The sequence below is a fragment of the Haliotis asinina genome, chromosome 8 (assembly GCF_037392515.1).
Source record: "Haliotis asinina isolate JCU_RB_2024 chromosome 8, JCU_Hal_asi_v2, whole genome shotgun sequence".
NCBI lineage: Eukaryota > Metazoa > Mollusca > Gastropoda > Lepetellida > Haliotidae > Haliotis > Haliotis asinina.
The window spans coordinates 39,993,263-40,137,441 of record NC_090287.1 but is presented as its reverse complement, the minus strand read 5'-3'; the positions used below and the strand labels follow the sequence as shown (position 1 = coordinate 40,137,441).

The window sequence follows — 144,179 nt, the reverse complement described above, 5'->3', positions numbered from 1 at the left end:
AACATATAAGAAGTTACTTTTTCTGGTATATACCGCAGTAGCAGGTTAAAGGTAATCCTGGTGAATTAATCGATGCATCCATCAATACATATTCAAAGTCTCCTCTTTGATTAAAAATGTGCGCGTGCATGTTTCCTTATTAAGTGCTCAAAAATATAGTTTTATTTTATGAAAACATACGTCAGGCATATATTGCAAATAGGTAAGGTACAAAACGAAATTTTGCACACGTTCTTAATGTTTTTCAAACACAGTCTTATTTCTTCTTTCTATTATTCCTCCTACAAAAGGGTAACACTGATGACTATGTCACCACGACAACCACATTCGGTTGGTGCAACTACGGAATAAAAATGGTATTGGCTGCCTGGATAAGGGGACAGAGAAACTCGCTATTTTAATGGCACTTCGAACGGCACACTCTACCAGGATCATATAGCTCCTGGATGATAATCCTTTCTGGAAATGCTGTGGTGTTTCATGTCCGTCTGTGATGTGCAAGTCCTGTAACGTGTTGAAAATAGACATTTTGGGGCTACATAATATTGCTATACTGCCACGGCCGATTGTGTCTCCAGACCTTTCCCCTGTAGAACATATCTTGGAAACCACTGATGCTCACAACAGGACCAGAACCCGTCAGTAAGACTTGTCCTGTTGAGTCAGACATTACATTTGGCACAAAATGTTGAGCGCTTTCAACCCTTTGGTGTCTTTAAAGCCTTCAAAGGGAATCTCTATATAGCCTTTCACAGGGGTTGTGGCTCTCTTTCTTGTCAACATGCATAGGTTTTGTAAAGGAAGCATTGTTCAGATTTTCAGATAGCATAACATTTACACCATTTTATATGAAGCTACTTTTCTCTGCTGGTATATAACATAGTTGTGGGTTAAATATTATCCAAGAATGAGATAGGAGGTAACCTGTGGCATCACTTGACAGCTCCTCACAGAGCCACCACAGTCAACGACCTGATTACTGCAGTAACAAAGACCTAGCATCACGTCTCAAGTGGCATACTCCAGTTCTTGTCGGTCATTGACACCTGACAGAAAATCATAAAACCCTCCTAATGGAGAGGAAAACAACTGAATTACCTTCATAAATAAAGATTCAGTCAATATTCTGTATGATTACGTACCAGTGGCAGTTGTCCGATCCCAGGGCTCCATCACCTCGTTGCGCCTTCAGGCAATTTCTGTGTTACATCAGATATGGCTACGTACATTCCGACTCCTTGAACAATTTATCAGTGAAAGCGTATCACAATTAGGAAACTGGGGTCAACAAACGGCCTTTGTTTGCATTGGCTGAAACCATTCAACTACATCGGTAAATATTTTTGGCGATGGTTGGAAAATTGGAACGATATACTTTCGACAAAACGATTTACTACCATGACGAAAGTATTGCTAAATGAAGATTTACTGCGCACTGTAGGTTACACATTCAGCACATTACGCGTACACGCTTCTCATTATTTAGACTTTATGTTTCAGATGTTGACATAAAATCAACAGCCCTGACATTAAGTATAATTTTAAATCGGTGGGTCTTAAAATAGAAGTTGAGTAGTTGTCCTTTCTGTATTAATCATTTATATACCTATAACAGAAATGACTTGGATTAGTTGTTTACATATTTTCAGTGAAGTATGGTCTCAACATCAGACAACTTACCACCAAGGCAATGGCTGCTTATTAAGCAAAAAGTGCCGAAATTGCCGTATCGCGGTACATATCGTATGGGGAGACAACTGTATGTGACACCCATGCGTCCTACTGTGATATAACCCGTGAAGGTCCCGGAGTAGAATAGGCCTTCAGCAACCCATGCTGGCCATAAAGGGCGACTATGCTTCTCGTACGAGGCGACTAACGGGATCGGGTGGTCAGGCTCGCTGACTTGGTTGACACCAAGTTTCTGGTTTCTCAATTGCGCAGATCGATGCTCATGTTGTTGATCACTGGATTGTCTGGTCCAGACTCGATTATTTCCAGACCGCCGCCATATAGCTGGAACATTGCTGTGTGCGGCGTAAAACTAAACTCACTCACTCCCTACTGTGATATAACAGCCGTAGTGCCATAGCGATGGACTGTACAGTTCAGACCATCAGACCAATTAGACGTGTCACCACCGTAGGGTCAGCAAAAACACAACGATGAGGTGACTGCGTGTTGTGGCTATCCGGGCCTGTCGCCAGTTTTGGAGCATGTCGTGAACCCGTCAACATCAACTGTATAATCCACCTTTGGGATATGAGCGTGTTTGTAATTCTGTCAAACCTTATTACCAAACGATGTATGCAACTCTGTGCTTTAGGTACATGTCCAGCTATGAGATGACCATGTTTTACGGGAACAGTGTAACGATCTGCATAAGTTAGATCACCATGTTCAGTATTCAAAACTTCATCCTCTTCAGGTGTCCAAAATGTTCTATAAACGTGCAAACCACTAATAACACTTTCAAGAGTGTAAAAGATATGTTCGTCTATAGGAAGAAATAACAAGGACTTTTTGTATTGTAGAAAGGGTGGCTACTCTCATTTGACAAACTTTGGGATTAAATAGAGGCCCATGGGTATGTAATTGGGAAAAATGTCCGAATACAACCCCATGGGCTTCTAAATGAGAGGGCTTCCTTACGGAAAACCCAGATAATTCTAATACAAAAATTCTAACTGGCAATGTGATATCCCTTGCTAGATTCTCTTGACCTAGTCAATGTGATTTTACGACCAGATTCACAAGGCCAACCTATGAACGTTGTTAGTCAATGGTTCATCAACCCATGTCCCCCAGGCGACCGGTGGCTAGCATATTCCATGTTTGTCTTACACATGCATGTTTAGTCCAAATTTGTGAGAATACCACAGTTGGACATCTGTCCGTTTGTTCAAATTTCTGAAAAGCAAGCACACAACAGAAAATAACAAGAAAATTCCAGAATTTCTTTCTATTTGAAAATATCGTAGGCTGTTACAATGTCAAACGCTGCTTCTGTCAGCTATGCATTCAGTGTGTCGATCACCTCGTAATGTGTGCATGTTCTGTTTATTCGCGACCTTCATTTGAGGTCGTGTACCTAGATTCAAGTGACATAACCCAACATATTCCATTGGCGCACGTCATGTTGAAGTTAAGGCAACAGTCTGTCTTGTAGGCATAAATATATTGTTGATAGGATTGTATGGTTAAGTGACAGTAATGTCTTATGATACGATTCACACAAATTATCAAATGTACGTACTTGCTGAACGCGTATGACCAAAATATTTTGAATATTCATTTCCTAGTGGAAACATTATTCATACCTGACCATTGGGGATGCTCTCACACAACCAGTGCTGATCATAACATGCAGCTGCAACTTATGTCATATTTGGGATTACAATTTCTTTTGTGGAAGTCGCGGTGGTTGAGCGAGGTAGGCGGCTAACTTTGTGTGCTGGCGAATAGGTACCTGACTCCGAGGGTGTGGGTTGGAATCCTGGATGGTGCTCAACTCAAAAAGTACTAGAATGTGTACTTTATTTAGAAACTGTAATCCCAAATTTGACATACATGTTTGTTACATTTGATCACTTTCCAAATGGCATTGTGTAATAAGAGGTGGCTGGTGATTAGGCTTGCGTGTCATCGTATGTGCTCGCCGTGGATCGTCGCTCACATCATCAATCACTGGATTGTGGCGTCCAGACACGACGATCAGTTGTACAGACTGTTTTGTGCCGAATACTAACATTGACCTTGACCTGCACCTGCACCTACCAACCAATCCTCTGTAACTTCAACACTACTGAAGTTGTACACCTTAAAGTAAACGTACCTCTGCTGTCTTCAAAGTTTATTGACAGCTTTGATCTTTACCAGCACTACTATGATACCTGTGATCTCCAAATGATTTCATTTTCCTCAGCATAATTCCTGTGGTGATATTAGTACCTGGTTGTACTAGCGACACTTTAACTCGGGAACCTAACTGCCATATCTAGAATGATTGCCTTACGATCACCATCGTTGACATAAACTAGCGCATACTCTCATCCTTGTCTCTTTACACTTCATTAGGTCTGCGGCCATAAAACTCTCATCTAGAATGACGACAACAGTTTGGGTTACATAAACCCGTTATTCTCACACATCTCGGGGGACTTGATTGACATGAGTGTTGCCATACATCAGCAACGTTGTAATGAGTCAAGTCTAGTTCAAGCATAATAGCAAGGGCTCCAAGTGAGACACAGACTTACGACAGTGATTACGTTATAAGTTCAACGACGCGTTTTCAAAAGTATTTCAGGTACTAGTATATCACAGATGGATGTTGTTTACAACTTAGATACAACCAACGAACACGGATCATGGCTAACTAACCTGCGGTCATAGGGTTCTGTTATACTCAAGGGCAACAACTCGTCCCTGAGCTGCCACTTTTTCCCTATTGGAAAGTGAGGGTTTGGGTATACAGTGTGAGAGAGATGAATGAATACAAAATTCCCAAAACGATTTGTGTTACATCTGAACATAAACTACACGATAATCAGCCGTAAGGCTTCATGGCTTCAGTAGAGTGACAAGGAAACACTGGGCCCATACAGTGAGTATTGGAGTGTAAGGTTAGTCAGATTCAATCAATTACATGGCAGTACTCCTGGACGAACTGGCAGGAAAGCCAAAATCATGTTTCATTTTTTTACCTTGCCTTGTCAAATCTAGTAATGGTGATATTCAAACACAAAAATACACCGGGAATGTTTTATCAACGGGTTTTTTTCAACGCGTGTTTGACTTGGCGAATCTCAAACAATATGCTTTTTCATGTTTTAGAGTTAGACGTTTGAAGAATTGATCTGCTACTTCAAAGCCAATCGTATAAAGGATGGCTGAACATATTTGGCTAGTGAATGGAACCTTATTTACGTACAGTATTGATCCAGGTGGACATGACTCGCCCTTTGATTGCGTCAAGGGGCGTCGGGGTCAATAATGAACATGTATTTGAGTGAATACGGTTTTGTGTTGGGAAGAAGGTTCTCAAAGAAACTGTAAACAAAAGGGAAAATGCCATGCTCGCATTGCCTCGAGTTGCCAGTGAAAGTGAATAAAAATCGATAATGAAAACGAAAGTAGAACGGGGCACGGAACATTGAGATGACATGAAGTTTGCTTTGGAGTTGTTTTCCTTGCTTCCAAAAAAATGCATCCTCTCGGATTAATGTAATAAGGAGACTGTTCACATTCATAAGGAGACAAACATAAGGAGCATGTTGACAAACATAAGGAGCCTATTGACCAACATTTAAACCAAAGCTCTATGGTCACGCATTAATATCTGAGTGGCTACATAAACATCACTCGTCAGTTGGAGAACTTGTTTTATGTCAAACCTCTCACCATGCAGGACACACAGAATTCGCGGGGTGATGGCGGACGTAAACCTGCTCGGATCATCCGGTAAAACAACACTTCCTTGAGCTCATCTTTCCATGATGGCCCGAATAAAAATAACAGAAGCTTCATGCTATAAAAGACCATGCACATTCATTCAAATCCAGAATAGCCGTATATTGTATAACAAGTACATTAAACCCTTCCTACAGACAAGAGTGGGTGAGTTTAATTTTACGCCGCTTTTAGCAATATTAACCCAGCACTGTGACGGCGGGGGACATCAGAATGGGATTCACACAATGTGGGGTTACGTACAAGAACAACTTTTTGAAAAATACAAACTTTAAGGAAATTGTATAATTTTATATGGTTAAGGAATGTGATTTAAGCATATAGTCCAGGGGAAGAATCTCAAAGAGGGGGTAGAAATAGGATTTTGTAGCCTCCCCATTACTGATTTGGGCTCATGAAAAGGCCTGTAATACTCTCAGATTGTGGTATCAGTTTTTTCACAGGCCATTTTAGGTGGTGGGGATCTGTGAGCATTTTCATGACATTTAGTTTGCTGCCCGACAACTTCTCAAAGTTAATCATGGATAGTTTTACTACTATCAGTCTGATCACTTTCATTTTGACTTTTGTGTATTGCTAAAGGATGTAGAATTTGTTTGACATATTTTTGCTTTTGAAAATAATTAAAATGGCCGCCATTTTGGCCCCCATCACTGAATGTGTCCATTTACATCCAATGTTGATACTTTTGATGTTTTTTGACACTTGTCTCTTCTAGAGTGGTGGCTTGGGCACAAAACAAGTAATTTTGTGTGGTCATGTCGTGGTAATATAATGTTTTACAGTTTATTCTTTGAGACAGGGGATTTTAGCGATTCTCCGACTTTTCATTGAAATGTGTGGTGGTGATTTATTTATTGAAAGTTTACATTATTCTTGTTCCTAGAATCAGCTGTTTTTGTTTCCTGTTTACTTCTAGAGTGACAGCGTGTTATATGAAATTATTTCAAATCACCCAGGATTCAAAATGGCTGCCACGATGGCCACCATTGCCGTTTTACTACTTATACATAGCAGCGGACTAAGTTTGTAAACAAGTAAGTATGTAAACAAACAATTCATTTGATGTCAATTTTTTATACAGTATCGAAAAAGAACTAAATTTCAATGGTATGGTTTATGAAAGCGTCATTTGCCTGAAATAGTTGATGAAATAACATCATCCAAAGTGTTAGAAAACTATGTTTCACGGCCGATAACTGCGTCTAAGCTCTGGCTGTACAGGGTCGGGGAAGCAGGGGTACAGCTGCCCCCTATAACACAGGTTACTTTTTATGCATAAACGTATTGATATAACATTCTTTTAATGTTGATAGTGCTCCCTTAAATGATGAATGATAAATTCGCTCCTGTTGTAACCAATCAAAGGAGTCTGTCAGATAACTCTTGATCACTTTTGACACATTCAGAAGCTTACGATTAACGGACATCTTCACTTTCTTTCATATCAAACGTTACGTTACATCATGTCAGAACTGGTGTCATCTACAAGCCAAAGCTGTTCGGACAACAATCACCTGTCATACGAAAAGACATGTCTCTGTGCACAATAAATCAGTTTATCTGCATTGACATAGATCTCTCTGCTGGCAGTTCAACCAATCCGCGGGGAGCAGAATCTCTTGACATCAGAACACCAGAAAAGGGATACACTGACCATCATTAATGCTCCAACCATGGCCAACATTAAAATTGTGACCCATTTGTTGTGTTGAGCTTCTCAGCTCTGTGCTTTAGAGATTTTTGGGGTATCAATGTAGCAGAGGAGATTTGTCCACTTGCAGTGTTCATAAGATACAGACGTGACACGTCTTTAATTTGGAAGCTGAATGGATTTTCCATCAATCCTAAATAGCACATTGACATTTCTGGTGTTCCTTTCACAATGGCTCATTCAGATAGAACATCAAGATAAAAACATCAAATGCGGTTTGTAAGAGGAACTTTAAACGTGAGTGTATGGTCCTCCATTGCATGCCAACAGAGGAGAGAATGCTGGCTCTTCATATAGTTAAATGGAATGGCAAAATTGCAAATGTGCAGAAAGGGAACTGCTTCAAAATTTGAAGACTTGGCTGATATGCATTGAGATAAATTCGGAATGGAACTGACTGCATTAAAGTTGATGCTGTTTTGGGACAGGTATGCCAGGCAAGAATCGGTCAAAGTAGGAGAGCGAATCAAAGATGATCGTCGACGGCACAAGAAGTCAGAATTGTTGGTAAAAACACACCACAACCAAGACATTGGGACAAATCAGCGGTCCTCTCAACAAGTCTAGTCTTGTCGCACATACGAACGAGCGATGGGGTTCTGTTGGTCCGGCCATGCTACTTGTTGGTAGGTCCGAGGCACACCAAGGTACATTTGTAGTTCTTAGGACGTTCTGACCTGTCTTAACAATTACTTGAAAATTGAGATTGAACGGGATAGAAAGTGCAATGATTATATACATTACGATACTCGTTTGATCATAAATATTTGTCTGTATATCTACCTCATCTGTGTCCAATTCCCAGACAGTTGGTATTACCTGGGCTGGGAAGAAATGCACCTTCACCCCATGTGAACAACGTTTTCAAGCAGTTCAAACCCGTCTTTAGTCACTTTATATCCGTTCTGAGTTAGACCTTCTGTAAGTACTCAGCCCATTCTTATTTCCGTTAACAATTTCAAGATGGAAACATCGACATCACCATGCCTCCACAGAAAAATGAGGGTGGACCAAGAAAGAAATCTTATTTAATGAAGGGGTGATGCATTCACGAATTTCATCAAACATGGGTGGGGTGATTCTCAAGAAATTGTAGGACTCATGGTCATCGAGGCGGAGATCCTCTGTCAGTTGATGAAATGTTCCAAAGCTGTTGGCCTCTCAGGTTCAAGCCAGTTTCTCACCCAAGAAATTCTTGTTCGTTTTTCCTTTCTTGCTCTACCAACCCATTGTACTCTTCTGCAATAAAAAAATGCAGGAAATAAGCATTCAGCATGCTGACAGCTGCAAATTTGTTCATGTTTCACAGGTAGAAATATTTATCCCAAATGGAGAACATGTTAAAAACACATGTCTGCAAATCCTACCGTGTCATATCGTAATGAGATCCGTGAAGGTCCCGGGGTGGAAGGAATTGGCCTTCAGCAACCCATGCTTGCCATAAAAGGCGACTATGTTTGTCGTACGAGGCGACTAACGGGATCGGGTGGTCAGGCTCGCTGACTTGGTTGACACATGTCATCGGTTCCCAGTTGCGCAGATCGAAGCTCATGTTGTTGATCACTGGATTGTCTGGTCCAGACTCGATTATTTCCAGGCCGCCGCCATATAGCTGGAATATTGCTGAGTTTGGCATGAAACTAAACTCAGTTACTCACTCACTCATACCGTAATGCTCACAGTGTTGACATAGTAAGACCTGTGTGAGACCTACATAAACGCACAACGAGTAGAACTTGATGAGAATTCATTGCGCTCTTTCAGAACCGAGTAGAAATGTACTACAAACTTCTTAAGAACAATTCATTTGGTTTGGGGAATATTTGCACGGAATACCAAAGTAACTAAGAACATAATGCGGTCGAGTTTCGTCTGGCTGCGAACAGAGTTGACCTGGTGGAAACTGTGTACAAATTGCATCTGATGTCCAACTATATTATGTCTGCACACATCCCCAATACGTTTGTAGTACGGCGATTCCGTTCGTCATATGGCAATCCGTGTTATCACTCTGTCCCATTTTAAAACATGCAGAACATTAGACAATGGGAATTGTCTTACTAAAGTCATCTGAAACTCACCAACGACATTCACACAATTAGGTGACAATCAGTATTTTGTCGGTCATTATATCTTGTGGACAGTTTGAATATAAAACCATCCCAAATCAAATCTTCATTACACCTGGCAGCATCTTATTAACATACTTTGGAAACAGGTCAAAATACTACACTGTAATATCAATCAGAGAATGTCAGAGAATGTTCCAGATTGTGTACGCATACAACGCGGCCATCAAATCCCAACGTCCAGAATAGCTGAGAGAGTGAGTGAGTAAGTGAATCGTTTTGACAACTAGTGAAGGTTGGATCCCCCAAAATATTAGTTTTAAAGACATTCTTAAGGATTCTCACGTTTAGTGAAGTCCTATATTATTATGTCCTCATTTTGTGCAGTTGCTCCAGTCTACCGAATATGCCCTTCCCCGAGACACAAGAAAGGTCATTAAAACATAGGAATTTCACAAGAATATCTTTAAATTCTAAGGGAATAAATCGGAATTTGATTCAATTGTATAAAACATGTATTAATTTATATGTTCTATTGTCTGCAACCAGATCTTAATACACGCATAGGCAATGTACGATTATTCAAAACCAGATTTAATCCATAAATGTACAATCTACGATCATTTAGATTCTAATCTGAATAAACAGATGTACAATCTACTATTATGTTAAACCAGATCTAAATCCACAAAAGCTTAAACTACAATGTACGATGACTGGAAGATGCATCCACACCATGACTTGTATCTTCGTGACAGCTGATTCAGCAAATGTACATGCAGCTGAAAATATAGCCAAGAAGTATTCTAAACACCGACTCGTAAATATAACATGTTATGATCTGGAAAAAATAGCTGACTAGGAGCAAGAATTAGCTCTGAAACGTAGTATAAAGAATAAAAAAGAAGTACTTTTATCAATAAAACGTGTCATGTGTTTAAAGAACAACTAAACTCAAGTTTTTGGTAATCTTTTTACCACTGCATATGAAAGACTTCTGGTTAGTCATAAACGAAACACCATTTTGTTTAGAAAAAACACTTAATAACAAGCGCTCAAACGTTGCTAAAAAGCCGTCTGCTTCTCTCTCGCCTGCTAACGAAAACGCAGACAGGTTACGTAACTCTGTCACCAGAGCCCTACAGTGACGTCATAGAAGGAACGATTTTGAGTTAAATGTATAGTAAATGTGTAGGAGGCTCGTCATTTCGCTGATTTCTCGACATGCCGAATTGTTGTGTTGCCGTCAATTGTTCCTTGGGGTCTGGTGATGATGTCACTATGCACAGATTATATTGACCGCTTCCAAGAGTGAAATTGTTATGTTATAAGCAATGTCATGTAAAATCCTAATGTCCATCAATAAAATACATATTCTACTACCAGTGAAAAGTAATTTTGATTTTGTAAGTCGGTGAAAACAAACTTAAATAGCATTTATCTTCAGACAGGGCGCCGCCATTTTTGAAAATGGTGAAGTCACGGGGTAAATGTCCGTTAGAATTATAAAGATTATAATTTGTTTTCACAAACTTAAATAGCATTCATCCTAAGTTTGCATGACATAACCTGTAACATAACCTAAGCGGGGTCGGTTTCGAAGTGAAAATACTGCGCGATAAATTTCTTCACTTGCTTAATTTACTTGGATTGTAACGTTCACTCACCAGTATGTAGACACTTGTCAATATACGTCTTTATACTTGGTCCCATAATCCTAATTGCTTTATAATCATTTGAAACTTAATAAAAAGAAGCGATCTGCGAATGTATGACAGGAATGTAATATGTAGACATTTCAGAGTTTTCCTATATGAATCATAATTCGCACGTACGCCCTAGTGTATGTCGTCTGCATCATTACACTTCACGACGAAAACAATGGTCGTGTTGAAAGCTACGGCAACAAAAATGCAAATATTAAAATTAAAGTTATAGGAGCAATGTCAGGCTATTACCTTGTTCGAGGAATGTATCCATCAATATCCACGAAAACGAGTGATATATAATTCATCTGCAGATTTCCCATGTGATGTGTCTTTTAACAGACTGAGTCTAATATACGAAAACGTGATGTATCGTTTCAGGTTTTTCACATTGCTGTATAGTTTCATTGGTTACCCAAGATAGCACACCTGGCAACTAGCTGCATAATGTGCGTCATTCTTTTAAAAAGGTAATTTAGTTAGCCAATAATGAGCAATCAATCAGTGTATTGGCGGTTAATCCTTTGAAAGAAGGGTGTTGTTTTTACATAGACAGACACGACAGAGTGTATTCAGTATAGATTAGTAAATGTACATACATAAACACTCCCTTTTGACAAATCCCCCATTCAAATCCGCATAAAACTAATTAATCAATCAGTGTGTTATCGGTTAATCCTTTGATCGATCCAGACACAAGAAATGACAAATGGAGGCCTTTGTCGGGTAATCTAAGTGGCGTGGCTACTAATTATACCTGTTATAAATTCATTAACTGAGCATCAAGTGAATGATGACAATTAACGTGTATGTTTATACCACGGATAACACGGATTACAACCTAGCGACACCAAGTGATTTTGACAGAATCGTCTATGAAAACAAGGGTTGTAACTCGAAACCTAGGCAAAGCAGGAGACAAAACTAAATGACAGTAGATTGTTAGAACATATAGCTTTCATTTTTCACAACAGCTTTCGCGATTTCAGGTTTGTACAAACCTGTAAACGAAATAGTTTAACCCCTGAAATGTAGATGAATACTGCACAGACCCTCATATCTATACCTACAATTACGTCACGGAGCTCTGATTGGTTGAAAATACGTTTGCGGCTGAGAATTGTGCATTGTTGACGAAAAGGTCGATTTAAGTTAATTAAAGGTCGAAATGAGTAGTTTTAATGGCGTGGCTTCATTTATAACGATGTCAGCAAGTGATATTTTATTTGTACCCTGCTAAAGTATATGTGATCTTTAAAGTTATATTGTTGGGGTTTTTAGAATATCGCAAAACTGGTAGTATATCATATGTACTTTGCTGTAGTGTCTATATGTAGTGGTGCATGTGGTGGTGGTGCCCCATGCATTGGTGGATGTTGTGGTGTACCCATGTAATGCCGGTGGTGGTGCGCCATGTATTAGTGAATGTGATGGATGTCTCTCATGTTGAGATGATTTCTCACTTTAAACAAAAAGTAAACCAGACATAGTGAAATTAATATTTCGAATCCACTTAATTTTATCTTCACAATTGAAAATTTAAGTCTTAGAATTTTATTCAACTTAGGATAAAAGTTGCTTAACAATCGATCAGAGATTCAAATCGTTACTACTGGTTTGTATTGCCAGGGGGTAAGCACAGCAGTTAGAACAGTGAAACAATAGCACGTGCGGTACGTGATGAGCGTTAACTTAGACCAACCCAACTTCTCGGCGTTTTATTTAATGTGCATACCCCCTTGTCATACAAACAAAGAAAGTGATTTGAAATTGTGATCGTTTGTTAAACAACTTTCATCCTAAGTTCAATAAAACACTGAGAATTAAATGTTGAATTGGCAAGGTAAAATTATATGAATTTGCAATCTTAATTTCACTTTTTCCGATTTACTTTTTTGTTTAAAGAGACATTCATCGGTACGTTTTCACTGCAAACAGACTGTAATCGCAGAGTCACGAATGCCATGAGCAGTGATAAGCACATCACCATTTGCAACATTCCACCCTCGGACGGCAGTTTGTTTTAATTCATTTGTATTGAATGATCTATGTCACGTATGTCACTTTTGGTTTAACTTGTAATTTTAAATTTACAATGCGTCATACCTGTATTGTATTAGCCGTTGATTATGTTTTAATTATATTGTTTAACATAAATAAATCTGTAAGTAATGAAAGAAATTTTTGTTTCGTTTAGTTTCAACAAAGAATATAACCAGGTCTTACTTGGCTCACGCTTAACCAGAAAACATGTCTCTGTGCTAACACTTGTGATTGAGGTGTTTTCAATAGCTTTAACCCTTTGTTTTGGGTTCGGCGACTGGGATTAGGTTGCGTAAGGTGGCCGGTTTGCTCTTTGTCGTTTCCAACTGCACATAAAGCAAACGACTGAAGTCCGCTTGGGGTCTGAGCACCGACTCACAATGATGTGAAATATTCGTCGTGGGGACAGAAAGTGTTGAAATCCTGCAGCGGTAGAACCACTTCAAGGATTCAATGGCGACAGAGGACCGGTCAGGTAAGTGTTTATAAATCTTTTTGGAAGAAAATAAGCGTCTTCATGAATATTTGTTTAATATACAGTGCACACTCATTCTCTCATAGTTATTAAGTTATTAAGTTATAGATGGGAAAGGTTGATACTGGCCTCTACGTGTAAACGGAGTGGTAGTGTAGCCTACTTGTTCAAGTGTTGGCACGCCATTTTCAGTACTAGTCCCCACTTAAATATTATGCCTCACGCCCACCTCTGAGGCCCGTCGTTGGAAGATTGCCAAAGTGGCAAAAAAAACCACACTTACTCACTGTTGTTTAACCAATCTACATTCGAGAGAAATGTGATTCCTAATGCTTATACACGATTCATTTCTTTCAGACGCAGGAACCCTGGCACATTCTGGATTTGGTGCTGTGTCCCACTAAACCCTTCCACCTGGACTTTAGTACACTGGCTTTCCGAGGGACCGATGGGATGAGCTTTTGTCTCATGGTGGCTCCATAGTGCATCTGCTCTCCGCGTAGCCCCCCGCCGACTGTACATGGAGTAGGTTCGGTGCTAGGGCCTGATTGTACAGTCAGGATGGTTGTTACAGCAACCCAGCTAGTTTAGGGTTGGCACACTCCGTGGCCCCAGTCTTTTCAGCATCCCAAGTAGGCCCAATGCTGACTGCACTTGACTGGTAGATTTAGGTGGTAGTGTAGATAGGGCCCCCTTCGTGCATGCCCTGTACGATGCCATCTATAGATGGCATAACTTAGTGTTAACCCACCATTCCGTCCTTCAGTAGGTAGTTCGAGACAAAGCGAGTCCCGGATGGTCACTTTGAGAGTCAGTGTACTGGGCGACTGCTCGGTCACCTGCTGGTAAAGTATATCTCTATTTCAGTTTAATATTTAGATTAAAGTTTGTTTTTCACGTCCCTACATATTTGTTTTGCATTTAAATCTATGGGGATAGTCGAATAACCGAATGATTAAAGCGTTTCGTTCATGACGCCCCAAACAACTCTAATTCGATTTCTCATATGGGAATGACGTGTGAAGTATATATTTGTTGTTTGTCACTGTGATATAGTTGGTACATTGCTGAAAGTGTTGTATAAAGAACACTCACGAGTCATGTTTTTACGTGTACGCATATAACTTGCATTTATACACACAGTAAGTGCCAGTGATGTAAAATATATTCACTTTACTATTAGGACGTCATGAGCAAGTTACAACTTGTGTTTCAGGTCACAGCGTTTTCCTCACGAGAAAGCATATACTTTTGATATTCATTATCTATGTAGTAAGTATCAGTGATATGAAACATGAACCTATTCGTTATCTTTATTATTAGGAACGTGGATACCATCGTCCTGGGGGCAGAATTGGACCCTGAAGTCCCCCAGAGGCAGGACGACTGCCATGAAGATATTCCATGGACAGAAATGGATCACGGACTCTTCTGGCGCAGGACAGCGGCCACAAAGCCGGACTATCAGGAAGGCAAGTTCTCCAATCTATCTTTTGAAGATAACATACAATATGTTCTTGTTGACAATGACGTCATGAGCAAGTTACAACTTGTGTTTCAGGTTACAGCGTTTTCCTCACGAAAAGCATATACTTTTGATATTCATTATCTATGTAGTAAGTATCAGTGATATCAGCGAACCTGACCACCCGATCCTTTTAGTCGCTTCTTACAACAAGCACAGTCACAGCCATTTAGGTATACAGATGTAGATGGGGAAAGGTGGATACAGGTTTCTGCATGTAAACGGAGTGGTAGTGTAGCCTAGTTGTTCAAGTGTAGGCAGGCCATTTTCAGTGCTAGTCCCCACTTAAATACTATGCCTCACGCCCACCTCCGAGGCCCGTCGTTGGAAGATTGCCAAAGTGGCAAAAACAAACACACTTACTCACTGTTGTTTAACCAATCTACATCCGAATGTGATTCCCAATGCTTATGCATGATTCATTTCTTTCAGACGCAGGAACCCTGGCACATTCTGGATTTGGTGTTGTGTCCCACTAAACCCTTCCACCTGGACTTTAGTACACTGGCTTTCCGAGGGACCGATGGGATGAGCTTTTGTCTCATGGTGGCTCCATAGTGCATCTGCTCTCCGCGTAGCCCCCCGCCGACTGTACATGGAGTAGGTTCGGTGCTAGGGCCTGATTGTACAGTCAGGATGGTTGTTACAGCAACCCAGCTAGTTTAGGGTTGGCACACTCTGTGGCCCCAGTCTTTTCAGCATCCCAAGTAGGCCCAATGCTGACTGCACTTGACTGGTAGATTTAGGTGGTAGTGTAGATAGGGCCCCCTTCGTGCATGCCCTGTACGATGCCATCTATAGATGGCATAACTTAGTGTTAACCCACCATTCCGTCCTTCAGTAGGTAGTTCGAGACAAAGCGAGTCCCGGATGGTCACTTTGAGAGTCAGTGTACTGGGCGACTGCTCGGTCACCTGCTGGTAAAGTATATCTCTATTTCAGTTTAATATTTAGATTAAAGTTTGTCTTTCACGTCCCTACATATTTGTTTTGCATTTAAATCTATGGGGATAGTCGAATAACCGAATGATTAAAGCGTTTCGTTCATGACGCCCCAAACAACTCTAATTCGATTTCCCATATGGGAATGACGTGTGAAGTATATATTTGTTGTTTGTCACTGTGATATAGTTGGTACATTGCTGAAAGCGTTGTATAAAGAACACTCACGAGTCATGTTTTTACGTGTACGCATATAACTTGCATTTATACACACAGTAAGTGCCAGTGATGTAAAATATATTCACTTTACTATTAGGACGTCATGAGCAAGTTACAACTTGTGTTTCAGGTCACAGCGTTTTCCTCACGAAAAAGCATATACTTTTGATATTCATTATCTATGTAGTAAGTATCAGTGATATGAAACATGAACCTATTCGTTATCTTTATTATTAGGAACGTGGATACCATCGTCCTGGGGGCAGAATTGGACCCTGAAGTCCCCCAGAGGCAGGACGACTGCCATGAAGATATTCCATGGACAGAAATGGATCACGGACTCATCTGGCACAGGACAGCGGCCACAAAGCCGGACTATCAGGAAGGCAAGTTCTCCAATCTATCTTTTGAAGATAACATACAATATGTTCTTGTTGACAATGACGTCATGAGCAAGTTACAACTTGTGTTTCAGGTCACAGCGTTTTCCTCACGAAAAAGCATATACTTTTGATATTCATTATCTATGTAGTAAGTATCAGTGATATGAAACATGAACCTATTCGTTATCTTTATTATTAGGAACGTGGATACCATCGTCCTGGGGGCAGAATTGGACCCTGAAGTCCCCCAGAGGCAGGACGACTGCCATGAAGATATTCCATGGACAGAAATGGATCACGGACTCTTCTGGCGCAGGACAGCGGCCACAAAGCCGGACTATCAGGAAGGCAAGTTCTCCAATCTATCTTTTGAAGATAACATACAATATGTTCTTGTTGACAATGACGTCATGAGCAAGTTACAACTTGTGTTTCAGGTCACAGCGTTTTCCTCACGAAAAAGCATATACTTTTGATATTCATTATCTATGTAGTAAGTATCAGTGATATGAAACATGAACCTATTCGTTATCTTTATTATTAGGAACGTGGATACCATCGTCCTGGGGGCAGAATTGGACCCTGAAGTCCCCCAGAGGCAGGACGACTGCCATGAAGATATTCCATGAACAGAAATGGATCACGGACTCTTCTGGCACAGGACAGCGGCCACAAAGCCGGACTATCAGGAAGGCAAGTTCTCCAATCTATCTTTTGAAGATAACATACAATATGTTCTTGTTGACAATGACGTCATGAGCAAGTTACAACTTGTGTTTCAGGTCACAGCGTTTTCCTCACGAAAAGCATATACTTTTGATATTCATTATCTATGTAGTAAGTATCAGTGATATGAAACATGAACCTATTCGTTATCTTTATTATTAGGAACGTGGATACCATCGTCCTGGGGGCAGAATTGGACCCTGAAGTCCCCCAGAGGCAGGACGACTGCCATGAAGATATTCCATGGACAGAAATGGATCACGGACTCTTCTGGCGCAGGACAGCGGCCACAAAGCCGGACTATCAGGAAGGCAAGTTCTCCAATCTATCTTTTGAAGATAACATACAATATGTTCTTGTTGACAATGACGTCATGAGCAAGTTACAACTTGTGTTTCAGGTCACAGCGTTTTCCTCACGAAAAAGCATATACTTTTGATATTCATTATCTATGTAGTAAGTATCAGTGATATGAAACATGAACCTATTCGTTATCTTTATTATTAGGAACGTGGATACCATCGTCCTGGGGGCAGAATTGGACCCTGAAGTCCCCCAGAGGCAGGACGACTGCCATGAAGATATTCCATGAACAGAAATGGATCACGGACTCTTCTGGCACAGGACAGCGGCCACAAAGCCGGACTATCAGGAAGGCAAGTTCTCCAATCTATCTTTTGAAGATAACATACAATATGTTCTTGTTGACAATGACGTCATGAGCAAGTTACAACTTGTGTTTCAGGTCACAGCGTTTTCCTCACGAAAAGCATATACTTTTGATATTCATTATCTATGTAGTAAGTATCAGTGATATCAGCGAACCTGACCACCCGATCCTTTTAGTCGCTTCTTACAACAAGCACAGTCACAGCCATTTAGGTATACAGATGTAGATGGGGAAAGGTGGATACAGGTTTCTGCATGTAAACGGAGTGGTAGTGTAGCCTAGTTGTTCAAGTGTAGGCAGGCCATTTTCAGTGCTAGTCCCCACTTAAATACTATGCCTCACGCCCACCTCCGAGGCCCGTCGTTGGAAGATTGCCAAAGTGGCAAAAACAAACACACTTACTCACTGTTGTTTAACCAATCTACATCCGAATGTGATTCCCAATGCTTATGCATGATTCATTTCTTCCAGACGCAGGAACCCTGGCACATTCTGGATTTGGTGTTGTGTCCCACTAAACCCTTCCACCTGGACTTTAGTACACTGGCTTTCCGAGGGACCGATGGGATGAGCTTTTGTCTCATGGTGGCTCCATAGTGCATCTGCTCTCCGCGTAGCCCCCCGCCGACTGTACATGGAGTAGGTTCGGTGCTAGGGCCTGATTGTACAGTCAGGATGGTTGTTACAGCAACCCAGCTAGTTTAGGGTTGGCACACTCTGTGGCCCCAGTCTTTTCAGCATCCCAAGTAGGCCCAATGCTGACTGCACTTGACTGGTAGATTTAGGTGGTAGTGTAGATAGGGCCCCCTTCGTGCATGCCCTGTACGATGCCATCTATAGATGGCATAACTTAGTGTTAACCCACCATTCCGTCCTTCAGTAGGTAGTTCGAGACAAAGCGAGTCCCGGATGGTCACTTTGAGAGTCAGTGTACTGGGCGACTGCTCGGTCACCTGCTGGTAAAGTATATCTCTATTTCAGTTTAATATTTAGATTAAAGTTTGTTTTTCACGTCCCTACATATTTGTTTTGCATTTGAATCTATGGGGATAGTCGAATAACCGAATGATTAAAGCGTTTCGTTCATGACGCCCCAAACAACTCTAATTCGATTTCCCATATGGGAATGACGTGTGAAGTATATATTTGTTGTTTGTCACTGTGATATAGTTGGTACATTGCTGAAAGCGTTGTATAAAGAACACTCACGAGTCATGTTTTTACGTGTACGCATATAACTTGCATTTATACACACAGTAAGTGCCAGTGATGTAAAATATATTCACTTTACTATTAGGACGTCATGAGCAAGTTACAACTTGTGTTTCAGGTCACAGCGTTTTCCTCACGAAAAAGCATATACTTTTGATATTCATTATCTATGTAGTAAGTATCAGTGATATGAAACATGAACCTATTCGTTATCTTTATTATTAGGAACGTGGATACCATCGTCCTGGGGGCAGAATTGGACCCTGAAGTCCCCCAGAGGCAGGACGACTGCCATGAAGATATTCCATGGACAGAAATGGATCACAGACTCTTCTGGCGCAGAACAGCGGCCACAAAGCCGGACTATCAGGAAGGCAAGTTCTCCAATCTATCTTTAGAAGATAACATACAATATGTTCTTGTTGACAATGACGTCATGAGCAAGTTACAACTTGTGTTTCAGGTCACAGCGTTTTCCTCACGAGAAAGCATATACTTTTGATATTCATTATCTATGTAGTAAGTATCAGTGATATGAAACATGAACCTATTCGTTATCTTTATTATTAGGAACGTGGATACCATCGTCCTGGGGGCAGAATTGGACCCTGAAGTCCCCCAGAGGCAGGACGACTGCCATGAAGATATTCCATGGACAGAAATGGATCACGGACTCTTCTGGCGCAGGACAGCGGCCACAAAGCCGGACTATCAGGCAGGCAAGTTCTCCAATCTATCTTTTGAAGATAACATACAATATGTTCTTGTTGACAATGACGTCATGAGCAAGTTACAACTTGTGTTTCAGGTCACAGCGTTTTCCTCACGAAAAAGCATATACTTTTGATATTCATTATCTATGAAGTAAGTATCAGTGATATGAAACATGAACCTATTCGTTATCTTTATTATTAGGAACGTGGATACCATCGTCCTGGGGGCAGAATTGGACCCTGAAGTCCCCCAGAGGCAGGACGACTGCCATGAAGATATTCCATGGACAGAAATGGATCACGGACTCTTCTGGCGCAGGACAGCGGCCACAAAGCCGGACTATCAGGAAGGCAAGTTCTCCAATCTATCTTTTGAAGATAACATACAATATGTTCTTGTTGACAATGACGTCATGAGCAAGTTACAACTTGTGTTTCAGGTCACAGCGTTTTCCTCACGAAAAGCATATACTTTTGATATTCATTATCTATGTAGTAAGTATCAGTGATATCAGCGAACCTGACCACCCGATCCTTTTAGTCGCTTCTTACAACAAGCACAGTCACAGCCATTTAGGTATACAGATGTAGATGGGGAAAGGTGGATACAGGTTTCTGCATGTAAACGGAGTGGTAGTGTAGCCTAGTTGTTCAAGTGTAGGCAGGCCATTTTCAGTGCTAGTCCCCACTTAAATACTATGCCTCACGCCCACCTCCGAGGCCCGTCGTTGGAAGATTGCCAAAGTGGCAAAAACAAACACACTTACTCACTGTTGTTTAACCAATCTACATCCGAATGTGATTCCCAATGCTTTTGCATGATTCATTTCTTCCAGACGCAGGAACCCTGGCACATTCTGGATTTGGTGTTGTGTCCCACTAAACCCTTCCACCTGGACTTTAGTACATTGGCTTTCCGAGGGACCGATGGGATGAGCTTTTGTCTCATGGTGGCTCCATAGTGCATCTGCTCTCCGCGTAGCCCCCCGCCGACTGTACATGGAGTAGGTTCGGTGCTAGGGCCTGATTGTACAGTCAGGATGGTTGTTACAGCAACCCAGCTAGTTTAGGGTTGGCACACTCTGTGGCCCCAGTCTTTTCAGCATCCCAAGTAGGCCCAATGCTGACTGCACTTGACTGGTAGATTTAGGTGGTAGTGTAGATAGGGCCCCCTTCGTGCATGCCCTGTACGATGCCATCTATAGATGGCATAACTTAGTGTTAACCCACCATTCCGTCCTTCAGTAGGTAGTTCGAGACAAAGCGAGTCCCGGATGGTCACTTTGAGAGTCAGTGTACTGGGCGACTGCTCGGTCACCTGCTGGTAAAGTATATCTCTATTTCAGTTTAATATTTAGATTAAAGTTTGTTTTTCACGTCCCTACATATTTGTTTTGCATTTGAATCTATGGGGATAGTCGAATAACCGAATGATTAAAGCGTTTCGTTCATGACGCCCCAAACAACTCTAATTCGATTTCCCATATGGGAATGACGTGTGAAGTATATATTTGTTGTTTGTCACTGTGATATAGTTGGTACATTGCTGAAAGCGTTGTATAAAGAACACTCACGAGTCATGTTTTTACGTGTACGCATATAACTTGCATTTATACACACAGTAAGTGCCAGTGATGTAAAATATATTCACTTTACTATTAGGACGTCATGAGCAAGTTACAACTTGTGTTTCAGGTCACAGCGTTTTCCTCACGAAAAAGCATATACTTTTGATATTCATTATCTATGTAGTAAGTATCAGTGATATGAAACATGAACCTATTCGTTATCTTTATTATTAGGAACGTGGATACCATCGTCCTGGGGGCAGAATTGGACCCTGAAGTCCCCCAGAGGCAGGACGACTGCCATGAAGATATTCCATGGACAGAAATGGATCACGGACTCTTCTGGCGCAGAACAGCGGCCACAAAGCCGGACTATCAGGAAGGCAAGTTCTCCAATCTATCTTTTGAAGATAACATACAATATGTTCTTGTTGACAATGACGTCATGAGCAAGTTACAACTTGTGTTTCAGGTCACAGCATTTTCCTCACGAGAAAGCATATACTTTTGATATTCATTATCTATGTAGTAAGTATCAGTGATATGAAACATGAACCTATTCGTTATCTTTATTATTAGGAACGTGGATACCATCGTCCTGGGGGCAGAATTGGACCCTGAAGTCCCCCAGAGGCAGGACGACTGCCATGAAGATATTCCATGGACAGAAATGGATCACGGACTCTTCCAGCGCAGGACAGCGGCCACAAAGCCGGACTATCAGGCAGGCAAGTTCTCCGATCTATCTTTTGAAGATAACATACAATATGTTCTTGTTGACAATGACGTCATGAGCAAGTTACAACTTGTGTTTCAGGTCACAGCGTTTTCCTCACGAAAAAGCATATACTTTTGATATTCATTATCTATGTAGTAAGTATCAGTGATATGAAACATGAACCTATTCGTTATCTTTATTATTAGGAACGTGGATACCATCGTCCTGGGGGCAGAATTGGACCCTGAAGTCCCCCAGAGGCAGGACGACTGCCATGAAGATATTCCATGGACAGAAATGGATCACGGACTCTTCTGGCGCAGGACAGCGGCCACAAAGCCGGACTATCAGGAAGGCAAGTTCTCCAATCTATCTTTTGAAGATAACATACAATATGTTCTTGTTGACAATGACGTCATGAGCAAGTTACAACTTGTGTTTCAGGTCACAGCGTTTTCCTCACGAAAAAGCATATACTTTTGATATTCATTATCTATGTAGTAAGTATCAGTGATATGAAACATGAACCTATTCGTTATCTTTATTATTAGGAACGTGGATACCATCGTCCTGGGGGCAGAATTGGACCCTGAAGTCCCCCAGAGGCAGGACGACTGCCATGAAGATATTCCATGGACAGAAATGGATCACAGACTCTTCTGGCGCAGGACAGCGGCCACAAAGCCGGACTATCAGGAAGGCAAGTTCTCCAATCTATCTTTTGAAGATAACATACAATATGTTCTTGTTGACAATGACGTCATGAGCAAGTTACAACTTGTGTTTCAGGTCACAGCGTTTTCCTCACGAAAAGCATATACTTTTGATATTCATTATCTATGTAGTAAGTATCAGTGATATCAGCGAACCTGACCACCCGATCCTTTTAGTCGCTTCTTACAACAAGCACAGTCACAGCCATTTAGGTATACAGATGTAGATGGGGAAAGGTGGATACAGGTTTCTGCATGTAAACGGAGTGGTAGTGTAGCCTAGTTGTTCAAGTGTAGGCAGGCCATTTTCAGTGCTAGTCCCCACTTAAATACTATGCCTCACGCCCACCTCCGAGGCCCGTCGTTGGAAGATTGCCAAAGTGGCAAAAACAAACACACTTACTCACTGTTGTTTAACCAATCTACATCCGAATGTGATTCCCAATGCTTATGCATGATTCATTTCTTCCAGACGCAGGAACCCTGGCACATTCTGGATTTGGTGTTGTGTCCCACTAAACCCTTCCACCTGGACTTTAGTACATTGGCTTCCCGAGGGACCGATGGGATGAGCTTTTGTCTCATGGTGGCTCCATAGTGCATCTGCTCTCCGCGTAGCCCCCCGCCGACTGTACATGGAGTAGGTTCGGTGCTAGGGCCTGATTGTACAGTCAGGATGGTTGTTACAGCAACCCAGCTAGTTTAGGGTTGGCACACTCTGTGGCCCCAGTCTTTTCAGCATCCCAAGTAGGCCCAATGCTGACTGCACTTGACTGGTAGATTTAGGTGGTAGTGTAGATAGGGCCCCCTTCGTGCATGCCCTGTACGATGCCATCTATAGATGGCATAACTTAGTGTTAACCCACCATTCCGTCCTTCAGTAGGTAGTTCGAGACAAAGCGAGTCCCGGATGGTCACTTTGAGAGTCAGTGTACTGGGCGACTGCTCGGTCACCTGCTGGTAAAGTATATCTCTATTTCAGTTTAATATTTAGATTAAAGTTTGTTTTTCACGTCCCTACATATTTGTTTTGCATTTAAATCTATGGGGATAGTCGAATAACCGAATGATTAAAGCGTTTCGTTCATGACGCCCCAAACAACTCTAATTCGATTTCCCATATGGGAATGACGTGTGAAGTATATATTTGTTGTTTGTCACTGTGATATAGTTGGTACATTGCTGAAAGCGTTGTATAAAGAACACTCACGAGTCATGTTTTTACGTGTACGCATATAACTTGCATTTATACACACAGTAAGTGCCAGTGATGTAAAATATATTCACTTTACTATTAGGACGTCATGAGCAAGTTACAACTTGTGTTTCAGGTCACAGCGTTTTCCTCACGAAAAAGCATATACTTTTGATATTCATTATCTATGTAGTAAGTATCAGTGATATGAAACATGAACCTATTCGTTATCTTTATTATTAGGAACGTGGATACCATCGTCCTGGGGGCAGAATTGGACCCTGAAGTCCCCCAGAGGCAGGACGACTGCCATGAAGATATTCCATGGACAGAAATGGATCACGGACTCTTCTGGCGCAGGACAGCGGCCACAAAGCCGGACTATCAGGAAGGCAAGTTCTCCGATCTATCTTTTGAAGATAACATACAATATGTTCTTGTTGACAATGACGTCATGAGCAAGTTACAACTTGTGTTTCAGGTCACAGCGTTTTCCTCACGAAAAAGCATATACTTTTGATATTCATTATCTATGTAGTAAGTATCAGTGATAAGAAACATGAACCTATTCGTTATCTTTATTATTAGGAACGTGGATACCATCGTCCTGGGGGCAGAATTGGACCCTGAAGTCCCCCAGAGGCAGGACGACTGCCATGAAGATATTCCATGGACAGAAATGGATCACGGACTCTTCTGGCGCAGAACAGCGGCCACAAAGCCGGACTATCAGGAAGGCAAGTTCTCCAATCTATCTTTTGAAGATAACATACAATATGTTCTTGTTGACAATGACGTCATGAGCAAGTTACAACTTGTGTTTCAGGTCACAGCGTTTTCCTCACGAAAAAGCATATACTTTTGATATTCATTATCTATGTAGTAAGTATCAGTGATATGAAACATGAACCTATTCGTTATCTTTATTATTAGGAACGTGGATACCATCGTCCTGGGGGCAGAATTGGACCCTGAAGTCCCCCAGAGGCAGGACGACTGCCATGAAGATATTCCATGGACAGAAATGGATCACAGACTCTTCTGGCGCAGGACAGCGGCCACAAAGCCGGACTATCAGGAAGGCAAGTTCTCCAATCTATCTTTTGAAGATAACATACAATATGTTCTTGTTGACAATGACGTCATGAGCAAGTTACAACTTGTGTTTCAGGTCACAGCATTTTCCTCACGAGAAAGCATATACTTTTGATATTCATTATCTATGTAGTAAGTATCAGTGATATGAAACATGAACCTATTCGTTATCTTTATTATTAGGAACGTGGATACCATCGTCCTGGGGGCAGAATTGGACCCTGAAGTCCCCCAGAGGCAGGACGACTGCCATGAAGATATTCCATGGACAGAAATGGATCACAGACTCTTCTGGCGCAGAACAGCGGCCACAAAGCCGGACTATCAGGAAGGCAAGTTCTCCAATCTATCTTTTGAAGATAACATACAATATGTTCTTGTTGACAATGACGTCATGAGGAAGTTACAACTTGTGTTTCAGGTCACAGCGTTTTCCTCACGAAAAGCATATACTTTTGATATTCATTATCTATGTAGTAAGTATCAGTGATATCAGCGAACCTGACCACCCGATCCTTTTAGTCGCTTCTTACAACAAGCACAGTCACAGCCATTTAGGTATACAGATGTAGATGGGGAAAGGTGGATACAGGTTTCTGCATGTAAACGGAGTGGTAGTGTAGCCTAGTTGTTCAAGTGTAGGCAGGCCATTTTCAGTGCTAGTCCCCACTTAAATACTATGCCTCACGCCCACCTCCGAGGCCCGTCGTTGGAAGATTGCCAAAGTGGCAAAAACAAACACACTTACTCACTGTTGTTTAACCAATCTACATCCGAATGTGATTCCCAATGCTTATGCATGATTCATTTCTTCCAGACGCAGGAACCCTGGCACATTCTGGATTTGGTGTTGTGTCCCACTAAACCCTTCCACCTGGACTTTAGTACATTGGCTTCCCGAGGGACCGATGGGATGAGCTTTTGTCTCATGGTGGCTCCATAGTGCATCTGCTCTCCGCGTAGCCCCCCGCCGACTGTACATGGAGTAGGTTCGGTGCTAGGGCCTGATTGTACAGTCAGGATGGTTGTTACAGCAACCCAGCTAGTTTAGGGTTGGCACACTCTGTGGCCCCAGTCTTTTCAGCATCCCAAGTAGGCCCAATGCTGACTGCACTTGACTGGTAGATTTAGGTGGTAGTGTAGATAGGGCCCCCTTCGTGCATGCCCTGTACGATGCCATCTATAGATGGCATAACTTAGTGTTAACCCACCATTCCGTCCTTCAGTAGGTAGTTCGAGACAAAGCGAGTCCCGGATGGTCACTTTGAGAGTCAGTGTACTGGGCGACTGCTCGGTCACCTGCTGGTAAAGTATATCTCTATTTCAGTTTAATATTTAGATTAAAGTTTGTTTTTCACGTCCCTACATATTTGTTTTGCATTTAAATCTATGGGGATAGTCGAATAACCGAATGATTAAAGCGTTTCGTTCATGACGCCCCAAACAACTCTAATTCGATTTCCCATATGGGAATGACGTGTGAAGTATATATTTGTTGTTTGTCACTGTGATATAGTTGGTACATTGCTGAAAGCGTTGTATAAAGAACACTCACGAGTCATGTTTTTACGTGTACGCATATAACTTGCATTTATACACACAGTAAGTGCCAGTGATGTAAAATATATTCACTTTACTATTAGGACGTCATGAGCAAGTTACAACTTGTGTTTCAGGTCACAGCGTTTTCCTCACGAAAAAGCATATACTTTTGATATTCATTATCTATGTAGTAAGTATCAGTGATATGAAACATGAACCTATTCGTTATCTTTATTATTAGGAACGTGGATACCATCGTCCTGGGGGCAGAATTGGACCCTGAAGTCCCCCAGAGGCAGGACGACTGCCATGAAGATATTCCATGGACAGAAATGGATCACGGACTCTTCTGGCGCAGGACAGCGGCCACAAAGCCGGACTATCAGGAAGGCAAGTTCTCCAATCTATCTTTTGAAGATAACATACAATATGTTCTTGTTGACAATGACGTCATGAGCAAGTTACAACTTGTGTTTCAGGTCACAGCGTTTTCCTCACGAGAAAGCATATACTTTTGATATTCATTATCTATGTAGTAAGTATCAGTGATATGAAACATGAACCTATTCGTTATCTTTATTATTAGGAACGTGGATACCATCGTCCTGGGGGCAGAATTGGACCCTGAAGTCCCCCAGAGGCAGGACGACTGCCATGAAGATATTCCATGGACAGAAATGGATCACGGACTCTTCTGGCGCAGAACAGCGGCCACAAAGCCGGACTATCAGGCAGGCAAGTTCTCCAATCTATCTTTTGAAGATAACATACAATATGTTCTTGTTGACAATGACGTCATGAGCAAGTTACAACTTGTGTTTCAGGTCACAGCGTTTTCCTCACGAAAAAGCATATACTTTTGATATTCATTATCTATGTAGTAAGTATCAGTGATATGAAACATGAACCTATTCGTTATCTTTATTATTAGGAACGTGGATACCATCGTCCTGGGGGCAGAATTGGACCCTGAAGTCCCCCAGAGGCAGGACGACTGCCATGAAGATATTCCATGGACAGAAATGGATCACGGACTCTTCTGGCGCAGAACAGCGGCCACAAAGCCGGACTATCAGGCAGGCAAGTTCTCCAATCTATCTTTTGAAGATAACATACAATATGTTCTTGTTGACAATGACGTCATGAGCAAGTTACAACTTGTGTTTCAGGTCACAGCGTTTTCCTCACGAAAAGCATATACTTTTGATATTCATTATCTATGTAGTAAGTATCAGTGATATCAGCGAACCTGACCACCCGATCCTTTTAGTCGCTTCTTACAACAAGCACAGTCACAGCCATTTAGGTATACAGATGTAGATGGGGAAAGGTGGATACAGGTTTCTGCATGTAAACGGAGTGGTAGTGTAGCCTAGTTGTTCAAGTGTAGGCAGGCCATTTTCAGTGCTAGTCCCCACTTAAATACTATGCCTCACGCCCACCTCCGAGGCCCGTCGTTGGAAGATTGCCAAAGTGGCAAAAACAAACACACTTACTCACTGTTGTTTAACCAATCTACATCCGAATGTGATTCCCAATGCTTATGCATGATTCATTTCTTCCAGACGCAGGAACCCTGGCACATTCTGGATTTGGTGTTGTGTCCCACTAAACCCTTCCACCTGGACTTTAGTACATTGGCTTCCCGAGGGACCGATGGGATGAGCTTTTGTCTCATGGTGGCTCCATAGTGCATCTGCTCTCCGCGTAGCCCCCCGCCGACTGTACATGGAGTAGGTTCGGTGCTAGGGCCTGATTGTACAGTCAGGATGGTTGTTACAGCAACCCAGCTAGTTTAGGGTTGGCACACTCTGTGGCCCCAGTCTTTTCAGCATCCCAAGTAGGCCCAATGCTGACTGCACTTGACTGGTAGATTTAGGTGGTAGTGTAGATAGGGCCCCCTTCGTGCATGCCCTGTACGATGCCATCTATAGATGGCATAACTTAGTGTTAACCCACCATTCCGTCCTTCAGTAGGTAGTTCGAGACAAAGCGAGTCCCGGATGGTCACTTTGAGAGTCAGTGTACTGGGCGACTGCTCGGTCACCTGCTGGTAAAGTATATCTCTATTTCAGTTTAATATTTAGATTAAAGTTTGTTTTTCACGTCCCTACATATTTGTTTTGCATTTAAATCTATGGGGATAGTCGAATAACCGAATGATTAAAGCGTTTCGTTCATGACGCCCCAAACAACTCTAATTCGATTTCCTATATGGGAATGACGTGTGAAGTATATATTTGTTGTTTGTCACTGTGATATAGTTGGTACATTGCTGAAAGCGTTGTATAAAGAACACTCACGAGTCATGTTTTTACGTGTACGCATATAACTTGCATTTATACACACAGTAAGTGCCAGTGATGTAAAATATATTCACTTTACTATTAGGACGTCATGAGCAAGTTACAACTTGTGTTTCAGGTCACAGCGTTTTCCTCACGAAAAAGCATATACTTTTGATATTCATTATCTATGTAGTAAGTATCAGTGATATGAAACATGAACCTATTCGTTATCTTTATTATTAGGAACGTGGATACCATCGTCCTGGGGGCAGAATTGGACCCTGAAGTCCCCCAGAGGCAGGACGACTGCCATGAAGATATTCCATGGACAGAAATGGATCACGGACTCTTCTGGCGCAGAACAGCGGCCACAAAGCCGGACTATCAGGCAGGCAAGTTCTCCAATCTATCTTTTGAAGATAACATACAATATGTTCTTGTTGACAATGACGTCATGAGCAAGTTACACCTTGTGTTTCAGGTCACAGCGTTTTCCTCACGAAAAAGCATATACTTTTGATATTCATTATCTATGTAGTAAGTATCAGTGATATGAAACATGAACCTATTCGTTATCTTTATTATTAGGAACGTGGATACCATCGTCCTGGGGGCAGAATTGGACCCTGAAGTCCCCCAGAGGCAGGACGACTGCCATGAAGATATTCCATGGACAGAAATGGATCACAGACTCTTCTGGCGCAGGACAGCGGCCACAAAGCCGGACTATCAGGAAGGCAAGTTCTCCAATCTATCTTTTGAAGATAACATACAATATGTTCTTGTTGACAATGACGTCATGAGCAAGTTACAACTTGTGTTTCAGGTCACAGCGTTTTCCTCACGAAAAGCATATACTTTTGATATTCATTATCTATGTAGTAAGTATCAGTGATATCAGCGAACCTGACCACCCGATCCTTTTAGTCGCTTCTTACAACAAGCACAGTCACAGCCATTTAGGTATACAGATGTAGATGGGGAAAGGTGGATACAGGTTTCTGCATGTAAACGGAGTGGTAGTGTAGCCTAGTTGTTCAAGTGTAGGCAGGCCATTTTCAGTGCTAGTCCCCACTTAAATACTATGCCTCACGCCCACCTCCGAGGCCCGTCGTTGGAAGATTGCCAAAGTGGCAAAAACAAACACACTTACTCACTGTTGTTTAACCAATCTACATCCGAATGTGATTCCCAATGCTTATGCATGATTCATTTCTTCCAGACGCAGGAACCCTGGCACATTCTGGATTTGGTGTTGTGTCCCACTAAACCCTTCCACCTGGACTTTAGTACATTGGCTTTCCGAGGGACCGATGGGATGAGCTTTTGTCTCATGGTGGCTCCATAGTGCATCTGCTCTCCGCGTAGCCCCCCGCCGACTGTACATGGAGTAGGTTCGGTGCTAGGGCCTGATTGTACAGTCAGGATGGTTGTTACAACAACCCAGCTAGTTTAGGGTTGGCACACTCTGTGGCCCCAGTCTTTTCAGCATCCCAAGTAGGCCCAATGCTGACTGCACTTGACTGGTAGATTTAGGTGGTAGTGTAGATAGGGCCCCCTTCGTGCATGCCCTGTACGATGCCATCTATAGATGGCATAACTTAGTGTTAACCCACCATTCCGTCCTTCAGTAGGTAGTTCGAGACAAAGCGAGTCCCGGATGGTCACTTTGAGAGTCAGTGTACTGGGCGACTGCTCGGTCACCTGCTGGTAAAGTATATCTCTATTTCAGTTTAATATTTAGATTAAAGTTTGTTTTTCACGTCCCTACATATTTGTTTTGCATTTAAATCTATGGGGATAGTCGAATAACCGAATGATTAAAGCGTTTCGTTCATGACGCCCCAAACAACTCTAATTCGATTTCCCATATGGGAATGACGTGTGAAGTATATATTTGTTGTTTGTCACTGTGATATAGTTGGTACATTGCTGAAAGCGTTGTATAAAGAACACACACGATTCATGTTTTTACGTGTACGCATATAACTTGCATTTATACACACAGTAAGTGCCAGTGATGTAAAATATATTCACTTTACTATTAGGACGTCATGAGCAAGTTACAACTTGTGTTTCAGGTCACAGCGTTTTCCTCACGAAAAAGCATATACTTTTGATATTCATTATCTATGTAGTAAGTATCAGTGATATGAAACATGAACCTATTCGTTATCTTTATTATTAGGAACGTGGATACCATCGTCCTGGGGGCAGAATTGGACCCTGAAGTCCCCCAGAGGCAGGACGACTGCCATGAAGATATTCCATGGACAGAAATGGATCACGGACTCTTCTGGCGCAGAACAGCGGCCACAAAGCCGGACTATCAGGAAGGCAAGTTCTCCAATCTATCTTTTGAAGATAACATACAATATGTTCTTGTTGACAATGACGTCATGAGCAAGTTACAACTTGTGTTTCAGGTCACAGCGTTTTCCTCACGAAAAAGCATATACTTTTGATATTCATTATCTATGTAGTAAGTATCAGTGATATGAAACATGAACCTATTCGTTATCTTTATTATTAGGAACGTGGATACCATCGTCCTGGGGGCAGAATTGGACCCTGAAGTCCCCCAGAGGCAGGACGACTGCCATGAAGATATTCCATGGACAGAAATGGATCACGGACTCTTCTGGCGCAGGACAGCGGCCACAAAGCCGGACTATCAGGCAGGCAAGTTCTCCAATCTATCTTTTGAAGATAACATACAATATGTTCTTGTTGACAATGACGTCATGAGCAAGTTACACCTTGTGTTTCAGGTCACAGCGTTTTCCTCACGAAAAAGCATATACTTTTGATATTCATTATCTATGTAGTAAGTATCAGTGATATGAAACATGAACCTATTCGTTATCTTTATTATTAGGAACGTGGATACCATCGTCCTGGGGTCAGAATTGGACCCTGAAGTCCCCCAGAGGCAGGACGACTGCCATGAAGATATTCCATGGACAGAAATGGATCACGGACTCTTCTGGCGCAGGACAGCGGCCACAAAGCCGGACTATCAGGAAGGCAAGTTCTCCAATCTATCTTTTGAAGATAACATACAATATGTTCTTGTTGACAATGACGTCATGAGCAAGTTACAACTTGTGTTTCAGGTCACAGCGTTTTCCTCACGAAAAGCATATACTTTTGATATTCATTATCTATGTAGTAAGTATCAGTGATATCAGCGAACCTGACCACCCGATCCTTTTAGTCGCTTCTTACAACAAGCACAGTCACAGCCATTTAGGTATACAGATGTAGATGGGGAAAGGTGGATACAGGTTTCTGCATGTAAACGGAGTGGTAGTGTAGCCTAGTTGTTCAAGTGTAGGCAGGCCATTTTCAGTGCTAGTCCCCACTTAAATACTATGCCTCACGCCCACCTCCGAGGCCCGTCGTTGGAAGATTGCCAAAGTGGCAAAAACAAACACACTTACTCACTGTTGTTTAACCAATCTACATCCGAATGTGATTCCCAATGCTTATGCATGATTCATTTCTTCCAGACGCAGGAACCCTGGCACATTCTGGATTTGGTGTTGTGTCCCACTAAACCCTTCCACCTGGACTTTAGTACATTGGCTTTCCGAGGGACCGATGGGATGAGCTTTTGTCTCATGGTGGCTCCATAGTGCATCTGCTCTCCGCGTAGCCCCCCGCCGACTGTACATGGAGTAGGTTCGGTGCTAGGGCCTGATTGTACAGTCAGGATGGTTGTTACAGCAACCCAGCTAGTTTAGGGTTGGCACACTCTGTGGCCCCAGTCTTTTCAGCATCCCAAGTAGGCCCAATGCTGACTGCACTTGACTGGTAGATTTAGGTGGTAGTGTAGATAGGGCCCCCTTCGTGCATGCCCTGTACGATGCCATCTATAGATGGCATAACTTAGTGTTAACCCACCATTCCGTCCTTCAGTAGGTAGTTCGAGACAAAGCGAGTCCCGGATGGTCACTTTGAGAGTCAGTGTACTGGGCGACTGCTCGGTCACCTGCTGGTAAAGTATATCTCTATTTCAGTTTAATATTTAGATTAAAGTTTGTTTTTCACGTCCCTACATATTTGTTTTGCATTTGAATCTATGGGGATAGTCGAATAACCGAATGATTAAAGCGTTTCGTTCATGACGCCCCAAACAACTCTAATTCGATTTCCCATATGGGAATGACGTGTGAAGTATATATTCGTTGTTTGTCACTGTGATAAAGTTGGTACATTGCTGAAAGCGTTGTATAAAGAACACTCACGAGTCATGTTTTTACGTGTACGCATATAACTTGCATTTATACACACAGTAAGTGCCAGTGATGTAAAATATATTCACTTTACTATTAGGACGTCATGAGCAAGTTACAACTTGTGTTTCAGGTCACAGCGTTTTCCTCACGAAAAAGCATATACTTTTGATATTCATTATCTATGTAGTAAGTATCAGTGATATGAAACATGAACCTATTCGTTATCTTTATTATTAGGAACGTGGATACCATCGTCCTGGGGGCAGAATTGGACCCTGAAGTCCCCCAGAGGCAGGACGACTGCCATGAAGATATTCCATGGACAGAAATGGATCACGGACTCTTCTGGCGCAGGACAGCGGCCACAAAGCCGGACTATCAGGCAGGCAAGTTCTCCAATCTATCTTTTGAAGATAACATACAATATGTTCTTGTTGACAATGACGTCATGAGCAAGTTACAACTTGTGTTTCAGGTCACAGCGTTTTCCTCACGAAAAAGCATATACTTTTGATATTCATTATCTATGTAGTAAGTATCAGTGATATGAAACATGAACCTATTCGTTATCTTTATTATTAGGAACGTGGATACCATCGTCCTGGGGGCAGAATTGGACCCTGAAGTCCCCCAGAGGCAGGACGACTGCCATGAAGATATTCCATGGACAGAAATGAATCACGGACTCTTCTGGCGCAGGACAGCGGCCACAAAGCCGGACTATCAGGAAGGCAAGTTCTCCAATCTATCTTTTGAAGATAACATACAATATGTTCTTGTTGACAATGACGTCATGAGCAAGTTACAACTTGTGTTTCAGGTCACAGCGTTTTCCTCACGAAAAAGCATATACTTTTGATATTCATTATCTATGTAGTAAGTATCAGTGATATGAAACATGAACCTATTCGTTATCTTTATTATTAGGAACGTGGATACCATCGTCCTGGGGGCAGAATTGGACCCTGAAGTCCCCCAGAGGCAGGACGACTGCCATGAAGATATTCCATGGACAGAAATGGATCACGGACTCTTCTGGCGCAGAACAGCGGCCACAAAGCCGGACTATCAGGCAGGCAAGTTCTCCAATCTATCTTTTGAAGATAACATACAATATGTTCTTGTTGACAATGACGTCATGAGCAAGTTACAACTTGTGTTTCAGGTCACAGCATTTTCCTCACGAGAAAGCATATACTTTTGATATTCATTATCTATGTAGTAAGTATCAGTGATATGAAACATGAACCTATTCGTTATCTTTATTATTAGGAACGTGGATACCATCGTCCTGGGGGCAGAATTGGACCCTGAAGTCCCCCAGAGGCAGGACGACTGCCATGAAGATATTCCATGGACAGAAATGGATCACAGACTCTTCTGGCGCAGAACAGCGGCCACAAAGCCGGACTATCAGGAAGGCAAGTTCTCCAATCTATCTTTTGAAGATAACATACAATATGTTCTTGTTGACAATGACGTCATGAGCAAGTTACAACTTGTGTTTCAGGTCACAGCGTTTTCCTCACGAAAAGCATATACTTTTGATATTCATTATCTATGTAGTAAGTATCAGTGATATCAGCGAACCTGACCACCCGATCCTTTTAGTCGCTTCTTACAACAAGCACAGTCACAGCCATTTAGGTATACAGATGTAGATGGGGAAAGGTGGATACAGGTTTCTGCATGTAAACGGAGTGGTAGTGTAGCCTAGTTGTTCAAGTGTAGGCAGGCCATTTTCAGTGCTAGTCCCCACTTAAATACTATGCCTCACGCCCACCTCCGAGGCCCGTCGTTGGAAGATTGCCAAAGTGGCAAAAACAAACACACTTACTCACTGTTGTTTAACCAATCTACATCCGAATGTGATTCCCAATGCTTATGCATGATTCATTTCTTTCAGACGCAGGAACCCTGGCACATTCTGGATTTGGTGTTGTGTCCCACTAAACCCTTCCACCTGGACTTTAGTACATTGGCTTTCCGAGGGACCGATGGGATGAGCTTTTGTCTCATGGTGGCTCCATAGTGCATCTGCTCTCCGCGTAGCCCCCCGCCGACTGTACATGGAGTAGGTTCGGTGCTAGGGCCTGATTGTACAGTCAGGATGGTTGTTACAGCAACCCAGCTAGTTTAGGGTTGGCACACTCTGTGGCCCCAGTCTTTTCAGCATCCCAAGTAGGCCCAATGCTGACTGCACTTGACTGGTAGATTTAGGTGGTAGTGTAGATAGGGCCCCCTTCGTGCATGCCCTGTACGATGCCATCTATAGATGGCATAACTTAGTGTTAACCCACCATTCCGTCCTTCAGTAGGTAGTTCGAGACAAAGCGAGTCCCGGATGGTCACTTTGAGAGTCAGTGTACTGGGCGACTGCTCGGTCACCTGCTGGTAAAGTATATCTCTATTTCAGTTTAATATTTAGATTAAAGTTTGTTTTTCACGTCCCTACATATTTGTTTTGCATTTAAATCTATGGGGATAGTCGAATAACCGAATGATTAAAGCGTTTCGTTCATGACGCCCCAAACAACTCTAATTCGATTTCCCATATGGGAATGACGTGTGAAGTATATATTTGTTGTTTGTCACTGTGATATAGTTGGTACATTGCTGAAAGCGTTGTATAAAGAACACTCAAGAGTCATGTTTTTACGTGTACGCATATAACTTGCATTTATACACACAGTAAGTGCCAGTGATGTAAAATATATTCACTTTACTATTAGGACGTCATGAGCAAGTTACAACTTGTGTTTCAGGTCACAGCGTTTTCCTCACGAAAAAGCATATACTTTTGATATTCATTATCTATGTAGTAAGTATCAGTGATATGAAACATGAACCTATTCGTTATCTTTATTATTAGGAACGTGGATACCATCGTCCTGGGGGCAGAATTGGACCCTGAAGTCCCCCAGAGGCAGGACGACTGCCATGAAGATATTCCATGGACAGAAATGGATCACGGACTCTTCTGGCGCAGGACAGCGGCCACAAAGCCGGACTATCAGGAAGGCAAGTTCTCCAATCTATCTTTTGAAGATAACATACAATATGTTCTTGTTGACAATGACGTCATGAGCAAGTTACAACTTGTGTTTCAGGTCACAGCGTTTTCCTCACGAGAAAGCATATACTTTTGATATTCATTATCTATGTAGTAAGTATCAGTGATATGAAACATGAACCTATTCGTTATCTTTATTATTAGGAACGTGGATACCATCGTCCTGGGGGCAGAATTGGACCCTGAAGTCCCCCAGAGGCAGGACGACTGCCATGAAGATATTCCATGGACAGAAATGGGTCACGGACTCTTCTGGCGCAGGACAGCGGCCACAAAGCCGGACTATCAGGAAGGCAAGTTCTCCAATCTATCTTTTGAAGATAACATACAATATGTTCTTGTTGACAATGACGTCATGAGCAAGTTACAACTTGTGTTTCAGGTCACAGCGTTTTCCTCACGAAAAAGCATATACTTTTGATATTCATTATCTATGTAGTAAGTATCAGTGATATGAAACATGAACCTATTCGTTATCTTTATTATTAGGAACGTGGATACCATCGTCCTGGGGGCAGAATTGGACCCTGAAGTCCCCCAGAGGCAGGACGACTGCCATGGAGATATTCCATGGACAGAAATGGATCACGGACTCTTCTGGCCCAGGACAGCGGCCACAAAGCCGGACTATCAGGAAGGCAAGTTCTCCAATCTATCTTTTGAAGATAACATACAATATGTTCTTGTTGACAATGACGTCATGAGCAAGTTACAACTTGTGTTTCAGGTCACAGCGTTTTCCTCACGAAAAGCATATACTTTTGATATTCATTATCTATGTAGTAAGTATCAGTGATATCAGCGAACCTGACCACCCGATCCTTTTAGTCGCTTCTTACAACAAGCACAGTCACAGCCATTTAGGTATACAGATGTAGATGGGGAAAGGTGGATACAGGTTTCTGCATGTAAACGGAGTGGTAGTGTAGCCTAGTTGTTCAAGTGTAGGCAGGCCATTTTCAGTGCTAGTCCCCACTTAAATACTATGCCTCACGCCCACCTCCGAGGCCCGTCGTTGGAAGATTGCCAAAGTGGCAAAAACAAACACACTTACTCACTGTTGTTTAACCAATCTACATCCGAATGTGATTCCCAATGCTTATGCATGATTCATTTCTTCCAGACGCAGGAACCCTGGCACATTCTGGATTTGGTGCTGTGTCCCACTAAACCCTTCCACCTGGACTTTAGTACATTGGCTTTCCGAGGGACCGATGGGATGAGCTTTTGTCTCATGGTGGCTCCATAGTGCATCTGCTCTCCGCGTAGCCCCCCGCCGACTGTACATGGAGTAGGTTCGGTGCTAGGGCCTGATTGTACAGTCAGGATGGTTGTTACAGCAACCCAGCTAGTTTAGGGTTGGCACACTCTGTGGCCCCAGTCTTTTCAGCATCCCAAGTAGGCCCAATGCTGACTGCACTTGACTGGTAGATTTAGGTGGTAGTGTAGATAGGGCCCCCTTCGTGCATGCCCTGTACGATGCCATCTATAGATGGCATAACTTAGTGTTAACCCACCATTCCGTCCTTCAGTAGGTAGTTCGAGACAAAGTGAGTCCCGGATGGTCACTTTGAGAGTCAGTGTACTGGGCGACTGCTCGGTCACCTGCTGGTAAAGTATATCTCTATTTCAGTTTAATATTTAGATTAAAGTTTGTTTTTCACGTCCCTACATATTTGTTTTGCATTTGAATCTATGGGGATAGTCGAATAACCGAATGATTAAAGCATTTCGTTCATGACGCCCCAAACAACTCTAATTCGATTTCCCATATGGGAATGACGTGTGAAGTATATATTTGTTGTTTGTCACTGTGATATAGTTGGTACATTGCTGAAAGCGGTGTATAAAGTACACTCACGCAGTTGTATTCTGTGTGGGAAGCATAAATTATGTAAAGTGTTCTTTGTCTATTTTAGTGGAACCGTCGCTTACGGGAGCAACTGTTTCTTTTAAACAATCTTTTGATTAAAACATAAAATGCAATGCATCCTTGTTTACCATGACGTCTACTGCAAAGTTACAACTTGAATTTCATGTTTTCACATGTAAGCATATAACTTGTATTTGTACACACAGTAAGTACCAATGGTGTAAAATATATTCACTTTACTATTAGGAGCAGGGATACCATCGTCCTGGGGGCGGAAATGGACCCTGAAGTCCCCCAGAGGCAGGACGACTGCCATGAAGATATTCCATGGACAGAAATGGATCACGGACTCTTCTGGCGCAGGACAGCGGCCACAAAGCCGGACTATCAGGAAGGCAAGTTCTCCAATCTATCTTTTGAAGATAACATACAATATGTTCTTGTTGACAATGACGTCATGAGCAAGTTACAACTTGTGTTTCAGGTCACAGCATTTTCCTCACGAGAAAGCATATACATTGTTTACAATGACGTCTACTGGAAAGTCATAACTTGAGTTTCATTTTTGCATTAATTGCATTAATACACTCAGTACCAATGATGTAAAATATGTTTACCTTTGTTATCAGGAGCGTGGATGAAATCGTCATCTGGGCGGAAATGGACCCTGAAGTCCCCCAGAGGCAGGACGACTGCCAAGAAGACATTCCATGGACAGAAGATTCTTCTGGAACTGGATGTGAATGTTTTACTGTTCGTACATTTTGTGACAATGAACTATGCGTGTCTACTACTGTAAACCCTCCAGTAGAATAGGTAGCGTTGCATACCTTGAGGGAACACGGTTCCAGAGTTGTTGTTTTTTTCTCAAAAATGCTTCTTATCTCTGGTTTTACCTGTCGGGCTTCAGTTACCTCTGGCCCAAATCTCAAATTTGAACAAGGTCAGTTTAGACACACATTCTGCGGCAACAATGCTGGTGTTCGAGGATTTGGTACTGATCCATGTTAGGATTAATGACATTAAAAAACGTAATCCGCACAGCTGGTCCAATTGTACTTGTTTGTTTCGTTGTTTTGTTTTTGAAAGTTGTGAACTCGAGAAGAACTGTTTTTACCTATGGAAATCGGATGTGCCCGACTTTATCGCGGGGTAGGGGTGCTTGCTTTTGCCATACACTGTCACACACTGCCAACACAGAAACACATCAAGAAACAAGTCCAACAAAAATGCAACACGGGCGTATTATGATATCTACAAGCCAGAACTTACAATACAAAAGCCTATCAACATTACCAGATTGCACAGACTTTCAGTTCAATGTATGTGCCAAACAATCCAGTGATGTCTGTAGATAGACAAGACATTAAATGAAAAGCTCCCACCAACATCCAACAGTCCAAAATATCACATTGAGCAAATAAACTACCAAGTGAATGTTTGGAAACAGCATCTGCAGCCAATCATATTCCTTCACCAGTTGGAAGGTTGGAACATCTGTGATGGCCATCTTATCCCTTTTCTGGTGTTCTGATGTCGAGAGATTCTGCTCCCCTTTGACTGGTTGAACTGCCAGCAGAGAGATCTATTTTAATGCAGATAGACTGATTTATTGTGCTCAGAGACATGTCTTTTTGTATGACAGGTGATTGCTGCCCGAACAGCTTTGACTTGTACATGACTCCAATTCTAACATGATGTAACATATGATATGAAAGAAAGTGAAGATGTGAGTTAATTGTAAGCTTCTGAATGTATCAAAAGTGATTAAGAGTTATCGACAGACCACTTTGAATAGCTACAGCAAGAGCTTAGACGCAGTTATCGATCGTGAAGCATAGTTTTCTAATACTTTGGATAATGTTATTTCATCAAATATTTTACAAAGGTGAAGCGTTTATTAACCATACCAGTGAAATATAGTTGCTTTCTATACTGTGTTAAACATGTGACACCAAATGAATTGTTTGTTTACATATCTGTACAAACATAGTTCTCTGCTATGTATAAGTAGTAGAACTACAATGGCGGCCATCTTGAATCCTGGATAATATGAAATAATTCCATATAACAAGATGTCACTCTAGAAGTAAACAGGAAACAAAAACAGCTGATTCTAGGAACAAGAATAATGTAAACTTTCAATAAATAAATCACCACCACACATTTCAATGAAAAGTCGGAGAATCGCTAAAATCCCCTGTCTCAAAGAATAAGCTGTAAGACATTATATTACCACTACATGAACATAAAAAATTACTTGCTTTGTGCCCAAGCCACCACTCTAGAAGAGACAAGTGTCAAAAAACATCAAAAGTATCAACATTGGATGTAAATGAACACATTCGGTGTTAATCTTTGTGTAAATTTAACTGCCGAGAAGGCAACACTCGACAATTCAAGATGGGGGCCAAAAAGCAAAAATATGTAAAATTCTGCATCCTTTCAGCAATACACAAAAGTCAAAATGAAACTGATCAGACTGATAGTAGTAAAACTATCCATGATTAACTTTCACAGATCCCCACCACCTAAAATGGCCTGAGAAAAAAAAACTGGTACCACAATCTGAGAGTTTTACAGGCCTTTTCATGAGCCCAAGACATCATATTAACTAAACATAGTGTCAAGCCAGATCAGTCCTGGTGAGGCTACGACATCAGATTTTTCAGCTGCCTCCTAATGGACTAATACATTCTGCGTTGCAAGATATATAGAAGAAATACAGCTTCGCTGAGTTTATAATGAAATACATGTTTGTAAATACAAGTAATCGCCACAGACTACCCCAACAGACGGAGTCTAGACTTCTTACTAAGTGTTGCCCACAATATTAGAATGTAGAAAACTTGTGGTCACGCTACATGCAAACATGGCAATATCATGCAAACATAATATCAGTAAACGTTACAATAGCCTTATGTATGTCACAAAATAGTGCTTCCTTACTTTAAAAAATGCTATCATTTGTTGTGTATTAAATAGGATCAGTAAAACTGATACTGAAGCATGTCAAGAAGAAGGCAATGGTTCATGTTTGTTTTATATGGAATATTGTTATATGGCACATATGTTTAAATAAATAAATGTTGAAACTGAAGTATGTTCTTAGTGCTACTTTTATTTTGGGGAATTGTCTGGGTGGGAATTACCCTAGGTGAGAATTGTCCGGGTGGGACTTGTCCTAAACCCGTGTCAGATTAAACAGCCATATGTTATATTTCAGAAGTGCTGGAATGCGGCCTAAGATTACTGATAAAAGCACAGAAATGCATTCCCGCAACAATTAGTTTACGATTAAACATGTGATAGACTATCATTTCAGCAATTTGTACGTGCAAACAAGCCTGGTTTACTTTTAAAGTCATGCCAAACGCTGTCAGAAATTGTCGACGCTGTTTTATGAGAGCGTTGTTTTCTAAACAACCATTAAACTCCTCATTATCAAGATGTATTGGAGGTAAATATTTACCAATGAATGACAAATGTAGTATTTTTGTTTTAGATGCATCTTTGAAGTAGCAACTGGAAGTGATTAATGGTTTGATAACCTGTTAAAAACACCATTTTGTTTTCTTCTATTGATAATGTTTGAAAGGAATGGGTCGATAAGGACCATGTTTGGATCTCTTGGTGATATTTAAAAGGAAGTTACCAAACATATATACCGATTATTTCCTAAATATACTCCTTGTTACAAACCCGCCCCTGTGCCGTACATGTGTTGTTATAAGATATAAACGGACGCCCTGTTAATTATAACCATGTCCCTATGATGTACTTGTGTTCTTATTAGTTACAAGTGGACGTACTGTTAGCTATAGTACAAACATACCCTAGGATGCTAGGGCCTGGGCAAAATATGAAAATATGTTCGTCCCATCAGACTTCCTTTTGTTTTGTTCTTTGGGTTTTGATTTTGTTGGTGGTGTGTTTGTTTTTATATGTTTTAATTTTTGCTTGTTGGTTTTGGGGAGGGTTTGGGGTTGTTTTTGTTTGTTGTTTTTTTGTTTTGTTTTTGTTTTGTTTTGTTTTGTTTTTTGTTTTGTTTTTTGTTGGTTGTTTTTTGGGGGGAGGTGGTCTATTTTTTATTTATATTTTTTTGGGGGTGGGGGTGGTTTATTTTCCTTGTTGTTTTTGTTTTCTTTTACATTGACGTAATTTAATTATGTTTCGTTTGTTTGTTTGTTTGTTTGTTTGTTTGGTTTTGTTTTGTTTTTGTTTCTTTGTTTGGGTTTTTTGTTTGCTTGCTTGTTTGTATTGGGGAGGGGGGATTGGGGGGATGAAGGGTGCATGGCTGTGTGAACTTTGGCTATAACAGGTGTTGGAAATAAGCCTTTACTGGTACAGAATCATTTCGATGCCCTCTGGATACGCGGAACCAGTCATGTTACCATTTGGCAACACCAACAGTCAGTCAAGGGGGCATAACTCCAACCTCTCGGAAAACACGGAAGTACACTCAGCTGAGAACACCTGACGGAGAGCATCAGCAGTTAGCTGTTGTGTGTTGGACGATTCTGGGAACCATGAGCAGAATCTACCACAACCAACCCCTTGCGAACCTGCCAGTCGATAATATCAGTGTGGATACAACATGGGATTCTGTGTCGGTGTGCACAAAGCAAGTACAGCATACATACATTTGCACGTAGTACTATTTTCGCTTGACACGAGATTAACAATAATTACAAGCCACAAACTCTTTACCCTGACTCTGTGTCAATGAATTTAGAAAAGAAAGATAATGTAATGCATGATTACTTAAATTTTACATTGTCAACGAAAACCGTGCTCATAGATTCAGGTCTTCGTGTACAACAATGTGCATATACATCTTAATGTAGCAATTGTTTGTAACAAAACAGTTCTTAAAGGCTATAACATAAATTTCCCAGTCACACATTTAACTTTCAAGAAACAGCTTAGTCTGCCAGTTTTGTCTGTAGATTTTATACAGCTGTGAGCATGGTAAGTCTAACATGGTATCACTGAATGAATTCATGATAACAAGGTACACAGACGGTGACTGTTGCGATAACATTGCAGACACGGCCCCGGTGTGATTCTGGAGGGTGTTATCAAGGGCAAGGCAAGATACTGTGTTACAGACAAGGACCACAAGAAAGTGAGTTGTCCTACTCTGCCAGTAAACCCAATTGTTTCTTGTTACACCCAACTTAAATAGGGGTAGACAGGATTATCCTCTATATCTGCAGGATATCTCTGCATCCTTTTCTTTCTAAGGGAAGTAACTCATATTACCTAGATATCAAACCCCAATCCTTTCTATAACGATGATAAGGAGCTTTCTTTTCAATGTCAATTAGTTTCTCAATGTTGAATTTCTCAAGTCGAGCAAAATCAGTGGCATCATATGATTCATATTGCTGTCTTAACACTGAGGCTGGTTTGTAAGTTACATTCCTATTGGTACATTAGAACTATCATGTGCAGGGACTCAATCATGAACAGACTCATGTCATGTGGCTGGAAAATTGATGAGTACAGCCTTAAACACCTGGAACAAATGTGTTTAGGTATAATGTGCAACAATTTCAGCAAAGTGCAATAGTGCCTTTTACTTGCTTTTGAGGTTAAGGTCCTGACAAACATTATGACTCTTGAGTCTGGTACAGGTACTCAAACTTCAGATTCAGTACCTCTAATTTTAATTAATTTGGAACTTTCTTCAAAGAGTGACATCAGGTCATTCATATGATAAATGTTATGTTGTACTTTCAGGTGAGGTACTACGTCTTTCAAGTTCAGACTCAGCGAGCTCACAGAAGGAAGTTTGATAGCTCAGGGAAAGAGATTGAACCAAATTTTAGTGAGACGACAAATGTATCTAAAGGGTACCTCAACTCCTCATACAGTGAGTGGTTAACACCTGATTATCAGAACGTCACATGACACAAATAAATGACCCTTCTTCTGAGCCCATGCAGGATTCTGAGCGAGAATGGGTCTCCAGTCCCTCTTACTTATCATCACATTACAACTGCACTATCCCAGTAGTGTAGATCAGTGCTCATGCAGTTAATCACTGGATTGTTTAGACCAGACCTGAATATTTACAGACTGTCACCATGTACCTGGACTATTGTTGAGTGCAGTGTTAACTAGTTAACTTGAGTTTGGAAATATTTGACTTGAGACAGAACGATTTGGTTTGAGGAATGATCCTCTATCATACAGATTCACGAAACAAATCAGTGTCCCAAATGTTACATTTTCTCAGAAAAAGTACAATTTCTATTACATCTGGCAGACACTCAAACCCACACTCTAAGAGTGAAGTACCTTGTTGGCATGTCATGTTGGTGGTGTGTGTTTGGATCAGATTTTGTTATGGATACTACTCGACCCCCTAAAGCACTAGAAATAGTACTCTGCTAACATTTGCCACATTTGGCCACTTTTTTAAATCATAGTGTTTTCAAGTCACTGTTGCCTGTTTTCACAGGAACAGAAGCCAAAGGCACCACTGACAAGCTGACAGATCAAGAGTTATCTGCCCTTGTGTCAAGTCCACAGCTGACCTCACTCAGTACAAAGCACAGAATCCCAGGCTGTGTGGGCTTGTGGGTGGAAGAAGCTCAGCTGGACAAGATGGAGCTGGACACTGAGGACTTGGTCAGGATCAAGACACGGGGAAACAGTCCATTTGTTTGTATGTGATTGTGGTCTTACTTCCAGGGTATTTCTTGATTCATGGATAGAATCCTTTTACTACATTTAATCTAGAAATTCCAGACTTGAAAAGAATATCATGAACCTCAGTGAACCGATAGAAGAAAGGTGTTCTCGTTGTTGTCATGTTTAAATTCCAAAATGAAAAGGCACCTTTGAAAACAAGTCCACATCTGTTATTGTCAGTATTACCTGCACATAACACAAATGCTGTTCTAAAAGGACCATTAACAGGTTTAGCTGGCCAGACTTGCTAACTTGGTTGATGCATGTCATATCTTCCACTTGCACTAGGCTGTTGTGTTTGTAGTATAAAATACTGGATTATCTGGGCCAGACTTATTTATTTACAGATTGTTGTCATGAAGCAGGAACACTGCAACAAAAAGTACATTTTTTGTAAAGTTTCAGTTTCTTTGGTTTGGTTTGCATAGTTTCTATGAATATATTTTATTATGTGAAAGAATTGATTTTCCTCAAAATACTGTTGATGACAATAAAACCTTTCTTCACTGGGAAAAATGAAACTGAAGAAGGTATGAAAACAAAGTGTGTAAACCATCACAATCAATTCTCCACTCTCTCATGGTTTAAAAATAGTAATTGCTAATCTGACATATGTCTGATGTCATTATATCTGATATTCATGTATGTTGCAGTGAGTATTGGGAAGGTGGAGAATGAGTCAGCCACCGTGTCCAACTATGCCGGCGGGGAGGCTGTGGGAGCGTCCTGGACAGATAAGATCATGAACATCAAGTCGGCAGCCTCTGATTCCACACCACAGGAGAGTGAGGTCGCAGATGACGAATGGGTCAGTACAACATCCCTGATGATCCCCAAACAAAATATAACTCACCATATTTGCTGTATTAAGCATCCCAACTGAACTGTTTAAATATGGTCTACCATCTTTGCTTTAATACTCTTGTGCAACACTTTCCCAGATATTTTTTTGTAAGAGATTGAAAATAATTACGTTTGAAAATAATTTTAGGTCTTAGCAGAGGTCTCTTACAAGGATTGTTTCCAAAATAGTCAAGGGTGATTCTCACAGCAGAACACTTAATTTTCATGAATACGGTAATTCAAAATTCCTAAAAATTATGCATTTCCAAGAGAATATCTTCTTGATGAAACAGAAGCCAATATTTGCCTCAAGGATGTTTTATGTTGATGTTGATAGGTTTACCTAGTGAGATGTTTGGTATTTCAGGATGATTAGCAGTCGTCAGGAGGATATTACCAGCAACAAGACACAGATCTAGTCTTCCATAGTTTCACCTGTACAAGCCAGTACACGATGTACAGCACTGTTGTAGTCTAGTTCATCTCGCAGTTTACTTTCTGGATTAAAGAAGACCCCTTGCACCTTGTGCTGGTCAAAAGAGCCAACAGACTGAATCAGATGGTGATCCATGGAACTTTGGCTGATTATCATAATTATGATACAATCGGCCTTGGTCACAGTGACAATCAATCAGACTCATATATATACAGGCCTTCGTCATACAAAGTTGCATGAAACCACATACATAACAAAGTCATCTGGTTTTCATTCCTCGTCATTGTGGAGGTACAGTACTTAGGAAATCTGATGTTAATTGGGGGCAGTGGGATAGCCTAGTCGTTTAAAGTGTTCACTCATCAGGTCAAAGACCTGGGTTCAATTCCCAACGAGTACAGTGTGTGAAGCCCATTTCTGGTGTCCACCAGTGATATTGCTTGAATATTGCTAAAAGTAGCGTAAAAACAGACTCACTCACCCACTCCCATGTTGATGTAGAACTTCCTTTACTTCATGTGATCGGATCAAACAGGAAGAATGCCAGAGCTGGCAACAGATCATAAGTATCTGCATCTTCCAGTGAATATGCAACACAGCATTTATATCTGCATTTATATCTGTAGTGCAATTTTTTCTTGTATTGTGTGTTTATAATAGCCACAGAGCATACGACTTGTTTTTTGTTAATGTTATGTTTATGGGACATATGTCAAAGTGAATATTACGAAGTCCACATAAAACTATGTAATAGTGATAATATTGAATAAAAGCACATGCCTTTTTAACCAAGATTTTATTTTACATTCCAGTTTCAACATCTGCATCTCTAATCACCTCAGAACTCGAGATGATGAAAATCAGTAATACCTGTGTGGATAGGGGCGAGTAGTGATACTTAAAGCCAACAGATTACGTTAGCTGGGCTTGATTCTATTGATATTTATAGAAAAGTAGTGATTTCACAGACTGACTAATATCTGAAGATATGATTCCTACTAACTTGTGTACATATAAATCAATAAATAAGATAAAATCTTGAAATGACAACAAAATTTGATTGTATCATAGTTGATTTATTTCTGCTTGATCATCGGGCTTGAATCATGCTGGCTACATCCCTATAAAGTCCATGCCTTTATCACTAGCATCACTAGCTCCATACATGCTCCCAACACAGCCTGTTGCTAGGACACAGAGAAGCATATCAGGATGAAACAAATATTATAAAATATCAAATACTTAACAGATCTCTCAATGCACAAGTCATCACTGACAAATCAGTCTTTCAATACCGTCCCAAACGATTGATACATTGGCAAATGATCAATACATAACACTATGACATTGAGATTGGGATTAGAAGTGCCTGAACGAGGAAGGCCCACTTGCACAAAGTGATCTTAGTGCTACAACTATCTTAAGCCTATGTTGAAAGGCAGTTACAACCAATATAGTGCTAAGATAGCTTTGTGCAAGTAAGCCCTTTACACTATGGATGACTGACTGTCTTCCTTAGTTTTCAGATCTGTACCTTGGTGGTGCAGATACATAACACACAGACATCCAACACTAATGTAACAATCCCTGATTGAGATTTCAATCTCTAAATCTCAGCAGGTAACTGAGTGACATTGTGCCACATCTGATTTGGCAAGGATGCTTCGCGTATTGGTAAATACCATCCTCCTCAAATCACTGAGGACATTTTCTCACTGTATTTACCTACACACCTTCAACCAGAACTTATTACCTACCCCTGGCCAAACATAAAATTGAATCCATAATTGTTTAACCTTATGGTGTGATGTTGCAACCTATCGACAGCATATTTTACAGTGAAACCTTGTTATCTTGAAGTTTGTGGGCAATCACATATACCTAGAGCCCCATAGCATGAGTCAAGCGGAATGCAGATCTGATGATAATGATTCTGCCTCTAATGTATCTTTTCTTTTTCAGATGTTTTTGAAAATCACACTCACTGTGTATGAAAAAGGGTGAAACAGGAAATTGTTTGTCAAATAAAGAAACAAGCGTAATAGACACAAGAAACCACAGTAGCCATCAATGTTTTAACATGTGCTGCACTCTTTTGGACAGAAGGAAATATCATGGTTGCCAAAAAGACAGCTGGTAGTCTTACATAGAGACTGAGCTGAAGCTCCAAGTTAACAAGGTTGCAAGGACTCCTAAATATACAATACATATCATATTCATCATACAAAATCAACAAAATGTCCACCATCACAGCCATGTTGACAAGAATCATTCCACTCCAGCATATACAGACATGTTTACAGTTACCATGGTTACATGCATACTTTGTGTGCTGTGCTAATGTACATGCTATAGCTACAATGATAACTCTGATCTCATACTGCCATCATGGATATGTCACAAGCATCTTTCAATCATTCACTCCAAAGACAAGAACAAGTTTTAACTCTGAGATTGTTTTTAGGCAACAGATTTAACACCCACTTAACAGACATTTACACTGATATGGGTTTATTTCACACAGGGTAAGTTGGTAATGCTAGTGTATGTGTATCTAAGACATTGCTGCTGTTGGATGACCATGACTAGATCAGTGTTAACAGTCTACGTACACTGAAAACACAATCTTGATAATAAAGAAATATTAACAAGTAAACCCAAAGTTACCCCTAATATTTAAATACATTTACTGGGAATATTCTCAAACATAATTCAATAAAGTCTCTGTGGAAGAAAAAGATTATCTAGTCATTTTACCACAGTTTATATTTAACTGATGAATAATGTTGTGTCCAAGCAATATGAAAATCACAGTTCAGAATTCGTGAATCTGACCAGAACTAATTCCAATATGTTGTTTCCTTCACCAGAAATAGTCCTAACCTCCAAATTCAAAGCCATTACTTGTTCACTTTGTTCTCAGTGGTTTGAATGTTATTCAAATATTATTTATGGAATCACTGACAACTGTTTCACAATACTTTGGTCAAACAGAACAGTTGATTACAACAAATGTCGCCCTTTAACTCAATAATATGTAACTTTTAGAACATACCGCAGTTCAGAATTTCAAATTTACACAGACTGTGTATATGACTAAAATGCCATTAATTAAAATCCAAAACAAAACTTTTAACAAAAAGGTGCATTAACATTCAAAAATCATTGATCTTCCATTCTAAACAAGTGGCACTCCCCTCTACCCGAACATGCTCCTCATTGACATACAGCAACTATACCAGGGACTAGTCGGTGAACAGCAGATCTTCATCATGGTCGTCTGCCAGCAGATCAGCTGCCTGTTGGTCCTCCAGCCCGATGTCCTTCTTCCTCTTGGCCTGAAGCTCTGCAGCAGCTACCTTCAACTTCTTCTTCTTCTCCTGGATCTTCTTCAGTCTGAAAGAAGAAATTTGTTATCAGAATTAACCAGTACCAAAATGTCTGGGAAAAAATTGTGCTGCTTTGTGCAATATTGTACATAAGTTAACAGCTAAACAGAGCTTCAAACATTATTTTAGTAAGTTCATAGGTGTCAGATTTATATGGCAGGAAAGTCTCAAGTAATTAAGATCTGACATATTCACTACTTGGGTGAAGGTCATAAGTATGTGTCTGTTGCTGACAAATGTTATGCAGGAGAATCTGATTTTGTGAGTAAAGAGACAACGGATCAGAAAATAATATTGTACACTACACTGGCAAAAGTACAACTGTGACAGTTTGTGAAGCTACATCCTATGCTAGTATGGCAGTTAAAATCTTGTTGAGGCAAACCATTAGCAACTGTACCTCACAGTTAGCTACTGGTGGTTTTTGAATGAGGGTCACCTGAGTTACAGGATGCCATGATATTCCTGATTGGTCAGTTCTAACCCCAATCTTCAGAGATAGAAAATACTAGGTACATGTATGACACGATATATATTGCCTTCATCTTAATCCACACATACCTGTAGAACTCTTCTCTCTCACGTTCATCTAATTCCGTTGTGATGTATGCTATAGTTTTCTCAATTCGTGGAATGATAACTGAAAATGAAAAATTGCCATTATTGAAACAAATACTACAGATGCCAATATGATACACTGAGTCAAAGACTGGTTGCTATCTTGTCACATTACACTCCCTTGTATGATCAGTAAGTTCTTGTCAACAATATTTCATTAAGAACCCACCATTCCCACATTTTACCCTACTGGGAATCGACAGCCTGACTGACAACTATGATGAGAAAATTGATGAACCACTGCCTATTTGTACAGAAAAACAAACATTTTTTATAAGTTCTCCTTTCATTATGTATAATTTACTGAAGTGTACAAATCACTTCCCCAGTCAGTGGGAAATATGTTCCCATGGAAACTCAAGAAATATCTTCATGTCCTACAAAGGGAGATAATTTCATTACAAACCTTGTCATCTATGTGTTTGCTACTTTAAGTTTGTTGTTAAATGCAGCAGTCAGCAATATTCCAGCTATATGTCAGTAGACCATACAATCCAGTGATCATTAGCATGAGCATCGATCTATGCAACTGGGATGCTACTTAAAACCTCATCCAAGGTATGGTATGGCGGCCTGTCAAAAACAGTTCGGATCAGACTTTAGAGTGATTGACATCTAACTTTCAGGCTATAGGACAGTGTGTGTATGGAATCTTTTGCAACCAGTAATCCCTACAACTGTCTTCTTTCAACAACCCACCATGTTCAATAGCATTGACTCTCCTATTGGTAATTTTGATGACTTCATCTAGAGTGACAAAACATGTCTGTAGGGAAGCCAGCTCCACCAACAGCTGAATAGCACGAGCATAATTCTTCTTCAACTTGTCAATCTGTTGGCCACCACGAGACAGACCTGTCAACTCGTATGCTGCAAGTAAAGCACAGCATTATTACCTTCATAATATCAGTATTCCTTGTTTTGAGTGTTAATTGAAAACATTCTCTTTAACTATTATAAATGCTATATCCTATCAACATCATTAAGAGGATCAGAAGACCATTACAAACTTTTGACGGAATTAGTTTCTCTCAACAATGAATATCTTCAAATACTGCACTTACAACATGTTCAAATGGTGGCCGCTCTTACCTAAAAAGTTCATGTTATCACATGGTCATCGATCATATTCTTTACTTTTTCTTATTTCTGTAAATTCTATGTCGAAACTAGAACTGTACGCAAAGTCAAAAGTAACACCTTGTACAGTTTTGATACAAAAGTGCAAAAATTATTAAATGAATGTGTAAATATGTATAGGAGCCATGAGCATTGTATGGACTGGCAATATTTTAGATCTAACTTCACACATAATAGTAGATAGAATTTCACAAAATCCCAAAGTGACAGTTTCTCATGTCTCAAGTTTTAAATCTCACCTCAAGACATTCCTTATTCTTTGCTACTGACTTTCTTGTGTAAGCACTAAAAGCAAGGCCAAAATGCTGTGGAATCGGGCACTTAACAAATGGCCCATTATAATTATTATTAGATCTTATATGTCAGTCAGTACTTACAATCAGCCCCATCCTGGTAGTGCTCAAAGCTAGGCAGACTCACACCTGGATGGCAACAGAAACAACAGAGATAACAATAATTAAAATTAATTCTTTGATGATGACAGTTATGGCCTGTACAACTGAAACGTCTGCTATTGACTTTCAAGAGAGTATGGATTTACGCCACCTTCTGCTTCTCAATATTTCAGCCATATCACCTAAAAAGACTTGCTATGAAATATTCGTCTAATAAAAACCAGCAAATGTCAGCAGAAACAGAAATGAAACTTTGTGGTTACCATTCCCTCAACTCAACAGCATCATAAGAACATTCAAAAACACTCGACTGGCTGTATTCATTTTCTCCTCGTAACAACATACCACTACGATTAGATTACAGCTGAAATTTTATGTCAACCACCAGTCCAATATTATGAACCACGCTTAACCATGCATCACTTACCAGCCACATTCTCCTTCTTGTTTTTGACTTTGATCTGAGCTTTGTTGACATTCTGGAGGACAATATGGTTGAAGTCTCCTGTCGTGAACTTGGCCTCAGCCAGAGAGAAGGCAGCCTCTTTCATCACATCTCCCATCAGCATCTTGGTCTACAAGTCATCATCAGAACAAATAGTCATCATGTCAGCAACATCGTTTTGTGGTTTTGTTGTTTGCTGCAACACTCAGCTATATGATGGCTGGCTGGAAATAACTGAGTTTGGGCCAAGTAATCCAGCAATTAATTTTCGACATATTTTACTTTTCAATCAATACTGACAAAGTTTACTGCTTAAGATACAATTCCAAGAAGCTACCTCTCATATGATTAGCTAGTATAACTCATGTTTTCACAGACTTGTGACATGAATTTAAAAGGTCGATAGAGACATGATTGCTTTGACTTTCTACAAAATGTAGTCAAAGTTTTCAGTGCATTAAGTATCTTTCTTCAGTAAGACACATTTGATTATAAAAAAGTCAACATTGTCATTTATGTATGCTTATCAAAATAATATTTATCATCTTTATATATTTTCCTCTATCTTTTGCGTTTATCAGTTCTATGTGTATAACAATGATAATGTATGATTTAATGAAGTATGCCATGCATATACTAACTTTAAGGGCAATAGGTAGCCTTAGAAACTGTCAATGTTTAAATGCAGAAAAAAACTGAATATAGCACAGTTTTGTCAAGATTTTACAGTGATTAGATCTCATGGGTAGTTCTCTAACCTCAATAATCTTCTTGAGAATGGCTCTGAACCTAAGTGTGAGGGCATCAGCTTTTTTCTTCAGCAGACTGTGGCCTTTCTGAGCTCCCTTCAGACGAGCCTTCATGTTGGTCAGAGCCCTGCACAACACAGTACTAGAATCAGCAACCAGATGGCAATTGTTACATGTTATTTAGTATAGAAAAACATAGTGGAAAGTGGTGTACCAACCACTCATGACAGTCTGTGACTGAGGTCACAAGTGAAGAGCCCAAATTCTGCTAAAATCCTGATCATACCTATTAAAACTGAAGGTAACTTCATGCCCCCCAAAAAATATCACATTAGTTTGGCACTGACAAGACAAACCAACATGGTATTCTAATACATAAAACATGTTGCTATATTTATTTAATATATTAAAGTATATTAAAATTTAATATTTAAAACTTATTTGGGTGGGGGAGGAATCATTGATTTTGTACTTGACATGTAGGGTCAGTTACTTACTGTGTACATCAACCGAAGTGTGGGGTAGGGGTGGGGCACTGATATCATGCATGCTTTCCATAACAATCAGCAGCAGCCCCCACTTGGCATATTATGAACGGTTCTTAATTTTCTTTGAATGATGTGTGATCTTTCTCTTCCCACATAGGTTACTCCTGTCATATCTTCCTACGTATCCTCTGTTCTGATGACGCCCTTTCATGGTACAAGTGTTCTGCATTCTTGACTGGTTGCAATCCAATTTAGATGTCCACTCAGCAATGTTGTTTCACAAGTGACTACTTACAAAGCATGGGTAATTTCTGTATGTTTCAGGGAAACTAGAACCTCTTCACCGCACGATCCACAAACATTTAGATGAGACAGAATTCTGTCATGTAATGGCGGATCAAAGATGTCTCCACTCGTGTTGTTAACAATGCTAATAATAATGCTAATTTTTGTGTCTACAATCCAACACGATGCTGCTCTCTGGTATTACACTGTTACTCTGAGAGAATACTACTTTCAAAGTTGCTACTAAACATGACCATACAGATCCATCCATCTGCTTCTCAGGTACCCATTTTAGTGAGTGAGTGAGTTTAGTTCTACGCCACACACAGCAATATTACAATTACAGCTATATGACTCTGGTCTATAATTAATCGAGTCTAGACCAGACAATCCAGTCATCAACAGCATGAGCATCAATCTATGCAACTGGGAACCAATGATATGTGTCAACTAAGCCCACGAGCCTGACCACCCAATCCCATTAGTCGCTTCTTATGACGAGCATATAGTCGCCTTTTATGGCAAGCATGGGTTTCTGCTTTAGAGTTAAATATGAAATACTAAATCTACCCTTTGCACTCTGATCAACTAACTCCATGGCAGAAGCCATATTAGATCGAAGTCGATGCAACATGTGATCAAAGTGGATAGAAAGAAGGGTGATAACTCATGTTGCGATGTTTGGCCCATGGGGTATTTCACAAGAACCAGGAAAAATGGCTGCATTAGAACAGAGGTTACGCAGTAAGATATGAAGGGAGTAACCTTTGTGGGAAGAGAATGATGTGACTTGATGAGACTGGTTTCCAAAGTCACACTGTAAGGGTGAGGTAACATTAAAGCTATGCAATTTTTAATGAGTGTGACAAAGGTATGTATTGAAATGGACTAAAGGTGACCTAGGTAATGACAGAACTGACAGCCCTGGGCCACAGCTGCTCCTAGTAACTCTCGCATGTCGACATACGGATCTATCTTAGATGTCCACGAGTGTCATAATAAACACGACCTTACTGACATTCGTCACTTTCTGTCTATCTAGTTCACTGGCCTGATACCGTTTAAATAGAATTCGACAACTTTCCCACAAATGCACTATAACATGTGAAACTTTACATTTCACAATTTCTCAAAAATACGGCCTAGAGCAGTAGAGGACGAGTCAATGTGTCATTTGTAATGAAAGGGCATCTTAGGTTGACAATTTTACCGGCGAATGGGCAACCAGACACGTTATATAACAGCGAATCGGTCAACGTTTGACATATCATGGCACATTACTATCTACACTTTATAAATATGATCTGATATTTTGGTAATACTTACATCCGAGAAGGGAAAACGTTCAATCTGTCTTTGGATGCCATCTTGTTGATGTATGATAGTGGTCATATGGTATGTCACGTGATTATGCGACGGATGTCCGGGTTATTTCCCTTTGGGCTTCACTTTTGAAGCGTTCATAAAATATAACTAATCTGTCTCACAGTCCCTGAAACGTGGTATTTTCCCTTCCGTCAAGCCGTTTCTGCCCTAAATAAAACTGTCGTATGCTTCGTGGTTGTCTCGCCAACTTCTAGTGAGTGAGTGGGTTTAGTTTTACGCCGCACTCAGCAATATTCCAGCTTTATGGCGGCGGTCTGTAAGTAATCAAGTCTGGACCAGACAACCCAGTCATCATCAGCATGAGCACCAATCTGCACAATTGGGAACCGATGACATGTGTCAAAAAAGGTAACGAGCCTGACGACCCGTGCGTATGAACGTGCGTTCGTGCGAGAGCTGGGTTAGACCCCAGAATTCGACGGAAGGCAGATGCACCGTGCTGGCCTGACCACCGGCACACCCTGTCATGTTCCAAAGATGAAAGTGTCGTATTGTGTATTCACAGTACTGTCTCATTTTAGGAGCATCTTATGACAGTGCATAACACCCCATTAAAAAGCAACGAAAGCGGACATGGTAGGACGGATCAGCGTGGACTAATCTTCAAGTCATACAGAGTGAAGAGACCTAAAATATATCGGGAGTTTGCTGTGATAACACATAAGTACTATAGCATAAAGATGAACAGTGAAATTGGATTTTCAATGAAAACAGAAAGTTACACATTCTCTGCCGCCTGTAACCCAATCTCTATGTATTTGGTTTTAACATGATGTAAAAACATCATTTTGTCAAACAAAGTTGACAAAAAGGTAAGGGCTTTAACAATGGTTTGAAAATTCGACCCATTTCTTGCTATATGAGTGGGTGAGTGGGTGAGCTTGACTGTGCCAACATAGATTGACAAGTAGTCTCTGAAATGAGCATATTTTACAGGGGGAAAAGTCCAGATTTAAAAAAATGAAATATAATGAAAATGAGCAGCGACACTTTCTTCATTTTCAGAAGCTGTGGAAATCAAACTTGCATGGGCTTTCTTTGATATATTTGCTTGAGCATCTGTATGACAGAATAGCGGTAACGTCGACGTTATGCATATATACATGTATACGGTTCTTTGACATCCACCCATATGGGCCAAGTCAAAGATCATGTTATGTCTAATCATAGGTTATTAAAGTCACTTTTAACCCCGATCTCCACGTTCTTCGAGTTCTTCTCTGGACCACTACACCTGCTTTATTACAACCATACGTTATCCATAAAACATTGAAGCTTAGCAAGATACGTGTTCAGAATATATATATATATATATATATATATCAGAATTTGTCATGTTTATTTTCCATTTAGTGGAGTACACGCATTTTATGTTGTCAGTTTATACGCGCACACACGTCACACACACGCGCGCGCGTGTGTGTCTCTGAGTGAGTGTGTGTGTGTGTGTGTGTGTGTGTGTGTGTGTGTGTGTGTGTGTGTGTGTGTGTGTGTGTGTGTGTGTGTGTGTGTGCGAGCGTCTCTGTGTGTGTCTGTGTCTGTGTGTGTGTTACTCTCCTGTGGAAGATTCTAGATACTAGATGTATGACGTCATAAAGATTCCGAGGTATGACGTCACAATCCAATGCCACTGTTGCAGTGGTACTGGACCTTGTTTGACTCGAGGAAATTTTCATTAAACTCGTGAAAGATTTAGTATCAAACGAGTGAAACCGAGTTTGATATCTAATCATTCACTCGTTCAATGAAAATGGTATTACACGGAAATATATATACATGTATATAAATCCATATACGAGCAATAAAACCGACAGTGCTGTCGATGAAATATTACAATCGTGCATTGCTGTCATAGTACCCGCCTCCCTATATCCAGTGATTGTGTTCGATATCTCTGGCCCTTACTGAGCATAACGTGTCGTCAGGTTCATTATCGCCACAGACTTTTCCTGAAATTACGTCACATTATGAAATGAGACAGGCGGTTGATTATGTATATTTCAGACCTGTGACTGAACGTCAGTGTCAACGAAACGGAAATCATACCTCCCACCTTGTATATATTTCACACGTGTTAGGAAATGTCAGTCATTACATAGCAATCACATGGTTAATCGTCATAATTCTCCTAATTGGGTCCGCTAGTACTGTGACATTTTATAATTGTGTCTGGTTAATGTGTTCAATATCAGGAATAGCAAAATTTATGAGAGAGGTTTTCGTGCCTCAGACTTCGCACGTTAGACCAGCCGAGAGAAACTATTTCAGTGAGTTCTACGGAGGTGAGTTCGTTGATGAGGTAACATGCATTTCATAATCTATAACAGTAGTATAACTGGTAGCCGTGATCACTGATCGATAGAAGCAATCGATATTGATACTATTAAAGCTGCAGCCTCTCTCAAACCAGTTTATTGCCAGTAAATATGTTACTTTTGTTGTCATTCTGATATTAGTTTTCCCGTAGATTTCAGTCTATAAATTCTTCATAACTTTATTAATCTACTTCAGTAATCTATTGTATTGAAAGATGTCGGTCATCGTCACTTGTTTAACCATAGTGAACTATGTCTACATGATCTGAGACACTAAATCCCAACGATCACATTCATGTCACTAGATGCGGTGATGTAGCCTGATGGTTAAAGCTTTCCTTCCTCACGCCGAAGACCCGGGTTCGATTCCCCACATGGGTGCAATATGTGAAGCCCATTCCGGGTGTCCCCCGCCGTGATGTTGCTGGAATATTGCTAAAAGCTGCGTTAACTAAATTCGCTCATGATACGGTTAATTGTCGACATTCTCCCTTTCCACGTTTGTATGATCCCCCCAAATCTTCTAGCAATCATAAAATGCATAATTATTTCGCTTTTTCGGAATTACGAAATGAAGTCATTGCGTAGAAAGACGTTTTTAGTTGATGATATCCACTTTCATAGATGACAATGTTTGTTGAAACACATGTTATTTCCGATGTGTTTATAAATGTACCCTGAAAATAATAGCAGGCGTTTCAACTTGATTTAAGTTTACTTTCGTTGTGACATTTAGAAGCCACCGAGCCTTCCGTCTCTGTTGATGTCAAAAGCCCATGGTTCATCCACACTGTCACCGACGTAGCTATAATAGGTCTCGACTTGATGACCGGTGACGACAATATTTATGGTAGCGCTCTAAATGTCAAAAGATTGTGGCCATATTTGAGGCTATCAGTAAATTGAGTTAGAGTCAGAGGAAAGTGCTGTTCACAAAGGGTAGCGCATACCGTAAACATGCGTCACGCATTGTGAACGTCATATACAGTAGGGGCGAGGGGATAGACTCGTGGTTAAAGCGTCCGCTCTTCATACTAATCACACGCGTTCGATTCCCCACATGTGTACAACGCGTGAAGCCCATTTCCGGTGCCGTAAGTTTACTGGAATGTTGGTAAAAGCGGCGTAAAAACATACCCTCTCACTCATATACAGTGTACCTTTAATACCACTCAGGTGTGACTGAAATTTATGATCGTGAGTTCCAATTCAGATTCGTCCTGGTTAGGCTTCCGGGTTTTGTCGGCACCCGTGGGTTCCCCCGATTCTGTAAATGTGTAAAACCTGTAAAAACACGACAATGATTCGAAAACTGTCTTGACTGTGACGTATGTCATCGATATTGTGTCGTGAAAATATCCGCAAGAGAAAGGTGTGTACTTTATTTTGTACGCCAGTTTAGAAGATACAAAACGACGTGGATATAGAACATCTGAAAAGAAACAATCCCGATGACGCGTACTATATAATTTTCTGGTAGTCACAAGTGTGTATAATTGACATCTCGCGTTACAAAAAGGATTTCCTATAATGATCGGATACAGCTTCTTGACATCAAAAGTGTCGAGTTTTTCATAAATGGCATTACTGAGACAGACCTTGACACGCTTGTGCTTTCTACACCTCCAACGCCTACTCCCCACCTTTCCTAGTCGATCTTTATCTTACCGGGATAACATTACATGAACAAAACATATACATCTGTCTCAATACTGGACAATAACGCAAGGAAAGGAATCCAACTGAAGGCTACAATGGTGTTGCGAGTCTAGATTGCCAAATTAAGCACTCCATGTATATATATGGCATTAACTATATTTTCTTGCTCCACCTTATAATATATATGTGGGTGGTAGGCTAGCCTAGTTGTAAAAGCGTTCGCACGTCACACCGAAGAGCTGGGTTCGATTCCCCAGATGGGTAGAATGTGTGAATATTGTACACATGGCTATAATGTGGAGGTGGGGGGGGGGGGGGGGGGGGGGGGAGGGGCAGAAATTGGCTTCAAACATTCTACCCATGTGGGGAATCGAACCCGGGTCATCGATTTGATGAGCGAACGCTTTAACTTCTAAGCTCCTCACCCCTGCCAAACCCACCACACAACCACCCACGCCAATAAGTACGTATACTGTAAGGTTGAGCATGGCAATATCGTTCATGTCATTTTATCTTGTATATTTGTAAAACAATTCAAGAATGAGCTGTCTATACCAACATCATTGAGTCGAAGTTGAAGAGACCTGAGGAATTACATCGAGGTATCCTATTCGAGACAAACAGATGACTATTTGAGATACACACAGGGACCATTATTACTCCAAGACGAACGTAAGTTTGATATAGTCAGTGTTTGACACAACAGTGTTTGACTGTTTGACTCCTGGACTTACATATGTCTCTTTCAAACGTTGTATTGCAATCTGGACTGTAGCATGACCTCTCTCGGTGCTTGACATCTAACGATGTGTTTCATACCCTGTGAGTATGTGTGTGCGTGTGTGCGTGTGCGCGCGCGTGTGTACGCATAAGACAGTGGGCGGGTTGGGGAACGAGTGAGTGAGTGAGTGAGTGAGTTTAGTTTTACGCCGCACTCAGCAATATTACAGCTATATGGCGCCGGTCTGTAAATAATCGAGTCTGGACCAGACAATCCAGTGATCAACAACATGAGCATCGATCTGCGCAATTGGGAACCGATGACACGCGTCAACCAAGTCAGCGAGCCTGACCACCCGATCCCATTAGTCGCCTCTTACGACAAGCAGAGTCGCCTTTTATGGCAAGCATGGGTTGCTGAAGGCCTATTCTACCCCGGGACCTTCACGGGTCGTTGGGGAACGAAATGCTACTCAAGTTAAGTGAATTATATACGACCTACGGGTATGCTAAGGGAGACAACTGTGATGGATGTATATACACAAGTTGTGTGTCGACTCTTAATAATTAGACATGTTAACATGGGTCATTAATATCATATTACTTTGAAGGATGCTGCTACATTGCAGTAATGGAAGGTGCTATGTTGATGGGAAGTCCACGCATAGATGTACAGGCACGATGTAGTCATGTGTAGATTACAATATGTGTTAGGAATGAAGGAACCTCACCACATATGAATGAACGGTCTGGCGGATTAAAGGGATATTGAGTGAGTGAGTTGGGTTTTACGCCGCACTCAGCAATATTCCAGCTATATGGTGGCGTTCTGTAAATAACTGAGTCTGGACCAGACAATCCTATCATCAACAGTATGAGCATCGATCTGCGCAGTCGGGAACCGACGACATGTGTCAACCAAGTCAGCGAGCCTGACCACCCGATCCCGTTAGTTGCCTCTTACGACAAGCAGAGTCGCCTTGTATGGCAAGCATGGGTTGCTGAAGGCCATTTCTACCCCGGACCTTCACGGGTCCTGATTAAAGGGATAAGGATAGTATTTAGACAAAAAAGCAGAAGTATATTTTCAACATTTCTGGCACCTTATTGGTATATACTTGGTAATACATGTAAACAGATGAGACAGCGCGTGTTTAAAGTGTAGATTTATGTGTTTTGAAGTGGTCTGATGCCTCACAATCATAACATATAAAAATACAAACTGTAATTTCATAATACAAATACATTATAACTCATCAAATACATTATCTTTTATCTCCAGATATTTGTCCTGTACTTCTTTTAAAAATATTGGAATTTACGCACAACCCATCAATTTGTATGCACGATTTGGCCTGAAGGAGTAAAATTATTGCCAATCCTTGATCCTATTGAGAGGCGACGTGATTTGACATGACATGTGGTGAGGTGATGACATGGAGAAGTTGAAGTGAGGTGACGTGATTTGCCGTGACATGTGGTGAGGTGGTGAGATGAGGGAAGTGAGGTGACGTGATTTGCCGTGACATGTGGTGAGGTGATGAGATGAGGGAAGTGAGGTGAAGCGACGTGAATTTCCGTGACATGTGGTGAGGTGATGACATGGAGAAGTGAAGTCAGGTGACGTGATTTGTTGTGACATGTGGTGAGGTGATGACATGGAGAAGTTAGGTGAGGCAATGTGATTTGCCGTGACATGTGGTGAGGTGATGGGATGGAGAAGTTAGGTGAGGCGACTTGAATTGCCGTGGCATGTGGCGAGGTGATGGGATGAGAGATGTGAGGTGAGGCGACTTGAATTTCCGTGACATGTGGTGAGGTGATGGGATGGAGAAGTGAGGTGAGGCGACTTGAATTGCCGTGACATGTGGTGAGGTGATGAGATGGAGAAGTGAGGTGAGGCAATGTGATTTGCCGTGACATGTGGTGAGGTGATGGGATGGAGAAGTGAGCTGAGGCGACGTCAATTGCCGTGGCATGTGGTGAGGTGATGGGATGGTGAAGTGAGGTGACGTAATGTGATTTGCCCTGACATGTGGTGAGGTGATGGGATGGAGAAGTGAGGTGAGGCGACGTCAATTGCCGTGACATGTGGTGAGGTGATGAGATGAGGGAAGTGAGGTGAAGCGACGTGAATTTCCGTGACATGTGGTGAGGTGATGACATGGAGAAGTGAAGTCAGGTGACGTGATTTGTTGTGACATGTGGTGAGGTGATGACATGGAGAAGTTAGGTGAGGCAATGTGATTTGCCGTGACATGTGGTGAGGTGATGGGATGGAGAAGTTAGGTGAGGCGACTTGAATTGCCGTGGCATGTGGCGAGGTGATGGGATGAGAGATGTGAGGTGAGGCGACTTGAATTTCCGTGACATGTGGTGAGGTGATGGGATGGAGAAGTGAGGTGAGGCGACTTGAATTGCCGTGACATGTGGTGAGGTGATGAGATGGAGAAGTGAGGTGAGGCAATGTGATTTGCCGTGACATGTGGTGAGGTGATGGGATGGAGAAGTGAGCTGAGGCGACGTCAATTGCCGTGGCATGTGGTGAGGTGATGGGATGGAGAAGTGAGGTGACGTAATGTGATTTGCCCTGACATGTGGTGAGGTGATGGGATGGAGAAGTGAGGTGAGGCGACGTCAATTGCCGTGACATGTGGTGAGGTGATGAGATGGAGAAGTTAGGTGACGTAATGTGATTTGCCGTGACATGTGGTGAGGTGATGGGATGGAGAAGTGAGGTGAGGCAATGTGATTTGCCGTGACATGTGGTGAGGTGATGGGATGAGAGAAGTGAGGCGAGGCGACGTGACTTGCCGTGACATGTGGTGAGGTGATGGGATGGAGAAGTTAGGTGACGTAATGTGATTTGCCGTGACATATGGTGAGGTGATGGGATGGAGAAGTGAGCTGAGGCGACGTGACTTGAATTTCCGTGACATGTGGTGAGGTGGTGAGATGGAGAAGTGGGGTGAAGTGAGGTGACTTGATTTGCTGTGACTTGTGGTCTGGTAAGGTGTGTAGGTCGAAGAGCGGAGTGGGATGAGGCAACGTGGTGTTTGAAGACCTTGCTTTAACCTCTGAATGCCCAGGACCAGGTACGGCGATATCAGTTACCATCTTCTAACATCTTTACGTATGACCTGGATTCAAGCATCGACCTTCAGCAGCCCAGTAAGTCGCTATATCCACTAGACCACAGAGACATATGGCCCCTTCACCAGTGACACTCTCACACACTTCCTGTCAAAAGGGTACAAAGGAATAGTTCGCTGAGTGTTAGAATCAATCACTAGCTAAAGATAAGCCTTCCCACTTGAAAGACGTGTGTCGGGAATGAAAGCTACTTGTGTTTAGCTGCTTTATCTGACCGCTAACTGGACACGCAACGGCCGCAGTAAGTGACCAACCATATCATCGCCATCTGCCATTTGTCAGAGGCGTTGCGAGACGACCACAGCCGTTGTACGGTTAATTGCTTTCCGGACAGTCCAACAGGGTTAACAGATTTATACTATGGTGGGTGGGGCTGCCAAAATAATTACGCCTGTGTTGACAGAAGGAGGATGAGCTTGTCTGGATGTGATAAAGTCTAAATATTGCTTCTTGTGTTTTTAATTCGAATCAATGTATGGAGTATATAGGCTGTCGACCTAGGCCAGCTGTGGTCGCGTCTTACTGTGAGAATGGGTTGATGCCTTTCAATGTGTTTCGATCATGTTTTGTTGGATGTAAAACGTGTTGCGATCGGCGCTAGTGAAGGGGCTGTCGTCTTCAGTATAAACTGTATTTGTGGAAACTGGGTAGAGACTGTGTGTTATATTGATTTACGCCTTTTCTTCGCATGTAATGATTATTGGCACATGTGTCGTTTTATCACATTCGCGCATGAATGAAAGGGAATGAAATCTGGGAACATTGCTGTGTGTAGTATATGAGTTTCTACCGTTCACATATTTTTCACACATGTTTGACGACAAGTAGCTGGAAAGTTCTTGACCTCGGACTTGACTGACATACGCAAAACACTTCGCGTACTCCTAGGATTCCCTTTTCCCGCCATTCCCGACCCGGCCTGGCATCATATCGTCTGCTTACACAGTAGCAGACGAGCTGGCATACAGGCAGCTGGAGATATCGGGTTCCACGTGAGGAATCTCCCCGTCCAGGCCAGGATAGGCTCACTTGCTTTCAGCAGAGACGGAGAGAGTTCTCCAGCTTTCTTCTGTTCGCTCATGAGATTCGGAGAGTTAAGTTCTGTACGTCTTCGCTCGGTGTTTGTGGAGCTGTTTAATTTCTCTTTAGATCTGTGAACTTCCAGTGATAACAATTGATGGAAGCTGCACCGTATGATAACGTCGAGTTCCCGGTCAGAAAGCCAGGCACGGGGACGTGGCCTGGGCCGGGACAAAACGCCGCTGCGTCCTCTTCGTCGGTAAAGACAGTGCATGTGCAACAGTCGACTGCGAAGGACGGGAGGGTGGGGCCCAAGTTAGCCCCACTCATGGAAAGTATGGAGGTAGCGGAATCGGAGGATCAGAGGATGCAGGCAAAGATGTTCCACTCTTCACAGTTAGGATCCCATTCAACGGTAAGATCGATATTTGATATGAAGGGGTTATGATGAGGTGTGGCGATAAATCAGTAACGCGAATTTTTGACAGCCAGGCTAAGCAACAGTTTCGAAAACTTAATTTGTTTTTGGAACCTATCCTCACCCAACCATTTTTTTATGTTACACTCCTTCTACAGTGCCGGGCGTTGGTCATTGTTGATACCATGCCTTTAAATGTTCTTGAAGTAATTCAGAGATTGTGCGTCTTTTACACACACCACTGTAATACTGTGGAATCATATAAACATTGGAAAGTGCCCGACTTGTGTTTGTAGTGGGAGCGGCAATGGTCCTGGCGGGCAGGCCGTGTGTGAATCATTCTCTTCATATTAGGACAGGCGTGTCGTTTATATAATAATATATATCAATTGCAAGTTCCGAATTTCTAGCGTTGTGATAAACACAAGAAATGTCAAGTAAAACTCAATACTCCACGTGCCCAGTGCAAACTACTGTTCTTGACTTTACCCTACTCCGCTCACCTTCACCCGAATCCACTCCACCACGGTCCACATCGCTCCTCCTCTTTACACTCCTTCGATTTCCTTCTCCACTAAACTCATAATCCACTGCTCCCCACTCCATTCTGTGCGTTCCATCACGCTCCACCCCATTCCCCACTGCTTCTTTCGACTCCAAACCGCTCCCTCTCTTTTCCACTCCTCCGAACCCCATGAAACCGCTCGATCACCCCCAAGCTCCTTAAAACCACTCCACCCGGCTCCGCTCACCCAAACTCACTTCAAATCGCTCCATCCGGCTCCTCTCTTCCAAACTCTGCATTAGAACCACACATCTCTGTTCCACTCCTCCATACTCCCATCAAAACGACTCCACCCTGCCTCATTCCCACCACACCGGTCCCCCTACGCCATTCCTTCAACCTCTCAAAACCGCTCCTCACAAATACACCACTCAATTCCACTTCACCAGATCCAGGTATATATTTTTATAGCAACATGCCTACTCCAAACAACACCAAACAACATTCGTCACATCTGCACATTGTTTCATGTATGAATCCATAGTCATGCGTAGGGTGTATATAAATACACGTTACTGGTATATCACGAAGCAGGCAAAACATATGTGAAATACATGACACATCACAGACAGGTTTATTGCCAACCCCACAGACCCAATAATCATTTCTTTCACAAAGTAAAGCAATTGGCAAGTAACACCACATGTAGAGCAACGCTCCGGTACTTGCCAGATCGTGTTGTCTCAACACTTTCATACACCTTACGTACAGTGCACTCGCCATTACAGGTGGCCATGTGGGTTGTGTCTGGGGTCACCGATACACGTCTCCCTGCTGGGCAGACTTGCACGGGACCCTCAGTAATGTATCTTTATTGACATTGCACTGTGGGGATATGCTGGAGGAGACGGTTCAATTTGAACCATCCGCTCTAATCAGAGGGCCTATTTTTCAGTTGTAGGTCACCTACCGTGTAATTTCAAGGTTAACATTTTCAATTAGCGGAATTAGAGGAGTGTTTATTGGTTTTACTTCAATGCTAGTTATTTCCACCGAACGTTCTTTAATCCAGCAATTTATATGGATAGATTAAGAACCTTGTTTTGGAATCGGAGAGGTCAAATTTGATGGTCGGTGCAATATACTCGGATGAACACGCTGTTATCAATTAAGATGGGCACAAAAATGGAAATATGCCTAAATTATAGTCGGTGTCTGGGACTAGTTCCACGTATTTCAGCCACAGACGTAACATATCTAGCCAATACTACCTATCTCAGTCACGAGTCATGGAACCAACTAATACAGTTCCCCAGATTATACATAGTAATAATGCACCCAGCGGACACCTGCCTAGGTCATAAGGCTAACGACACCAACTAGTGGACACCAGCTTAGGTCATAGGGTCAACTATATCAATTAGGGACACTTGCTTAGGTCATAGGGTCAACTATATCAATTAGGGACACTTGCTTAGGTCATAGGGTCAACTATATCGACTAGCGGACACCTGCTTGAGTCATAAGGCTAACAATATCAACTGGGGTGAGGTGGGGGAGCACATGGTTAAGTCACAGGGTCAACTATATCAACTAGGGACACTTGCTTGGGTCATAGGTCAACTATATCAACTAGGAGGGCACCTGCTTGGGTCAAAGGACCAGCTATTTCAACTAAGGACCTGTTTACGTCATAGGGCCAACTATTTCAGTTAGGGTGCACCTGCTTAAAGCACAGGGCCAGCTATTTCAACTAGGGCGCGCCTGCTTACGTTAAAGGACCAACTATCTCAGCGAGGGGCACCTGCTAAGGTCATGGGGCCAACTATTTCAAGTAGGGACATAAGTTGGTCATAGGAGTGAGTGAGTCTAGTTTTACGCCACACTCAGCAATATTTCAGCTATATGGCAGCGGTCCATCAGATAATCGAGTTTGGACCAGACAATCCAGTGATCAACAGCATAAGCGTCGATCTGCGCAATTGGGAACCGATGACATGTGTCAACCAAGTCAGTGAGTCTCACCTCCCGATCCGGTTAGTTGCCTCTTACAATAAGCATAGTCGCCTTCTATGGCAAGCATGGGTTGCTGAAGGCCTATTCTATCCAGGACCTTCACGGGTCAGTTGGTCATAGGAACATCTGTTTCAAACAAGGAAGCTCCTTTTAATCGGGTGTAAAAAGTCCTGTCACATATACCTTCAGCGGCGTGTCAGTACTGGGTGATAAGAATCTTTGCATGTGTTGAGAAATTCCAAGAAATTATCGCTCTGCAGATTTGTTTAGTCTCTGAAAATGAAGAAAGTCTCAGGGCTCCATTTCATTATATTTTTTTTCACTATGGACGTTTGTTCAGTAAAATATGTTCATTTCAGAGACTAGCTGTTAGTCTACTGTTGGATACGCAGTTGCATTAACGCCAGATTCATCTCGTTGTGTCTGGCATTTATTACCAGAGTCAGGATTAATCGACACGGTGCCTTGATTGTGTCGTTCACTTTAATAAATGCTTTTCCCCGCTCCCACACCGACTGTTAAGTTCAGATGACGACAAATGAACATACCTAGCCTTTCTTGGTGCAGAAAGGTCGCGTGGTCCATCCTATGGTTAAAGATGTCAGTTGTCGACTTTCACCTAGAAAAGTGAGCGAGGGAAAGGTGAGACGACGTGATGTGACGTGACACTTAGAAAAGTGAGGGAGATCAACCCCACTTTATACAGTTGTTCGGTTAGGTCATGGTTTCTCATGTGACGAGACATCCGAAAGAGAAGTAGATCGAGGATGCTTTCAAGTAAACCTGAATAGCTTTCATAATGCTGGCAAAACGCACTATGAAATCCTTCCAGATACTGGAATGTGAAGATCCTGTCTTGTCCAAGGGTAGTAATTCTGTACAATGAATTCTGACTCATTAGTCCAATCTAAGGTCGTCAATGTTTTCGTTGGTGGAGTGTATGCCGTAATCATAAGCAACATGGGGTATGATAGTTGGCGTGGCAACTACACAAACGTCTTCCCAACACCCGCTTTACCTGTGGTTCTGAAAATATTATAATATTCTTTGTGTGCGGAAGGGTGTCGTCTCAAAGTGCAAACATTCATTAGACAAAAGAGTTCTTGTGTATTGTTGGCTCTGTATTGACTCTGTATTTTTTTCAGAACTACGTAAACTTTTCTACTGTCCCTACGTACATGTGTCCCTAACGTAAAAAAATGGAAGTCGGACAACTGGTAGTCTAGACTGCGTACTTTGTGTACCCGTCTGAGATAAGTGTATCATTTTCAGCATATTCAGGGGCAGAGCAACACCGTCATATCTCTTACGATCTGTGTTTGTTTCAACACAAAGCATCCACCGACAAGGTGTTGGGCAGTCTCATTAAACCCATTACATAATATTTCCAGTATAATTATTCATCATCCAATAGCATCCAACAATCCTGTCCTATCCATCGATCAGACAACTCGTGAACTGGGGGATGAATAGAGACGTTGTGGAATTATAACAGTTTGATGGCTTTTATATCAAACTGCGATATCTTCAATGAAGGATATCCATCTTGACAGCTATACTAGTTCATCAAAGGGTTTATGCTCTGGGAAACGACCACGTAACTCTCCCCTGCTGGGACGTGCTGGACTGGCCAGGCTGGGGAGTCCTGGATCAATAACAACCGACCCTGGGGATGTATGATTCCATCACATTGCATCACAATGAAATGTAGAGTAGTTCTTGTGTTCATAATGACAACCCGCAACGTTCCATGTCTCTCTCTATTACGGGCTGACCTTGTTTTTGGGTGCCATGCATCTTCTCAAGGAGTCTCATTGTCTCTATTGTATCGCTGATGATTAATCTCATTACCATGTCATTACTTCGAAGAGGCGAAAGTAGTTCTGTAGGTGGTGGTTGTATTCCCAACACTCCGTCAACATAGTTGCATAAATGGAGAGAGAGTTCAGAGGGCTCTGTTTTCCTCAAATTGAGTTAGAATACTTTGTGCTTGTTGCTGGTAACTTTGAGGGTAGTATGAGATTTGTATGAAAGAATATAATTCTTCCGGTGAATCTTCTTCAGAAGTATCGAACATAAATGACGAAGCAGTGTTCTGTGTTAAGAGTTGTGTTTCATTGTGACAACACTCTTCTGTACAGTCTTCGCAATTACGCGATAGGTGTCTCTGAGTTGCCTATTTCGTTTGACATTGCCCTCCCTGCAGTGCAAAAGCTTGAAATGAAGCAAGTCTAGATTTGCTCTGGATCTCACTGGGGCTCATTTTCAATTCTAAATGGGTTTACTTGTTGCTATCAAAATTATACATTTAGGGACTAAGCATTAGTCTATTCAAGCAAGAGGCTGACCACATAATTGTATGCCCAGTGTGATTTTAGCGATGTCAAGTACTTAAGGTCACTTGTCCAGTTAAATGTATTATCTTTTAATTAATTGTAGGTCAAACGACCATTTCGCACCACCCAGTTCACCAATAAAAGGAAGGCCACTCGGTTTCAGGTTACCAGCATTCCACCAGCAAAGTCGAACCAAAAACGTCCGATTGAATAACCAATACTATGAGGTTGTCTCAGGTTATCACATTTCCAGGAATTATGTATTTTTGCCAAATTGTCAACAATTAAGTCATCGCAACTTTTCCTTAAACGGAACATCAACATAGTGGCCATAAATACGGTGCAGATAACATGGTTCCTCTGACGAGAGACCTTATCACAGTGATGTACTCCAAACATGAAAGGCAAAGCTCACTGACGGCGGCTTGTAATTACACTACCAGAGTTAGTGGGTCTTTTCGCTGGCAATAGTCGTGTCATTTATGTTTGTAAACAACCGTATGGTTTTGTACCGAACGGCAGACAATGGAGTGTTATGTTCTGTTGGTATGTGAAGTGTCTAACCTTAGCGGTATTACTGGAAGCATTGATTATACAGGGCGATGTTCTAGTCGCACAGACCCTGAAATCAATATCCCCGAAGAAGCCCATGCAAGTCTAGAATGAGTGCTCAAGTTTAGATTTGCGCAGTTCAAGGCTGAAATGGAACAAATTCTCCCTTTTAATTGGTCCTCATGAAACGCCTGGCTCGGTTGAACAAAACGGTTTTTTTCCATGAGCTTGTTTAAGTTCCGGTTAGATATACATGTACAGAGATTATAAAATGAGTGGGTGTTGAATATGGAAAACATTGAAGCAAGATATTTTCAAACGTTTTGATTTATTCAAGTACGAAAGTCTCATAAAGATATTTTGAACACATGAGTAATAATTAGGCATATTAGGTATAATATTATCAGTTTTCCGTGCCTAATAACTATCCCGGCTCATACAGTTGAGTGGTATTATTTGTTCAGTGCAACGGTGTGTCTGCCAGTGTATATGATTTAAAAACGATCCCTGACCCCTTCGTACTTGTTTATAAGTGTATTTGTTGTTATGTCGAAATACGGATATCTCGAGGTACCGTAGGTCCCTTCAGCTTTGAAACAACCTTATATGCATCGTCATAGCCAGAGGACATGAGTATGTGCGAAACAGAAGATTTATTCAAAGTAAAAAGCATTGTCATGAAAAGTATGTTAACGGATCTCTGAGAATCAGAACACCGCATGTCCACGACCTTCCGGCAACACTTCCGGTCACACATAGAGCCAAAATTATATGAGTTAGTTATCAAGCCCATCTCCATGATGCCATCAAGACTGGAACTACACTTCTCTCCAATCACACAAACATCGTGTTATCAAACATCCGCTTCTGAGTCATTTTGATCTTTCTCCAGTGTTTGCAGACAGATCGTGACATTAAAGAGACATTAAACTGACTCACGGAGAAGCATTTTCGCTCTTTGTACCTTTTCGCAATATCCAGGGAATCTTAAAGGTATCTGGCATTCACGGTATCTAGGTTCTTCGTTATTCCGGTGTAGCTACGACAATGGTACTAATAGGGGACTCTAATATTACACTACGTATGACTACCGAACGAAAGAGTGCGCACAACAGTTTGATAGTGTTGCAAAATGAACCGATTCCAAAACTAGAAGGAACAAAGTTTTCCGATGGTAATTTATTTGAAACGTGATTATAGTTGTGTCTTTTGAATTACATTTACAGTGTTTCGCAGACTGCTTTCAGCCTAGCATCGTTTTGATGTTTGTAAATGTTTGTTCAAGTTACAGGTCGGTGGGGGTAGCCTAGTGGTTAAAGCGTTCGCTGAAGACCCGGGTTCGCTTCCCTACGTGGGATCAACGTGCGAAGCGCATTTCTGGTGTCCCCCTGCCGTGATATTGCTTGAATATGGCTGAAAGCGTAAAACCATACTGACTCACTTCAACTGTACACTTTCTTTTGCCCGTCAGTATAGTACGTGTTGCTCAGTGTTTTCACTGGCTTGATGACTCTTTTTATAACATTTTTAAAAAACAGTGACTGTGTGTTAACTAACAGATTTACGGTATGGAGGTGGAATCTGGCGTAACTGGGTAATCAGCACCACGTCCTCACTGGCTCCACTGTGTTTGAATCTAGTTCCATGACCTCTGTCCGAATTTCAGAGTGAGTCACGCCAGTGAAATACGATAGAAACTTTTCCGTGCGCGAACCATGACCCAGGGAGTTTATCTAGTCCAGGATATCTACTGGCACCAAAACCCTCGACACCCATAACCTGGAATATCAGTTTCGCCAAACCTGATGTACAGACGCTCTGATAGACCAGTTATTATCTAGCTCTCATTTTGCAGTTGGAATACTTAATAACAGTAAGAGTCCGCTGATATGGCACTCATAGGAACCCTCGAATATATGCAATATATACAATGCCTGTTACAAAGTGGACAAATGTAACATATCATGTAATTTGGTTTTACACTTTCTCAGATCATAGTACTTTTTGGGGCTCTCGGGATCGAACACACCCAGCCACACAGAGCACGCTATCTAGATTTAAATTTTTGTGGAAGTAGCGGCGGCTGGGTGGGTTAGATCGATGACTTTCTGTTCTAGCTGTTAACTACCTGACTCTAAGAGGGTGGGTTCGAATCCCGGATGAGGCTCAACTCCAAAAGATTTGTATTGAGAAAGTGAAAAACTAAACAGACTATACCATATGTCACAATGAACCCAAATCACATATTCGGCACTTCAAAAACAATATCGTCATCTCTGATGACTTTAAGCACTTTAATAATCACATGTCATTTAATCACCCTGTTCCGACACTCAATCAAGGCTGTTAACATTCTATGTCGAGTAGGTCTCGCACTGATGTATATTTGTGTAATTTAATTTCTATCAGGGTAATGGAGTCCCGGGCGACTCAGTCTTATCGTAATGGATGTCAAATGTCACGTGATTCATTCCCTATGTGTGTAGATTTCAGCCTCATGTCGCTGCGGGGAGCTTGCCCAAGTCGACCAGATCAGGGGGATGTATATAAATTAATATTTCATATTGTTTCCAGTGTTACTGAATAAAGATGGTTTCATTATTTTTGGAGATCCATTCTTTTGGAAATATGTCGATTTTATTTTACCAGGGGAACTCTATCCATAAGTCTCGTGAGATATATGGTTAATGAAAATGTTAAACATTAATGGCATTATCGGTAATGCTGCCATTTTCATCACGTTGAAAGAACTTGTTTATATGATCACCGTCTGTCTTATCAGATGGAAATCCTCTGTGAATGTTAATGTTGTCAGATACAGGTAGTATAGAGTGAGTGAGCAGGTATAGGTAGGTTATCGCAGTTATCCGTATCACTGATGTATGTCTCCTAACGCCCCAAACGAATTAGAAACAAATGTGTTATATTCAAGCATAACAATGATCTTAACTAGTGTACAAAAGAAACGATACCACTTGTGTGCAACGACATAAAATGAAAACAGAACAATAGACACGGTTAATAATGGTGTTATTGTTTTGATAAATCATTTCTCAGTATCTGTAAAATAATTCATTTTAGTCACATTTGAACACTGAATTTGACAAAACTTTAAAGATGGGTGGGGTCGAAAAATGAACATTTCCTTAGAGCACTAATCAGAGAAACAATATGAAATGTCAACTGAAGCGTCTCAAAGTCAAGTCAGTAGCGTGTATGTCCACCGTCAGCCTCTATACACGCGAGAACACGCCTGCGGACTGATGACGTCAAACGTCTGATGACGTTTGGAGTGATGCGTTGCCATCCCTAGAGAAGATATCGTTCCAAGTCCTGAACGTTGACAGAAGGCACAGGGCGACGTCCGATTTGCCGATCGAGGTGGTCCTGTAAGTGTTCGATGGGATTCATGTCCGGTGAACATGCGGGCCATGACAAAACCTGTATGTTGGCGTTGTTAAGGAAGTCCTGTGTCAATCCTGCTGTGTGTGGCCTTGCATTGTCCTGTTGGAAAATGATTCCACGAGGTTGTTGCTGAAGAATGGGCACCACAACAGGTCGTAAGATGTCATCACGATAACGTTGCGCATTCAGATTTCCACGAATTACAAGCCTTGTCTTGACGTCACCACATGTGCCACCACAAACCATTAACCCTCCACCTCCCAACGGCCGGACTTGATGAACACAGTTAGGCGCCAAACGTCCACCAACTCTTCGATAAACAAGCTGCCGTCCATCGTTTCTGAAGATGAGGAATCTGCTTTCATCCGAGAACAGAACACATGCCCAGTCACGACGTTGCCAGCGTCGAACTCGCCTGGCCCACAGGGATGACGGGGCAGGATACCATACTGCCGTAGTCTCCTGTAGACAGTCTGTTGACTGATCCGGTGACCCAGTGCTGTAGCCCCCGTGGACGTCGCTGTTGCGGTGCGGTTCCTCAGGTGAATTACCCGGATGTAACGTTCTTCACCGAGTATGGTTACTTGTGGTCTTCCACTCCTGGACCTGTCTGACGTGTGACCTGTCAAACGTGGCATGTCTTGTGTTCTTTTTGTTGCTGTCATATCAGCGGGTAGACCCATCCGTTTTCTACAGTTTTTATGCACGTGCAGAACATGCTAGAGCGAGAAACGTCACTTTCACGAAATTTACGTTTTCCCCGGAAGTGGTAAAGTGTTCCCGGTATTTTCCATCAAATACTCTTTGTTTGGGATATGCAATAAGGATTTCCACGTTTTTGTACAAAACAAATAACTTAGTAATAAACTAATTTGAAAAAAAGTTGGTATCGTTTCTTTTGGACACTAGTTTAGTTATCTTGACGTTAACATCCAGTTATTTCTTGTTTAAGTTCACTATGTCAAATCACACCCTGTAACCACAGTTCTGACCAAAACTTCCTACCAGTCTTCCGTGTAGACGCAGGTTTAAGCAAATGCTCACTCGCTCACTCACTCTACCATTCGACCACCCAGGCACTCGCTCATTCACTCAACATCCAGGCCACTCGCTCACTCAACATCCAGTACACTCTCACTGAACCATGCAGGGCACTCACTCACTCTCTCACTCACTCACTCACTCAACATCAACACACCCACCCACCACTGGCTGAAGCTACACCTGTGGTTAAGCCCAACACTTACATCCAATTACAGTAAGTGGTGCTCCTTCATCCTTCCAGCTGATGGTCAAGTAAGGGGCAGATAGTCATATATAGGACCCTGGCAGTTTTATCACCTTGTAATTAACCCTAATTATTAGCCCCGACTCAGAGAACGAATGGTCACCTCCCCGGAGTAATAAATCCTTATCTTCAATCTACTTCCTGCTCCCTGCTCTCGCTGTGACCCCAAGAATCTCGTTTCAGTCCGGCCGATATGTGGCCCCGGAATCTGACTTTATGAATTCTGATGGGTATTCACACGAGGAAACTACTTATCTCATATCATATTTTGTGATATATCCGCGGTGAGGCTGTTTTCGTTTGATGTATCTGCACGAAAGGAATATATCACCCAATACAACTTGCATTTATGATAATTATACGTAGTGATCGTCTTCAATGGTATGATCAAACGTTATCTCAGTAAGCCCTGGCGCGGGTAGTCTCTTTGATATTCCATGTCGTTTTATTGCATTTTGGATTCATTGACGATAGTAGATTGATAAAAATGCCTTAGAAATATATTTCGTCTCGAAGCTGTCTGTGGTGAAAATTACGATGAGTCATATATGGTTAGCTTGAGAAGGAAAAACATTATCAAGATGGCGTCATCATGAATGATGGACTGAGCATTTGTATAGTTATACTTCTGCGTCAAGATTCAAAAGAACCGGTTTGGATATAATGGCAGTTGTATGGTGATCGAACCGAGCATCCGTCTACAGTTATCGTGGTAACGCCATCAACGTACGAACATGAGAAACCCAGTTTTAAGGTAACCAGCGTTTCAATGGTGGAATGATGTAACGTTTTCACGAATTATAGCCTCAGTTTCATGTTCAGTTTGTGACTAGCTTAACGTGTGTAATGATGCATATCAGTGGTTATCTATCACTGATATCAAAACATTGCGGAGCATTTCACGTCGATCGATGAAGAATGGCAAAAACGTCGCCCAAAGGGTCAAGGCGTCCGCTTTGCCGTGAAGGAAATTAACAATTACTCTGTGTTCACAATAAACGTCTTCTATAGCGGCTTGACGTGACATCTGTGCGGGCTGTCCGATTATATGTTAATATAATAATATTGTCACGGTACAAACAGAGGTATATCGCATACCAGTATGTCAATCTCTCTCGATCTGGTGTAAGCCTTTAGTCTGTGTGGTCTGGCAGTATGCCATGAAGGAAATCATCCTTTTATATATCATCAGAGACTCTTACATTCTGATGTAATACTCGAATGAAATGTACCAGAACTTAACCCCGGAATATAATGTGGGATATGGGCATTTGGTTTGATCAAACAAAACTATTGATTATGAAAAAATAAACTTTCATGTGGATCGATCTAACTGTACATGAAACACACAAACATAAGCACCAGAAATGTGTAATACAAGATTTCATAGACATTTTGATAATCTCGTCTGCTGCATTTACTACTGCTACACATTTATTGTCTGGTAGACTAACAACCAGTCTCTGAAATGAACATATTTTACCGAAAACAAGTTCAGAGTTAAAGAAAGGTTAATATAATGAAATGGAGCCCTGAGACTTTCTTCATTTTCAGGGAGCTAAGGAAATCTAGTCTTTCGTGGGCTTTCTTGGATATATTCGCTTCAGGATCTGTACGAAAGACTAATTGTCTGGCGGTATGATAAGCTGTCTCACAGTCCCCGAACCGCATTATTTTACCTTCCGTCCAGCCTTTTCCGGACCACTGAAGCCCTAAATGATGTCTAGATTTCGTTAGGTTCTGAATCTCCCATCCCATTGGGGTCTCCTTTTCAAATGAAATCCAATTATTTGGTTCCATTAAAATTATAGAGACCAATTGTAAGCGTAAGTCTAGGAGAAACGAGTGACAGAAATGCATGAGGCGTTCTGGGATAGTAAACGGAAAAAGGCTGTGTTCAGATTGCTAATTAAAAGTTAATAATTCAATGTAATGAAGATGAAAACAGTAGATCACAAATGTTTTCAGAGGATATTAAGGCAACAGTTTCCAACAGCAATCTTTTTCAAACTGGATACATGAAGCCTGTGTGAACATGAAGACGTTAGTGATCGTCCAGTTTGTTTTTAGTGCAGCTTGGAAGATGTTACATTCTATGTAAATAATCTGCAGACGGTCAGCTCATTTGGCAGTGTCCATGTGGGAGAGTCGTTACCTCGGCAGGTGAAAGGAATCAGTTTAGTCTGGGAACATTCCCGGGGCTACACATGGTTCAGTTTGTTTAGTCAAGGATCGAATCAGAAACGTGACCTTTGCTGCCTCCAATAGCGAAAACTGGATGATAAACATATGTGTTGAGGGACAGGGTGGGGACTGTCCAGGGAGGGGAGGGTTCTGATCCTTGGAGGGGACGGTGTCCCATGTTATCGCTGACATACTGTATTTCACAAACTGTCAAAGAACATGTATTTTGGACATAAAAACGTCTTGCATAATGACGAATTGCCGTATGCTTGTCTTAAGATGTACAGAGGAGCACGCATTGACTGCCGAATTCCGTTGCTTCACAATGTCTTAAAGAACATATAATGGACCTTGATCCTACTTATCTCAGGACCACTGTAACAACTGAAATACTGCTCACACCAGCCACAAATTTAAATATTGTACTATATTGTCACGGTGTGCTCTGTTGAATATATGTCGTGCATCGGAAACAGAAAGTTCTGTGCTCATTTAACAGTTAATGTTTTCTTTTGCTTGAAACTTTCGAGGACGTGGAATCAGCTGCAGTGAAATAGCCCTGAGTGAGTGAGTGAGTGAGTGAGTGAGTGAGTGAGTGAGTGAGTGAGTAGTGAGCTACCGGGAAGATAGAATCAGCGGACCTTGTCTGCCATATGAAGAATGGTTCAGACAGGTGTTCAGACACGCTAACTTGGTTGACACATACCATCGGTTCCCAAAGGCGCAGATCTATGTTCATGCTCTTGATCACTGGATTGTCTGGTCCAGACTCAATTACTTACAGACCGGCGCAATATGGCTAAAATATGGCTGACTGCGGTGTAAAACAAAACTCACTCACTGTAGTGTTTTTAACATCCGTAACGCATAACCGCAATACAATCAAGCAGAACTATTACATGTAAAGCAGCACCTGTAGAATTAAGCGCTGGTATTTTGACCATATGCTGAATATAGGTAAGGATATGTACAAGGTCTCATCTATTCCCCAATACAGTACATTGAAGTATTCTGTTACACGGGGGTGGGCTTCGCAGTCTCAATTTAAGTACCAAACCCACGTTGAAAATGCTTCGACACGTCACAGCAGGTCTAGCTCTTTGTGGAATAAACATTCAGTTCAAAGAAGAAAGTCAGTGTACAAGTACGCTAAGATAAGTATACCAGACTAAGCCATGTTGATAGACCAAGTAGAAATCTGGATACAGACCATGTCATTACAACTAGCTGTTGGGCGTTAATGTTTAGTTTGGGCAGTCTGCAAGGACGCTTCCGTTCCATGGTGCCTCAAATGGTTCGAATTAGCACAGTTTTCAAACTCAAAGACGAAATGCCAGTTATATTCAATGTTTTGAGACTTGTTTGTGCTGCCGACGGCATGTTTACATGCTCGGGAGGAGCGCGGTTTCATGCCGGAATGCAAGCTGTGTTCCCCATGTTCTTGGAATGGCCATATTGAACAGACACGGGCCACCATTTAAATGGATTTCTATGGGTGTAATGAGGGTTTGTGGTTCATCTTGCCAGTTAATGAGTTTTTGAGTTACCTGGGTAACAAGGTACCCAGAGTAACGCATGTCGTAAAAATTTACGACTTGTGGAACAAACGAGTACACCTTAACCGGTATCATAGTCGTGTCCAATGTGGGATATAAACCACTCGAACCATGAGTATGGACTGGAAAGGGTATGTGGTTAGTATATCTATATGACGTCTTCAGTCAAACCTGTGGTTGATAAATGAGCACCACCCTTCGTTTAATGGGTATGGAATCTGACTAGTCGAATACATCTCTTAGATTCTCGAGATACTGGAGAGACTGAGCTACATCGCCAGATGCTAGGAGATACAGTAGAAAAACGTAGTAGTTGCAATCGTAGTAGTAGTAGTAGTAGTAGTAGTAGTAGTAGTAGCAGCAGCAGCAGTAGTAGTAGTAGCAGTAGTAGAACACTTGCTCCACAACACTTTCTTGTCGTAAGAGGCGACGAACGGTATCGGGTGGTTAGGTTCCTTATATCGTCGATGCTAAATCTACTACTTCCTTTGTCCTCCTCATTTATGATCAGGTGAAGGGGTACCTTAATGGTAAATGCTAAAGGGTTCGATTCCCTACATCAAATGGCATCATCACATGACATTTTGGCTGTTAACATTCTAGCTCTTAACTAGGGTCCTATATTCCCCAGGGAGCTGAGAATGAAAATGGAACCACGAGAGATCCATGGACAACAGTGCTTATATCAGCTTTGAGAATGCACTTTCTGTAAGGAGTCTGGCGCAATACAAAACACACATTATCGATAGAACTATTTATTATACATGGAGCCCAATTTCTGATGTACCACGCCTTGACTGATGCGATATAATGTTAAAGGCATGATAAAGGAACATTCACAGACTCACTTTTCATGACGCGATGACTTTCATGAAACCGTTTAAGCTCAAGTCGAAAAGGAAAAAAGTAATCACATTGCGTTGCACATTAGTTTACATAGCCAGAAACAGAACAGATGCAACCATCCTTAGCTGGGCTTTGCTGTCGTTTAAATAAGGCAACGCCTCTGTGAATTCCAGACCTTTAAGTGATTCTCAAAACTTAAATACGAAATCTCAATGAGGAAGGAAAGCTCCAACCAACATAAATGGAACATGTTTTCATGCTAGTGTACGTTGCTGCTTGCACGGTGCACACACGTTCAGCCTAATGGTTGGCCACACTAAGTGAGTGAGGGTGGTTTTACTCCGCATTTAGCGATATTCCAGCAAATCACGGCGGGGGACTCCAGAAATGGGTTTCACACATTGTACCCATGTGGAGAATCGAACCCGAATTTTCGGCGTGACGAAGATGCTTTAAAGGAGGATACTGGAAAAAGGCATAAACTGACTGCGTTAAAGATTTTGTTAACAGAAACATGTACCCCAGTTTTTGCAACGGGTCGCCAGAAAGTACTTAATCGTGAAACAATTTCTGCTGTCTCAGTTTCGACCATAATGCATAGTCCGCTAGCATGTCCCTGAAATCGGCTACCCTACCGCCCTGGCCAAACTGGAGAAGACTACGTTTAGTCTCTGAATGTAAATCTTTATAATTTGGATTGTAATAAATCCATTTTGAATGGAAAGGAACCCCAGTGAGATGGGAGAACCCGAGGAAGTCTAGACTTGCTTCATGCTGAGTTTAGCATTGCAGGGAGGGCTGGGCAGTAGGGAAAATAATGTGGTTCAGAGACTGTGAGGCAGACTAGCAATGGAGCTGTGGCGTCTAGGAGAGCTCTCCAGCTCCTCTCACGGGTACTCACGGGGATCTCACAACACATGGCCCCTCATCTCACTATTACTGTCTGTAGGGAACCTTCAACTTGGTTAATCGATAATTTCTAATCTCCATCCCGTTATTCGTTTCTCGTTAACTTTAATGATTATGCTTTTGAAATATGCCATGATTAAAATTCCATGGCTATGAATCCAGATCGAGTGTAACGGAATCTCCACGTGAGTGGCACTGATGAGGTAATGGTTAATGTGTCATTTTAGTTTACATTTCAGTTTTATTATCGTTTTTTGGATTTGATATAAAACGGTTTATTGATATCGTTATTTTCCATTTTGCCCGTTAAAGTGGAATCTCGTGTGTAGATGAGATCCACTTTGGAATAGGAAATGAAACCTTTTACGATTTTCATGAATTTCATCCTGGAATATTTGATATCTGAGAGAAGGAAAACGAAGCTGTATGAATCGAAAAAGGTCATTGATGACCTGACCCCTCCATGCAATACAATATGTTTATCATAGTCCGATCTGTAAACAAATCATGTCGGTTAGCCGGTTCTCGCAGTCACTGAACCAGTTTATACTCCCTATTGACTAGACCTCCCTGCAAGTCCTAACGGGGAATGTCTATATTCTCCTTTTTAGTTTTTATGGGTTTATTTGTTACTATTGAAAACATACATAACTGTATATATTGCGAAATTAAGCGTTATGAATACGACGGTATCTCGTCTCTTGAATAACCTTTGTTTGAGCTCAGTCGATGTGTCTGATTGCTTGAAGTCGTTTAAGGCGTGATTGGTACCGAGGCTATTGTTATTAAGACATCTTTCGTGTGATGTGTTTTGATGTTATATGGCCTGAAGTGCAGCAGAAAATGTATGGAAGGTGTGGTTAGAAGATGGGATAGTTCAAAATAATGTTCTCGTGGCACCTCCGGGCTGGTGTTCCTGCAGGGTAGAGTTCCGGCTCCCATGAGTCACACCGACACACGTGGCGCTCACGTTCATGGGGAAGAACGTACAGTTGTCTGTCGCGGGACTTTTTAGAGAAGAAACCTAAGATACCATGTTCCTTAAAATCAGCAGTGAATATTTGCGTCAGGTCCATCTTAGGAGATGATTTACACTCGACTTAAGTGCTAAAGAGTTGTTTACCAAAGGCGAGCAGGGATTATGTTTCGTATTGTACAGTGAAAGACTGGTAACCGAACCAAATTATATTTCAAAAGTTCATCTCGAAATCTGTGAAGATTATGAAAGAGAATAATGACTTTGTTGAGTCATACCCTGTTTATGCGGGCAGAACCGTGATGACGAAATGTACACACACACTCTCTCTCTCTCTCTCTCTCTCTCTCTCTCTCTCTCTCTCTCTTTCTCTCTCTCTCTCTCTCTCTCTCTCTCTCTCTCTCGCTCTCTCTCCCTTGCAACACCCTTACGTTTGTTACGTTTGAATTCACGTAATGGAACCAGTTAGTCAACGTTGTTCCATAATACACTGCTGTTTTATTATGATCTACACGATAGATCGATACAGATATGCAATTATGTCATTTAGTCTCAGTAGGGGACGCAGTGGGGTGCAAGCTTGTACATACAGCCTTAGCATATTTAAAGGTTGCAGCAATTTGCCAGGGTGGGCGTGAAATACCATGGCATGTCAGTGAGTAATCCTGGCAACCTGATAAATCACATTCCAGTGTTGATGTAAATGGCGGTGCATGACAAACTTCATGGTCTAACACTTATCTGGTCGATGTTGACCCTGAATGAACACATTACAGCAGATTCAAGATCTTACTAGACATGGTAGATACGGTCTAGTTGTGGACATGGACGCTGAATGCAACATGTCAGATTCCTGATCTAACGTATCACAATCTGCGACAGTGGTCAGAGTTCGACTGTAGACAATGGTCGAAGTTGGACTACCGCTTGGTGCCCGAATATATTATAATTCTTATGCAAACAGATCACTCCATGAACACAGACAAGGAGCCCCGCTGAGATGGGATAATCAGATCCTGACCCAAGTAAAATTTAGACTAGCTTCGTGTAGAGATTTTGCATTGCCTCGAGTGTTTGGGGCGGGGGGGGAGAGAGAGAGAGAGAGAGAGAGAGAGAGAGAGAGAGAGAGAGAGAGAGAGAGAGAGAGAGAGAGAGAGAGAGAGAGAGAGAGAGAGAGAGAGAGAGAGAGAGAGAGAGAGAGAGAGAGAGAGAGAGAGAGAGAGAGAGAGAGAGAGAGAGAGAGCAAAAATAATGTGGTTCAGGGCCTGTGAGACACACCGGGGCGAAGTAAACCCAAAGAAGACAAAGTGCGTCAGATTATTGCTCTAACTAACCATCTTGTCGATTAAGGATCGTTAAGGTCCGGGTTAGAGTTGTTTTTCAGTAACCCATGCTTGTCATAAAACAGGCTAACCGGGTCGGGGGTCAGGCTCGCTAAATTGGATGATACATGCCAACTGCCCATGCTGTTGGCTGCTGGATTATCGTGCCCAGATCGCCCGCATGTTATTCATCGATCGCCCGCATATAGCTCAAATATTGCGATGTTAAACAACAACCACACTTGTCGATGGGGACCCGAAACAGCCGAAAACAAAATTGCTTCCCGTCTTGGCCAGTATTAGAACATTACTGCCTGATCATAATAGTGCTCTTGTAGAATATAACATCAATGCCAAGCCGGATCATTAAATGCCCAATCGCGTGATATTCCCTTCGCATTAGTTAATCAAATGAGAGTAACATTACACTTGACTTGTGTGTGAAATGTGGCGTACGATTACTTATCACGATGGACTAGACGAGCCCCCATCCACAATCCTTATGGTGAGTATACATTACCATCCCCTTCCCCCATCACCCCTTAGTTACCTGTCAGGTAACGAACATAATCTGAAACCAATCAGAGGAAGAAACACTGAACAGACGGACGTTAACACCTGGGAAAATTAGTTCCTGCATCTCCCGGGGTAATTAGGCTAAGAGCATGATTGAGGCACCGACTGGCTTACATTTCAGCCCTGGATTGGCCGTGTAATATGTGTCAGGACGTTAGGCGTTGAATGTAAAACGTTTTATACAAGTATACATGTTGATGTAAAGAACTTATCCTAAGGTTTGTTCGATTTCAAGGCCATGAGTTCGGAATGTAGTTCCTGAAGGTTTTTAAAATGGAACATTTATTCATTATTCGTTTTAATGAGTTTTCACTGAAAGTCGACTGTGCCAAGCTATTGGCTATATTCTTGAGTTTCTGAATAAGCTGACAATTTTGTTTCGAACCGCTTTCGTCCAAATATACTCATGTATTAACGTCAAGTATACGGTTATAAGTCGGTTTCCAAGAATGACCCCCGTGAAGATTTAGATGAAAATTTGTCTCTAGCAACCCATGCTAGTGGTAAGAGCCGACTAACGGGATCGTGTGGTCAGACCCGCTGACACATGCCGTCGTATCTCACTTGCGTAGATCGATGCTCATGATGTTGATCACTGAACTGCCTGGTCCAGACTTGATTATCTAAGGACTGACGCCATGTAGCTGGAATGTTGCTGAGTGCGACATTAAACAACAGCGAACCACCCATGACTACAGCCTTGATATTGTCAATGTGCAACAATTTCTGTTACCCGGTCAGCCTACCTATCTCAAACAGTGACCAATGGTTACGAAGCACTCATCCTTAGGATGCGAAATGGCAGCCGGTCTACTAGTGGCCAGTAAAAATCCAATCAGATCAGTAAATCTCCACAGTCACTAGCCCGACTGAAGTTTCATGGGGTCATTTTGCAAGTACATTTTGTTCATGTATATCACTCTCTCCGGCGTGTTTAGTTATAAATATTTATACATATTTAAATCATGCACGATTACGGCCATATCAAATCGTTCATTATATTAGCAGCTTAATCAGATATCGAACTAGTGATTTATTTTGTAGACGAGTAACTTTCAGACACAGCTAACCCGACTGGTTAGCAAAATTTGGAAACCGTTTTGTACACTGCTCATCACTCTCTGTACATTACAAGAATGCATATAGGGTCCTCCTGGAATAGGAAAACCCTGAGAAGGGTTTAACGACTCAACCCAACATCCTTAACCAGTGAATGAAAAGAATCTGCATTGCCATCGGCTATCAATCGCTCAAGTCACAGTACCAACCACAAGCATCACATCACATCCCTTCCCAGAGGAAGATGAAGCATGCATCACGGAAGCACTGATCCAATTGAGATGATACTTGTTTAAAAACACAGCTGACGTTTCGACAGGTGGTAAGGCATTTTAAACATCGTTTTTATCATATGATTTAAGAGCAATCTCCACATCACGTCTCCAACTGTTGACTAGTAACCCATCTGGGCAGTCTGTGAGTTATTCATTCCAAAATACACATCTAATGCTTCTGACACCAGACATTGTTATCACACATTGATCCCATATGGAATGAACGCTTTACCCACAAGGCTATCCCAACCTTCTTAATGATAAACAGGTTGACATTCAGTGTTGACAGTTTTGATATAACTAGCGTCCGGTCCTCACAAAACAATCGTAAAAGGGGATGCAACTTTTCCGGGACATGAACTCATGTGCGTACCAGCGCGTGTGGCGATGACTCACGAAGGCGTGTAGATGTATTATCAGGTTTTATCAAGGCATATCGTTTCATACTTGATAACTCACGTCAAACCTTCGAGCCAAATTTGAAATAACCCAGTCTACTTTTTCAGATAAATTATCAAATGTGTCATGTTGTTGTATGCACAAACCTACATGATCTTCAGTACAGGACCCATTGGAACTACATTTAGTGTGGGGAACGGGTTATGTTATATAAGGACTTATATAATTGAGTCCAAAGGGAGCTTTGGAACATTGCTTCCAGAACTGTACCTAGAGCTCAGTTATAGTCCATGAATAATGCTCACCTGGGTTAGTGGACAGGCTTTGAGATTCGTCCAGGATACACACATGTAGGTGTTTTCTAAACCAGTGATGAAATTGAACTGACGCCGCTGTGACCGCTGACAAACTGAAATGTCCATCCCAGGTATCATGTAAAGTTGTTGTACATTGCAACAAGGCCAAACTGATTCCATATCAGACTTCCTAAACCGAATGACGGAATTGGGGTAAGCTATTTTCAAAATCGAAAAAGTTCCACAGAAAGGTCCTAATATCTGGTTCACTGTTTGAATCATAAAATTTATTCTCTGAATTGATTTTCATTTTAATCAGTGAGTGAGTCTAGTTTTATGCCGCTTTTACCAATATTTCAGCATTATTTGATTTGAATAATGTCCAAACGGCCTACAAACCGAAGAAGTTTAAACTTGCCAAAACACTATATACATGTACCTGATTTTACAGTCTTCGGAAAATTACGTGATCGGGGACTATTAACCGGTGACAATTAATAAGATATTCAAAACCTCATGTACGCTATGTTCCAACAGAGACGGTACCGTAGCTTAGTGATTAAAGTGTTCTCTCGTCACGTCGAAAACCCGGGTTCGATTTCACACATGGGTACAATATGTGAAGCCCATTTCTGGTGTCTCCCGCCCTGATATTGCTGAAATACCGCTAGAACGGCGTTAAAACACAACTAACTCACTCACTCACCATGTTCCAACATCTTCCTGTACTCCTACTAGTTCTTCATGCATAATACGACTTTCCGTGGGGTTCTATAATGCTGCTACGTTTTTTTCATGTTTTGCATGTGTATCTTGTTGCTTTATCACGAGCATCACTCATTGGTGATTCGTGGTCTCAGTGTTTGTGGGATTACAGCGGTCGAACATAAGCCGATTACCGGGTTCAGCTAACACACACACAGTCCCTGTCGATCATCACGTATTCATTTGATGGGAATAGACCTCAATTAGTGAAAATATTGTCGTCATTATCTGGGGCTGATTTACTAATTGTTGTGTGTTGGGATGGCATATTGATGACACGCGTGGGAGATGGAGACAACGCTCGTTTGTCAATATGATAGCGATTACATAGGTTGGTTGTGAAAAAAGCATCATAACATACGCAGTGTATGATAAAAGTATTCTATTCATTGTAAAAAGTCATTTTAAGATAGTGTATGATAAAAGCACTGTTACATCCATACTGTGATAAAAGCATTAGTATAACTCCAGTGTGTGCTGAAAGGATTAATATATGCAGTGTGTGATAAAAACAATATTATAAACACAGTGCATGATAAAAGTTTTATTACATTCATAATGCATGATAAAAAATGACTGTATACACAGGGTGTGTTAAAAGCATTGTTATATACTCATTGTACGATGAAGGCATTATATATATATATATATATATATACACACACACACACACACACACACATACATATATATATATATATATACACACACACACACATATATACACACACACATATATATACACACATATATATACACGTGTTCTACATATATATATATATATGTATGTATATAATCACTGTACGATGAAAGCATTATTGAATACTCGGTGTACTATAAAAGCATTATTATGTACTCAGAGTACGATAAATGCGTCATTATATACACAGTTTATGACAGTAGCAATTACATTCAGAGTGCATCACAAAAGCATTTTAGAAACTGCCTGGTAAAAGCAACCATATACACATTAAATAACAATAATAGTATTACATGCACAATGTAGCATAATATTTACAATAAACACAGAAACTGTCCTATATGTTAATATTCAACGAAAATTCATTATTTGAAAAACATATTTTCCCTAAAAAACTCATTACATCTAATCAAGATGTAAAATGCTAACAGGTATCGCGATTCCTGCCATTACTTATATAGAGAGAGCCATGTGAAACTAATAAGTCTGGAGAAGGTTCATGGCCAATTACCCATCATACAACAGGCACTGATGTTCAGTGTACAACCGTTAACGCGAGCCATACCAACTGTCGTATTTATAAGGGTGTTTATGTGTTTATCGCCCAGCTCGCGTTCCACATCGACCCTTTCATCTTGACCACGTGTGCACACATGCATCAGGCAGGATATTTTTATCAGCAACCTTTCGCTGGAATTCGCTCAGTCTGATTTCACCTTCTAAGGTTTCAAGACCAATATCATGGTCGTCTTGCTCTACCGCACGCCATGCTGATTTCTCTGACACGAACCCTGTGCTTCGGTTGTTGTTTATTACACTTCAAACTACTGGTGCATTGTTTCACAATTCTGTTGTTGGATTTTGTTGGATTGTCTCCATCTGTCCATGCTCGTCATGAGGTGGTCAGGTTCGCTGACATGGCTCGATGCATGTCATCGTGCCCCAGATGAATAGATCAGTGCTTATGATATCAATCACAGGAGAGTCTGGACCAGACCTTTATCAAATGTTGGGGAATCTGAACTTTCAATTTGGAATAGAAGTATTAGCTTGACCAAACTTTTTAAGGACAGACACTTAGGAGGTGTCGTTCTTGATTTAGGCGTCTTTCAAGAAGGTAGATAAATTATTGCAGACCATTGATCTGGACAGTCATCTTGCTTCCTCCATTTATTGATGGTTGTTACTAGTAGTATTTGTTTCAGTTTGAAAATCGTACACATGCAAATTCCACGTCATGCACCAATTATCTTTCAAGAGCTGTTACTTTACAAACAACTATGGCCATAAGGAAGTGCAAGTGATGATGCCGTCTCAAACATTCATTATGAACCAGCATTGATATATCTCCCATTTTTTTCAATCGTAAATCACAAATGAAGTTCAGAAATGCCGAGTATTGAACAAAATCACTTTACTGAAAGCATTGTTTAGTGCCCGTAATCAAACGTGATTTGCTAGTGATACCATGCAGGTATTTATGTCGTTGAACTTTTGAATTTAAAATGTAAACTGTAGGTCTGAAGGGCCTAGAAAATAATTTGAAATTATATCCTAACCAAATCCACAATTCCCCCAGCCTCAAAGGAAAATGAGAAAATAATAATCTGGCTTCCATAAGAATGATAGTTTCTGTTTCAAGGATATATATTATTAGATTCATATCTAGGATTAAACGTGGATATGTACGTATAGAGTGTTCTACAATATATAGCTTGTTTCAGATGGTTGACTGGTTGGTGTTTTACGCCGCAATCAGCAATGTTCCAGCTATATGGCGGCGGCATGTAAATGATCGTATCTTATACCAGACTATCCAATATTTTGCTTGGGGATTACATGTGTTGATGAACGAGATGTAGCAAATAACATATTTTTGAAATAAAAAGAACTTCACGCAATGGTAAAAGAGTTTTTAGGGTTTTGGTCCTGAAAACTGAAAGACCGCTACCTCTGTTATTCTGTTATCAGCACCATGATTGATACGGTGTAATTGTTACCCATTACGTAAACAAGTTAACACTTAAATCTGTAAACAATCCCGTAAGTGAATTATACTGTTGTGCCAACAGCTGCAGGATAAATCACTCGGTGCCCTTCTCCCTGAGTGTCTTAGACAGCTTCAGAGAGGCACATCATGTTCTCAGGTCTTTGCACCCAGGGGCTAGGGTTCACTCTCAACACGCTGATAAAAACATTCTGTACGTCGGGCGTCGCTACCTGCCTACACCACGGCGTGCTCAGATACGTGTCGAAACAATTACACGTTCACCCTCTGTAATTTATATGGAATTGCATTTATATGTAATTGTTCTTTCAAAGCACATTCTGGGCTTTTTGTTTAAAATATATTGATTGATTTCTTGAATGATCATGATTGTTTTGTGTGTTTCTGACCATGATTCGTTTAAATGAACTTGTATTTAAACCTGAGCTGGTGTGCCATGAAAACAAATTTTGAAAATATGCTGAGGATGATCTGTTTGTTCCATTATTGTTGTTCATAGTGCTGAATGTGATATTTAAAAAATACAAATACATCAGTCTGTATGTCAATATGTATTGAATGCAGTGAAATATGTACGTTTTGTTTGTTAACGCCGCACTCAGCATTATTCCAGCAATATGGCGGTAGTCTGTATATAACTGAGTCTGGACCACACAATCCAGTGATCAACATCATGAGAGTCGATCTACGCATACAATGACACGTGTCAGCAAGTCAGGAAGTCTGACAGCCCGATCCCGTTTGTCGCCTCTTACGACATGCATAGCGTTGCTGAGGACCAGTTCTAACCCGGATCTTCACGGGTTTCGCTTTGAAAGGACTTGTATTTCCATCTTTCAGAAACTTATGTGTTTGAAAAGTTAAAAAGCATCTTACATGACCCCTCCAAGACCATTATCTAGTCAGTCGTGAGGAGAATATGATATAAGACCGCCTTCGGGGTTAAGTAGAGGAAGTATTTGACTGGTGAGCGGAGAGTCTGTGCTTCGATCCCACACGGCATAATACCAAATGACGTTACGAGACGGTACTTGTTGTTGCCCTGCCTATCCCTCGATATTTACCGAATTAAACTACGACTGGTTTCCTCGGAGTAAATACACTGTGTCTGAGTGGGTATCCATGTTGAAACTGTGTGAAGATGCTTTCCTGCAACGTTTACACATTACAATGTTTCTCTTTTGAAAAACAGCTACTCATACCATCATAATGATCCCACAGGTAGCATCCTCCAACACGACATCCAAACCGCCAGCGTCACAGATACACACGTCCTCGACAACACAGTCCGGCAGTCAGTCCCACAGTGTCCACGTCCAGAACCAGCCCCAGTCCATCGGCAACATCACCACATACGTGCCCCAGAAGGTCAACCAGCCTCTCAAGTCCAAGAAAGACACGGAACCCCCTGAACAGGAGGATGAAGACTTTAGAAGAAGCGACTTCAACCCAGCATCTCAGACGGTGCTGGACAAGGCCTACACTGACCACAAACACTTCTATAGACTCAATACCACCATTCTGGACGAGGGAAGCAACCTGAAACAGGAGGTGATAGATCTTTATAGGAAGGCTGGGGAAACACTGTCCTACGAACAGCTGATTCAAGGTAAGATGAATTTCACGAGAACACCCTTGTGTCAAACTTACTGTTGTCTCGAAGTAAACGCATCCTGTCTTTATTCAATAAGTTTCCTGTTGTGTCGAACAACGGATAACTCTAAGTATTGATTCAACTTCGACACAACAGCGTTTCATGTTTTTGGTTTCGTTATTTCATTAGTGGACGTGTAATACTAGTGTTACAAGTGAATTGTCCCGACTTTTATATTTTTTAAAGATTACTCCTAATCTTGTCTTGAATGTAAGTGAACAATTTGGTATCTACAATGGTGGTACATATCAGCTCACAGAATCTCAATCAAAGACTTTGAGCAGTTTCGGTAATTTTCATTAAAGTGGCACTTTGAGATGTTGCCAGTCCCGGCTCCTGAGCTGAAAGGAGTTATCATGTTTATGTATTCGGCATCTTGATAGTACCCATTAACAGTTTTGACTCACTTGTGTCTATAGGTACAGTTTATGTATTCGACATATTGATAGCACTCATTAACAGTTTTGACTCACTTGTGTCTATAGGTACAGTTTATGTATTCGGCATCTTGATAGTACCCATTAACAGTTTTGACTCACTAGTGTCTATAGGTACAGTTTATGTATTCGACATCTTGATAGTACCCATTAACAGTTTTGACTCACTAGTGTCTATAGGTACAGTTTATGTATTCGACATCTTGATAGTACCCATTAACAGTTTTGACTCACTAGTGTCTATAGGTACAGTTTATGTATTCGACATATTGATAGCACTCATTAACAGTTTTGACTCACTTGTGTCTATAGGTACAGTTTATGTATTCGGCATCTTGATAGTACCCATTAACAGTTTTGACTCACTAGTGTCTATAGGTACAGTTTATGTATTCGACATATTGATAGTACCCATTAACAGTTTTGACTCACTAGTGTCTATAGGTACAGTTTATGTATTCGACATCTTGATAGTACCCATTAACAGTTTTGACTCACTAGTGTCTATAGGTACAGTTTATGTATTCGACATCTTGATAGTACCCATTAACAGTTTTGACTCACTAGTGTCTATAGGTACAGTTTATGTATTCGACATCTTGATAGTACCCATTAACAGTTTTGACTCACTAGTGTCTATAGGTACAGTTTATGTATTCGACATCTTGATAGTACCCATTAACAGTTTTGACTCACTAGTGTCTATAGGTACAGTTTATGTATTCGACATCTTGATAGTACCCATTAACAGTTTTGACTCACTAGTGTCTATAGGTACAGTTTATGTATTCGACATCTTGATAGTACCCATTAACAGTTTTGACTCACTAGTGTCTATAGGTACAGTTTATGTATTCAACATCTTGATAGTACCCATTAACAGTTTTGACTCACTAGTGTCTATAGGTACAGTTTATGTATTCAACATCTTGATAGTACCCATTAACAGTTTTGACTCACTAGTGTCTATAGGTACAGTTTACACATGAGCTGATGTATTGTGAAACAAATTCTTCACTTTGAAAAAGATCACTGTCATGAGTTTAGTAAATGATGTTCGGTGACAACTGTCGAATTCTTAACAAAGATTTACACCAAAACGCAGCTGCTTTTATGCACGATACTTGCACACGCCTTTCAGAAATTTGATGCAATTCATCTGCATAAGGTTTGTAGTTGGTTCCGCCAGTTTGTTGTGAAATCAGTCTTCGATGTAACCATATACGTTTATATGCATAGCATATAGTGAGTGGTTTTAGAGTCCAAACATTTGATGGGTAGTATAAATGATAATGATAATAATGACTTATGTAGGGCCTAGTATCCATCTGACTAGTTGCTCACTGGACGCTGTAATCAGAATCTGATTATCATGACCCCGGATAACCCACTTAGGCGCTAGAAGGTTATAGTCACAGGATTTTACTCCCCCACCCCCCTTCTCTCCCCCCCCCCCCCACCCCCCCCACCCCCCACCCCATGTACGCATTTTCTGCTGAACATGCACCGCTTACGATGATTCTTAAATGCTGGTTACAACGAATGACTTTATAATTACCTGACTAAAGTAAACAGATGCAACATCGTGGGAATAATATTTAGCTGGGGGATTACGTTTTGTCATAAAACGCTCAAAATACACTTGTAGATTTTGTTTTTACGCCTGAGCATTGTAAGTACCTACCCGGCAACTCTCTTTATTCGTGGCTGCTCATAACCACACGAATGATCGCACTACGATATGTGATGATAAGATCAGCTCAAAATATAACATACACATCCACGGAACTCGGTGTTTTGAGAGTAACGCCGATTTACTCCGACCCTGTTTATGTGAACCTGCAATAACGGTATGTGCAGAAAAAGTATGTTTACGTCATTGTGGGGTGTTTATTCTACTGTCTTCGCCTGCAGCAACGGACCTCTCGACGAGAACTCTTTCACCAAGCACACTAGTGTTATTTGAGGTGTTAATGCTTCATCATCGCATTAAAAACAGTTCCATAACCTCTGTGATATATTTATCGGATTCGGATTTGCTCAAGAAAATAGTAGATTGTACACAGCATCCATGGACTGAATTTAATACAATATGAAACATTGTGACAGGTTGATTTATAGTGTGATGACTGATGGACTGTCTGAAGAAGATACAGTCAGACTGATTCAAAGATAGACAGCAGACAGATGGTCGAATTTCAGGAAGTGTGTAGAGTAGTGAGACCTCATCCAAGCGTTTTTGAGCTTAGATGCAAGCAGATGACATGTTAGCCTCTATCCCAGTCTTACAGTCCCAGAACCGCATTATTTTCCTTATTGCCTCGTCATCACATTCCCTCAAGCTGCCAATCTCCCATCTCACGGGGCTCCTTTCCAACTTAAATTGGATTGTTTGCTACTATCAAAATTATACATATTCAGCGACTAAGCGTTAGTCTGCGTTGCTCAGAGCCTCTTTGAATATTAAGCTGAACATATGTTAGTTTCATCCTTATAAAGCATGTCATGGTAAACGTACTGCTGGACGCCAGTCTTCTATCATACACTAATCATGAAATAATACAATCTAGGAAATATTGAACTATCAGTCATTTCCAAAGAGACTTACGCAAGTCTTCTGACATGTAGGTTGTATGGTTTTATGCGCCTCATCTGACATCCCAATCTTCCCGCAGAGGCAGGCGAGTCTGCACGCCTACAGCACGCTGACTGTTCCACCTTGTGTGATAAGTTGACTGCAGGAAATGTGAATTCTGGAACGGAGGAATTTTATCACAACTGTACAATAAACCTCAGAGGATTCTTTCACAAGCTTTGTGGAAGGTCATCTGTCGCGGGAGTGTTTATGTAGACTGTTTAATGAAACCGTTTTCCATGTGGTGATACCATTGAAAGAATTTGGTTGAAGGTCAAACTGACTCATCTGCAACAGCATTTGCAGTACGCTCGGCACTGTCTGTGAATGGGGACTTGCAGAGGCAGTGGCCAGACGTGGAAACCAAGACCATTGCCGTCGATCTGACGTAGATTAACCTTTCTGTTGGGGCTGAATTTCATTGGAATGATTTTGGACTTGCATTGAGGGTTTATCTGAGTGCACGTGTTTCCTAAGCTTCCCCGAGTAGGACAGACTTAGAATGGCAGGCTGATAGCTGCTACAGTCTTGTTCAAGGTCGGATTCCAGGGAACAGTATGCAGGGCTTTTTGTCTGGAAATGTGTGCACGTAAACGGGTACTGGCTCACTGCCTCATGTGTAAAATGTACACGCTGGTGTTTTAATTATATTAAGTCGTCAGTCACAGAGTATATTGAGAAACAGTAGGAACTAAGAGTAATGTGACCTCAGACAAAAGAGTAACTGGTATTTTCTTCTCTGTACTTAAGTTACAGTGAGTGAGGGGGGTTTAACGCCGTTTGGAACAGTACGTCAGTTACGGCATGACGTGTCATCTTAGTGTTCTGAAAAGCATAAAGAAACACAAATTTCGAGAAAATGAAATCTCATAAAAGTAAGCATTCACGTTTAAGTCTCCTATTTAAATACTTGATCAAAAACAGTTACGTTTGTTTTACTGTTCTGTATATGTCTCGGGGTTCCACAGTGAGAGAGGTTGTAGAAATCTGCAGTTGTGTTTGATTACAATAACACAAATGGTCCTCATCCGAGTCGTACAAAGTGATCTTAAAGTTACGATGACCGTGATCGTAAGCTAACGTGTGGGAGTTACGGTCACGTCAGCGCAATGATCACTGAGCGGACCGGTGCCCTTGCGTTTGCAATCATGAAATGCAGATCCTGAAACAAGTAAGAGAAGCAACTCAGCACAGTCATCTGCGGTATATTAAACAACTGGGTATCCCGTACCCTCTTTAAACTATGAAGGTCATCTACTTCTGACGTTCAGAAATATATATAATGGCAATACTGATGCACAAAATCACCACCTGTCCGGTACCCATCACCTGTAAACCTTTGTAGAGATATTATCATTTGGAATGATCGAGTTAAATAAATATGAACTTTTGATCCTGTACTTGCTGGCGTGTGTTGAATTACCCAAATGGCAGAGGCCAGGGGGTCTTTGTTCTGTGTGTATCAGTATTAAGAAATTTCTCACCCCCACGATAAGAATCACGTGCCGCGGACATTCCTGGGGGTACGGAATAACTGGTTCGACATTCCCTGACTTCCGGCTGTCTGTGGCACATAGTGTCAGTACCAACACGCATTATCAGGTGTAGATTAATCGTGTTTACATGTAACAAACTCACATTGATAGGAATAATGTTCTCAAAAATAGAACATGTAGAATAGCATCTAGTCTCTGAAATGTATATATATTTTAAGAGAAGAAAACTCTTCATTAAAAATAATCGTAAAATATAATGGAGAAGCATCAGAGACTTGAAACTGTGGAAATCTAGACTTGGCTTAAGGACAGCTGGTCACATTACTCAGTAATACCCAATAATAATGGATATAGACACACGGAAAATGAAAGGAAGTAGTCCGAGTTAGTATTTTCATTGGAGAATTTACTTGTGGAGAGACACCAGTAACACCTGTATTCCCATTTGCAGGCATGCTTGTGGAGAGACACCAGTAACACCTGGATTCTCATTCGCAGGCATGCTTGTGGAGAGACACCAGTAACACCTGGATTCTCATTTGCAGGCATGCTTGTAGAGAGACACCAATAACACCTGGATTTCCATTTGCAGGTATGCTTGTTTTATGCTTGTGGAGAGACACCGGTAACACCTGTATTCTCATTGGCAGGTATGCTTGTGGAGGGGGAGAAGCTGCTTTTGGGAGGATGCTGGCTCTACTTCACTAACGTCGAGTTCTATGACATGGAGTGCTCCAAGATGCTTAAAGAACCAATCGGAAGAGGGCGAATATGTCTGACCAATAAAAGGGTGTTGTTACTGTCGGCAGAGATATTCACGGGTGCGTTGCATTTATTTGGCGCAAAAATGGGACAGTAAGGGAAAAAATGTTTTCTTTAAAGGGTCAAATAATGTTTGAGGTGAAAAGATATGAGATAAAAAAAATTAAATATATCAGAACAAGATGAGGCAAAGTGATGTGCCCAAGAGATTACTTTGTATGGATACAAGTATTGAGGAATCTGACCATAGGTGCGGAATACTATCAGGACGTTCTGACGTGAACCATGTCGTGTTATTGTAACGGCAAAAATCCCCCTTTTGTGTGAGTGAGTTAAACTTTAAAGCCACATCGGCAATATTTCAGCTGTAGCATGACTAAAACAAGTGTTTATTTTCAGCATAAATACATGTGAATCACACAAATCCTCTCAACGAGGGACAGTAAAACCATCTAGAATGTCACAGACACTCCAAAAATATAACTAGTATCTGTAAAACTGGATTTGAAATAAGGACAGTGCAATATAAAAACGGGTTATACATCTCCAGCAACTGAAGGTAGATCACCATACTAGGGACCAAGTGCCTTTGCTACCTGCATGGACCGAAGTTGGATTTACACCATCCCTTCAGTCGCTGGTGATTGTATGAAAGTTAAGCCATAATTTAACATCACATAGATTCCATGTTGAAAACTTCTGGTAAGGTGAAATGTACTTTGGAAGTTTTAGGACTAAAGTATCCCACGGTTTTAAAATAACAAATGTAACGAATTAATGTGTATATATAATGTACATATGTTATACACTGGTTATCATTGCATAGGCACATAATCACATGATGTCAATTACGTCCATAGATTCTTGTGAGCAAGGCAGATCAAAGTTTTGAAATTCTCTTTGTCCAATTTCCAGATTCTTCATTAAATGAGTTCGGTGACACCAGCAAGCCGACGGGTGGTTACAAGTTGCAAGTTACCAAATCGAACAACATCTATTACCAGAACCTTCCGCTGAACACTTTCCACAGTGCTGAGATGTCGGCCTCAGTTGGTACTTCAACGCAGTCCAAGATCAGCATCCTCAACCCCATCTGCTGGGGAGCGTGCTCGTGCTTTGGGGTACGTAGAAACTGAAGACAGTGTAGCCTCGTCAATCCATACAACTGAGTACCGGAAAAGCGATGTCTTAAATGTGAACAACTGACTTGCCTGTCCGTATGTTTGTGACAGATGCTACCTGATATGGGCCCTATTTAACAGTGGTCCATAAACACATTCTAATGATGTAGTCGGAATCATAAAATGGTGAAAGCTACATATCACTGAGGTTGATCTCTGTGGTCTGTCTATAAACAAGTGAAACCAGAAAGATGAAACCATAATCTGAACCTAAAGAAGTTAGAAGCCTCTTTGCAATAAAGACTGTAACATTAGTGTAAAATGTAGGCAGAAGGGAAAATAACATGGCTCAGTGACTATGAGGTAGTCTAGCCTTCGATGACAAACTATCAGATAAGTTTCATTGCCTGCCAGCCCGATCGCAATTTAAGATGGCTAATTCGAGGTGCCCTCGGCCAGTTCTGACGAGGGATACTAACGCGTATATGGTCTGAACGGACTGAATCAGATCAAGCCATAGCTATACATCCTATCTCATGGATATCGATGATGTCTTTCGACTATGTGTACGACAAGGTTCTCAACTCACTTCTCTTTTTAGGTTGGCCGCTGCTCGCGGTCATGGAAAACCACTCCGCCCATGACGAAGACGTTCAACAGACGGGTGGTGAAGATGGGAGTAGCGATGCCGCCGTGGGGGACTAAAATGTTTGTTAATGTCTATCTGGACCCGGAAATGTCTCTTACCACTGCACGTGATTTTGTGGCTCAGCTGCAGTACCACGCCCCCCACTTACAGTGATAGCAGCGGTTCAGGTTGAGCGAGGGTGAGCGGTCAGACTTGTGAGAAGAAGGCATCAAGGAACTTTGATGGAGAAACACATACGTGCATGTTTACCTCCGAAATTCATATTGGAAAATACCTGTTACCATTAGCTTCTTAGAGAAATTGTTTTATTTCTCATGGATTTTCTCTGGAAAGCCAGTCGTTTTCTTACCTGGTCTCTGCACTGCACACTTTGAAGACGGATCAGCGTGGAATGGACTGACTGATCAGAGATGTTTTCCTCATGTTTTCGTGATGTAGAAAAATGTGTCGCCATTTTGTTTTGAGGAAAACACTTGCTGAACACACATAAGACCTGCAGAGACAGTGATGATATTTTAATGGATGTATATGGAAAGTCTATACCGCTGGGTAAGTGGTGTCTGGAGACACTGGCGGTTCTCACAAACAGGTGTATTCATTTCTTCACTGTGTTCATCTCGGACGATGTGCATATATCGTTGACTTCAACTTTGAGGTCGAGACTCGTTAGTGATTACAGTTGACTCGAATGGTGCTGACATTTGATAGTGCAATGAAGGATCTAATATATATTCAGTATATATTACACAGGCTTGAAGCTGCCATACGTCCATGCAAGCGTGCCATTTAACTTCTGCCTTATATACAGAACTTGGTGCAATAACACGGGACGGGGTTTGAGTACTGAAACCCTAAAGTTACTTGTCCGTGTGGAAGACGAGGACATGTGTTCATAAAGACCACAAGCTGTAGAAAGTGCTGCAGAAAGGAAATACTCTTCAAATACCCACACACAAAAACGTACATACTCAAATAATGTACTTACAGAATGTAGAGACTGAAAGTGGTTGTCTTCCATTTTGTTCGATTTCAAAAGCTTATAGATACTGGATCGAAACTTATCGACAAGATAGCAAAATTACAGGGTGGTGCGAACGATATTGCCAAGATGTACTGAAATGATAACTAGTAGGTGTTTAATTTTTTTCAAAGTGCTTAACGTTAAGATGTGTCTCCCCATATCTGTGTCCACCACGCACCAACCACGCGTTAATTCTGCGTCCATCTTCTGTCAGCCTCGCGTCTTTCCTGAGTCTGTTCCTGATTGCATTACACACGATCATTTGAGTGGCGCCGTACGGTTTTAGGACCAAGTGACTTTCATTTCCATTTTGTGTAATAACTCAGGAAGAAAACAGGGAAGACGCCTTAGCGAGTTTGCAAATATATTTACACGATACACAAAGGTCATTCATGAACCTTTTGCAGCATCCAATATTCAATGCCTATCTCGATAACTATCTCTCTGTATCATTACCTTCTAGATATGTATCACTAAGAGATGTAATCCTCTACAGCCATCTCTGTAATTATGATTCCTGCCTAGGTATGTTCCTAATTAAACATGTATATCATTACCGGTCCGTTACGTTGTTATTGTTTAAGAGATCTCCAGCTGTCGATCTGGCTCCCCAGAGTAGTCGGCAGTCATGCACACCCCCTGGAACCACTGTCCTGCAGAGGTGCAGTGATGGGGTGACTGCCCGCCTGCATTTGCAGTGATCGCGTGCTTGTTTTGGTGGCGGATGTTAGATCGGTGTTGATAATCTAGTTACCATTTGCGAAACACGAACAATATCGTTTAAATATTAACATTTCACGAATGCACAGGTCCTAATGGTGATATATAGAAAGTTTCAAGTTAAACATGAAGAAAGCAATCGTCGATTATCGGCAGATTATTTTTTTCAAGTAGACAAATACTGATTTTGTTTCAAATATATTTCCATTTTTCCTATGAATGACAAACAGAGTTAATAGGTATCACCAGTAGTACCTACTGTGAAAAGAGGAAGTCATTCAGATGAAAACTGAAGAAGTTATTGTAGAAAATGTAAACCTGATATTCAGTGAAGTGATCGCAGGGGTATTCAGGTTTAGTGACTGAGTACGGTTTTACGCCTTTCTAGACATATTTCAACAGTATCTCGGCGGGGAACACCAGATACGGGCATCACACGTTGTGCCCATGTGGGAAATCGAACATGGCTCTTCAGCGTGGAGAATGAACGCTTTAACCATTAGGCTACCTTGTCGCCCCAGCACGAGTATTATGAATGGCGACTGTAAAACAAACGAGATATATTCTTCCGACAGCAGAGCGGTCGTTTCGGATGTGTTAGTGTTTGACGTGTTCCATAGACACCAGTATGGGACGGAAGTGAGCGAGCTTAGTTTTACGCCGCTTTTAGCAATATTCCAGCAATATCACGGCGCGGGAAAACAGAAAGGGCTTCACACACTGTACCCATGTGAGGAATCGAACCTGGGTCTTCGGTGTGATGAGCGAACGTTTTAACCACTAGGATGTCCCACATTGACTGTGTGAATGCTGGTTTCGCCGCAGTCAGAAATATTGCAGGTGCATCACACCGGTCTGTAAACGATTAACTCTGGGACCTAAAACCAGTGAAGACTATGCATCGATTCACACAGTCTGGATACGATTGTAGAGACGCAGACTGATCGTAGTTAGGAAATATACGACCCTGAATCCAGTCAACTCTTGCAATCAGGAGTAAGGAAGAAAATTGTAGTGTCCATGAAGCGTTACCGTGAAGACATCTTCAGTGGCGTAGTGGGGACATGAGGGCCAAGGTCGGGGACCAAGATCGCGTTTTGTGATCAAAATACACCACAGAAGTTGGGAGTGCATGAGGAAGGAATATAGACCTGCAAGGTGTCTTTAAAGATTTAACGAGCGCTTCCAGCAGAACAGGATTTGCCCTGTCTCTTTGCAGAGTTTCACGCCGACGATTCGGATACAGGCATCTGAACACGGAATGCAGTTGCGTCCATGCGGCTCAACCTTTGTTGTATGGGTTCTGGCACACGTCATGTAAACCAATGGATTATAGTGGGAACACTATCATGAGAGTTCGATTATGCACAAAGTCATCCAGGTGACACCTCACTCGTCTTCCTTTACTATATGCCAATAACTGTGTCTCCCTACCCCCATCTGACACGTGAACGTCCCGGGATAGAATAGGCCTTCAGCAACCCATGTTTGCCATAAAAGGCGATTCAGCTTGTCGTAAGAGGCGACTAACGGGATCGGGTGGTTAGGCTCGCTGACTTGGTTGACACATGTCATCGGTTCCCAATTGCGCAGATCGATGCTCATGTTGTTGATCACTGGATTGCCTGGTCGAGACTCGATTATTTACAGACCGGCGCCATATAGCTGGAATCTTGCTGAGTGCGGCGTTAAACTAAACTCATTCACTCACTCCCTACCCCTACCCACTTAGGATATTTAAATTCTTATGTATCTTCACGTTAGATTGCACGCCGCATCTGTACTCATGCGGGCTCGACTGTAGTTTAATCAGCAGTCTAGCACATGGGGGAAATGTTGAGTTTTCAATAAGCTACAGAATCATGAAATGAAAATTAAGATATGCGTTAAATGTCAGTTTGTTATGGTATATGAAACAAAAATGAGGTACGTCAATCTTGTGTCACAAAGACTATATATTTCATATGGTTCCATTAAAAAAACCAAACGGTTGTTCTACATTCAAAAGTTGACCGTAAAACGAACACAGAGCAGTTAAATAACATCCATAAACTGTTTACAAATCACTTGAGCAGACTGGCCGTGATCCAAAAGAGAACGTTGGAAATGTATCACGGAATAATTTGAATTTAACAATCGTTGCTTCCAAGAGTAACATCAAGAATCATGCCAAGACCGAAAAAGACGTGGAAACTGAAAAATGAGACGCCACGAAGACTGAAAGAGTTACCCCCCTTATCCAGCTGCAGTGAGAGTTTGCTTATAATGCTATGTGATAACTATTTCAGTAATTTATAAGTGGTGTTGGCTCATTGTTGGAAAAAAGACCGAATGGTGGCTGTTACCCTCAAAGAACATGGTCGACGTGCTGTGTTAAACAGAATTTTGATTGCAGTTTTCTTTCTTCTGTAGAGAAAGTTGTTTCTTCAAGAAAGTATGTATACCTAACCTAATGTTGTATGTGAGAGTGCGTGTGTGAGCGTGAGAGTCAATAGTAACAGTAAAATCTAGGTTGTGGTGTCAGACGTTTCCCATGATCCTGCTTGCAGAGTGGAATGGTCTCCATCAGGCTAGCTATGCCTGAAAGTTACAAGCCCACAAAATAATTACCTGCCAGAAATTTGAATGAAAATAGGGGTTTCATCATAAAATGCTAATATGAACATTTTTATCAGGCCATTACCTTGCCTGATTTAAAAGTGTTGTAACATGTGTACATCCATATGTTGCCAGACTCCAGCAGCGCTTTTCAGCAGTTGTGCTCAGCTAGTAAAAGCGTTGTATAAATCTATGGTTATTCTCATTATTATAACTTAACTAGTCGGAGAGTGATATATTTACAAAACGACCACATGAAGATACACTAGCCAGTGAGGCTAGTGCTTGATGAGAACTACTGACCCGACTGGATTTTCACTAGCCAGTGAGCCAGTAGCTATTTCGTACCCTACCCGTTACAAGGGATGTGTCTCAGGACTGGCATATGCCCACCACCCTCCCTGGGGTTCAAATTGTTTTTTTAAGAGCCACAGGGCAAGTGACTTAAAGAAAGTAACTTGTTCCCACTGACTTTCCGCTTGCCTCAATTTTTGCGACATAACAATGATGATGGAAATATGAAAGAATACATCAACATGGTATTTGATGTTAATGTTTATTGGACTATTTACTGAAAAGTTATTAAAGGCAAAGAAAGATAACCATGCTTTCTTACCAATGCGAAACATAATAGCTGCATTTTGAGCAGAAATTAAATGAAATCCAAGTTTATTTACAGTATGAAACCATAAGAGCAAAATATCTGGTAACCTATGGACAAGGAAGATACCACTATTTGATTACCCAGAATGACAAATGACTTGTCCAGGAAGTCAGTCCTCCCCATACTAATTCACAGATAGTTACTCATTCTGCCAACTATTGGTCCAAGGATAAACAACAGAAAAATAGATATCTGTTTGTCCAGGAATTTATTTTCCATCAATATTCCCAATTCATGCATCCAATCTCCAACCATCTCTTGCTTCTAGTCAAACCATCCCACACATCTCCGCTCAATCAACAAACGTATAGTACACAAATTATCATATACACAATACAAAACGTGAAATACAAAATAACAAATGTTAACAAGTGATGGCCAGCTGTTTTGGCAGCTTCCTAACACAAAATGGTTAAACAAAACACTGCAAAATACACATACACATGGCAAATGTTCTCCAAGATTGTCGGAAATCACCCGATCCAAACAAAGCCAAGATGAAATGGTTAACCGCTTCTGAAAAAATTCAGGATTGTCAGATAAATTGTTTCACTGATGATGCTCATAAAAAAGCATCAACATTAAAAATGAACAATGATATCTCTGAAGCATTTGTCAAAACATAGAAGCATCATATTTGACACTGAAATGAAACATGTCCAACTGTGATGAATTACAATGATGTACAGGTATCCTCTATGAAGCAAGCCTGGATTTCTAACACAAAAAACACAGTGCACACGCATGCATGCATACATGCATACCTTCATATGAATGCTCCATAGTTTGATAAAATGAAAAGTTCCAAACTTGGCCAAAATCTTTGCAACGTCTGTCATATAAATTCAACATCACTCAAAAATATTAAACTAAAAAGAAAATCTTTTGGTGAATGAAATTTCATAATTGCACCAAACATGATGTAAAAACTAACAAAAAAAATGACACTACATGACAAACGGAACCTGAGGTTGCTGCAGGGTGGGGTGAAATGGGGTGAGGATGAGATATTATGCAACCTCAGCCCAGTCACTGTAGGTGCACCATTCAATACCCTAGTTCTGCCACAGTACATTAGTACTATACAAACTCGGCCTGTATCATGTAATGATCTGTTGACCTTATACAAGTAAGAGCATGTCCAGAGTGACAATATAAGTGAGGACACTCAGAAAATCTTCAACCGAAATATGTAGGAATTGTATATAAGTTAGCTGCAGGAACCACATTTTTGCTTCCTATGATATAAACAATGTGATATCTGCCTGTTGCTATAGTGCTGTGGGCTGTTCCTGAACGTTCTCTTTCAACATTCCAGATTCAGAACATGCTGCATAAGAATTCAACCATGTAATACAGGACCCCGCTGCTCAAAGTGATCAGAGCACTAGGATGATCGTTACTCCCATACTTTAACATAAGACTGTTGTAACGACCACAATCACTTTGAGGAATCAGGCCCAGGAACTGAAATCCAATAGTAAATCAAACATGAGATTGTCTTCTTTCTAAAACATCTGCCTTCAAATGTATTCACTTATATCTTTTATCATGCCGCTTTCTATGTTCTTATCAGGTTGGAATCATCATGAGAGTGCAGATCCCTGGCTGACACAATAGCAGAATAAACATCTGGATTGTTACTGTTTCCAACTTAGTAAGAATATTGTTACATGATCCAGAATACTTGGTTGGTAGGCTGGTTAGTTGTATCATGCCGCACCAAGCAATATTGAAGCCATACGGTGGCAGTCTTTAAATAAACAAGTCTGGACCAGACAATCCAGTGATCAACCTTGTTTCCATCGTTTTACACAACTGGGATACAATAACGTGTTAACCAAGTCATCAAGTCTGACTTCCCAATCCCATTTCTCACCTCTTTCGGCCAATTCTAATCTGGTTCTTCATGAGTATGATCATAAATATGCGTCCAAGTGTCCCTGGAAATGAATCTTGTTGCCCGTCAACTGACGCAAACAGATGCACCATACTCAAGCACCTGACTGAGTGAGTGAGTTTAGTCTCACACTGCACTCAGCAATATTCCAGCTATAGGGCAGCGGTCTGTAAATAATCGAGTCTGGAGCAGACAATCCACTAATATCAACAACATGAACATCGATCTGAGCAATGGGGAACCGATGACGTATCAATCAAGTCAAGTCTGACCACCTGATCCCTATAGTAACCTCTTACAACAATAGTTGCCTCTTATGGAAAGTATGGGTTGCTGAAGGCCTATTCTACCCATGCCTATTCTACCCCAGACCTTCACAGGTCCGCAAGCATTTGAAGCGGATGCATGCCTACATTATGGACATGTTAGAAAACTAGAACAGTCTGTAGCCCCTTTCAGCAAGATGTGAAGGCCAAGGTCCACTACAGAGATATGGTTACCGCAGCTCTGTGAGTGTAGGGAGAAATAACGTAATTGTCTTGGGACAAGGGACACAAGAATGAACAATACTTTATATTTCTAATGGAATGATATTACTTCAGAAAACTGACTATCTAAGCTAAATCATAATCAATGAATGTGACAGAATATTCATGAATGGTTCATAGCAAAAACAAAGCACATCTGACAAGAATTATTCAAAAATAAGATTGAACGTTTGATTTAACTTTGATACTTAAACTACAGTGAGAAAATTCTGTTTATATATTTTAGAAACTTCTCATAGAATATAGTATGATCAATGAATTCTTCAGAAAATATATCTTCATTAATGTACTCATTTTCTTAAATATGTACGCAAAATTAGGTTTCTATCTCATCAAAATATGTTTAAAAACTGTAGATTACTGATTTATGAGGAGAATAATGTATTTTTTCATTACTACAATTCAATGCAAGCATGTGTAAATGTCATCTCACAAAAATTGTGGTCATGAACCAATTAGTGAGCATATGTGGAAAATAGCAAACTATCACACTCTTGCAAGTGGTATTTTCAAAAATACAAAATTCATATTTAGTTCATATTGCCCTAATTTCAGAAGCAGTCACATCAACAATAAAAAAACACAATCCTATCCAGGAGACCTTGGTTAGATTACACAAAAAATAAATCACATACTATATGCTAGAAATTACAAAAGGAAACCATTTATGTACATTCATTTGAATTAGTTCTGTAAAGCCATTATAATGCTTGTTTCCCAAAAGCTATAAAAGAATTTACCAAATCTGTAACAACATCAGTGTTGCTTTTTATGTATTGCTACAATGAGAGTTGTAGAGATCTCTAATCAACATCAAGGTCGTAAATCACAGAGTTACTGAAGCTGAAGGCACACTGGGTCTTGTGGTCATTCTGATCAAAGCCACTGTCATGCTCTTCCCAGCTGAGAACTGTTTCAATCTTGCTGTCACCTGGATTGCTGGAGTTTTCTCCCTTGTTACATTCTTCCACTTCCTGTATCAATGGAGCCTTGATCTTCTGTGATTCGTTGCACTTTCCTGACTCAATATCACAGTCCCCTGCTTGTATTTTTATACCAGAGGAATCCTGAGCTTTAGCTGCTTTTCTCATATCCCCTGACTCAGAACTGCTGCTGACTGAGACAATATCACCCTTCCCATCTTCCTTGAAGCTTTTCTCAGTAGCATCTCTCACATCCTTATCAGCTGCCTTATTCTCATTCTTCTCACACACATCATTCACACAAGGAGCAGCCTTGGTGCAAGTCCTCTCAACATCATCATCATTTCCATCATCATCACTATCAGCTGCCTGGGAAATATCACATGTTGCCACATTGGTCTTGATGGCCGCCACCATTTTTTTCTTCTTCTCACACACACTCATGTCACTGCCAACACTACTGGCACTAGTCCTGAAATCTTTGTTATCTTTTCCAGCCTTCACACTTCCCTCTCCAGCTCCTTTGGCATCAACTTTTCTTCCCTGTTTTCCTTCCACTTTCTCTCCTTCATCCTCCTCTGCAATCTGCTCAAAGTGATCATCATCCTTGTCCTCAGCTGGGGAGTGAGAATCATGACTCAGTTCCTCTCCACTGCTTCCCTCTGAACCACTGTTCTTGCGTCTTCTTCCATTAGCCTTCTTCTCCTCCTTCTTCCTGGCACGTCTTCGCTTACTCTTCAGAGCGGCCTTCATGCTGGTTGGAGCAGTGTTCTTCTTGTACGTGGCACTGTCAATGTGACTGTTGAAGGTGACACATTTCTTACTGCAGCCTTCAAGTGGACTGTCCTCTGGTCCAGAACGAGGAGACTCTCCTCCACTACGAGAATCCCCACTGCTGCGAGACTCTCCTCCACTGCAAAGATGATCATCACTGGACTCTGATAAAGTTCTCTGTTTCAGAATGCTGTGCAGTTTGGGAAGAGCTTTCTTGTGGACCACCTCAATGTCTGCTGAAGATGGTGGGTCATACTCATTGTCTTCTTCATCCTGAAGTGGAGCCTGCAAAGTAGAGATTATTCTATGCAGTCTCCATTGCACATGAATGTATATTCCTAACTTTAACCCAATACTCTTAGATGTGAAGAGTCAGGTTTTGGTGATGGAAAGTAAGTTTCAAATACACTGCTAGTTTCTTATTTTCTCATTTCTACATCATCCTGTTAATTCAACTTAAACATTGACAGGCACGATCCTGTTAGTCGCCTCTAACGACAAGCATGGTCGCCTTTTACATGAGTTCCTGAAGGCCTATTCAATCCCGGGACCTTCACGGGCCACACATCATAACTTGAACACCCTCTTAATATTATATCCCAAACCCAAATTTTACGAGGTACCACAAATGCTCATGTCAGCGTGGACTACCCTCATTGGATTTTTAATACCCTCATTGGATTTTTAACTTAACTGCAACAAGGAAGTAGAATGTTTTTAAGACAGCAGCAAGTATCACCTACCCTGATGTTAATGGCAAGTTTTTTATCCTTCATTTCGGTCACTTGAAGGTATGGACTTTGTCCAGGATGTTTCTTGGCTTGTTCTAATTCCTCAGCCTCTTTGTCTAACTCTGACAGCTGTCTCTGTATACTCACATCCGTCAGCAACAGCTTCTCCTGCAACAAGACAAGGATTGTCATATTGGATACTTCATACTGCTTAGCATACACAGCATAAAGAATACCCATTAAGAGAAAGTCACATTGGATAGTACACAGTCCATCAAGTGAACTGTCACACTGGATTGCACAGTCTATCAAGAGAATCATCATACCGGATGGTACAGAGTCTATCATGAGAACTGCATGAAGAGACATGATCAGACACAACATAATGCATGAAGAGAACTGGGATCCCAAATACCACATACCACAGCAAGAAACTGTCATATAAGAAACATAATATCACAGACAGAAAAAGCTGAGTATGCTATGAGCTACTCTCTACAAAGAACAGCATCTTGCAGTCATCCCAGTACACCTAAACCCTTCTCTCACACATCCTTCATTTTTTCATTGTCCTTCTTCTCTGACCGTCTAAGCATGACCAAGGTGACAAAGGGACACCACAGCATATGAAGCACATGACCCCAATATACAAATGGCTTTCTGGCAAGAATGCAAACATGCAAAGTTATGATATCAGAACTTCCATCAAGGACATTGAGAACTTTCCTTCCTATTAATCATGTTAACTGTCTATCATGTTTCAGTGAATACATACACATCCTCCTTACTTCCACATCGTGCTTGATCCATCGCCTACCTGATTCACCCTACATAGGTTAATTACGGATCATTTACTAAGTCTGCAGCTTAATAACCTATAAAACCATAGACAGGCAACGCCCTACTGAGAGACTGCACATTGTAGACGTCTAACATGCACTATCCCAAGTTCACAGAGGCTTGGATAACTTTCAACAATAAACATCATTATGTTATACACAATCATCCTTACATACAATAACTTAAAAATGTAGTTTTTTTTATAGCTTTAAATGCTGCTCCCTTTTATACATACATTTTGTTACATATATTTATGCTTCCTGATACAAAATTGTCACAAAACAATAGTACAACTATTACCAAAGTGTTAACCAGGAACTGAATTTATTTAATAAACAAGATAAGCAAATGGAATGTTTGTGGCATGTCCCTGACCTGGCCACATCCCTTCATCCCAATAATATGACAAGTCGGTAATATTTCTAAATCATAACACCTCTAATGAAGTTCAGAAATCTGGTTCATAAACACATCAAAATTAATGTCTAATTTCCTTATTCTGCTCAACCTCCACACAACAAATTTGTCGAAGATATCATTAAACAGGTTGCCTGGCAATTGATGGGAATTCGCTTATTTGTTGTTAGTATTGACTGTATCAGCTTGTTCGTGCCAGCTTCAAGGACATCTGTCAGCTAGGCTAGAGACACAAAAATCAATCAATTATGGGCGAGACTTGTCTCTGCTTGCCATGCGAAAACCATGCCGCAGTGAGGCGTACCCCCCAGATAAAACTATTTCTGTGAACACCAAATCTTGGCACTGCTGTACAAGGAGGAACATGACACAACAAAACAAACACAATATAACACAATAAATCTGGCTGTGTTATTACAGCAGCTGCATCAAGCAATGTGCATTACTGAATATCAAGTATCACAGAAATACAAGTGTCACGTTCATTTGCAAATCGCCTTATGTCATATCAAATGACAAACTGAATTGTATTTTTATTCATTTTTTCTGCATTATTTCTGTTGTATTAAGTATGAAACTTTGTAATCTTGAAAATCAGTGATAGTCTGCACTATCACTTGTTTACAAATAAGTAACATTAAAACCTTTATTAGAAAAGAAGCTATATTTTATTATAACAATTCATCAAAAACAATACTGTTACAAGTTACATCCTATAACGGAAGATACGATTAACAGAATCAGGAGGTCAGACTTGCGGACTTGATGGACATGTGTCATCACATCTCAATTACATACATTGATGTTCATGCTGTTGATCACTGGATTGTCTGGACTGGACTCAAATATTTACATATAATATGATATAGCGGGAATGTTGCTGAATGGGGCATTAAACTAAAAAACCAAAACCAACATATAATAATGTTATGTTTGATTTTTTTCTGCCATCATGATAAAAGACAATTTGAATGCTGCAGGAACCATCAAACTTGTAGTTATTTTCAAGCATTTCAAAGCACCACTAAATGTTGTTTCTTAGTCTCAATTCTGATAGAATCCACCATAACCACACACCCATTGTGAATGGTATTCCCAAATTGAAAACAAAATACTTCAGCAAGTCGGCAAACCTGCATTAACAATAACCATACTATCTCCATTGGTAAAACACTTCCCAATGATTGATACAAGACAACGCCATGATTGAATTAGAGCTGAAACAATTATTTGCTGCATGTTGTGCTTTCATACAAATTCCATAAAGACGCTCTTTTTTCAAATCTCAAACAATGGAAAATACTTTAATGCAATAACACCTTAAATTATACAAAATAGCTGTCACTTAGTTTTCTTGCCAATAACCTTGGAAATTAATTTCTTGTTATGACTCATTCAAGATCATAAACAAACATGGAGGTGACATGAGCGAAAACGGAAACTACCATTAATGCAATAAATTTCAACAGTGAACTTATGCTTTATGTTCCTTCACAAACAAGGAAATGGCTGTTGTCATATGCAAAGATGCAAAACTGCACAACAAATGCCCCACTTCCTGTTAAGCTATCTCGAACCCACATGGCTGCCTCGCCCAGTCAGCAAGGCTGAGAGTAAACAATACTCACTCTCTTCCCCAAAACAACTTCTTCTAGACCCTCAATCACCAGTGTCAGCAAGAAATTTGACCACAATTCTGTTCAGTAGTGGAACTAGAAATGCATACCACTGGGGTTGTTCCCCAAGACTGATGCAATTACAAGTACACAATAAAACCACGAGAATATTCTAGCCAGTGATCAAATCAGCTAGCTACAACTCAGCTTTCACTGCAACAGACAAGCTGACCTCTAGGAGGTCATCTCATCACGTGACTGAGCATCTAGGTCAGTCATTGGCTTGCTTCATAGTAAACAACTTGGCTCTCTTAAACCCAGGCAAGAAGGGTCATCCTGCATGAAAGTATGAGAGCTATTTGATGAAGATAATAATGAATTGGAAAATGTCAAGGGCATTCACAAGATCAAGAAGTCAGCGGTATTCATTATAATGGAAACTGATTAACACTTTACATGTCAGGACATATGTATTCAGCCTGCCTTGAAAATTAAATGCTTCTTACAATGCAGAAACTAAAAGTGGTTGGAGGAATATAAAACAAAAATGAATGATATTAATTACTTTTATTTCATCTTGGACATTATTTGAACATAGACTCATGTGTGCTGTACATATGAAGCTTCTTTCACTTTCAGTTTTACTTCATTACTCCTGTTCAATGCATGGCTGTTTTAACACTAAATATTAACCTGTTAGCATTCTTCAAACCTGAATAGTTTTATCTATTAATTAGCCTGAAATTGACAGACATGTTAACTGGTTGTAAAATGTCAGGTCTTGAAACCAAAACATCATACCTTGAAAAAGCAACCAAATTTTACTCTTTTTCCCAACAGAAATACACAAATTATTTATTTTTGTCTTCTATCTTTAATCTGAGTATTTCCTTCAAATCTATCCATAACTTGCATGTTCAGGTCAGAAAATTACAGCAATTTTTTTCTTTAATTTATGCACATAAAGCAACCATGGACTGCACTGACATGTTAACAGGTTTTCACAGTTTTATTCAAGCTATGGTTTCCTATCCTGATTACCTATCAACATAAAGATTGTATGAATACATAACATAAAAATTGTGGGGTTCTGATTCCAAACAGTTAAAATATATTTTCATTTTGTTAGTTCAGACAGACCAATTATTCTGAAACAGTGTCGAGCCAAGCTAACATCAAAGGGTATACATATATTTTTCACTTTCTAAGAATGTCAACTGCACAATCATAGAGGTAGCTCTCTCTCCTCCAGCAGGATTTGTTTGTTGTTTAACTAAACAATATTCAAAGTGTGTAACGACTGTAAACAATCATGTGAACCACACAAACCAGTGGGTGAAACAATGAGCATTCAGTTAGTGGTACAATAAGCATGGGTTGACGATGAACAACTGTAAACCAGATATTCACAACAGCATTCATCCATAGGTTACAGAAATTAACTTGTTGAAGTAGTACTTCATATTGTTCACAAACCTAAGTGGAAGTTATCTAAAAGCTTACAGACATACAGATAGAGACATCTTTTGATAAGGTCCATACTAAACAGTCTACAATGGGCAAAACGCCCAACATTTTTCAATTCATTAGTGTGTGACAACATATCTATGCTATGCTTGATTACAAACAAAAACAATATTATGAACATAATTTTGAACCAGCCCATGAGAAAACGTTTATAAGTTGTGTATTTCACAACAATAGTATATCACGTTCTTGTAAGATACTATCAATCAGGCAATTTTCACATCAATAATTGTCAATGGTTCTTCGCATTGATGATACTTTGGATTTCTGATCTCTATAGCTGACTCTACACATTGACTTCCAATATATTTTCAAATAACCCCAAATAGCAATTAGGGGAACAGCACCTTCATGCAAACTTTCAATGCATGCATGAGCACAATCAACATTACAGTACCTATGACAAAACAAAATAAGACTATAAAAAAAGATGCATACAAATTGTTTTGAAGTCTCAAAACAGACATTATTGTATCAAGAGAGGAAAACCTACAGTCCCTTTTTGTTGTTATGAAGCTGTGAACCATTGTAAAACTAGCCCTGCAAGTTTACCTGCTGGGCTAGTCTTGATTCATATGACAGACCCAGCAGACAGACCCAGCAGACACACCAGCGGACAGGAGCTGTTGACAATGTTGCAATATAGTGTTCATCTTGCATCACAAACACTGGGATCACAGGCCCTACCTTTTTCACAAACGGGTACTGGTAAACAAAGACTGCCAGTGTCTCACAGCACAATACCTACCCATATATTTCAGATTTGTATATTCACCCACCAAATCATCCTTGTCTCCAAAATAATAAAACAGAAACAACGTAGTTTCTGGCTCATGATCTATATCAACATATAAGCAATCATTGCCGATGTTGTAGCACTATTCAAACTCATGCATTTGAGTGAACTAGGGACTCAGTCTGTCATTCATTTTGTCAAAGAAGTGGAGCATGAATTCAACATGTATTAGTATGCCCATAGTATTGTAACAAAAATACCCACTGCACAATGCCTAATGCAATACTGCAGAAATCCTTCTCCAACTCAACACACCCACACATTTGGATGTTCAGTAAGCTACATACATAAGTTTAAACTTAAACAGGATACTGTTCAAACAGATCAGCTGTTCAATTATTGATCTGACATTCAAAAACTGAAACAACATCTATATCAAAATTTCTAGCAAAGTAATATTTCCCATACTATAAGGTAGTTTTCTGTTCATACAAACGACTGAAATCGATTATGATTATTATGCCTATGAACTGACTCATGACCAAGCATCACTTCAATAACAAAAGCCCTTTGTTTTCATATCCAGTAAAACTTAAATAAATCACAGAACATTCTTTCTCCTTTCTTCTTTCTTCTTTCTCTTACAGTTCAAATACTTTGGGAAATTACAATCACTTTGAGCAGAGCTAAACTCTAGCTGAATTGTACATACTGAGTGCAGTAAAACCAGGGATCACGCAAGGAATAAATCATGTTTGAACATGCTGATATGGTAATACCCTTTACTGACAACACTGATTGATATTTCTGCTGCTATAACACGACAACATACACACAAACATTAGCTATGTCATGATGTTTTAATATCAGTCAGTAGAAAGCATGTGGTCTTTAGTTATGTCAAAGAGCTACGAAGATGACAGGCAGGCAAGATATGAGGTATGAAAGAGCACTACTCACCAACACCCACACGATGATATGCAATAAATAGTCGTACATGACATGCAGCATTGACTGCACAATTCCTGGCTTTACCAACGCTGCCCCTGCCATTCTAAAAGTACCTCTACACTGGCAGTTCAACCTTGAATACTGGTAGTGTTTAGCACATGTATTGCGTGCATCCTGGAGGCAGACTGGAGGGGTAGCAGCTCACGGTAGTGTTTCTACAAGGATAACATGCCCACGCTCACACGCTCATATATATGTGGGTCAAGTTGAGCTATGCCTCACTGGTTCACTCTGCACAGCTCTCAGTCTATTACCGAGCAATTATGGTGATTGGAACTCATCTGTTGATCGATTGATTGCAATCACTTTTCAGGTAGCCTGACCACAACGGGTTACAGGGCTTAACTGCAGCACCCTGGCAGCTCTATATAAAATTATGGAAGATCTGTCCAACATCACATACCTGCCTGGAGAGCTTCATCACAGCCTTATTAGCAGAACAAACCTAACGGTCATGTCTGACAATGTCTATTTGCATTAATTCTCTTTGGAACCTGTTTGGTAGTGCAGGTACTGATTGCCCATAGATCAATAATAATACTCATACTAACAGATAAAATGAACGCTGAAGTTTATATTTGATCTCAAAGTTGAAAATATGTTTACAGACATATGTAAGATATACAACCAATCAATTTCCTAATGTCCTACATCAAATACGGACACAAAAATGTGATTTATAGTGTGGCTTTTGTTTGTTGTATTCACAAATGTGATTGTTTTTTGTATTCATCATGTTCGTATAAACAGAAATGTCTTAGTAAACCTTATTTGTCAGGTCAGCTCAAGCAAGTTAACCTGAAGACACACTCATTTATCTTATCTCTTCAGACAGTCGACAAACAGGAACAACTAAAAACACTGCAGGCCCTCAACATGCATAGTAATCAGAGTAAAAGCATAATTCTAGTATTCCAAAATGGGAATAATTACTGACATTTGCTGCAGACTTGAATGAATAATGCACTCAGTAGAAATTAGAAAAGATAGGATATGGTTTGTACTGCAGTACAATTCCTTCGGTTTGATCCGTTTTGGTTTGATATATGAGATGTGAAACAGCAGCTGTTTTGCAAATAAATCCTTAGATTTTGACAAAATGATTTGATTTCTAGACATTTCAGAAGTTTTAAAATATGCAGCATCATGTTTCACAACACCCAGCATGTATCCACACTCACAACAATACTACTTTAGTTGAAACTTATAGACTTTTATCTCTTTCATCACATTGTCTCCCTCACACAAGCAAAAATCAGATACACACTTAATGTTTAACCTTTTCTAGATGTGTGTTTCGGAAAGTTGCCCAAATTCACTGACAATCACACTCACCTACAAACACTGACACATACCACTCTAGCTGTACACAAAATAAGGTACAGCGTTCTCATGTCACACTGAAAACCCAGGTTCAATTCCCCACAGTGGTACAATGTGCAAAGGCCATTACTGGTGACCCTGCTGTGATATTGTTGGAATACTGCTTAAGAGTGCCGTTAGAACCATACGCACTCATCCCCCAAAATCCATAAAATCATGAAAGACGATGATGCATGGGAATTAAAAAAGATTAAACATGTCAATATTTCAAAATTACATAAATACATTAACAGTAATAATCTTACCACTATTTTTATGCTTTTGACATTTCATAATGGAACTGGCAGAAAACTAGAGTCACACAACACCACATGTTCAGCTTTCATGAATAGCGCTGGATCATAAGACAAATCCTGCAGATGGAAGTCTACAATCCGCTGGCCCCAGTGTCCAACTGTACTGTTTATTTCACAATGACTTTTACTTAAGTATGTGACATGTGGCACTTGTTTGTTGTTTATGAATTTTAAGTTTGTTAATAATTTCAATGCCAATGATAAGAAATGCTAAATCAGAAATGTGTTTAACTTTTATTCTACAGTCCTGTGCATTTTCAGAGGGCCACACAGACATCTGAAACTTACAGTACCCAATGTCCTGTTACTCTGAAACACAATTTGTGAACACTGCATATTCAAAGTGGCTTATGTAACAACCATATATCCCTGTGATCATCCTGCTAAATCCAACATTTGCTATAATCTGTTTTTACAAGTGGGATGATGATGGTATATAGGACATGTTACAAGCTGTCATAATCGGGCAACAGGGAAACGGGAAACCTTAATTATTCTCAGATACCAGGAAGAAGGGAGTGGCATAAGATCTATCAATGAAGTTATCTTACAGACTCAATACCACAGCATACAACTTAAGATGTTACAAACACAGGGATTAGGATAGAGAACTATGACAATGTGCCATTTTCAGGATTATCAGACTGCGCCATTGCCCTTGTACCAATAGTAAACTTCAAAATTTTATTGGGCCAGTTTTTAATCTAATGTCCAAAATGAGCCATGGCCCCTGCTTTTCCCAATCCCTGCAAACGTCACATTGGTTGGTCACCCTATTACACACATTCACTGACATCACAGGAACTCCCAAGATCCTGGGTCATTGGGATCTTTCATTAAATGAACAGAGTAACATCTGTCTTGATGGGATTATGAATATGGTTACTATAACCTGCATCCTGGTACAAGGTACATTTAACCAAATATGTACATGTATTAACAGGGCATGAAACTCCCAGAACTTTCAGCCAGACCACAAGGCTCACTAAAACAATGTCCAATCTGCCAGCCCTCCAAAATTTACCTGCCCACAAATTATCTTCACATTCATGTCTAAATTTTAGCCTGACCATCAGGCAGGTGAATCTGAGAATCTGGCAGCCCACACTGACAAATACCTCTTCCCCAGCACTCCAGCAAGCATGTATTTTGAATGAGGATATTACATTTCAAACTAACACATCTGTTGACTAATCAACCGTTTTTTCAAAAGAAGTTTCTGATTTGCTGGTCTCTTCAACTTTTCATATATTTTTAAAAACACCAAAGTCAGTCATCCATGATCCCTTGTAGTTTATACATTGATGGTTACCAGAACAACTTATAAATCCTCCTTGTCAGGCACAACACAACAGTCACATGATTTATGTCAAAACTATCTCAGTCTGGAGAAGTTGGGAAGGTTAAGAAAAGAAGCTAAAATTCAGACCACCAGGAATGTTAGGTTCTTACTGGACATGTTGGTTCAGAATTCCCAAGTTTTCAAAAGCATGATCATGATTAACACTATTTATTGTCATAGGCTTCAAACTCCACCCACTGTATACAGGTGGGCTCGGGGGAACATAAACAAACCTCGAGCGTACATGAGCCCATGGTCCCTCATGACCAGTGAACAACTTAAAATGTAAAAGGCATTACAACATAATTCAAAACATTCAACATACAGGATCACTGGTGAATTGTATCAGCCTTCCAATGATCGAAAATAATTGAAAATCGGTTGACAAAAGGATTAAACATAAGGCCAGACTTACTCTATTTCTTGTTTTACGGATTTTTGTCCTCTGAAAGCCTAAAGGCAGACGGGGAAAAAAAAATAATAATAATTTCCAATCAAAGTAATATTCCTTCTAAGTACTCAAAGCATTTGACTTTGGGCAATTTATGAAGTGAATATGAGTATAAAAACAACCTAAAAAGTATTTTCTAGTGAGTTTACATTTTTAGCCAATAAAAATATTAGGATTTTATTTTTTGTGGAAATTAATTTTTATTTTTTTCTCATTCTCTAAAAAATATGGCAGATACATACATAGAAGAAAGAAATAAAACTGGTCTGGCCTAACTAGCGATTGTAAAATAATTATTTTTGATCAATCAGAATTTTGTTGTTTAAGTATAACACACTTGAATTAAGTGAACAAACCATTAATTTTGATGAATATTCATGAACAAACATGTGCTCAACAGCATACAGCTATGCGCTTTGTAAAATTCAGTCCAAGTAAACTTATCCTCCGTACTTTTCGTTACACTCCACTACTGAGTCTACCAAAACCTTATGGGATGTCGCGTCAGGTAACCTTTGAGATTGATTACTCAGAACATACCTTACCAAATTGCAAAAGTGGACATTCACACATACCTTTGGAACTTATTATCTCGGAAAGGTTCTCACCCGAACGATTCCAAATGCTATTTAGCGTACGCTCACTTCCGGGTGATGCACATGGCATACTACAACCATAACAACTGAGAGTAAACAGTCGCTGAAAATAGTGGTTTTGGCAATATTCAAGGATGTTATCTTGTGGAAATATTAGCTAATGGTAACCATGTCAACAGAAACCCAAAAGCGTATATACTGCAGGTCAAATATCTGTTATATGTGGATTTTTGTTTGTGGAGAGATCAGTGTCAGTGACCTGAATATTTTGAAAGTCCCTCCGATCCATAAATAGTAGACGCTGTCTGATTGGTTAAATCTATTTAACCACCTTGCGTTTAACTGGACGGTCATTCGTCGCTCAAAGGTTACCTTACGCGATCTTCTACTAGGTTTTGTTAGACTCAGTGGTGGAGTGTAACAAAATTCACTAAGACTAAGTTTACTTAGATTGTGTAAAATTCTAACTGCTTTTATTGTTCAATAACAACTCCAGTGTCTTTCTTGTAAGCATGCATTTCTTTGCATGACTATTAATTACAAAAAATAAACATTAATTTGAAATAAAATTGGGAAAAACTCTTAAAATTGGTGATATATATTATTAAAAATGTATATATTATGAAAATAATCAATAATCGTTCCCCACAAGTCCTCTGATAATCAATATGGGATGTCGTTTCCGATTCCCAACACTAGCATATACATATATATAATTACCTCGAGATGTGCTGCATCGACTCCAGCTTCAAATCTGTTCCACATCCCCCGACAGGTTTTGTCCTTCAGGAGAACAAGCACCAAGTTCATCTCCGAAAGGTCAGTGGTGCAATGGTCACTGGCCAGCTTGCATGAAGGGTCAAACTTCAGATATGTGGAATAGTACATGGGAAAACAGCCTGAGCCAACGGAAACAAAGCTGATCCTAATGCTGTTGGATTCTGGGAAGGAATTTGTCACTGTCTCTGCAGAAATATTTCGAACATTGAATATAAATGAGATGGTCTCATGGTCTTGACTGTATGTGTAATCTGGAAGTGAGAATGCTTCAGACTGAGGTGGCGAACTTGCAGGTTTTTCAGAAATGTGATTAGATTCCTGCAAATGATTTACAGATGTTTCGTCTGGTTTGTCGGCCTGTGTTTCATGAGAGGACAAGACTTCAATTTTAGGACTTTCAGAAGCTTCATTTTCGCCGGTGTCATGTGCATCCCCATTTATGCGCTTCTCATCCTCAATAAAAGATGGTAGCTTTGGAGTTTCCAAAGGGACGACAGGTAGTGTTATTGTCAAGCATCTCTTCGATTTGTCAAACTTGGCAGAACCTTCATCTTCAACAACATTATAAGGAAGCTTGATATCTAGTTTATAGGCTGCTGGCGTTTGAGATTCTACCTTCAATCTCTGCTCAAAGACATCAAGGTCCACATTTCCTGCGGACGTCAGAAGTGGCAGGAATACTTTTACCACTAAATCTTTAGGGCGAGTTGAAGTCCGAGCATCAGGAGCATTGCGGTACTCTTGAAGGTCTAAGTCAGATCTGTGGGTTATTGTATACTCGGGCACAGTGACTTTGGTCTCTTTCATTGCCTTGGATTTCTTTGTTTTGGATTCCTTTTTCTTTTTCTCTTCTTCTCGTTTTGCAATCTCAGCCTCTCTTTCTTTCATTTTCTCTGCTGTTGTTTTGTCATCATATGGGTATGGCATATGTTTGAGAATATCATCAGCTTCAGTGGTGCCTTTGCTCTTTTTCTGGCCATTTTCTTGTTTCGTTCTAATTACTGAAGCCTGGGGAATGCCTTTAAAATCCATTTTGGTTCTCTTGATATTCTTTCTGTCAAGTTTCACATCAAACTGCCTTTCAATGGCATCAAGAGCTGTATCATGCACCAGTTTAAGAAACCGATCATTTGTCTCCGACATTCTGTAGGTGTCAGGGTGAAAAACTGCATCGAAAACTTGACATTTTTCCCCATTATCTTGATCGTCTCGAGGAGGTGACAAGGAATGTGGGATCTGCCACATTACACCACTCTTACCATTCGGGCCAGTCTGTCGTGTGTTTGTTGGCTTTGCAAGTTTATCATTTTGACAAATATTAATGAAAGCTTTGGTCGTACCATTGACGCTTGTTTCCAAAACATGACCAGGTTTCGGGTGGATAAACTCCACATTCATCCCTCGCTCATTTTCCATTTGAGATATCTCTTGCTCGTAAAGACGCCTGTTTTCTGGGTCAGATATCTCTTGTGCATATTCAAGAAACAGTTTTCGAAAGTTTTCATCTTTCAATGCGTCACCTATTCGCTTCAATTCGTCTTGCGTGACATTCAAGTCTTCCAGTTTCTTCGACGCCATGTTGCACCGGTGTGCTGTGGGCATGCGTCCTATAAACAAAACTGCGAAGGGAAGCAACTCCAACCGCACTACGTGTAAACACGCACCCACACGTCAGTGTTGTTATGGTGATTATATATACACACGCATTACTTATTCCCTTACGAATAGATTGAGGTCAGAAAGGCACAATTATCCAGGTTTCAGTGAAAGGACTGGTGACCGTCTTATCACAGAAAACATTAACATGTTTCAGGCTTCCTTCTTCTCAGTTTTACGGAAAGGTTTTAAGTAGAGACGGATGTTTTGGGGCCAGACAGCAACATTTGAACTAAAAGTGCCAAACGTGCCCAACTGAATTCATTTTTATTATTTGTTGTTTAGCAGCACGCAGTGAAATTCCAGATGTATGTCTGCAGTTTGTAAATAGAGAGTCTGGATCACACAACCCCTAGATGAACTGCAAATGCATGGCAGACTGCATCGAGAGCCACAATGGCACTAGATGAAAAATGACACACATTGTGACTACCTGATTCCCATTTGTATAGGACAGAAGCCCCTTTGTTGAAATATGCTAGGAAGGGCATATGGATAATATTTCATAACATGTAATCTATCTGAAAATACTAATACATTGTGAATTTGAAGCTTTTTTTTAAGAATGAAGGGGGGAATATATTCTTGTCTGGGAAACTTTGCTAGCATTAATTAAAGGTACCTGCTTTCAACTGATCTAAAGCGCAGCATTCTGCTATACAGCTATTGGCCTTAAATGAGCCAGGATCTGGAGAATTCAGAGATAAGTTCAATAAGAAATCTTTGTCTGCTCCACATCTATGTTCAACTGATAACTATAATACTGACAAAATCCATAACTGGAAATGAAATATCAGAAAAACAATAACTGGATTGAAAATGTTTATTTACTAAAATAAAACAATAAAATGTCACAATATCTTTATAAAACAAAACAATGAAATCTACTGTTTTCATACACAAACACATCTGAGTGTGAAATTGTTTTGTGTATGAGGTATAAAACTGGGCTGTAAAAGTTATTCTATATGGTTTAGTGGTTTAAATACATGACTGCATCTGTGAAATCCAAATCCACATATTGAGGATACAAATATGACATCAATACCTATAAAATCATTAATGTGAATAAGCCACAGTTAAAGAAATATTTTAAGAGCAAAATAACAAACAAAATATTTCTGGCTGTAGTACAAAGCACTCTAACAATTCGTCAACAGTAGGGCTGCAACCATTTGGTTCAGTTATCAAAAATCAAATTTTACACTCTTGAGCGCTGAAATAAGGTGAAACATGATTGGTTGTCGCCAGGCTAATTATGCGATGAGAATTGTTGGTAGACATCAACAAGTTGACCAAAGACTTCACGCTAAAAAGGCCAACTCTGAGAGTTAAATCTGATGTTTTCACTTGTACAGAAAGTAAAATAAAAATGATTGAATCAAGGGTCCAATATAAAAAAATCAAATCAAATCAAGATCTGGATGAATCGTTGCAGGCCTAGTCCACAAAGCAACCAAATGTGTCACACAACATCCCTGTTACGGCCAGTGCAAAAAAAATAACCAAAGTGTGACGGATGTTCATGAAGAAATGATACTTCAACACACAAAGAACAAATGAACAATATTCTTGATAATAAGCTAAAAAATGAATATCAAAACAACAAAAAAGCTCGATAAATCTGAAAATATCACCAAAAGTGATTTAAAAAAGACACAAAAAATGTTAATTAAGGGAGACTAGAAACTGTTTCATCCAAATCAACAATGTTAATCGGCCACAGAGCACTTCCACGATACACATATATATTCCTTTGCTCCACAACGACATGCTCACCTTGTGGGGAAATTTGCCAGTAATAATTAGGAGATAAACATCATGTGTTGGCCAATTTCCGGGTGTTATTCCGACGGCGTTTCCGGGAATCCAATACCATTTGATCATGTTTTTCAACCAATCAGATTACAGAACACAAAGACTTTTGGTTTACAATGTAAAATACCTCGGAAATGTTTTTCCAATGATTGTATTTATTAGAAAACTGACAGAATCTGCCTCCACTCACATTTACTGAATGCTATATTTCAAGACAGAGGAACTATTTTTTGTGACAAAAAGACAATAAATGTTCATAGTTCATTGTGTATGGGAAGACATGCAGGAACAGTCTTGTAGAATTTAGCAAAACTAAAACAAAAATATCTTAAGATACAGTTGGTTACAAATATATATAATCAGTCATTGGATAAGTAATTTTCCTAATTCCAGCCAACGAAATAAACTCCTATGTCATGAACATCACAAGTTTTGCCACTTCTCCACACTCAAAGCTCTCCTGATCTACACATGCTGCCATTAGTAATGGATTGTAGTCTGGTATAATGGTTTGTACTGACTTAGGCCGAAAACATCTACAATTTGTTAAATATCTCTTCTGATGTCTAGTAAATGTTTGCTAAAGCTCAAAATATTTAAATCTACATGGCAAACTGTGGAATAACATCTCTATTTCAAAAGGCACAAATATAACATCAACAACCCTTGAACAATATCTCTATAAAGTACAAATAACTATCTATGTTGCAAGTAAAAATTATGTGTTCAGTTATTGAAATTAATGTTGATGTGTGGTAAAGCACTTTGGAGTAAGAACAATGTCGCAGTTTATGACACACTGAATGGATAGGACGGATGTATAACATTCCTTCAGACAACATGGAATGTTTGACAGAGACTCATATCTACAACAATGTTATACTTATATTCTGTCATAAGTACATGCAATAGACATAAATAATGTAAGTGAACATATTAATCTGACGAACATTTCATTGGAAATGATAACCAAATAACAAGCATACTGAAAATACCAAAGGAACTATCTCATACTGAAGAGAAGTACAAATCCACTATCAAAGCAAAAACGAATCTGTGTAATATCAATTTATTTATTTCATAACTTTTGGGTTGATTTGCTTAATTTGCGCAATTCGCACAGGTCAGCACTTCATAATGACCTGCTGACATCCATACATTGTACATGTTCGATGGTTGTAATGAATATCGACTGATCAAATTGATACCTCTCACACGATTCAATCTGCCACCATTAGAGTTGATCTCATAACATCTCGCAGTATTTGCTTCCATGGTATCAAAATGATTGAAGCAGACTTTGCAGCAGCTACCTGCTGTGTGAGACTGTGATGAAGGCGGCAATGCTCAAGTTATTGGATGAAAGATTGGATTCTCCACCCATCTCATTAAGAGCTTGAAATTGAAGAAGTTGAGGTGTGGCTTTTTTGAAGCAGAGAAAGCCAAGTTACACACCTGTAAGTAGATATTTACCAAATGAAATCAAAACACAATTTGAGTGGCCATACCCAACTTGTCAAATAATTACATCAGGCTCTACACGCTCATGACACAATCAACATGGGTTGAAGCAGCCGACTTTCACCATTTGTTGAATTCGATTAATCACTCAGATGATAGAATTTGGCATACTGATGCGAAATCCAGCCCGTGTGAATCCAGCATTACATATTTCAACTTCTAAGACAAAACAAGCTGCAATTATTTCTTTCATCTGCATTCACTACACCATTCAGGATAATGTAACACATGCTGCCTGACAATAATTATTTATGTCCCCCATATTTCACCCTGCCTCATTTGCTGGCGTCTGTGGCCTGTGTAAGGAACACTGTTGACGGTGGTTCCTTTTGTTGGACAACATTCTCCTCATCAGAGTCGTCTCCCATTGTTATGCGACTGCTGACGTCCTCCAACTCCTCCAGTTGACGTTTCATGTTCTGGAAAGAAGTACATACAATTCTGGTTCTACAAAGTAGTCCAAATGTTTCATTTTCTGCTAAGAAGTCTATAAGTTCCATGTTCACATCACAGAAGTTCAAACAGGGTTCATAATTTTTCATGTGCAAATTTCTAGTTCTATGAAAGCAACTAATTGGAGGACTCAATCACTGTTAAAACCATTATTTCAACAGTATTTTTACATGCCTATTATTACCCTAAGAGCAACCTCCACCAAACGTACCTTCCTTGCAAAGATAAGAAACTAAGTTCATATCTGAGCTTAGATATAACAGCCCTATTGGCATATTCAAAAACATGAAGATACATGTCAGTGAAGTCTGTCTTTAGCGATGTCATCTTGCCTGTAGGTGTTCCAGTTTAGGTCTATGTTTGTGAACCATGTGAACCTACCTGTAGGTCTTCCAGGTAGGTCTGTGTTCTATGGTTCATGTCCTTAAGTTTCTCCCTCATGTCCTTCACCTTTACCTGGAACAGCCAAATCCCCAGTCATTTTTGCCAAGGTCTAGATCCTTGTCATGTCAGACACCTGACAAAAAATCACATTAATGCAGATCAACCATTTCCCCGCCCAGTTTGTCCACCAGTAATATCAATTCTGAGAAAATATCTACAGGTTAACTGTTATTGGAGCATAGTGCAAGTAGCAATGTTCATTACATTATTTGACAATTCACACATTGCTATTCTTGAGAACTCACCTTTGCCATCACCTTCTTCTGTGCAACGGCCTGAGCGTCTTCCTCACTTGGCTCCATGTTCTCCAGACTCACTGAAACAGAGCCAACCTGTTACCATGGTTTCTTCAGTGATCAAGAGGTAGTCACATGGTTGGTTTGTTTGTTGTTTAACACTGAACTCAGCAATATTCCAGCTATATGGCAGCAGTCTGTAAAAAACTGAGTCTGGCCCAGACAAACTAGTCTTCTGATAACCCAAACACATGTGTTTTAATTGTATATTCAACAAAAAAGTTAAGGACCATGGATATTTTTCCTAATATTCACACATGTATATTGTATGTATGCAATTTTCAGTTACAAGCAGATAAAAGACATTGGAAAGCAGGAAAAAGGATAAACGCAAGAAGAACAGGAAAATGTGTTTATTCAAAGATAAACAGATTTTTGAGAGGTGGTGGTTTATGCAGCGTTTCTACTGATGTCTCTCTCTGGACAGAAACCATGTCAATATTGAGTATGCCCACCATGAGCATTGATCACGGCTTGACAGCATCTGGTGAAGCTGAGGACAAGATTCTGAAGGAGTTGATGGGGAATCCGTTGCCATTCTTGAACAAGTGCGTCTGCAAGCTCGTTGAGAGTTGTTGGAGACACCGGAAGTTGCGAAATGCGTGCTTGAAGCATGTCCCAAGCATGTTCTATCGAATTAAGGTCTGGTGAGTATGCCGGCCAATCCATACGGACGATAGATTCCCTTGCAAGGTAATCATTGATGATTCTTGCTCTGTGAGGTCGAGCATTATCATCCATCAGTATGAAATCATTGCCAACAGCACCTGCAAACGGTCTGACAATTGGATCCAAGATCTCATCCCGATATCTCACAGCATTCAAACTGCCGTTCCTAATCACATACAGGTCTGTGGAACCGTCAAGAGAGATGCCCCCCCAAACCATGATAGACCCACCTCCGAACCTGTCATGTTCCACCACATTACAGTTAGCAAATCTCTCATTTTTCATCCTCCAAGCACGCCTCCTACCATCATGAAAATCCCGGCAAAAACGGGATTCATCTGTGAACAAGATGTTCCTTAAAGAAGCCCTGTCCATATTGACGTGTATTCTTGAAAATTCTAGGCAATTTCTTCTGTGATGCACAGCCAAAGGTGGACGAACAGCTGGTCTACGAGCACGCAAGTTGTGATGGTGGAGCCTATTTCTAACGGTTTGATCAGACAATTGAATGCCAGTGATGTTTCTGAACTCAGAACTAATCGATTTGGCTGATTTTAATCAGTCTCTTTTGGCAATGACTGCCAATTGACGGTCCTGGCGCTCCGTAGTTTTGCGGGGACGACCACTCCTGGCTCTTTCCTTCACTGTTTCAGTCTGCTGATGCCGTTCACGTAATCTTCTGCCCACTTCTCTGTACAAAAGACCAGCATTCACAAGACCAATAGCTTCGGCTGCCTCTTCAATCGATAAATGTCCTCTGTTGGGCATTTTGGCTTGTCAAGATGTTAAGAAACTCAAATTTTGTCAAGAGACGCTCAACCAATGTCATATGCGTACCCAATTGCATCTCACAAATGTGAAGACTGAAACTGAAATTGACTCAGTTGCCTTTATAATGAACATTCCACAATTTCACGTGCAACACGGACTTGGCAGTTAGTGGAGAGCCAGATACCTATGGGGGCTATTCAGGGCCAAAATTTCATAATTCAAACTCAAGAACATCATTACATTTTCTACAAAAATAGGAGTGGTCCTTAACTTTTTTTTGTTGAGCATATAATACAGAAACATATTTGGTTTTGGCTCTAGTAGGAAGGAGAACTTGAAACAGTACTGGGTACATTATCAGGATCTTACTAAAGTTTCAGTCACTAGTAGAAAGTTACTGCTGTCAAAATGATGTATATTTTCACATGTATCTCATGTACAGTACCTCAAACTCTATCTTAGGGCAATTTAATTGGTAAAAATGTCCTTAGTGAATAAACTGTGAAGAATTTTACAAATAAGTGAAAATTTATTCTATCATTAAACTGTAGTGTATTGTGTAACTACTGAGAGCCATTGTACATTAAATTTCAATTTTCATAGTTTTGTCAAACAGAGTGAAAATTTATTTGGTAGACACATAAAAAAATACACAAAATTGCAAATCTATTTGGCAGTCTCATGTCTAATTGGATAGTCCGAGGTTGCTCAAAGGTTACCTGATGTGACCTCCTACTAGGGTTTGTGAAACTCAGAAGAGGAGGGTAACAAATAATACTGAGACTAAGTTTACATAGACTGAATTAAAGGCAGCATAAAATTTGTGTGAAACTGACCTGGATCGATGTTACTTGACACAAGCTTCCTCTCATACTTGGATCTGAGAAATAAGGAAAGATCTTCAGGAGAATGGCAAGAAGGATTTTAACACTGACAAAAAGTTTTGTTAGGTTCGCTGCTGACGAAGCCAAAGTGCATCAGCCCAAGAAGAAAGCATCCGTTTTATTTTTGGGTTATAAATAGGTTCAACAAACAAACAAAACCCGACCCTAATTTATCTCACCAGTAAACAAAGAAGTGTGTGTTGAAATATGTTGACATGCACATCTTAAAGATAGGTGAATTTGAAAATTGTCAACAGCATTCAAAGCAGTTTTGCATAAGTGCAATTGTAAATCAATGCAATTGCAACATACAGGATAAAATAACTCAATTTTCAACAAAATATCATGCATTTCCTGATCATGCTAATTACTGACCAGTGTTACTGTCAAATCACGGACTCTTGAAGGTCCAGCGTAAAATAGACCTTCGGAAAACCATGCTTGCCGTATATGGCGACACTATGTTTGTCGTAAGAGGCAACTAACAGGATCAGGTAGTCAGGCTTGCTGACTTGGTTGACACATGTCATCCTTCCCCATTTGTGCAGATAGATGCTCATATTGTTGATCACTGGATTGTGTGGTCCAGACTCGACTATAGCCATATAGCTGGAATATTGCGGAGTGCGGAAAAAAACTAAACTCATTCACTCACTCAAGTGTCACAGATAAATCTGTGCTGACAATTTCACCCATCACCCCTACAAGAATGTGCACTGTCCCACGTATTTGTATTGGGGTCACAACCAGAAGTCAATATTTAACACAATAAACCATAGTAAAAGGGAGAAAACTCAATACATACAACTGTTCTTCCAAATCTTCATTTTTCTTTGACACTTCACCAAAGAGAGCTGAAAAACAAACCCCCCAAAAATTAAAATGCAAACTTTATTAAACTACATCTCACAATGAATCACTTCCATCAAAATAATATATGTGCAAGGCTTGATTACAAATGCTGATTCTTTACATTATTTTCAAGTTTCTAAACTTTATATTAATCCTAACCAATGATTACTTATTGCCACACCTGCGTGAGCTTTTTCCTTTTTGTCCAGTAAATCCTTCATGTTAGCAAGATGTTGCTGAAATAGATAACAAAAAGACATGGTGTCATGGATTTGTAAAAGATTATAAAATGGTCGTGCTGTGCACATTCAAAACAGATGTGTTTCTATTCTCTAGTGTACGCCAGATGTTGACTTGCACGATGTAACCAAGATCAAAGACAGTTTTATCCAAAACAGTTTTACAAAGACACAGATCATTCATGAGTAATGATTTGATTGATGAAAGTTAGGCATAACTGATATTTCCATATTCTACCTTAGAATCAGCAGGTGAAAATGCCACCACTACCAATAAACTGCTTTATTTTTCAAATTGCAAAAACTCTGGAAACCAAAAAGGGATGGCCATTTCAATTCTGGTAATATATACAGTCAAGGTTCACAATATCAAAAATTCAGCATTTATATCCCTGTCAATAATATGACCGTGACAATCTGATTAATTTGGAATTTACCGATAGATTACCAGTTTGATATTAATGTCACATAGCTGGAGCAAGCAGCTTTTTTGTTGGTTAATATCACTTTCATTTCACTTGTTCAAAGTTAAGAAAAGTTGTTCTGCTACCAGTGTTTACCCTGATGCAGAAAGCATGTGTATTTGATGCACAAATTATCTCAAATACATAGTGAATTTAGAAGCTTGCATCATTATTGACGCAATGCTACTGAGCCATTAGTTCCAATAATCTAAACTTGTAATTTGCTGTTGTTTAAAACTACTTAGTTTAATGTTTGCTCAGTGATGAGTAAATACCTGGCCTGCCTTACTTTGTTTAGTGTTGCTATGAAACAATCACACTTAATGTCTTGACTAAATTTGGAAACTGAAGTTGACTCCAAAAAATCATGTCCATGTCTTGCTTTCATGACACCAGGGAGTCATGATGACTCCTACATTTTAATGCCTTGGGCGAACACTACTACCTCTTATGGGATGACCTTTGACCAATGTCAATGGTAGTAAGACATAAAATCTTGATTTAATGAGACTGGCATTCTGAATATGTGTAATTATTTGACATCAATGATCTGTTATGTTTAGATTTAAGCTAACATATCACATGAGAGAAACCCTTTGGACCCCAAACAGTATTAATGATTCACCAAAATCTGCACAAAACAATAACCTCCAGCTATGGTATACACAGAATGAGAAAGATGCTCTCATAAAACTAATTACATAATTTCAACTCTCATAATTAAAACTAGGACCAACATGTGCATCTTTCACAGTGCGTTCAAGTTCTTCCTCCATGTTCTTGTGGTCACGGTCGAGTCTCTGTAGACTCTCTCTCAACATGGCGTTTTCCTCAAACACATCCTGCCCACCTAACGATCTGAAATAATGAGTGAATCTTTATTCTCAACATATGAAGTAAATTTACATTATACAATTTGTTCATGTTTGAAACAATATGAAATCTCTCAGAAAATAGGAGCAGTTGGAGTAGTCTAGTGGTTCCAGCAATATTATCACGATGAAGAACAGGGATCAATCTTCCACATGTATACAATGTATGTAGAAAATTTCTGATGTTCACTGCTGTGACATTGCTACAATACTGCTAAAAGCATTGTAAAACTGTACTCATTCCCACATAGCGAATCAGCTCTTAGGTTGTTCACACTTCATAGAATGGCAGGTGACGATTAATAAGAGTCTAATAAAACAATAAAACAATAAAATTAAGCAAAGGTAGAAACAAAACCTATTTTAAAACTTTGGATATGGGCTTTGGGACAACTCTTTGCAACAGACAATTCACTAAAACACTAAAGCTGTTTACAGATGAACTATGATGTTATTACAACTGTGGTTTTTTCGTAGGTCTTGTCTGAAAATACTGAAGATGGTACCCAGATATTTACAATGACCTATCATTAAATTTACTGCAAATTTGTGAAACAGCTTCAAGAAAGATACTTCTAAAGGTATTTTGTCCACATGTCCAAGACTTAAGCTGGAATGACATCAATCAAAACTGGACAAATAGCACAGAAAATAGAGGTTGAAACCTTACCTGTCAGTGATCACTACAGTAATAATAAAGAAAAATATAACGAGAGTACTGTAGTTTACAGGGCACACTTTTTCAGATTGATTAGTTATGCCTTCAGCTCAGATAAGGTAGTACACTCTAAACCCAAGCCCTAACCCTAATGATCAAAAAGGGTGCCTAACAATAATCCCAAAACCTAACTCTAAGGATCGTCCTGAAAACTGCACTTACTAACCAACATCTCCATCAAATTTACAAAAAAAGCCTAAATATTTTTTGGCTGGTCATCATGTTGATGACATGTATTTTTCAATTTCTATGTGAACCCTGAAGTGTCAGTGAAAACAGCACACTGATTTCAGCTGATTACGTCATATGCAATTCTAAGAAAAACATGGTTTACAGATGTATTTAAGCAGATTACATTTGATGTGAAAGAATTAATGAATTTATAATTAGTAGAAAGCATTGTCAAACTCGATAACATCAAACAACTTGAACTAGACTGAGTTACCACAAGACAATGTGAATGTTTGGACTTCCTGTCTGCAAACATGGTAAACATAGATGTCAGAACCATCCCTTTGGTATATTTCATTGTAAACCAAAAGTCACTGTGTTCTGTAATCTGATTGGTTGAAAAACCATGATCAGATGGTGTTCGATTCCCGGAAAGTGCAAGACTCTGCGGATTGACACGCAGAAACACCGCAAACAAATGTTTTCTAGTGTCATCAACAGTGATGACGTCATTCAAATCATATTGTGATGTAAAGTCAGAATGACATCACAAAAGTGCAGCTCCAGATGCTACCATGGGAACCAGCTGAAACCACCAGCTCATGACACTTTAGTCTTTACTGATGTACCCGAACTCGATGTAAATGAGTATAGAAAACAGGGAAATTCTATGGTTGCAAAGTTCTGTAATATGCAAATATACTCCAAAAACACCATGCTCCTCTAGTTCAGCAAGCTAAACGTCGTGTTCCTGCCAAGGCATACACCGGGCTTCTGGAGTAGCAATGCAGCCAACACCGTGCCCCAATACCACCAACATTATCTTAAATAATTTAATTTCCATTGTTAATATACACGTATTTGAAAACAAAATGGCCCAACAAAATCACACACTTGACACTTCTTTGGAGAGGATTCTTGGAGCGTTTTGGTTCTCGTAGTCCAGGAATGCGTGTACCAAAGGCAACTTGTCTCTCTTCAATTTCACCATGACTCTTGTGCAACTTCGGGATTGTTTTCTTGGCAGATAGCGAACCGGCCATTGTATCCTTCCTGATGCGTTAAATCCACATACACAGTTTCATTTCTATGTAAACTAAACCAATGTCACAAGATTCTTGAACGTTAGCCTTAGCAACACCACTTGAATATTTGCGCGCAATATTTTGTTTTCATTCGTTTCCTTCCCGAGTCTGCTTTCCTCTATATACTTTGTACACACGACTTGAAGTAATTTTATGATAAAAGTCAAAATATTTTGTCGATCATAATTCAATTGATATTATTGCTTTTTTGCTGGTTAAGCGTTACATTTCATAAATGAGCATGTCTTTATATGCATATATCTCTATTCTCCTTTATGCAGAAATGTTAAAATCATTAGTTGTTTTGTAGCTAGTATAAAATATCAAAGCTCCGAACTTCCACACGCGCTACACTGGAGCTTGCACCAAACGCTCCACGCAACGCGCACCTGCAAAATTTGAGTTCGTGAGTGTCACTCCTTGACTATTTTATTAAATGTGTTAAATTTTCTTTAAATATCATTTCTTCGCCAGTTTCGTTCAGATTTTAAGCATATGCTAATCATAACACATATATACAATATACGATTGAAACAAATCTAGATTCTTTTTCTTTCTTTTTTGAAAATTGTCCAAACTAAGGTTCGAACCATTTTGATTTGTATCATAGGCATAGCCTGTACAGTGACGTTATAAGAGAAGTTTATTGGAAGTGGGTACGTGTATTTTTCACGGCTTCAGATTGGAATGGCGCAGCGACGTCAACACATTGTGACGTAATGCAAAAAGGGCACATTATCGTCTGATAAAGTATTGTCGGCGCCCTTGATCTTTCACCGAAGCATCTTAGAATTACCGTTCGAAAATATTTTGCGACTTTGTTGATATTTTGCCTCGACTTGTAAAGACTTAGACCTCAATTCTTCAGACTGAATACAAGAGATACTTAGAAGATAAACATATGCTCCGTAGCGTGATGTTTTAAAGAAACGATTTAGAGCTATATAACGAAATATTATTATAATATTACAGAGCTCATGTAATTTCATTATATAGCTCTGATTTTCCAACACAGTATGTTAAATTTATCTTTTTTCTACCACAACCGCGTTTGTAAGATTGGGGAAAAATAAAATAATATACATATTGTGTTGGATTATATACCACTGAATGACTTTTGATTAACCAACCACAATCCAGTATTTACAGACGTCATGGTAACATGGCACTTTTAGGGCGAATCCACACGCATTAACTTCCATCGTAATTTTCATTTTTGTTGTATCTTCATCAGATATCGATGCCTACTTTTAAAAACGTTTCAAGGAGCAAACATGCACAAACAAACCTTCAGAACTGAAATATCAAACCACTCTTTCCTACTGTGGTTGATGACATTTAGGGTATAAAATGCAAAATTTAAGCAAGTAAGGAAGTGTTAATTCAATGTCTCTTTATTCACACTCGTTGTAATATACATGGATACAAACTGTAATAAATATTCATGATATACACATGTCCAGCAGATACCGCATTGTCACAATAATTGTCTTAGTCATTTAATAGTCTGAGAAAGGAATCGTATGAATAGCATGGGATAAAGCGTTTGGAGCTGGGAAATAATACTATTTTTTTCAGTAAGATTCAATGTTACTTTCTCAATGGTAAAATTTAGACAGGTACTAAACTTCATATTCTGATTATGACATTTATTACCATGGTTACAATAATAACATAACCATAACATTTCTGCTTCCAGAAACTGATGTTCACAGAGCGACTGTAAATGACATTTAAACCATATATACTTTGACATTACTCATTTGTAGGCTTAACTGTGTCGTTATTTCGACTTAAGGAACCATGCAAAAACAAAGGCAATAAACGTGTAAACAAAAAGAACATGATGTGGTGACACGCCCTTCCACACCTATATCATGTCATAATGTGAAGGTGCAACGGAAAAATACTGCAAGCTCTGTTGCAATGTTTCTTTACGCTGAGCTCCCTCTGTTCACCGGACGTATGAATTATGGAAATGCGGCGCAGCGCAGATACATTGCGAATCCTGTATTTCACGAGATATCGATGTCCGGAGCTTAACGTTCCCTTGTCAAGATGTCGGAGTCAACAAACGAGTCTCAGGTCTGAATTTTATCATGTTTTACTTGTTGTTTCTGATTGTACGTTTCTTCTCCGTTAGTTCCACGATGACCTTGTTTTCGTATGCTTCCAGTGAATCCATTTTACATCCGAAACGGCATCAGTGAGTGATAAATCGAACATTGTTTTTTTTTCCAGAAACGGTAAACAACTCAGTGAGTCGAATTGTCTCGGTATGACACTGGCAGTGAGTCAGTAGCTCTAGTAACAGTACACTATCACAGACAGTGATTATTAAACAACCACTTTGACTTGTGGTATTTGTGATTCATGCTCATTGTATCAGGTCTCCTTAAACATGAACTAACATGAACTATCTGAATACTGTACCAGAAAAGCGTTGTGATTCCAGTCTTCCAGTTGATCAAATCCTGCACATGTGTAACAGGTTTGGGTTGTCAGTTTTATGGCTTACTCTTATTGATATGTATATGGCAGATGTCTTATATGTGAAGATGTATGTAGCATAAGTGACAATTATTCATACAGAATAATACCTTGTATACACTATCAATATAATGGCATTGCCACTGAATCTCTGGATATCCATTTCATGATTTCTATGAATTGTATCTTACCATCCTTCAAGAAAACTTAGGGGAGGTGATTTTTAGTTTTACATGATTCTCAAGATAATCCCAGATATCCAGAAACCTTGTACACCGGACCATATTTACACAATGTGAAATATATCCGACATGAAATGATTTATGTTACCCAAATCCAGTGTTCATCTCTGGACACTGCACTATGTTGTGCCCCAGTCTCAACCACTCACGTGTTGGCATCTGTGATCTCAGTATTAATATACTCATGTAAATCCACACACTTGTGAAAAAAGGTTCAAAGGGTAAAACTACAGAATACTGAATACCTTCTGCCATTTTTGAAAGGAGGCGATTTTACTTTTGGTTACGGTTAGGTTCGGGGTTAACGTTAGGGATAGGGTGGCATGACACTAAACAATATGGCTGGTTTTCTGTAGGTGTACCAAAGTCCATTGTGTAACTAGAGGTATGTTTGTAATCTATTCTTTTTGTTTTACTAAAGTATTTGATACATTCCAGGAAACAAACCACAAACCTACTCTCTCTACTGAGTCTTTGTCAGTGTCACTAGACCACAGAGCTCCATCTGCTTGATCTCTCTTAGCATTAGTGGTCAAGACTCACTCTATGTTTACAAGACATCATTTGACATTTTAGAAAACGTCTGACTTCACTAATGTTCCACTCGGTCAGGGAGAGAATCAAGGCAAACAGAAGCCAAAGAAGAAACCGAAGCGTGTGTTGCATTTCAGTGATGGCATCCTAGAGGAATACTCCACTGATGAGGAGGAAGTAGAGGTCAAACCAAAAGAGCCACCTGTCGACCCAGTGAGTTACTCAGCTATAACTAGGCATTCACATGATATTCTTTTCATTTGCCTAATAACCTTGATTTATTACATGGTCTTGCACTTCACTGTCTCTACTAAACAGACATGGTACAAGTGGTTTATCACAATATTTTCAGAATTTTTGTATTAGACATGCCATAAAAATAAATATTTTCCATGCTGTGTGACACTGACACAGAATGTCATGTAGTTGGAATTGTTATGTATTCCATACATAATTCAGTGACAAGTAACTCCTTTTTAGTAAGTGAGTATTGCAAACCAACATAAAAAAAAGGCCTTGGCACCATTTATTGTTTATGTCAGAACGCTGAGAGAATCAACTCCTAATTGCCAAGTTTACTGTTTTGCAGAAAAAGCTGGCTTGGTTACCATGGTTCTGGTATTGCTTGATGACAGCATCAGCTCGAACTCTATCAGGTAAATTGTTATGGACTTCCTTTAGCAAAAAAATATTAGTATGTAAAAGTATACTACTTTACATGAGATAAATGCTGAACAGACAAAGGTAAGCGACATAGTATCGGTTCACACACTATCTGGTAAATTGTTAGTGATCTTGTTTTGCACAAGTTATGCATAGAATAACAAGTGATGTGCAGTTGTGCTTAGAAACAGGAGACCAGCAAGAGTAATCCTCCCTCAGGTTCTTATTAAGGGCTTGAACAGGTGTCTGTTTTATTGTGTAGTTGGAAACACTGCTACAGTGTAGTTCTGTAGAAGAATAGGTCCCCATGATCCACTGATGCAATCATTGGTGTGGTTGGCTGAGCTAGAAGTTGCTCATGACATTGATCACTGGTTTGTCTGGTCAACTGTTTTTTAGCTGAAATATTTTCTCATGAATAGATGTGATACAGTGCCTATATTGATACCGCTGTTGCACTTTGATTGCAACTGTCAGGTAAGTGTGTCTGCCATCCAGATGATGGAAAACAAAATGACAGACCAAGTTCACATAAAAGGTTTACGTCACTGGTCAGGGATAGATACAAAGTTATTAAAACATCACAAAAAGTATTAGGACATGAAAGGATACCATTCAGATAATGGATATCGGTAAGCTGGTTATTACCATTTTAGTTACATGTTGCATTTGATATGATATTTACAAGTGATGAAAGTAATTGATGCAGACATAAAATATCACACACTCACAATACTCAAGTAGCCAAGCATCCTCAATATCTCAAGGGCATACGTTCCGATGAGTCTCCACTATACCTTGGATGCATCTACGAATAATTTTATTACCTCCCTTTTTTGGCTCCACATTCTGACAGTAACCAATCACCTAAACTACCGTTAGAACAGAACATACCATTGTCAACAAAGATAGCAGTCACAGCTGCAAAGGTTTGCTCTCAGTGCAACTCAGATTTGGGGGAAATCATACAAAACTTTGACAGGTCCAAAACCTAATAAATTCATCGGGCTAAGCATCCAGGGCATGGTGGAGACTTATCAGAATGTATAGCCAGGAGATTGCAAGGATGGTGGCCAAGAGGCAGTGTCAGTTTCTTGACAGATTGTTTGGAATTATTATCACAGATGGGAAAGTTTACTAGGAAGAGTGAGTATAGCTTTATGCCAGATGCCAGCAATATCATCACAGGGGGCACTAGCAGTGGGCTTCACATACTGTACCAATGTGGGGAATCAAACCGAGGTCTTAAGCATGATAAGAAAACAGGACCACCCTTTATAGTTAGTACAGGAGACAATGGAAATTGGTTAGACCTATAATGACTGATAGGGATAGAGGGTAACATACACTTTCTGAAATACTAGGTATCTTGACATTTGCACTGACATGACAAGTTGCAGATCTCTGCTCACTCACAGCATCTGAGCATATTACTTTTGTACTTGTTTGGAAAAATTGTTCCTGTTCATGGCTGTGAAACTACAGAGTCAAGTGAGAACATGGTCATTGTTGTGCGAAATGAAACGTTCAGTCGAGATTTCGGAGTAAAATAATGATGCCATCATTATCCTAGTGCTAATTACAACAAGGAATGGGAATGGGGTTTGAATGCCATATGATGACTATAAGATGTTTAGTCCCATGAAAATTCAATGAAATCTTATGTTCCAATCTCAACAGTGGCAGACTTGTGTGGAGAGAAGTTGGCCTGGTTTTTCGGCATCACAGCTCCTAAATACCAGTATGCCATTGATGAGTACTACAGACTCAAGGAGGAGGTACAGTAACCTAGAGAACATCATCCTGTAGTGTATAATGTCAGTAGTGTGGTACTGATGTGATCCGCACACATTGATGTACACCGTATTCCTCCATAACTCGTGAATATATGTGACTTAGTTGTGGTAGACAGTGTTTACGAATGGTGTTTCAAAGTAACAGGACTTTGGGTCCTGTAAGTTTCAGATGTCTGTCTGACCCACTGAAAATTCACAGGACCCACAGAATAAAGTTAAGCAAACATTTCAGATTTAACCTTTCTCAAAATTGGCATTGAAATTATTAACATTATATAATGACAAACATTATAAACATAAGTTTATAAACAGTGAACAAGTGTCACATGCCACAAATAACAACTTCAGACAAAGTCATTGTAATTTATTCAGTCTGACACTGGGGCCAGCAAGTTGGGGACTTCTGTCTGACCATTTTCAAATCTGCCAGATTTGTCAAAGGGTCAGACACTATTCGTGAACACTGGGTAGATTACTGACATAGGTCTGTGGGATAACAATTCAAGCAGTGATGTGAAGTTGGGTGTAATTCCTGTGTTCTACTGCATGCATTATCTCTCTCACTCTCACTCTCACTCTCACTCTCACTCTCACTCTCACTCCCACTCCCACTCCCACTCCCACTCCCACTCTCACTCTCACTCTCACTCTCACTCTCACTCTGTATGTGTGTGTGAGAGAGAGAGCGAGCAAGCGAGCGAAAACTCTGCCATTGGCTTTTATTGATGTAATGTTAGAGACATGCATTCAATACTGCAGGATATGGTATGTGTGAAGGGATTTTGGCACCCGCAAATCTTTTAATGTGCTTCCAGTATGTGGAACTATAAAGAATGCAGATGCAGATGAGCAGATGCTTTAAATGCTGGGCTACCCCACTGCCTTGGCTATTGTAAAGTCATGCAATGTATTTGTTTAATGACAATGACAATAACATGACTGAAAGGCTAGATGGGTAAACTTTCCCTGATTGGAAAAGTTGCTATCTCTCCCATCAAATGATTTTGCTCTACATGCTTAACAATTTGAGATTGTGAAAATTTAATGTTTTGTTTAAACAATTTTGAAATCTACAGACCTTAGTTTTAGGCAAAAATCTGTAAACAAAAATATATAAAAGCAAGGCTCCAGATAAGGGCCATATTGGTGTATGTACAGATAAAAGATATGATGCATGATACAGTAGGAAAGAAATCAGAAAACAGCAGATATGCACCACAGCAATGGTGTTCGGTCTGCAAATCATTTATGGACGTATTTATCTGATAAAGTATTGCTTTATTGTTTATTGACCTGTTTACACAAGAGTAACAATGTTGTGGAAATTACTTACACGCCATTAAATTCCACTCAGCACTCCAACTTTTCCCAGCACTCTTATATTGTACAAATAAGGCATATGTAGTCCTCATACTGAAAAATTATTTGGAACCCTGTAAAAGTGTATCCAATCAATGATTTGTGTTGATGCAGGAGGACAGGGAGAAGGAGATGATTGAACGTCAGCGAGTAGCGGAACTGTCCACTATCAACATCCAGGTGGAGCAGAGTAAAGTCCCCCAGCCACACGCCTCTCAGTCTCCCCTCAAATACTGACCACTGGACACCTGGGGTATATACAGAAATCTTGCCCTTATATGTATTTACAGCGTTACAGGAAAGTGGAAAATGTGATGACAAAAAGGAGTTGTGACATAACAATTCATGAAATGATGTTAACAATTTTGGTTACCCACACATAGAATTGTTTCTATTTTTTGCATTGTGAGTGTGCTGCATACAGGTGGAAACGTTTTAATGCGAAGCAATATTACTGCACCATGACAGTTTTCAGTGCAGTGTTCGAAGGAGGATAATGCATAATGCAACATATATATGCACTTGGGATACTGGGATACACTGAGTGATTTTTATGTTCAAAACATGACCTATTTCATTTTAAATATATAGATGTTCCCAGGATGGGTTAAGGGTTTTCACTTTAAGGTGTAGTACCATAATTGTGTGAAATATTTTGAAGTCATGTATAAAAAATTAGAACATTTTTACACCCTACAGTTTATTTCACTATTCATATTTTTCAACTTTCTGACATCCTTTAACACATATAGGTGTAGTACCGCTGACCTAGAGAACAATTTGGTTAAAATCACTAGGCAAGAGACCTATCACACATCTTAGTAACACATCAGGACTGGTGATAGCTTGATGTCAGTTAATTGAGTTTTAGGTGCAATGGGTAGTGGTTAGGTAATAAACTTCAGCTCATCATGTCACGGAGACAGGTTCAGTTCTCTATATGAGTATGTTATGTGAGGCGCATTTCTGATGTCCCTGTGGCAGAGATGGACAATCATGCTCCCTCATGTAGGAAATGGTCATGTCCGTAGCGTTACAGCTATTGAGTCATCTTGCCTGGTCAGCTTAACTGTAACACAGGGATCAAAAGGTTACCTGAAAATACATCAATATCAGTTCAATATCTGTATCCATGGTAGTACATTCTATGTATGGTGGTGCTCATTTATCAACAGAAACTGACTTCCATATTGATATCATTGCATGTGCATTTACTGAGAGTGGGACCACCAACATTGTTAGGATATCCTAAGTTTCCTAATGAACTCACTGCCCTGTCTAAGAGGATATGATATCGATATATCCATCAGTATCGGCACACCATAGGCAGATCCAGAGGGACTGCAGGGCTGCACACCCTGGCCCTTTTGTTCTGAAAGTTTATTATATGACCCATGAAAACAGGTGAAAATGAAGCGTGCTATTCTGAAGAGAGTGCACCCTCTCTAAAACAGCTGTATCGGTCCCTGGTACACAATATTTTGCAGTAGCCACATTGACTCAGTAGGTTAGATTACAAACTTTTTGTGGTGAGAATTAGGGTCCTTGCGCAAAGTGTATGGGTTTGAATTCAGCATGTGACCAAAAGTTTTACCAGAATGATTCACCACCTAAAACTGGTATAGTTTGTTTAATCAATATATAAATCAGTCACTTCACTTTTCTGAACTAGTACAGTTCATATGTCAATAACAATTGATTAACTAATCAAACACTCCACTGTCCGTTATCATCATGGCAGGCTCAAATCAGCTGATGCTGCATTTTACAGTAATTTGCTTCAACAAATTTCTGCTTCATATGAAGATGCACCAGTCCAGATTGTCCTGACTGTTCAGGCACATGTGTTGATGCCTCTGTCATTCCTCTGGCTCCAACTCTCAGAGCTGGCAGCACAAAACTTTCCAGAGTGTGTATGCTTTGTACAGCCATCACCAAATGTTGGCCCTATTTTTCTGAAATATCAAAAGTTTTTCTTGGTGTTGGAATCTTTGTGAAGAGATGCTTACTTTGTGTTGTGTGCATGATGAAATACTCATGTTAAAAATAGGAACAAAAGTGGTACAGGTCTCTCTTGATTGGCGTTCAGAGATTATTTTTTGCAAGGATTTGCTATTCAAAGATCATGAGTTGAAAAACAACTTATGTCATCCAGAGACCCAAAGCTGTATGTCTTGTTCATGTTTTATGTGAGGAAATTTATATATGTTACTATGCAACTGAAAGTGAATTTTGTGGCCAAAGAAAATAAGAAAACATTGAATTATGCTTAAATTCTGTGGCTTTTGAACATTATGTTGGTGACTGAATTTTAAATCACTTGCATTACATCTTCTGAACTTCAGTATATAGTATTCAGCAAGAACACAATCTCATTAATTCGTTTTATATTTTGGAGGAAGATCTGGTTCATGATTTCTGCTGTTACTCCATTTTCACAGACTGAATTTTATCTTTGCCAGTTGAATTATATCGATAGTGATTTGTCATGACAAGTAATTGGATTTTATCTCTAAAGATATAAAGGGATGGCTTAGTTTTAATCTGCTCTTTCTTTTATAAACAGTGAGTGAAACATGTTTGGTATTTGGAAAGTTATTGCATGTAAGTTGGTGGATGTATAAGATTAACATTGTCGAGCTTTGAATACTGTCTTTTAGTTCACTGTGTAAGTCCAAACTGTTCTTCAGCATTAAAGACACTTTAATGATACACTACCTTGAATTTACCAGCTGGGATGTACCATATTTTATTACTGTGATTGATTGAATAAATATTGTGACAGAGTCATGTGAATGGATGTGTTAATAATTTGGCATGTTTGAAATTGTATATTTTCTAAATATGTCAATATTATTGTATGTCTGTGATATTTCATGTATTTGACTTATTTCTGATTTGTCTGGAAGCTGTTTTTCTACTTTTCTGGAAGCTGTTTCGACTTTCAAGTTAAATGTGCTACATGTCATTACATGGGCATTTGTCTTAGATGGATTCCATGTGTTCTGACAAACTGATATGGGAACAATGAAATGCATTGAATTTAATGATATGCAAACAGTAGGTTTGTCAAGATTTTAAAGAGAACAAAATTATAAAGAAGTTCAATCAAATGAACATAACTGCAATGTACAGTGGAAGATGTCAAAACCAGCATCTGTCTAATCCAGCAAGTTGTCAACACCAGCATAAAATCCAAGTCTCTTCCGTGGCTTGCATATTTATCACCAGCTCTGCAATCCAGCCCATTGTCTATAGTGGATTATTTCCTCAGTCCCAATGCCTGCTATGTTAGACAACTTCCACTGTATAAGCTTTGACTAAATGTTAGGAATTCAGTGAAACAATCACATTGAAATCGCCAGAAATAGTAGACTGGATCCAGTCTGTCAAAGATTGACCCGATGCTCCCTTAAATTCAAAACATAGTGGTTGGAGAGGGCAACTGTTTGTCACTGGATTCCCACTGTGGTAGAGTAGTCTCCCCTTGCTTGTCTCGGAGCCACGAAAAGTTCTTTCTCACAGGGAAAAAGAAAGAAATCAATCCAGTAGCTATTTCCATCAATTTTCAATTCACCACAATTGTTTTTTTTAAATAAATAAGGTTCTTTTTGGAAACTTTTTGGAGACATTTACGAACTTGTCACGTATGCATATTTAAGCACCTTGGGAGCTCAGGGTGTACAATATGGTACATATACCCGCCTCCTTGATCATAATTGTATTAATTAGTGATGCACAAAATAATCCTTAACATGAAATATGTATTTCAGTATTTGTGTTTTCAAAGTCATCACGTGAATGTGATGGTGTAGAGTGAGATAGAGTCCATATGGCGGATGACTTGCATGGTGTCCCTCTTCCACTGTATTTATGCATTTCAATTGTTCCGTCAACATATCCTGTGTGTTGGATGAGTGGCGTTTGCGTTTCTGAAATGAAATAAACTTTCATCCTATATACACTCGTTTTGTTTTGAGGCTGATGGGCCGTGTCAATACTGGCGTCTGTTTGATTTGGTGTGAAGTCAGGCCTTTGCCACCGTCACCACACCTTAAAACGAGTTGGTCACCAATGCAGAAATGGGCCTTCAGTTTTTAAGCTTTAAGCTGTAGTTCCAGTGCATACCGTTACGTTTAATAAACGTATAGTCAGGCGACACAATATAACATTTTATCAGTTTTTAAGAGGAATTTTGAAGACAAAGACATTACAGAACTTTTCCAAACAAATACATAACCTGTGCGTATTTAATCAGTGCAGCACCCATGACGATCCCGGTTAGAATCGATCTGCAGCAAACCATGCTTTTCGTAACATGCGAGGAACGGGATGGGTGGCCAGGCTCGCTGACTTGGCTGACCCTGTCATCATCTTCCAGTTGCGTTGACTGGTGCTCATGCTCTTGATCACTGGATTGTGTGGTACTTATTCGATTATTTACAGACCGCCATAATATAGCTGAAGTATTTCTGTGTGCGGCGTAAAACTATACTCACTCACTAATAAATAGAGTTTAGTGTCGTGGTTTATCTACTGTGAAACATTCTTCTGAAACATAAGACTGAGTACAGGCTTATGACCTCAACATCGCCATGTAGCAGATGAATACTAGTATTCCCACATTACTGGAAGCGCATACTAGACCTTTAGTTGTTAAAGGTTCTTAATGAGATCGCGACCGGTGAAGTGGGACCGTGGGAAATACACGGCTTTTGGAAATATATATATGTTATTTGATATGATTAATTTGTTAAGGAGTCCGTGAGTCGGTGATTATCAACGTGATTTTGGTTTGTTTTTCTGGGTTTTTAGGTTTGTTTGTTTTTTTGGATTTTTTTTTATAAAACACCGAGCCATTTGAAGTGCAACAATCTGTTAATATGTTCACGTTTGTACCTACACGTTTCACACGTTACACATGCCGATACATGATTCAAAGCAGTACAAAAAGGTGAGGGTTTGTATTTGAGAGAGAAACGAACAAGGGCTGAACCGAGCGTGAATGTGAACATCTGTTGCATTGAGCGTCACTCCCGAATGCTTATAGATATTCGCCACGTTTCGGTTCATCCCTGTATTTGTTACATGCGGTGATTTCACACAGGCTTTCTTGTACCTACCATGCCAATACTTTAAATATTCAAAATAATGTATTTTTATATTTATGCGACTGCTGACCCGTACAGAAGACATAGCTGGCTTTGGTAAAATATGACTATCACGCAACGTTGCACATACACTGTTAAAGTGTCGTTTGTTTATGAGAAAGGGAGTTTAGTTTTACTGGGAGACACCAATATCATGGGGGGGTGGGGGGGGGGGGGGGGTTAAGCCACCAGGAATGGATTTCACACATTGTACCCGTGGAGGGAATCGAACCCGGGCCTTCAGCGTGACGAGCGGACTCTAAAGACTATAGTATACCACCACCTTGTTTGTGAAGAAAAACATCGGTTAACACACAGTCATCAACTCTTAACAACGACTCATCAAAGTAAGATATGTTATACTCTGTGCGAAGCAAATGTATATCGTTTAAGGGTTGAAGATCTCTTTTTATGTATATGTTTTACTTGTAGCGGAAGAGTATGTATCAAGTAATGTGCTGCATTAGAAACATCAATATTTGTCTCGGCATCTAGAGTCACAGTATGAAAGGAACTTATACACGGAAAGTTGGAGATGGAATGCCCCTGTACATAACGTTAGAGGAAAACATTTCATTGATTTGTGACTATAAAACATGACAAATTATATTTCAACACTGAAATACATGTCTTAACATTCGCGTACCAGATACAAATGACACAAAGGGAATCTAGACTTGCTTCACTCAGGTGACCAGTAGTAGTAGTAGTAGTAGTAGTAGTAGTAGTAGTAGTAGTAGTAGTAGTAGTAGTAGTAGTAGTTAATTACATACAGTGTTGTGAAAGAGTTCAAGTATACACATACACTGAGTTACACGATCATTTTCACTACATATATTTAGTGACATAAAAAGTTATTGTGTTGTGTAATATTTTGAACTATGGGCAGCACAAGCGACGCGGACTTGGCAGATACTATATATAATGGGCCCGCCATTGACAGCTCAGTGAAATGTCTGGTACGTTCACATGGTTTAAACATATTTTATTTCACCAAATCTGAAGCTTTTAAGCTATATAAAATTTGTGTTCAATTGAATATAAATGTAGAAGTGATAATCAGTGGAACCGGTTACTTTCAGAAATGAACTGGTT

The 144,179-nt window shown here is 40.3% G+C and overlaps 6 protein-coding genes across 8 annotated transcripts; 3 read left to right on the top strand and 3 right to left on the bottom strand.

Annotated features, from left to right (window-relative positions):
• The first annotated feature begins 42,596 nt into the window (after positions 1-42,596).
• Positions 42,597-46,944, top strand: LOC137293707 (arpin-like). Its single transcript, XM_067824414.1, has 6 exons — positions 42,597-42,799; positions 43,225-43,303; positions 43,921-44,053; positions 44,645-44,851; positions 45,531-45,685; positions 46,088-46,944. The coding sequence occupies exons 1-6, from the start codon at positions 42,705-42,707 to the stop codon at positions 46,094-46,096; spliced, it is 678 nt and encodes a 225-aa protein (XP_067680515.1). The 5' UTR covers positions 42,597-42,704; the 3' UTR covers positions 46,097-46,944.
• Positions 46,945-47,216: 272 nt separating this feature from the next.
• LOC137293706 (V-type proton ATPase subunit D-like) lies at positions 47,217-55,082 on the bottom strand. The gene is made up of 7 exons (XM_067824413.1): positions 54,992-55,082; positions 52,902-53,019; positions 52,126-52,273; positions 51,681-51,725; positions 50,863-51,033; positions 50,107-50,185; positions 47,217-49,552 (listed from the first exon to the last, which is right to left on the bottom strand). Exons 1-7 carry the CDS (start codon positions 55,030-55,032, stop codon positions 49,402-49,404), a joined length of 753 nt encoding a protein of 250 aa, XP_067680514.1. The 5' UTR covers positions 55,033-55,082; the 3' UTR covers positions 47,217-49,401.
• A 2,194-nt stretch (positions 55,083-57,276) lies between these two features.
• Positions 57,277-98,640, top strand: LOC137293704 (uncharacterized). 2 transcript variants are annotated; one of them, XM_067824410.1, is made up of 6 exons: positions 57,277-57,333; positions 64,048-64,333; positions 89,531-89,918; positions 95,182-95,352; positions 96,209-96,414; positions 97,016-98,640. In XM_067824410.1, the coding sequence occupies exons 2-6, from the start codon at positions 64,076-64,078 to the stop codon at positions 97,214-97,216; spliced, it is 1,224 nt and encodes a 407-aa protein (XP_067680511.1). In that variant the 5' UTR covers positions 57,277-57,333; positions 64,048-64,075; the 3' UTR covers positions 97,217-98,640. The 2 variants fall into 2 exon arrangements, with proteins under 2 accessions (XP_067680511.1, XP_067680510.1); XM_067824409.1 differs by lacking the exon at positions 57,277-57,333 and having other exon boundaries at positions 63,839-64,333.
• Positions 98,641-102,257: 3,617 nt separating this feature from the next.
• LOC137293702 (protein kintoun-like) lies at positions 102,258-119,546 on the bottom strand. Its single transcript, XM_067824407.1, has 3 exons — positions 117,878-119,546; positions 106,955-107,110; positions 102,258-106,496 (listed from the first exon to the last, which is right to left on the bottom strand). Exons 1-3 carry the CDS (start codon positions 119,537-119,539, stop codon positions 105,318-105,320), a joined length of 2,997 nt encoding a protein of 998 aa, XP_067680508.1. The 5' UTR covers positions 119,540-119,546; the 3' UTR covers positions 102,258-105,317.
• Positions 119,547-120,402: 856 nt separating this feature from the next.
• Positions 120,403-130,974, bottom strand: LOC137294032 (M protein, serotype 2.1-like). 2 transcript variants are annotated; one of them, XM_067824955.1, is made up of 9 exons: positions 130,660-130,942; positions 128,742-128,862; positions 127,483-127,537; positions 127,255-127,303; positions 126,402-126,445; positions 124,075-124,145; positions 123,767-123,841; positions 123,207-123,351; positions 120,403-122,866 (listed from the first exon to the last, which is right to left on the bottom strand). In XM_067824955.1, exons 1-8 carry the CDS (start codon positions 130,806-130,808, stop codon positions 123,208-123,210), a joined length of 708 nt encoding a protein of 235 aa, XP_067681056.1. In that variant the 5' UTR covers positions 130,809-130,942; the 3' UTR covers positions 120,403-122,866; position 123,207. The 2 variants fall into 2 exon arrangements, with proteins under 2 accessions (XP_067681056.1, XP_067681055.1); XM_067824954.1 differs by having other exon boundaries at positions 120,403-123,351; positions 130,660-130,974.
• A 1,900-nt stretch (positions 130,975-132,874) lies between these two features.
• Positions 132,875-141,894, top strand: LOC137294584 (protein FAM177A1-like). Its single transcript, XM_067825631.1, has 5 exons — positions 132,875-132,935; positions 134,159-134,329; positions 134,706-134,772; positions 136,460-136,557; positions 138,049-141,894. The coding sequence occupies exons 1-5, from the start codon at positions 132,909-132,911 to the stop codon at positions 138,169-138,171; spliced, it is 486 nt and encodes a 161-aa protein (XP_067681732.1). The 5' UTR covers positions 132,875-132,908; the 3' UTR covers positions 138,172-141,894.
• Positions 141,895-144,179: the final 2,285 nt, after the last annotated feature.

Bases quoted from the DNA above. Each gene is read 5' to 3' on its own strand.
- LOC137293704 (XM_067824410.1), top strand. From the start codon at position 64,076: ATGGAAGCTGCACCGTATGATAACGTCGAGTTCCCGGTCAGAAAGCCA. The intron at 64,334-89,530 runs GTAAGATCGATA...ATGATCCCACAG, and splicing joins AGTTAGGATCCCATTCAACG to GTAGCATCCTCCAACACGAC. The intron at 89,919-95,181 runs GTAAGATGAATT...TCTCATTGGCAG, and splicing joins CTACGAACAGCTGATTCAAG to GTATGCTTGTGGAGGGGGAG.
- LOC137294032 (XM_067824954.1), bottom strand. From the start codon at position 130,808: ATGGCCGGTTCGCTATCTGCCAAGAAAACAATCCCGAAGTTGCACAAG. The intron at 126,446-127,254 runs GTATGTATTGAG...CTTATTTCTCAG, and splicing joins GAAGATTTGGAAGAACAGTT to ATCCAAGTATGAGAGGAAGC. The intron at 124,146-126,401 runs GTCAGTTTCACA...GCTCTGTTTCAG, and splicing joins GTCAAGTAACATCGATCCAG to TGAGTCTGGAGAACATGGAG.
- LOC137293702 (XM_067824407.1), bottom strand. From the start codon at position 119,539: ATGCCCACAGCACACCGGTGCAACATGGCGTCGAAGAAACTGGAAGAC. The intron at 107,111-117,877 runs GTAATTATATAT...GTCTTGTTGCAG, and splicing joins TCGATGCAGCACATCTCGAG to GAGAAGCTGTTGCTGACGGA. The intron at 106,497-106,954 runs GTAGGTGATACT...TCTACTTTGCAG, and splicing joins AACTTGCCATTAACATCAGG to GCTCCACTTCAGGATGAAGA.
- LOC137293706 (XM_067824413.1), bottom strand. From the start codon at position 55,032: ATGGCATCCAAAGACAGATTGAACGTTTTCCCTTCTCGGAT. The intron at 51,726-52,125 runs GTAAGTGATGCA...GTTGCCATCCAG, and splicing joins CAAGAAGGAGAATGTGGCTG to GTGTGAGTCTGCCTAGCTTT. The intron at 50,186-50,862 runs GTGGGTTGTTGA...TTTCATTTTCAG, and splicing joins AGTCAATGCTATTGAACATG to TTATCATTCCACGAATTGAG.
- LOC137294584 (XM_067825631.1), top strand. From the start codon at position 132,909: ATGTCGGAGTCAACAAACGAGTCTCAG. The intron at 134,330-134,705 runs GTGAGTTACTCA...ACTGTTTTGCAG, and splicing joins AAGAGCCACCTGTCGACCCA to AAAAAGCTGGCTTGGTTACC. The intron at 134,773-136,459 runs GTAAATTGTTAT...CAATCTCAACAG, and splicing joins ATCAGCTCGAACTCTATCAG to TGGCAGACTTGTGTGGAGAG.
- LOC137293707 (XM_067824414.1), top strand. From the start codon at position 42,705: ATGAGCAGAATCTACCACAACCAACCCCTTGCGAACCTGCCAGTCGAT. The intron at 44,054-44,644 runs GTGAGTGGTTAA...CTGTTTTCACAG, and splicing joins GTACCTCAACTCCTCATACA to GAACAGAAGCCAAAGGCACC. The intron at 44,852-45,530 runs GTATGTGATTGT...TGTATGTTGCAG, and splicing joins GGGAAACAGTCCATTTGTTT to TGAGTATTGGGAAGGTGGAG.